The sequence below is a fragment of the Thamnophis elegans genome, chromosome 6 (genome assembly GCF_009769535.1).
Source record: "Thamnophis elegans isolate rThaEle1 chromosome 6, rThaEle1.pri, whole genome shotgun sequence".
Classification (NCBI taxonomy): domain Eukaryota; kingdom Metazoa; phylum Chordata; class Lepidosauria; order Squamata; family Colubridae; genus Thamnophis; species Thamnophis elegans.
Window position 1 is genome coordinate 974,027 of NC_045546.1, and position 141,175 is coordinate 1,115,201.

Genomic DNA, 141,175 nt, shown 5'->3' on the forward strand with positions numbered 1-141,175 from the left:
AACCTGGGCCAGTCCTGGAGTCTGGGGAAGGCTCGGATGAGGGCTCTGTGTCGGAGGCAGAGAGGGGGCCAGGGCCATCTGACAGTTATCAGCTGCCTTTGGAGTCAGAAATCAGTGAGGCAGAAGAACAGCTGGAGCCTGTTCCCAGTGTGCGCATGCGCAGAGCTGCCAGACGAAGGGAAGAGCTAAAGAACAGGGGTCGACTTGGGAGTAAGGCCACAGGTGGACGGTGAATGGCCCCTCCCAGAGGGAATAAAAGAGGAGCGACAGGGGAGTGGAGTTTGCAGGAGACCATGAATTCCCTTCATTGGTTCGTGACTCTCGGAGACTCCTTGCCAAGTTTTGCAGATCTCGGCCTGGCAGCTCTCCAAGCCAGATAAGGTCTGTGACCGTAAATCCTCCCTGGAAAGACTTTGCTGGATGTGAAGGAGCAGAATTCACAGTACATTCATAAAAGGGTTTTTTTGTCGGCACTACAGAGAGTTTGCTTCAGGGTCTCGGAAAGCCTCAATCAGAACAGTTCTGGGAGTTGGATTCTACACACTGGAGGATTCTGGGAGTTTAAGTCCACACATCTTAAACTTCCCAAGTTTGGAAAACACACCTAGATGGAGTCAGGCGGGGCCTTGTTTTGCCTGTCCCCCAAGAAACATCTGGAGGGAAACAGCAGCTGAATAAGCCAACCGTTATAAAACCTGGTTGTGTGAAGCTGCTTCCCCCAACATCATGAGCCACATCCACAGAGGATGCCCTAAAACCACAATGGCGAACCTATGGCTCATGTGCCGGACGTGGCACACAGAGCCATCTCTCTGGGCACGCCAGCTGTCGCCTGTTGCTCTCCTGGGTTCTGGCACGGACCTGTGCACCAGACAGCTGCTCTTCATGCGCACAGGAGTGCTGGAAACCAGAAAAGCAGTTTCCTAGTGCGCATGTGTGTGCTGGGAAGCTGAGCTTCTGGTTTCCAGGACATGTATGTGTGCAGGTCATCTGGTCTTTACACGCACATGTGCGCCAGAAACCGGAAGACCAGGTGACCAGCGCTTATGCGCATGTTAGAAATGGGAAGCTCAGCTTCCTGGCGCATGCATGCACGCGGGGAACGGCTCTTCCAGATTTTGGTGCTGCTGCAGGTGTGCGCCTGTGGATCTGCTCTTCCGGTTTCCTTGCACTTCCCTCCCACTGTGCGCTCCCATCTGGGCACTCGGTGCCAAAAGGTTTTGCCAACGCTGCCCTAAAAGATGGCCAGCCCCTTGCCGTCCCAAGGGCTCTTCTTAGAGGGCACAGGCAGGGCAGTTTTTGACACTCTGATGAGATAGGAGAAAAGCTGAACATCCGGAAAAAAAACTGGCCTAAAAGGTGGTGGGGAAAGGCCGTTGGAAAGCCCTCGTGCATCAAAACGCTTGCCGTCCATCATTCACCGCCATACTTATTTTGATCTTTAAAGAAAACTACAGAGTCCGTGTGGTTCAGCAGTTAAGGTACCTGGCTAGAAAGCGGGGGGCCATGGCTTCAAGCCCCGCCTTGGCCGTGAAAGTTGGCTGGGTGACTCTGGGTGGGCCACAGTCCCTCTTGGCCTCACCCACGTCGCAAGGTTGTTGTTACGGGGAAAAGGAGAGGCAGAGGAAGAAGGTATGTTGGGCATCTTCACCAAACCCCTTGAATTATTTGCAGTAAATAAACAAACGAAGGCAGGGTACAAGTAAATAAGGAAGTTGAAGGGAAGTCCCCCCGCTGCGTTCCTCAATAAATTAAGTTTATTTGGGTTAGCAGATTTTTTTGCAAATCAATAAATTACAGAGCAGGGAAGGGGGGGGAAAGCGAGCCACACGGAACAGCTGACCAGGGATGGTGGGGGGGCAGCTCCGTGATGGAGGAGGGTGGGGACGGGGGGGGTGCAGAGATCCAGTTTTGAGGTGGGGGGGACCTGACCTGGCTAGGAAGCCACATTTGGCTTTCTTGTGGCCCCCCCAGGTTGCCCAATTGGCCTTTTCCTATTCAGTGACCTGGGAGTGTTAAGACAATTAACTCCAGCAGAGTTTGGAAGGATACGTGCGAGGCAGTCATACCCAACCCTTCTTGTAGCCTTCTCCCTAGAAGTCCTGGTTGGACTTCAGCCCTTCTTCCATTACTCCTTCTGAAGTCCCAACCTTGGATCTCAAAGACCTCTCTTCTCTAGCCCTTCACCTCTTGAAGGAGTCTCAGTTGCTTCTACACAGGATGATGTTTCTACTGGTACATAGACAAGGAGGACCCCCAGATGGCTCTTCGGTGGTCTTGTCAAGTTGGTTGGGATGAGAGGCGCATCTTTTGATCCAGGCTTCTACCTCATCGGTGCCAAGATGGAGGACCACCAGAAGGTGAGGGCTTTCAACAGCTTCCTTTAATCCAGGGGTGTCCACCCTTGGCCCCTTGAAGACCTGCCAGGCTGGGGAATTCTGGCAGTTGAAGTCCACAGGTCTTCAAGGAGCCGAGGTTGGACACCCTGCCTTCATTCCCTCCATTCACACAAAGTCTGCTTGTATTTTTTGTGGCGTAAACTCAGTTCCCTCAATAAACAGGCACACGCAGGACAGAGAATGAAGAAACTGGACAGATGCCCAGAGTGTCCAAAGGAGTGGCGGGGGGGGAGGAACGTGGAAATGGCTGGTTGAGAGGAAGAAAGTGGACGGGGCCAGCCTTATTTATTTTTTGGGAAGAAGTTTATCCATTGCTTCTTTTTGTTCCTCTCTCCCTCCTTCCACAAATTCAGAAACTCAAAGGAAGGTCTCCCTCCATCTCACGGAATCCGTTCCTCGCCATGGAAATACAAGATGGTTTCTCTGGGCCTTCGAGAAGTGGGGAATTCTGGGATTTGAAGTCCACCTGAAAGATGCCGATACTGAGTAAGTCTGCTTTAGAGAATGGAGGCCCCACCTGCTGCTGCAAATGGGGAGGGGGGATTAGGAGCTATGCAGCTGCTCTACCACCCCTTCCTCTCTCTCTTTTTTTTTGGAAGGGAAATTGTGCCCCCTCCTCTCTGTGCAACATATCAAAAAAACGGTTGCAGGAATTCTAGTTTAATGAAAAGAAGGACTAGGCTTGATAGCCGTGGGCCAGTATTTGAGGGGCTGCCCCAAAGAAGAGGGAGTCAAGCTATTCTCCAAAGAAGGCAGGACAAGATGCGACGGATGGAAACTGAACAAGGAGATTAAGAAGCAAGCAAGGAATTAAGGAGAAACTCCCTAAGAATGAGGACAATTAACCTGTGGAACTGCTTGCCACCAGAAATTGTGGGCGCTTCATCACTGGAGGCTCTTAAGAAGAGATTAGACAGGCATTTGTCTGAAAACGGTACGGGGTCTCCTGCTTGAGCAGGGGGTTGGACTAGATGACCTCCAATATCCCTTCCATCTCCATTCTGATTTTTATTAATTCTCCAATATGGGGCCACCAGCAATCAGAAGAGTTGCAAAATCTCCCAATACAACACAGGGAGTCCTCGACTTATGACCAAAACCGGGACCAGTTTCTCCATTGCTATTCTTCCATTCCGATTTAATGACCTTTTGTCCCCACAGGATTGTTAAACAAATCACTGCTGGTTAAGTAAATAGAAGACTTATTAATCGCTGCAATTGTTAAGTGAATCCGGCTTCCACCACTGATTTTGCGTGGCAGAAGCCGGCTGGGAAGGTCCCATGTGGAGATCACGTGGGGGCCGAGGATGCGGCAACTGTCATAAGTACAGGCCGGTTGCCAAACGTCCAAATTTTGATCCCGTGGCGACAGACTGTAATGGTCATCTGTGTGAAAAAATGATTGTAAGTCCTTTTTTCCCAGTGGTATGGTGACTTCAGTCGCTAAATGAATGGTTGTAAGTTGAGGACTACCTATAAGTTGAGGACTACCTGTGTTAGCTTGAACTTGGTCGCCAGGCTGACCCTCTTTCTGGCTTCACAGAGTCAACGGTGCCCAATCTAACCCAACAACTGGATTTGTACAACGTGCTACTCCAGGTAGCAACCGTCCAAGGTTAATCCTACGGAAGCTTAAGGTGAGAATGCAGCCACCAGGTGGTGAATGGCCTGAGTAAGCATGGGTGTGCAAATCCACCAAAGAAGCAAGTGTGCAAAGTTTACACAATGTGCAGCCCCTGGTGGTCTCTGAGCTTCCTAGCACAGTGTTTCTCAACCTTGGCCACTTGAAGACGTCCGGACTTCAACTCCTAGAATTCCCCAGCCAGCGAATGCTGGCTGGGGAATTCTGGGAGTTGAAGTCCGGACGTCTTCAAGTGGCCAAGGTTGAGAAACACTGTCCTAGCAGATGTTTCATGAGCCAATTGGGGAATATGTCATGAATGCCAGCAGAAGACAGCCAAGCTCGAAGATTTAACCCTGATGAGGTTCCCTAGTTGGGCCATGAAACCAGAATGGCTGCATAAAGAACTCTCTGACTAATTGAAAGAGAAAAAAAGATAAGTATAAAAAGTGGAAAGAGGGGGACATAACTAAGGCAGAATATCAGCAAATAGCCCGAGCCTGTAAAAATGAAGTGAGGAAAGCTAAGGTTCACAATGAAGAAAGGCTTGCCACAAAAATAACAAAAAAAAAGCTTCTTCCAACATGTTAAAAACAAGAAAAAAGTTAAGGAAACAATTGGTCCATTGCTGGGAGAAAGTGGCAAGAAGGTGACAAGCAACAGGGAGGAACTATTTAACTCATGTTTTACATCTGTCTTTACACAAAGGGATGAAACAGTCCAACCTATCAAAAACAGCACCACAAAAATCAGATTAGGAAGACAAGTTGAGATAGGGAAGAAAACGGTAAGTGAGCACCTGTCTACCCTAGATGATTTCAAATCACCAGGACCGGATGGATTACACCCCAGGGTTCTGAAGGAACTGGCAGACGAGATCTCAGAACCACTGAACTTTATCTTTCAGAGATCCTGGAGCACCGGGGAACTGCCAGAGGACTGGAGAAGAGCTGATGTGGTTCCCATCTTCAAAAAAGGGGGAAAAAAACAGATCCAGGAAACTACAGACCTATCAGCCTGACCTCAATACCAGGAAAGATTCTAGAAAAGATAATCAAGCAAAGAATTAGCGAACACCTAGAAGCAAACAAAGTAATAGCCAAAAAGCCAACATGGGTTTGTCAAAAACAGATCATGCCAGACTAATCTTATTGCATTCTTTGACAAAGTGACAAAGTTAGTGGACCCGAGAAATGCCGTCGATATAGTTTACTTGGGCTTCAGTAAGGCCTTTGATAAGGTAGACCATAACCTACTACTAGATAAAGTAGAAGAATGTGGGTTGGACAGCATCACCACCAGATGGATTCGTAACTGGTTGACCAACCACACTCAACGTGTAGTCTTCAATGGAACTGCATCTACATGGAGGGGGGTATGCAATGGGGGACCCCAAGGCTCTGTTTTAGGCCCAGGACTCTTCAACATCTTCACCAATGATTTGGATGAGGGGATAAATGGGGAACTCATCAAATTTGCAGTTGACACCAAGCTGGCAGGAATAGCCAACACTCCAGAAGACTTAAGGCTTAAGATACAGAAGGATCTGGACAAACTTGAACATTGGGCACTATCTAATAAAATGAAATTCAGTGGTGAAAAGAGTGAGGTTGTGCATTTAGGCAGTATAGGTGGTATCTTGCTCAACAGTAGTAACTGTGAAAGGGATCTTGGAGTCCTCGTGGACAAACATTTAAATAGGAGCCAGCCGTGTGCAGCAGCTGCCAAAAAAGCCAACACAGTTCTAGGCTGCATCAACAGAGGGAGAGAATCAAGATCACGTGAAGGGTTGATACCACTTTATAAGGCCTTGATAAGGCCACACTTGGAATAACTGCATTCAGTTTTGGTCACCACGGTGGAGAAAAGATGTGGAGACTCTGGAAAGAGTGCAGAGAAGAGCAACAAAGAGGATTAGGGGACTGGAGGCTAAAACATGTGAAGAACGGTTGCAGGAACTGGATAGGTCTAGTTTAATAGAAAGAAGGACTAGGGGAGACATGATGGAAGTCTTCCAATATCTCAGGGGCTGCCCCAAAGAAGAGGGAGTCAAGCTATTCTCCAGGGCACCTGAGGGCAGAACAAGAAGCAATGGGTGGAAACCAATCAAGGAGAGAAGCAACCTTGAATTAAGAAGGAATTTCCTGACAGTTAGAACAATTAATCAGTGGAACAGAAGTTGCCTCCAGAAGTTGTGAATGCCCCAATGCTGGAAGATGTTGGATAGCCATTTGTCTGAAAGGGTATAGGGTTTCCTGGCTAGGCAGGGGGTTGGACTAGAAGACCTCCAAGGTCCCTTCCAACTCTGCTATTGTATTATATTGTATTGTATTGTCTGCAAGCAAACAAGTTCAGAAAGCACCAAGGACCCCACCGTCTTCCTCCTCCTTCTCCCCTCTTCCTCTTCCTCTCCACAAACCCTCCTCCCTTCTAGCACTGATGATGTTCTCTAGTTTGGTCAGGAAACGTCTCCCAGCTCAGAGAGCACCAAGGACCCCGTAGTCCTCCTCCTCCTCCTCCTGTACACAAACTCCATTTGCTTCTAGCACTGCTGACGTTACCTAGTTGGGTCATGAAAGATCTGTAAGAAAGCCACCCAGCTCAGAGATCACCAAGCACCTCACAGTTCAAATATTCTCTTCTCCTGGTTTACACCATGTGTCCGGCACCCCAACGCACAAAACTGCATGCGACAGAGACACGCCAGGCCACCCAAGATCAACACCGCCAAGCTTCCTGGGCAGAGGGGACATTTAACCAACTCACTTAGACGTGTGGCATAGAGAGAACCTGCTTTCTTGGTCTCTCTGTCCCACCTGGTTAACAGCGGCTTCTGCCTTATTCCGTGGCTAAGTCAGGATCAGATGCGTGGGCTGCTGGTGCCGTGGACCAAACGTGACGTTTGTCTGCCAAGGGAGCAGCTTGGAGAGGGGAGAGGACCTCTCTCCATCTCCCTCAGCAGAAGACCGAAGCTTCTGAGAAGATCCCCACTCCTCGGCTGCTGTAGGAGTCCATGGCTTGACCCTTGGGCCCTTCAGGTTCTTAGCAGGAGGTGCCAAGAAGACCTCCGACTGCCCCCCTTGGGACCTCCCTCCTACAAGGCAGCCCCAAAGCCCTCCAACCTTGTGGAGGGGGAGGACCAAGGCAGAGACGGGCCTGTTTCAGCAACATTTGGCCCTAAGGTCCATGTGAGAAGTGCAAACAGAGAGGGAGGGGATGGCCTGGAAGTCCTGTCCTGAAGCAAGTGCTCAGCAATGTTTCCCCTTCCCATGAAGGCCTCCCAAAAACTAGAAGGGGCTTTCAAGAGCCTCCCCCTCCCTCCCCCTCTCTACACCCAGGTACTAAAGCAGCAACAAGACCATCGGAGAGCAGAAGGCATCTAAGGGTACCTGCTGAGGCTGAGCATCTCAGAGATGTGACTATGGTGTCTGCATCTCCCACCAGGTTGGGGGCAATGGGCAGTAGAGCCCACTCTTTGGAAAGGATAGATGTCCATCAGGGACCACCACGGAAGATATCCGTTCACCTCTCTGCCATTTCTAGAGTTTTTGCATGAGGCTATTTTAATGCTGAAGGGCGGAACGAGAGAGAGTTTGCTGTCCATGGGGAAGGTTTCTGCTACCTTGGTCTTCAAAGGGAGGTGGAAGGATGCCATTGGTCAAGTTCTCTTCAAGAGCTGAGCTCTGGACTTCCAGAGCAAGAGACGAGGTCCTTCTGGGAGCTGGCATCATTCTTGGACAAAGGATTGAGTCCAAAGAGGCTCGGAGGAGGAGGAGAGTGGGGGTGTTGATCACACATCCTCAAAGAGATGACCCAATAATGCCGATTGGCTGAATTTGCACCTCATCGGTTCAATGTCTCCTGGGCTTGGTGTGTTGTGCTTTGCCGAACCTTGTTAGAACCTTGTAGAACCCTCTGGATCTCCCATCATGGATCTATTTTCTCTCTCTAGGTTCTGCATTCTGCACAAGTCCTGTGGGTCAACCTGCAGCAATCGTAGGAGTTGAAGGCCAACGCAACTGAATCTCCAAAACCCACCAGCACTGAGAAGAGCAAAACCCGTTGAGGCTCTCCAAGACCTTCCTTTCCATTTCAAGATTCCAAGTTGGGAAAACAGCTTTCATGTACTTGGAAAGTTTGGACATTTTCAAAGAGTTTGTGGGATGCAGGACTTACGGTGGACATTCAGGGCACCCTTGTCCTCCTGGAACTTGGTTTCCCACCTCAAGTCTAGCAAATGTTTCAGCTTCAGGCCGCCATAAACCACCCATTTTCAGAAGAAGCGCCCCACGTCCCTGGTCCTGCTTCACTGATCCACCTTCATTGTTGTCCTGAAGGCAGGATTTGGGGGTGCGTGGGTGATACCCCAGGGCCCCACTCTCAAGCAAAGCAGCTCAGCTGGATTACCCCACTGCGGCCATTCCAAGTCTGTGAATGGGGTGGAAATCCATTCATGTTGAGGAAGAAAATGATCCAACAAGATAGCAAGACCCCCATCCCCAAATAGCAAGACCCTGTTCAGATCTCAGCCGTGTTTGCATTATGGATTGTCAACCTCACGAAGAACTTCCTCCTTCTCTTATGATGAGATTCATGGTGATGATGTCATCCATTCAGTCGTTTTCCAACTCCATGAGCCCGGTCTCCCCACTTTTTCTGATCCTAGACAACTTTGTTGAGTTGTTCTGGGCTCTGGTTGGTGCCCGCTTTGACGGTGGTGAGGTCCTTAAGATGGGTCAACCCCAAGTCAAAGGGAGCAGCAAGAAGGAATGGCGTGTTACCCCCACCCAAATGTCCCTTCCCCTCTTCTCCAAGCAGCTTCAGGGCTGTCCCTCTCTCTCCTCACTGGGCAAGAGGGACGAGTCAACGTCTCCACCGGGAAAAAATAGTTCTATCCAGGAAGTCCTTGCATTCGTCTGGCAGAGGGTAGGTAGGGTATCCTGCTCAGGCAGGAGGTTGGACTAGAAGACCTCCAAGGTCCCTTCCAACTCTGCCTCTACTGCATCCTGTATCACCACCCAGCTCTTTGGAAGCTTCTGAACTGGCTACGGCGAGACCAGGAAGGTGGTGAGAATATAAATAAAGGACAAAAACAGCCTTGCCTTGTGCCCTTTTTCCCATCTCTGTTGGAGAGTCAAGATGGGGCAAGAGGGCCTTCACCCCATGGCTAGAAAGAAGCCCAGAGTCCGCAGGGAGGCAAAGAAAGAGGAGGGGGGTGTAGAGCAGAGGTCCCCAAACTTGGCAACTTTAAGACTTGTGGACTTCAACTCCCAGAATTGAAGCAGAGCTGGCTGGGGAATTCTGGGAGTTGAAGTCCACATGTCTTGAAGTTGCCACGTTTGAAGTCCTCTCCCACACAGTCCCTTCTATTCGCAGGGATGTGTTCATTCACTCCGCCAGCCTCCTGATGACCACGGGGGAAGCCCGTGGGAATCCACCTGACCTCTTGTCCCGTGACCACCCTCAAAGTTCTTATCCCGCCAGCTGTCAATCTACCTGAAGACCATCTACCGGTCAAGTTTGGTGAAGTGCATGGGCGCCACTAAACTTAGCAGGCTGAGGCTCCTGACTCCATCCCAGCTGTAGATAGACAAGACCCTCTTCAGCCAAGCGGACTTCACCTCCCCTCATCCACAACCTAGTGAAACGTTTGGGCAGGGGATTAGAGGAGGTGTAGTCCAGCCAATTTGGTGAATTTTTCCTCAACCGATCTCATTGTATTTAAGTACAATGACAATAAAGATTACATTACTCATGCACCAGCTGAAATATCCTGAGCAGCTTCAACGGAGAAGCCCAGTTACTCCACCAACTCTTAAGTCGACTTTCACGAAGAAGAAGAAGGGACAGTTTGGCCACCCCAAGATGCAGATTGAAGGCCCTGGATCTCTTTCTTGGAGACTGGGGGGTCCATTCCTGGGTCCACCCCCTCCCCCAGGGCAGGAGACGACAAGAGGACTCAGCAAAAACGGAGGGTGTGCTGCTGGTCATCCCTGTTCAGAAGGGTTTGAGGCCATTTCAGAGCTGGCTTGGCCAGGAGGTCCAAGAGATTCCTGCTGCTTTTGAAGTTCAAGCTGAGATTCCCGAGTTGACTCTGCAGCCTTGGGGGTGGGGGGCAAGCAGGCCAGAGCCTCCGGCAGTGGTGGGAGGGAGGGGACAGTTGTGGGTCAGCAGCATGTGGTTGTGCTTCTGTTAGAAGAGGTTGGCCTTGAGAGGAGTTGGCTTCCGGTGGAAGGAGGAGAGCACGCCGGAGAAAGGTCCGGGCATGGCGGCTTCCGAGGGCTGCCAGGCCTTCAGCAGCTCGGCCGTGTTGGTGCCCCCATTGCTGGTGCTCACGCCCGCCCACAGGGGAGACTTGAGGCTGGGGGTGACGTGCCCGGTGCCCAGGCCTGGCTGCCCCGTGCCAGGGCTGGGGCTGAGGCTGTCGGCAGGACTGTTCAGGCCCCCGGCGGTGGGCAGGGAGGCCGTGCTGTCGGGGGTCGGGCTGCAGTTGGACTCCTTGGACTCGTCGTCCTCGGAGGAGGACCGGGGCTCCGGCTTCTTGCCTGCCGCCGAGCCGCTGCTGCCGTTGTTGCCGCCGTTCTGCCCTTTGGCGTTGGAGGCCCGTTCTTGCTTCCGAAACTTGGCCCGGCGGTTCTGGAACCAGACCTAAACCGGGAGAGGACAGATTTACTCCCCCAGATACAACCAGGATGTGGGGCCCTTGGTACTCTCTGAGCTCAGAGGCTCCCTTTCGTGACCCAACTAAGTAACCTCATCAGTGCTAGAAGGTTGTGAGGTTTATACAGGTGGTTATCCTGCCTGTGTTGGTGAGAGCATTGCTTTCTTCCCGGAGGTTCCTGATTGTTTTCTGCTTTGTTGTTTGTCTGGTATTAAGCCCTGCTTATCTGGCTGTTGGATGCTGGAGAGGAAGAGTTCTGGACCAGCCTTCCCAAGGAAATGCCAAGAAGGAGATTCCCACCTACACTAATATCAGTGGAGATCAACCTCACTATCTTTTAGCACTGATGATATTACCTAGTTGGGTTATGAAATGTCTGCAACAACTCAGCTCGTACAGCATCAAGGACCCCCCCTTGTCATTGTCCTCCTCCTCCTTCTCCTCCTTCTCCTCCTCCTCCTCTTCCTCCTCCTCTTCCTCCTCCTCCTCCTCCTCCTCCTCCTCCTCTATATAACCCTCCCTCCCTTCACAGCACAAATCAAGCTGCCTAATTGGATCACAGCACGACTGCAAGAAACCCACCAAGCTCAAAAAGCATCCAAGGACCCCACCCCAAGTTTCAACCCCGAGTGACCAACTTCTCTTGTACCATAGATCCAGGATAGCCACAGCCCTGTAGTAACCCCCTCCCTCCCTCCCTCCCTCCCCCTTAACTGCTGGATCCAGTGCTGGTCTGCCTGCTTCTCCCCTCCCCTCCGGCTTTCCAAAGGTTGTGTATTTGCAACACAAATGGCAATATTTGAAATGTAAATGGACCCCTGCAAATGCCATGTGTTTTTAAAATACTGTTCTTCATTTATATATGTTAAACTAATATATAAAATCGCGTACAAAATTAAAAATCCTGCAAAAGGAGAGTCTGAATCGCTGGAGAATTTTCGGTTTCCTTTAGGGGGGCTTTTAAAGTGTATTTTATTTCTGCAGTTTATTTTATTGGGAGGGAGGATTCTATCTTTCTATATCTGGCCTTTTCCTGATTAGATGACGTTGCCTTGAAGTTTTCTTCTTAGCTATAAAATAACTCAAACGGCTTGAAGAGTCTGGATTCCCACGGAAGACAAAATCCACAACCAATTTCACATTCTACCGCAACTATCCAGAAAATGTCAGCAAAATTTGTTGTTTTTGTGAGTGTGGGGTGGGAAATAGAAAGCCTTTTTCTCAGCAATTACGCAATTAATTAAGTAGGTTAAGAATTCTTATTTTTATTATTATTTGGCACAATTATAGCATTTGGATTTATATATATATTTTTACCTAAATGCCACAAGATTCGTTTGAAATTGGCAACCAGTCTAAACTTGGGAAGGGAGAATTCATATCACCCAAACCGTTCGATTCCCTGCAATCTTTTAAAAAAATGGTTTTTTTAATCTCAAATTTAGTAATTAGCCTTACTTAAACCGTTTTTATCCCAAGGAACTTCTATCTGACAAATAAAATGTCCTAATTTGTTCTCTTCAGCAAATTTGCTAATTTATCCCATTTACGTGCTCTGCCCACCTTAAGTACGGGATGCTGGGCAGCAAACGATTAAAAACAGAATTAAAAACAGCACCCAGAATTGTTATTTTCAATTTCTTCCTACGGCAGAGGAGGAGGGTGGGCTAAGTAAAAGGTCTGGGAGAAAATCTCACTTGGAGATCAATCCTTTAACAGTCATCCTTAAGAATTCCTGTCAAAACAGAAACCGATCTGGGGGAGGGGGACCCAAAACCGGAAGAGCCCACAAATGGTTACTCCCCGCATCCCCATCTCCACCCACAAAAAGGACATTTAATTAGTTATTTTTATTTATGTTATTTGTTTATATATTCATTGTTTTCAGAAATAGCTACGTGGAATGATAGATAAATAATTTTTTTTTAACAAAAATATATTTTTACAAATAACAATTGACAAATAATGTTTTGCAGTCTATAAAATTGCTTTTCCCCACCCTGCTCAGCCTCTCCCCCCTGCTACCCCCCCCCCCAGGGCTGCTGCAGAGAATGTGAAATTAAAAACCGTCTCTGGGCTTCATTCTGCGATCCTGGAATCCAGAAGGAAAACTGTTCGAAGCCCTTTAAGTGCCCCCTTCCTCATTTTGCGGCTGCTTCTCCCCCAGGTCTGTGATTTTTTTAGGCGCTTTATAGACACCGGCCTTTCGCCTGGAGCTAAGCTTCACTGACCTCTATGTTTTATCTATTATGGCTGATTTATTGTTGCTGTTATGTATTTATTTTATTGCTGCGTCTAGCGTTTTACTCGGTTGCCAACCTCCAATGCTTATAAATTGTGTTTTTTTTAAATAAATTGGTCTTTTTTATTTTAAGAAATAGCGTCAGTGAGAAAAGTAACACGCCTTTCAGAAGACTACATTAGTAAAATGCAATTAGTAAAATGCAAATTTAACAAAATGCAGTTAGTAAAATTAAGTAAGTAAACGCGGGATTTTAAATGACTTGCAGAGCGAGGAATATACGTTACTACTCCATAAAGGAAAAAAAAATCAAATTGCTATTAAGCTAACGATCCCTGTTTAACACAGTATATAAATCACTACCTGGGATTGTAGGATTAAAACCGGCTCTAGAAACGCAATTGAAATAAAGACATTATCGAGCCAGGTTTGAACTGAATGGACTCTTCAAAACCATGAAAGGGAAAGGAATGAAATGATGAGGCTCCCTAGTTGGGGAAGGAAACTCAAAAGTGCTTGAAAATGGATATATAATAATGCTTAAGTTAATATGAGTTATGTTTGTTGACCGTGGAGGATCTGTAATCGATTGATACACTTTCTACAGATGTAAAGAAAGATGCTGTATTTGTTTCAATTAAAATTAAAAAATATTTTTAAAAAAAGTGCTTTTTCAAGAGGCAACTGGACCGTCGTGGTTTTTCCTTGAAGAACAAAACGTTTCGTTTCTCATCCAAGAAACTGCATCGTTCCCACGACCTGGATGGCCGAGAATCTCCACAGACTTTTCTACAAGAAAACCAGGGATCTCTCGGAAATTAAATACGTGCCAGGAATTGGGGAGGGGGGACCCTGTTAAAGTGTCTGAAATCCGTTTTTCCCCCCTCCGTTTTCCATTTGTGGGTAGCGGGGAGACATTCCTGCAACCGCCCCAGGAATTCAGGCCGGAGAATCAACTGCGGGGGGACTCGCCTTCCTTCTCCCGGGCTCCCGGGGTTCAGGCTCAGGGCAGCTCCCGGATGAGGGGCGCCGGGGGTGGGGGAGGAAGACGAGCCCCTCCCCACCCTTCAGCCTGGGGCCGAAGGAGCGGGAGGGCGTGGGTCCCTCTCAGGCGCGACAAGCCCTGGGCTGGCGGGTGTCGTGGCTGCCGGCGTCCCTCCCCAGCGACTCACCTGCACTCGGGCCTCCGTGAGGTCGATCTTCAGGGCCAGCTCTTCCCGGGTGTAGATGTCCGGGTAGTGGGTCTCGGCGAAGACCCTCTCCAATTCCTTGAGCTGCGAGCTGGTGAAGGTGGTCCGGATCCTTCGCTGCTTCCTCTTCTCGTTGATGGTGGAAGGGTCCGAGAAGAACTTGTACGGAACTGGAGGGAGTGGGGGGGGGGCGCAGAGAGGAGGAAAAGAGGGTGTGAGTTAGGACCCCCTGGAGGGGAGACTGAGTAGGTGGGAGGGGGGCTAGTTTGGGGATCCTGGATCCGCGCAATGACCCATCCCAGCCCTCTTCAGTTGTGTTGGGTCATAAGCGTTGGGTAGGAATTGTGGGCTCCTCAAGGCTCTCTGCGCTAGCACTGATCACGTTACCTCGTTGGGTCATGAAACGTCTGAAGAAAAAGAACCAGCTCAGTGAGCACCAAAGGCCCCATTCTCCTCCTCCTCCTCCTCCCCACATCCCAAGCTCCCTCCTAGCACTGACGATGTTCCCTCGGTGGGTCATGAAACGCCTGCCAGAAAACCACCCAGCTCAGAGAGCACCAAGAACTCCACAGTTCCGCCGTGAGCTACAAATATCCTCCTCCATTGGTGTGAATTGTAGCCCAGCACCCTCGTCTGCTGCCAACAGGTTGGCATCAGTAAAGGAAATGGATGCCCTCTGCGAGGCTCACCCCATCCCTGAAGGTGCCCAGTAGAAAACGCAGAGGACTGGGGGGGGGGTCCTTGGTGCTCTCTGAGCCTTGACGGTTTTCTTGCCCACGTTTCATGAACCAACTAGGTAACACCATCAGTGTTCGGTGATGAAACGTGGGCAAGAAAACCATCAAGGCTCAGGGAGCACCAAGAACCCCGCAATTCAGCTCTGGGCTACAAAAGTTCTCCCCCATCGCTACTCAGAGGTTGCTCCCGAGAAACCAAACGCCAGGGAAGCCGTTTGCTGGGAACGGGAGAATTTTTACCAGCACCAAAGAATCGTGTTTCTTAGCTCCAGTTGTGAAGCAGATGCTCCAATTCGGCCTTGGCAGGAGGCGAAGGGATGCTTTCCCCCCTCCCTGCCCTCACCCACCCACCCACAAAGCGAAGGGTTTCCTCCAACGTGACCCCGAACGGCCGCCTCGGCATCGTCGGAATCGCTTTTCTCCTGCACAGTCACTATTCCCCGGAGTTTCGTTTCAAGGGGGCGGGAGACGGGGGGGGGGCGCTCCAAGATTCCCTGCAATTTCCCAACCTTCATCAACGGAATAAAAAGAACGAACTGCCGACGGCCAGAAATTTTGCCATTTTCTGCCCGGGAACATTGCGCGACGCTTTTTCGCAAAACGAAGCTGGATCGCGCGGGGGACGGGCCGGATTTAAAGACCCTTCGGCTGGAATGGGGGAGAGATTTGTGGGACACCCCCCCCCCGCACCTTTTTCCCGTTCCAGATGCGGTTTTATTTTAATGAACCGTTTGGAATCGGTTATTTCAGAGACGCGAGGAAAGCAGGCAGGCTGTCTCGTGTGAACGGCCCCGTGTGAGCGGACTCTGGGTAGCTGAGTTTAGGGGAAAGACCAGGCGATGGCATTCACACAACAATTGGCTTGGGAAGTGGTCCTGTGTGTATTAGTGGGCTGTGAGAATCCATTTCACGGGAATAGCGGACACGGGGGCGTCTTTCTCTCTCCCAGTTTAGAATAAGAGACATAAAATGGGGAGGGGGCAGAGAGCGGGTCAATTACGTTCACCAATTCCGTGTTTCCGTTTGCCGGGAAATTCACGTTAAACTGTCGGTCGCGAAGCCGGTTATGCGGCGCCTCAATTCGCAGGGTTCCTAGGCTTCGCGCGGGGCTCTGTGGGGCCCGGAGTGGCGTCGCCTCCGGCCGGGAAAACAGCGGACAATGAGGCATCCCCGTCAATCCGAGGACGCCCCTTCCCCGCTGGCCGCTTCTGCCTTCATTCCTCCGACGGGGCCCATTGGAATTAATCAAGGAGCCGAAGCGAAGGAAGCCGCGCGCCGTGAAACCGGGGCCCGCGCGTGTTCGCTCCAGGCCAGAGGCGTATCCTCCCCGGGGTCCGCAGAACGAGCGTCCCCGCATCTCCTCTCCTCCCTCGCCCCTTCCGAGGGAGGCGATTCCCCGCTTCCTTTCTGCGCGGCCAAATTACTTCGGATCCACGCGTGCCCGCGGAGCTGGGAAGTGGGCGCTGGGCGAACAAGGCGCATTGGCGTTTATGTCCTCCCTCCCCCGCGTGGGTTTGGGCGTTTAGGTGGCTGGCCCGGAGGGAAAGGGCGAGGAGGGGGCCGTCCTAACGGAATAACCACAAATAAATGTGAATAAATCACTTTATGGAGAAATTCCGTGTTAATACTGGAAAGGGGTTTTTCTCCCCCGACCGGCCCGAATAAGCGAACTCCCTGCCGCCCACAGAGGCGTCAAACCAAGTTAGCGACCCTTCGGGGCCTCTCCGGGCCCGACTGAAGTCGCGCAAGGTGGGGATCTTTCCCGCTCAACTGCGCTTCTCCCGGATCGCGGGACCCTTCCCGGCCGTGGCTTCTCCCGGCTGGAGGCGACGGGGCAGGGGTCTCCCCTTCTTTTTTGACGCTGTCTCTGACTCGGCCCAAGCGCGGTTTCGAACGACCCCCTCAAACTCCCCAACGACTTCGCCGGCCAGTCGTGGGTTTCCGAGGCCGTTGCGAACGCAGCCCACCCCCCCCGAGACGCGACCCCATATTTGAGTCCTGCGCCCCACCCGTCGAGGAAGGGGGGGGGGACTTTGCTCCGAGGGCGGCACCGATCCGCCAGAAGAGACGGGATCCATTTGGTCCGCGCGGTGCCCGGCTGGATGGCGCTGATTCGGTTGCTGGGCGCGTGGGAGCCTCATTTCCAGACCAGCGGTGTACTACAACTCCCATCAATCCCCTCCTGAGCTCCCCGCATTCCTGGCTGAGGAAAACTCAGGCACCTTCCAGGGGTCTCCTTGACGGAAGGGGAGAGACGGGGCCGGTGTCTCTGCGCTGGATCAGAACCCTCGAGGCAAAGACGCGGGGCCTGGTCGGGGGCGGAGAAGGCGCCCTTCCCACGGGGGTGTCGAACTGCTCACGAAGTCTCAATTCCCGGGAAAGTGGTGGCGGGCCGCGGCCAGACTAGCCTCGCTTTTGCCCCTTGTGATGGTGACTGTTGCTATTCCCGACCGTCGGAATTAATTTCCTCCCAGGTGGAGAAAAAACGTTTGCCAGATGGAAGGAGAGGGAACCGGCGGACAGAAAGCCTTGCTCAGCGCCCGACGGGAGCAACTCTTCCGACGGCTTCCCCCAAGCCAAATCCGGACGGGGCGGAAGCGTCATGGTAGGGGCTCTTTGGGTGGGTGGGGGGCTTTGCTGCCCTCGGATTGCCGGAGCGCACCCCTCCAGGCGAGCCCTCATCCCAGGAAAGCTCCTCTGGGGATACCCAATTCCCTCCACATTCCTCGGGGGAACCGGACGGTTCCTGGGTGGGCCGGGCCGGGGGAAGCGGATCGTCTGTTCTTCCCCTTTCTGCCCTCCTTGGAAGCAGCGGGGGCTCCCCAAAGACCCCGCGGGAGCTCCTTTGCCAAATCAGACCCTTCCCTTCCATCCCTCGACCCTCCAGGACCCCCGACCCTCGATACCGCCAGGAGAGGCAGGCGCAGCGCAGCGGGCAGAAACTGGACGGGGAAGCTCCGGTTGCGCGACCCGTTCCCGGCCAGGTGGGGCGGCCCAGCCTCCCCTCCCTCCCCCGCGAACCCCGGCGGCGCCTACCTGCGGCGTAGGGCGAGGGTTGGTGGTCGCGGAGGGCGCCCAGGGCGCAGCTGGCGGAGGCGAGCGGCGGGCAGGCCGGGCTGGCGGCGAAGGAGCTGCGGATGGGGTTGTACTGGAAGGAGCCGGCCTGGCTGCAGGAGCTGAAGTCCGCGTACGCCGACGCCTCCATGGCCGCCATGCACGAGTCGTACGAGTTCAGGTAGGAGTAATCCATGGCGCCCAGGACCCCCGCTCGCTCCGGCTCGGCGCCCGCCCGCCCGCCAAGTGGCGGCGCAGCGACGGGGCGGGCGAGATATACTTGGGCGGCTGGGACCGGCGGCGCAGGAGGCTCGGCGGCCAAGCCCCCCTCCGCCCCGCCCCACCCCGCCCCTTCCCTTAACCCTTTCGGGGGTCCCGCGCGCGCTCCTGCCCCGACGGGCTGCCCCTCAGCCTGGCTTTGGAAGGGGGTCGCCGGGAAAAGGGGCTCAAAGAAGTCAGGGGCTCCTCTCGGCGGGGGTCTCCCTTCGGGTCCCCCCTCCCCCCCCAAAAGCTGCCTCTTCTGCAAGTTGCACAAGAGGGCCTACCTGGTCTGGCTGGTGTGTGGCCGCATCAGAGCCCAGGGGGTTTCCAGTCTGGGCCACTTGAAGACTTTCAACTCCCAGGATTCCCCAGCCAGCCCTGGGAAGCGTCCCTGCGTGTTGGCCTCAAGAGCCCAACGGGAGGGAGGTGTGGGACAGCCACCTCCCCACCCCAGCTAAGAAACAAAGGGGGGGCGAATATTAGGAGGAAGAGTACGAATTTCCCCACCTTCTCAGGTATTGCTGTTGGGTTGGGCCTCCACGTGTGGCCGGGGGTCTTTGGCGGGACCCCCGTTCCAGGGCATTTTATCAGGGTGGCTCCATTGTGCCCCCTCCCGGAGGGCTTCACGGGGGTCTCTGTAGCCTCTTTCTGCTTTACAGTGCCCCCCTCCAATGACCCCAAAAATTGGTTGAGGGGCAATACATCAGCTTTCAGGAGGTAAATGCTAGGTGTCTCTCCCCACCCCCCTCGTCTTTTCTGTTTCCCCCAGGAGGAGAAGCGACGGGAGGGGCTGATGCGGCGTGTCAGGATTTCTCTCAGTTCAATCCAGGTTAACATTAATCCTCCCTTGTAGGGGGTCGCTTGGTCTTCCATGGGCCTGACGAAGCGTCTTGTGTGGATGGGGCTGTACTTGTGGCTGGCCAGGTGTCGGGAGAAGCGCATCTCTGGGCCCGACTCCCCTCCTCCCCAATCCCACCGCCTCCCGCCCCACCACAGCCGGACTGAATCTTGGGGTTCTGGGGTGGGAGGGTTATTCACTTGGGGTGAATCCACAAGGAGGGGCCAGCATCGCCTCTTCTTCACCTTGCCCAGCACGGCCACTGGGCTGAAAGGATTAAAAAAAAGGGGGGGAGGCTTAAGGAAAACGGGGTGTCCTTGGTCGCTGTGTTTCTTTTCCTTCCTTCCTTCCTTCCTTCCTTCCTTCCTTCCTTCCTTCCTTTCTCCCTTCCTTTCTTTTTTAACGGGGTTTGGAAATGCCAAGGAAAGGGGAGAATAAAGTCGGTACCCTTTCAAAATAAAACAAATGGAAAGAAAGAATATCGGAGGAAAACAAAGGGATGGCTAATTTCCCTGTCTTGTTCCTGCAGTCAGACAGAAAGAAAGAAAGAAAGAAAGAAAGAAAGAAAGAAAGAAAGAAAGAAAGAAAGAAAGAAAGAAAGAAAGAAAGAAAGAAGGATAGGCAGGCGATGTGCTCTCTCTCTCTCTCTCTCTCTCTCACACACACACACACAGACACACAGACACACAGACACACACGCACACAAACACTCTCGCGCCTTTGGTTCTTCTCTTTAACCAGGACATCTCCAAACACTTCCTCCCTATTAATTCACAGAAGGAAACGTTATAAAAAAAGTGGAAGGTTTTCTTTTTTTAAAATGTATACTTATTTTATTGTACCTAGGATTGGGCCAGGATGTCATGTGCAAACCAAGCCAGTCCCGGAGTTATAGTATAAGTCTGGAGTCCCCAGAACCAACTGAAAACACATTTATGAACATACGGAACTCATGGCCACAAGGATGGGAGTATAGGGAGCCAGAGAAGATTCTTCGGTCCCCCCTAAATTTCTAACCTGCCCCCCCCTCCGGTTTGAGTGAAGTCAGCCCATAAGTCAGAACCCCATTTCTCAACCTCAGCAACCTGAACTCCCAGAATCCCCCCATGCTTTAAGATTTGTGGAATTCCAGAATTCCCGCAGCTGCATACTTTAATACAGGCGTCCCCAAACTTGGCCACTTTAAGACTTGTGGACTTCGAAGTGGCCAAGTTTGAAGATCTCTGCTTTAATATGATGGACCTACTCCCAGAATTCCCTTGGCTAGCCTGATAGGATTCTGAGTCTGGAAGTCCAGGGCCTGGCTGTGGTTGCAGAGCCAGTGTGTGGGGGGTGTCTAGGTGGGACTTTCTGTCCCTTCCAGATTTCCTAGCAATGTTGGGACAGAGCTCCAGAAAGCAGGGGTGAAATTCAGCAGGTTCTGACAGGTTCTGGAGAACCAGTAGCGGAAATTTTGAGTAGTTTGAAGAACCAGTAGTGGAAATTTTGAGTAGTTCAGAGAACCGGCAAATGCCACCTCTGCCTGGCCCCAGAGTGGGGAGGGAAGGGGGATTTTGCAGTATCCTTCCCCTGCCACGCCCGTCAAGCCACGCCCACAGAATCGGTAGTTTAAAAAAAATGAATTTCACCACTGCCAGAAAGTATATCAAAAAGTTGTTGGGAAGATCACATCTGGTTGGTTTTATCTTCTTTGACTGGCTGGAGCCCATCCAGACTTTCCCTCCAGCAGAGTGTGGGCTTTGGGCTCTTCTGGGTGTGGTATTTAAAACTTCCGGTCCCGGGGACCGACCCAGATGGGATCCTTCCACAGTATCCGGGGAAACGTAGATTCGCCTTCATTTGTGAGGCGCTGAGATTCTGGAAAGAGCGCAGAGAAGAGCAACAAAGAGGATGAGGGGACTGGAGGCTAAAACATAGGAAGAACGGTTGCAGGAACTGGGCATGGCTAGTTTGATGAAAGGAAGAGTTAGGGGTGATGTGATAGCGTCGCCCAATATTTGAGGGGCTGCCCCAAAGAAGAGGGGTTTCAACCTATTCTCCAAAACGCCTCAGGGTGTAGGACAAGAAGCAACGGGTGGAAACTAATCCAGGAGAGAAGTAACTTGGAATTAAGGAGAAATCTCCTGACAGTGAGAACAATCAGCCAGAGGAACAGCTTGCCACCAGAAGTTGTGGTTGCTCCATTCCTGGAGGTTTTTAAAAAAGGGACTGGACAGCCGTTTGTCTGGAATAGTAGAGGATTTCCTGCCTTGACCAGGGGGTTGGACTAGAAGACCTCCAAAGTCCCTTCCAACTCTGGTATATTCTGTTATCCTGTAAACCACAGGAAAAAAACAGCAGTCGTCTCTCTTGCACACCAATGCTGTTCCCCGGTGTGCACCTCTTTGCACAATAAATCAACTAGCGCACCCCAAACCCGCCCTGCCAATAGATTCCAGGACAGAAGTTGCGATTGGAGTGCTACCATCCCATCTCTTTTGAGTTAAACGCCTTCGGGGGTGGGATTTGATGGGGAGGCAATCTGGGCTCCAATTCCCCTCCCGTGGAGCCTGCCTTCCTAACAACTGCTGGGGATGATGGATGTGGTGGTCCATCCTTCTGAGGACTATTTCGGGTGGTGGTGGTGGTGGTGGAAGACTCTTCCAGGTCTTTCCATGTTGAAAATAATAATGGAAACTATTTAGCCATCCAGCTGCCCCTCCCCATCGTTTTCAGCTGGGCTCTGTTTGCCTCAGCCCTTTGTTTATGCAGCCCACCCACCCCCCGTTAGGGTAAAAGCCCCCTGCCCTGGATACGAATGCATTTGAAAGCCCGAGCCCTTCCCCCCCCCCGCTCCTACCCCTCCTTTGCTTTCCAGGGGCGCAAAGCAGGAGGATTAAGCGCATTTTCAAGACAAACACTTTCGCTGGAGGAGATTTCAAAGTCTAAATCAGCATCGGAGCTTTTGTCCGCCCTTTCGAGGGGTGGGGTGGGGGAGTTTTCCGGATAATTTGTTGGGGGGAGGGGGCGGAGGAGGGGAGGTTGGTGATCGGCAGGGCAAAGCGCTGGCATCCACCGCGGTTTTCCAAACGGCGCAGGAAATCGGAGACCCAAAGCGGGAGCCGAGCTGCAAAAATAATGCGTTGGCAAACCTCGCTGGAAAACCGGCGCGCAACTGTTGCACTGGGGAGGCCGGCGTGCACGCGCGGTTCCCTTCCCACCGCCGTGAGACCAGCTGGGTGAAGCTCCCTGCACGGAAGAGCCTCGCCCAAGGCTCGATGCCAGCTTGATGTCCCTGGACGGGTGGAGGGGTTTGGCACCGGATAATGTTGGTCTTATTCTTTATTTATTAAATTTCTGCGCCGCCCATCTCGCTCTCAAGGCCCTTCCAGCGGATTACAACGGGATTGTCAGCAGCCAACACACACACACACACACACACACACACACACACACACACACACACACACACACACACACACAAACACCGTGCCGCGTTTCATCCCGCGGTTAGCTTGAAATCGTTTGGGGCGAGAAGGCTGGGGTCGCTCCGTTGAGCGTTTGTGTAAGGCGTTGGTGTGGGGGTGTTGGGGAAGGGAAGGGGCCCCGCGGAGAAATTTGCAAGCCCACCTCCGATTCCCCACATTGTTAATCAAAGGACCCACCAGTTTCCTGAATGGATGCTCATTTTTTTAAAAAAATGTTTCCCGTGCTTAAAATAATGTTAGATTATAACTGGAGAACCCTTCAAGAGTGGGGAGATTTCGTTGTTTAAAAGAAGTCTAAAGGGAGAATTTAAAGATTTTTTTAAATTTAAATTTGAGGGTCCCTAGTTTCTACAGGTTTGCCTAACACTGAATCAATCCCTCCTTCCTTCCTCTCTCCCTCCTTCTTTCTTTCTCTCTCTTTCTCTCAATCTCTCCCTCTCTCCTCTCCTTCTCTCTCTCCTATCTACCTATCATCCAGACGGGGGGGGATTGTGGGAGGTGAAATCCACAAGTCTTAAAGTTGCCAAGGTTGGACACCCCTGATTTAGAGACTTTCGGCAGGATTGGGTTTGATCTGCCCTGCACAGCGCCCTCAAATTTCAATTGATCACCTGCCTCCTATGAAATTTTGCAGATCAGGTTTTTGGTCCCTGTGAAATAGAATCTTGATCCCTTCCTTCGCCCTCATCGCTCGAAGGTGGCAGGTCAGTTGTGACAATGTTGGGCTGCGATGTCGGGCAAGAGGGGTTTATCTGGACACTTGACCAGTTCAGCCCAGTCTCGGATAAGCCACAGAGGGCCAGGTTAGATGCCAGGGACTTTCTGAGGACAAAACCAGCACATGGCTATGATGACCCAACATCCAACCTGCCTTCCTGAATGGCCCACAACCAGTTGGGTCTCTCAGTCTTGCTGTTCGTTCATTCGTTCATTCGTTCATTCGTTCATTCGTTCATTCGTTCCTTCCTTCCTTCCTTCCTTCCTTCCTTCCTTCCTTCATTCATTCATTCATTCATTCATTCATTTTGTTTGCCGTCCATCATGCCACAAGGTGACTCGGTGGCTTTACAAGTTTGAAATGAATATACATATATACATAAACCCACATATACACGTGTGTGTGTTTGTGTGTGTGTGTGTGTGTAATCACATTGAAATTACAGGTTGTCCTCAGCTAACAACGAATCATTTAGTGTTCAAAGTTACAACAGCACTGAAAAAAAATTTTTGGGGGGGGGCAGAACCATTTTTCACATTTATGACCATCCTGAGCCTCCCCGTGATCAAAATTAGGACGCTTGGCTATTGACTCATATTTATGACCCTTGCAGTGTTCCTGGGGTCACACGATCCCCTTTTTGTGACCTTCTGACAAGCAGAGTCCACAGGAAGCCGGATTCACTTAACAACAGTGTAACTAACTTAACAACTGCAGCGATTTGCTTAATGACAACTGTGGCAAGAAAGGATGTAAAACAGGGCAAAACCTCAGAGTTTTTGCTTGCCCCGAAGAGTTGTCTCGCTCACCCATGGAAATTTGGGGCTCAGTTACGGTCCTAAGTTGAGGATTAACTGTACATTACATGACTTTACATTTGCAAGCATTGGGGTGGGGGGGGGCAATGGGACCAAAGGGAGGGGCCATGACACACACCCCCCCCAGCAGCCAGCCCCCCTGGGCGTGATATGGGCCCCTCAGCCCCATGCCCAGAGGCAACCCTCCCTCACCCTGGATCCCAATCGGAGGCTGACTGGTCAGCGGAGGGAACTGTCCTTCCCCTTGGCAGAGGGAGCCCAGCAGGATGCCATCCGCCCCCTCCCCAACCCATCCCGCGGAAGCCTCCCCCCCTTCTCCCCACAGCTGGAGGGGAGACCGGGCTGGGGAGGGAGGGGGGGAGGGAGGGAGGGGGGGGAGACGGGCAGGTTGCTAAACAAGCTAATTAGATCAAGGCGCCTGGTGAAAGAGAGTCCCAACTGTCAGCCTGCCGGAGTTGTGAAAAAGTTAATTGAATTAAGTTTTCCCTCTAAACTAATTAGCCAGGAGGCTGCCACGCGAGGGGAGGGGGGGGAGGAGGAGAGGCGCGCTTCCACGCTTGCCCCGAAGCCGGAGGAGTGGGGGGGGTGGGGGGGTGGCAGAGATGGGCACTTCTGGAGGGGAGGGGGGAACCTGACAAAGAGGGGAGCCGGGGGGGGGGGCGGGAGGTGAAACGCAGCACCTGCTCTGCAAATCGAAAGCCGCAGGTTGAGTTTACGGCCAGGATGCTGTAAAAAGCCACCAGCGGGGTGGGTGAGTGGGTGGGCGGGTGATGGAAGACGACGGGGGGTCTTATTTTTGTCCCCCACCTGCTACGAGGAGTTAGGTCATCCTTCTCTGCTGAGGCGCCGGTGGGCTCCGTGGAGAAGACGCGCGCGGGGGTGGGGGCTGGGGGGTGGGAGTTCTGCATTGGCGCAAGGGTCTTCATTTAGGGTCGGGGGTCTCTTTAGGGAAGTTTTTTTCTGCCCCCGGAAGAAAGGCAGAACCTGGGAACGAAGGGAGTTTGGGAAGGCTTGGATTGTAGGCGACCCCAGACATCAAATGGGCGTTTGAGTGCTTAGGTGTAAATAAATAATAATCGATAAATAAGTACAGGTAGTTCCTTGACTCACAACACTATTCATTTAATGACGGTTTGAAGATACGACAACACTGAAAAAGGGACTTATGACCGTGTTTCACACTTACGACCATTGCAGTATCCTTATGGCAGTGTTTCTCAACCTTGGCCACTTGAAGATGTCCGGACTTCAACTCCCAGAATTCCCCAGCCAGCGAATGCTGGCTGGGGAATTCTGGGAGTTGAAGTCCGGACATCTTCAAGTAGCCAAGGTTGAGAAACACTGAAGTAGAGGGATCCTCATTACCTAAGGGAGAGGGATTGGGGGCCATGGGGTGATTCCCAGTTTAGGGGGCAACCCCTGGTTTTCCACCTGAACATAACCAGCAAGGACCACTTCTTCTCCAAGGCCCCTGAAGGCCGGACAAGAAGCCACGGAGGGAAACCCATCAAGGAGAGAACAGTGAGGACAAATTAACCAGTGGAACGACTTGCCACCAGAAGTTCTGGATGCTCCATCACTGGAGGTTTTTAAGAAGAGACTGGACAGCCACCTTTGCTGAAATGATCAAGGGTCTTCCTGCTTGAGCAGGTGGATGGACTAGAAGACCTCCAAGGTCCCTTCCAACGGTGTCTTCTCTTCTCTTTTGGCAAGAGCTGGCAAAACGACTATGTCCTCTTCTAAGCCCACTGACAGCCAGACACGTGTCGCCAGTGGTGGGATTCAAACATTTTGACTACCGGTTAATGTGGGCATGGCTTGGTGGGAGTGGCAGGGGAAGGATACTGCAAAATCCCCGTTCCCTCCCCATCACCTGGGACTTGGAGGCAGAGGATAGATGGGGGCGAGGCCAGCCACAGGTGGCATTTGCTGATTCTCCGAACTACTCCAAATTTCCATGCCGGTTCTCCAGTACTGCTCAGAACCTGCTGGATTTCACCTCTGGTGTGTCCCAGTGAAGGTGCTGCCTTCATACTGGGGAGACCCACTTCCGGTCCACAGAGTTGCCCCGAGGCTTGGAGGATCACCGCAGGGGATCTGCAAAAATATTAATAATAATTTAAATTCCTCTGCCAGCCCACGGTCTCACAAGAACGCCAGACATTGGAATGAATAAGTACGGGAGGTGGGACATAAGCACTAAAGGGCCTTAGAGATGCCTTAGCAGAAAGAGGGTGAGACCCCCACCCCCTGCGGTGGGTCAGGATGGAGACCCCTCACTGTGAGCTTGATGTCTCTCTCAGCAGATGGGCAAACTGCCTTCTCCAAGACCAGAGGATTTAGCCAAGAGCCGTTAAGCGGAGGCTTGCTGATGCCCAAGCTTGGACGGAGGGTCCTTCTCTGCCCACTTATGGGCTCCCAAAGCAGCTGCCAGGATTGGACCCAAAACGGCTCGAGGTGGGGCTGTTGGTACAAAGAGAATCTGCTCACCTGCGGAGCCCTGGACCTCTTGGCATCCAGGCCTGTCTTGAAAGGCATCTCCTTGGTGCTCATTGTGTTGGGTGGTTTTCTTGTAGGCGTTTAATGACCCAACTAGGTAACATCATCAGTGCTAGAAGGAAGAGGAGTTGGTTGGCTGGTGATATACTGTAGCTCGACCTGCCAACGTTGGTGAGGTTGATGGTTTCTCCTTGATAGGTCTTTGATTAGATTTCTTGCCTGGTAGCCATAGGAGAGAACCTCTGTAGCTCAGGGTTGAACCGAGGGTCCTTGGCGCCTTCTGAGCTTGGTGATTTCCTTGGAAGATGTTTCATGACCCAACTAGGGAGCATCATCGGTGCTCGAAGGGAGTGGGGTTCATGGAGTGAGGAAAAGGAGGAAGAATGTGGGATCCTTGGCGCCTTCTGAGCTTGATGGCTTTTTTTTGAAGACGTTTCATGACCAAAGTAGGGGACATCATCAGTTGAAGAGTGGAGAGGAACTGTGGGGACTCCTTGGTGATCTCTGAGCTGGGTTGATCCCTTGCAGGCGTTTCATGATCCAACTAAGGAACATCACCAGTGTGAGGGAGGGAGGGAGGATTTTGCTTCCTCTTCAGAAGAACTCCGCAGCTCCACCTTGAACTGTAGATCTTCTGTGGGGATCCTCTCTCCTTCTCTGGGGGCCATCAATGGGAAGGTGAGGTGGGATGGCAACCAGGGGACAGACAAAGCGAGGCCTCCTCGGGGAAAGACCCCTTGGAGGACTTTTGAGCCCCCCTCATGGCAGGAGCTCCCCGTGAGTTGCTGGGTTCAAAGCTGGTTGTGCAGCAAGACGCCCACCTACCCTAGATGAGTGTTTCTCAACCTTAGCAACTTGAAGATGTCCGGACTTCAACTCCCAGAATTCCCCAGCCAGCGAATGCTGGCTGGGGAATTCTGGGAGTTGAAGTCCGGACATCTTCAAGTTGCCAAGGTTGAGAAACACTGCCCTAGATAGCTTCCCAAAACACAAAGATTTGATGCCCCAGGACAGAGGTCTTCAAACCTGGCCACTTTAAGGCTGGTGGACTTCAACTCCCAGAATTCCTCAGCCAGCCATGGTGTCCGAGGAATTCTGGAAGTTAGCAATAGCAATAGCAATAGCCGTTAGACTTATCTACCGCTTCATAGGGCTTTCAGCCCTCTCTAAGCGGTTTACAGAGTCAGCATATCGCCCCCACAGTCTGGGTCCTCATTTCATCCACCTCGGAAGGATGGAAGGCTGAGTCAACCTTGAGCCGGTGAGATTTGAACCGCTGAACTGCAGCTAACAGTCAGCTGAAGTGGCCTTCAGTGCTGCACCCTAACCACTGCGCCACCTCGGCTCTTAGTCCACCAGTCTTAAAGTGGCCAGGATTGGAGACCCTTGCCCTAAGCTCGTGATGGTGAAGCTATGGCACACCGGGCCCTCTCTGCGGACACGCTAGCCGTTGCCCCAGCTCAGCCTCACTGCACATGTCATGCGCGTGTGCCTCCCACAGGCCAGATGATTTCCAGGCCTCTTCCGGGCCTGGGCAGGGGCGGGACGCATTGGGGATATGCATGCAGATGCGTGGGGGGCTGGGGGACTCATGCACATATACGCAGTGGCCGGGAGATGTTACATGTTCATGCATGGGGCACGGGGGAGTGACATGCCTTCTGGTGGCCCGTTTTTGCTCCCAGGAGGCTGCAGGGAGGCACAAGCATCGCATTTTGTTGGCACATGGCAACAAAAAGGTTTCTGCCCTAGGCCCGGAAGGCTGAAGCTTGAGGAAAATCAATGGGCCTCTTCAGCCAGATGTTCAGGACAGGGAAGACCAATGAACCAATATCAAGATTTTTGGTGCTCCTCAGACCTGGAGGGGACGGTGGTGGCCGCACCACCTTCAAGGGTTTGGAAAAGGGACCCAGAGGCCTGGAGGAACCGCCACAGGAAGTAGGCATGGAGGGCCACCCTTGCCACCGTGGGGCAAGGAGGCCAGCTCGTGCCAGGCCTCCCTTGGCCATTCCCCTTCCCACCTTGGGAGAAGCCAGGCCCAAGGCTGCGGGAGCCCCACGGCTCCGGCAGGCCCCCCATCGCTCTCCCCCCTTCCCACCCGCTGCCCCCCTCGGTAGCCTTGTTTGTTCAGCAGGCAGCTGAAGCGGGCCCGCCGTGGGGCTGCCCACCCCTCTGCTCAGCAGCCCTTCTGCTTTTGGGAAACCTGCTTGGCCCTAATTGAATTACCATCCGACATGAGGCTGAAGGCTGCCGGTAATTGAATTTCAGCCTCACAGGCTGCTGTTTCTCTCCGGCAGCCTCAGCCGGGTTTTTATTGTTTCTTGCTTCGGCTGCTCTGGCACATTCATTTCATCTGTCAAAGGCAGCCCCCTCACCCGCGCCCGCTCCCCCGAAAAAGCTGCTGCCGACGCCGACGCCTCTTTGCCACGTAGACACACCGGGAAAGCCGTCCAACAGGTGGGGCAGCCGGCTCTACGGCCTCTGCCTCCTTGCTGGGTGGAAAGGGGGGGGGCGTTTCTATTTATTAAAACAACTTACACGCCCCTCTCCCCCCACTCTCAGCGCCTCTGTCAGGATAAACCCCCAATACGAACCCCAATAAACCTTCCATTAACCTGGGGACAAAGATCAAACCAAGCCCTCATCAAGGGTCAACCAAGGGTGCAGTTGTAGAGGGTGGGCATCAGTACGAAGTATGTGGGGGTGCAGATAACCCACGATCTCCACACGCCGTCCTTAGTGAAGCGTGCAAACCAGCGTTGGGTGAGGAGAGAACCTGGCCACTTTTTACACGGGCACGATTGGGAGCGTTTTAACAAACCACATCCCAGTTTGATTCGGTGGCAGCGGAGCCTCAGATAGAAAGTCCATACAGAGAGTGGCGAGGACAGCGGAGATCATAGGAAGCTGACTACTTGTTATTCAGGAAACTGCTTATAAGTGCTATGTGCTTAGAGCTCGAGACCCCACACACTCATTCAATGGTCTGTTTCTGCAGCTCCCCTCTGGGAGGGGGGTTTCAAAGTATTGATAGCAGGACTAGAAGATTCTGAGAGAGTTTTCTTCCTTAGATTTAAGATTTAGTTTATTTGTATAGGCCATTCCATCTCGTAAACTCCCAAGATTCATTTTTCTGGCCATGTACCGGCACATGTATGCATGTGAAGTAGACTGTGTTGTTTCACTGTGTCATATATCTTGGCATATGCACAATTTTCTATTTCATTTATTTATTCTGTTGATGTAGTGTCTATTGGAGGTGGGGATCCTTTGAGAGCTGAACGCAACGAATTTTAATTTTAATGCCATGCCGATTAGTATACCTACAAAGGGACCATAAAGTTATTCTAAGTCACTTGATGGGCTCCGTATCCCCTTTCAGAAGAGGTCAAGGAGGGGGCCCATCGTATCCCCGATGCTCCATGGGGAGGGAGCCACCACGGAGAAGGCCCTTCTTCTAGGTGCCACTGAAATGGGCCTCCTTAAAGAGGAGGGGGACCCCTAACATCCCCCTGCTTCCTTGCTCTGGTGGGCCTGGTGGATGTCACTGGGAAGAGACGGTCCTTCAAATGACCTGGCCCAAAACCAGGTAAGGCTTTAAAGGTAACAACCTGGAAGCAGATCGGCAGCCAAGGAAACTCCTGCGAGAGAGGTGAGCCCTGTGCCTCGCACGGAACCACACCGGCCGCTGCATTTTGAGCCCATTGAAGCTACTGGGTAGGTTTTCAAGGGCAGCCCCTTGAAATGTAGAACACCTTGCAGCAGTCAAGAAGAGAAGTGACTAGGGCGTGGGTGACTGTGAGCATAACATAGAATAACAGAGTTGGAAAGGACCTTGTAGGTCATCTACTCCAACCCCCCACCCAAGGAGAGACCCTACACCGTTTCTGACCGATGCCAGTCCAGTCTCTTCTTGAAAGCCTCCAGGGATGAAGCTCCCACAACTTCCGAAGGCAACTTCTGTTCCATGGGTTGATTCTTCTCGCTGTCGGAATATTCCTCCCCATTTCTAAATTGAATCTCTCCTTGTTACCACATTAACAGAGTTGGAAGGGACCTTGTAGGTCATCTAGTCCAACCCCCCACCCAAGCAGGAGATCATTCCTGACAGAGGGCAGTCCAGCCTCTTCTTGAAAGCCTCCAGGGATGAAGCCCCCACAACTTCTGTTCCATGGGTTGATTGCTCTCCTTGTCAGAAAGTTCCTCCTTATTTCCAGGTTGAATCTCTCCTTGTTCAGTTTCTATCCATTCTTCCTTGTCTGGCCTCTGGGGGCTTTGGAGAGTAGCTTGACCCCCTCCTCTCTAGGGCAGACCCTCAAATATGGGACGGCTGCTCTCCTGTCTCCCCTGGTCCTTCTCTTCCCTAGACTAGCCATGTCTCTCTCTTTTGTTTTTTCATTATTTTTTCCTTCCTTCCTTCCCTCCCACCCTTCCTTCCTTCCTTCCTTCCTTCCTTCCTTTCTCTTTCTTGTGCCTTGGAAAACAGCTTGACCCCCTTCCTCCTCTCTGGGGCAGCCCCTCAAATATTGGATGGCTGCTCTCCTGTCTCCCCTGGTCCTTCTCTTCCCTAGATTAGCCATGTCTCTCTCTTTTCTTTTTTCATTATTTTTTCCTTCCTTCCTTCCTTCCTCCCTTCCTTTTTCTTTCTTTCTTTCTTTCTTTCTTTCTTTCTTTCTTTCTCTTTCTTGTGCCTTGGAAAACAGCTTGACCCCCTTCCTCCTCTCTGGGGCAGCCCCTCAAATATTGGAAGATGCTCTCCTGTCTCCCCTGGTCCTTCTCTTCCCTCGACTAGCCATGTCTCTCTCTTTTCTTTTTTCATTATTTTTTCCTTCCTTCCTTCCTTCCTCCCTTCCTTTTTCTTTCTTTCTTTCTTTCTTTCTTTCTTTCTTTCTTTCTCTTTCTTGTGCCTTGGAAAACAGCTTGACCCCCTTCCTCCTCTCTGGGGCAGCCCCTCAAATATTGGAAGATGCTCTCCTGTCTCCCCTGGCCTTTCTCTTCTCTAGACTAGCCATGTCTCTCTCTTTTCTTTTTTCATTATTTTTCCTTCCTTCCTTCCATCCCTCCCTCCCTTCCACCTTCTTTCTTTCTTTCTTTCTTTCTCTCTCTCTCTCTCTCTTTCTTTCTCTGTCTTTCTTTCTTTTTCTTTCTTTCTTTCTTTCTTTCTTTCTTTCTCGTGCCTTGGAAAACAGCTTGACCCCCTTCCTCCTCTCTGGGGCAGCCCCTCAAATATTGGACGGCTGATCTCCTGTCTCCCCTGGCCCTTCTCTTTCTGGGAGAATTAAGCCAGGATGGTCTCTCCCTAAGCAATGTGGGCTTGATTTCAGCCCAGGGCCAAGCCAACCCAGGCCGCCTTCCTTCTGCAAGTGTGTGCTTTGTGTGTGTGTGTTGTGTATGTGTGTTTGATGGAGTTTCTGCCCCACCAGGATAAATCTTATCAAGCAGAACGTCTTTCAGCCCAGGGTTCGGTTTCCCCTGAGGCTGCCTCCTCTGGAGAGATGTTTATGGTGCTTTTGATGCTTGCCAGGTCTCGGTTAAGGCCCGAATGTTTTCCCCCCCCCCCCGTCATGGAAATACAATTTGCTCAAGGACAGCCCGGATGCCAGAATGGCTGGGGCTGGGAGGGTCCCTCCTGCGCACGTGCCCACCCCTGGCGAGTGAAAGGCTCGGGAGGAGAGGTGGGCAGGACGTAACCCCCATGCCACCAAGGAGCTGCGTCATCTGCCTCGCACGCTCCGCTCCCGAAACACGGGGAAAGGTTTTGTGCAGCCGATGGAAGTTTCAATCACATCAATAAACACAACGGTAGAAGAATTCGCCTCCGGGGGGGTGGCCGGTCGCTCAAACCGGCGCATGCAGCCCAAGCGGTTGGGTTGCACCGGGGTCGCACAGGGACGAGGGACGTGAGCTGGATAGAGACGGTGCGTCACCAAATCGATGTTGGTTAGTTCGCTCTATGGCAGTGTTTCTCAACCTTGGCGACTTTAAGTCCTGTGGACTTCAACTCCCAGAATCCCCCAGGACTTAAAGTCGCCAAGGTTGAGAAACACTGGTCTAGTTTAAAGGGATGTGGCAGCCTAGTAGTCATCCAATATTTGAGGGTCTTCCAGCAAAGAGGAGGGGCTCAGCCTATTCTCCAAAGTCCCTGAAGGCAGGACGAGAAGCAATGGATGGAAACTAATCAAGGAGAGAAGCAATCTGGAATTACGGAGAAGCTTCCCTAACGGTGAGAAGAATTCACCCGTGGAACATCTTGCCTCCAGAAGTGGTGGGCGCTCCAATACCCGGACACATTTAAGGAAAGAATTGGATTGGAATGTCGTAAGGTCTTCTCCTGCTTGGAGTAGACGACCTCCAAGGTCCCTTCCTGCTCTATTCTGATCGATTCACCGACCTTCAACTCTGTGACTCTGATAAGAGAGAGATGACAGCAGCGTCTCTCCCCTCCTTTTCACTCACTTTCTCCAGCCCAGGCTGACGTATCACTTTCTCCAGCCCAGACTGACGTATCTCCACCCATTCTCAGCTGCCTGAGCTCCACTTCCTGGCCTCCCTTTAAAGGAGCTGGTGCAAATGGCAGAGTGGAGCTGAGGATGATAAATGCCCCTCATCGCCCAGGCCTTCGCCTCCCACTCGCTCCTCCCGTCCTCCATCCTGTCTCCCTAATCCGATTAGGAGCCGAACCTCCAGGCAAGCTGAATCAATGGGCAGACGCCATACCAGCGATCCGAGGCAGCTCGGCTTGTGCTGAGCCATCGATCAAACGCACGCTGGGGTTCTGGGTGTGGGGGGGAAAGGGAGCTGGAGAGGGTGCCTCAGTGCCCCCCCAGAAGAAATGCCCTTGCTGGGCACCTGTGCACAGGCCTGGAGGCTTTGGCGAAGGGGAGGCGAGCAGCTCTGCCACTATGGTGAGCTGCGGGAAAGGCCTCGAGGGACGGAGGAGAAAGGATGCTGCCGAGAGAAAAAAATGGGGTTGAGAGACCAGGGGTGAAATCCAGCAGGTTCTGGAGAACCGGTGGCAGAAATTGTGAGTAGTTTGGAGAACCGGCAAATGCCACCTCTGGCTGGCCTCGCCCACGTCTATTCTCTGCCTCTCTGGCTGGCCTCGCCCACGTCTATTCTCTGCCTCTCTGGCTGGCCTCGCCCACGTCTATTCTCTGCCTCCCGAGTCCCAGGTGATTGGGAGGGAATGGGGATTTTGCAGTGTCCTTCCCCTGCCATGCCCAAGCCACGCCCACAGAACCGGTAGTAAAAAAATTAAATTTCACCATTAGTTGAGACCCTAGGAAGAAGGCAGAGAAGAGCAACGAAGAATATCAGGAGGCTCAAACTCACAAAGAAGGTTTGCAGAAGTTGGGGATGGTTGGTCCAGGGCAGGGGGTCCGAACTTGGGACCGGGGAATTCTGGGAGTTGAAGTCCACAAGTCTTAAAGTTCCCAAGTTTGGACACCCCTGCTCTAGAAAAAAGAAGAACTGGTTTATTACAGGTGGTCCTCGACTTACAACTCTTCACAGTGACCGTTTGAAGTTACAGTGGCCCCCATCCAAAAGCGACTTGTGATCCATCGTTTTTCACACTTGGCAAGCACGGCAGCATCCCCAAGGTCATGGGATCGTCATTCAGACGCTCGGCAAGTGACTCGTATTTATGACGGTCGCAGTGTCCTGGAGGGTCAGGTGGCCCCCTTCTGTGACCTTCAGACAAGCAAAGTCAACTGGGAAGCCAGATTCACTTAACGACGGTGTGCCTCACTTAGCAACTGTGGGGGATTCACCACACAACGGTGGCAAGAAAGGTCGTAAAAACTGACTTCAAGAGCTTGCCTTGCAGAAATTCTGGGGCCCAGTTATGGTCGTAAGTTAAGGACTCCCTGCATTTCCAGAAGAGGACCTGATTGGAGGATAAGAAAGTAAGAGATACAGGGACAGAAAAGCCCCTTTTCACCTGGCTGGGGGGGGTCTTTTGAGAACCAAGGACAACAAAACACGGCTGAGATGCACACAGCATTTATTCCACCACAATTGCAATAACTTAAAACCTCCCTCTATTGCCCTGGGGGGAGGGGGTTTCTCTCCCCCAACACCCCCTTCACACTCTGGGGCAGAGATCAGGCACTCAACCTGGGCGGGTTGCTGGATGATGGGAGAAGGACCCCCCCCAACTACCTGAGACATGATAAGGACACCGGATTGATGCTTCCCCTGGGTTCTAAGCCCCCCCCCCCCCTTCCTGGGACCATCCTCCTTCTGACCCCCTCCGGCTGACCTGGACTACCACTCCCACGCACCCAGCGGCTGTCTGGAGGATGGAGAGCTGCCCTTCCTGCTGCCCCCCAGAGAAAGCTGCCTCCCCACGGATATCTATCCATGTCTTATGACTGATTTATTGCCAATTCTTCTTCTGCCAGGCGCTGCCCCGGGGCACTGAGGGCCTAGGAGGGGTAGGAGACTTCGTCGGGGATCAGCGGCGCCTGGATGTCCAGCTTCCGGCTTTTGCTGTCCTCCAGGATCTCCAGGCGCAGCGAGGGCCCTCTCCGCTGGCCCTCGGTAGCGGGCAGGGTGCCGTCCTGGCCTCGGGCCTTCAGCAGCTGCTTGTCCGAATCGTCCACCGCGATCCTCAGGGTGCAGCCGTGGGGAAGGAGGTCCTGCTCGTACGCGGCGGCAAGCTGGTTCACCACCCGGCGCTCCACCTGGCCAAGAGGGAAAGCGGGCACAGCAGAGATGCCACTTCAGGTGCCCACGGACTGGCACAGGATGCCTTTCCCAAAGAATTCTTCCCATCAGCCAGCAGCCCCCAAACCTCAGATTCCAGGGGGGGGGGGAAATAAAGCCGGTGAGAAAGGGACCCTCAGAATTCAGAATTTACAGAAAGGGGGGGGGGACTAATTTATAACTGGGATGCAGTGGGACCCAAACTGGTTGGGGATTGGCAGAAGGTCCTCAGGTTTCAGGGAAAATGAATTTGAAATGAATCTACTTCTTGACTCACTGCACCTGGGAAAAGTAGGAAACCAGGAGACGGGGAGTTCTAGTTCTCGGCTTGAAAGATGTCTGGGGGAGGGGGGGCCTGGGGCCAATCACCAGGTTGAATGAGCAACTGTAATCCCACCTTAGGCATGAGAGCCGACTGGGTGACTTTGGGCCAATCACCAGGAGACGGTGAGTTCTAGTCCTGCCCGGCCTTGAAAGCCGACTGGGTGACTTTGGGCCGGTCCCTCTCTTGCAGCCCAACCAACCAACCTTACAGGGCTGTTGTGGGGAAAATAGGAGGAAGAAGAAGCATAGAAGAAAATAGGAGGAAGAAGAAGAAGGAGCCGAGGTGGCGCAGTGGTTAGGGGTGCAGTACTGCAGGCTACTTCAGCTGACTGCTATCTGCAGTTCAGCGGTTCTAATCTCACCGGCTCAGGGTTGACTCAGCCTTCCATCCTTCCGAGGTGGGTGAAATGAGGACCCGGATTGTTGTTGGGGACAATATGCTGACTCTGTAAACCCCTTAGAGAGGGCTGAAAGCCCTATGAAGCGGTATATAAGTCTAACTGCTATTGCTATATTGCTATTGCTATCAAGTACATCCGCTGCACATTTATAAAAACAACAAAAGGTGGCAAATAGATAGAGGAGATAGATAAATAAATAGCTGAGATAAATAGATAGATAAATGAGATAAATAGATATAGATAAATAGATAGATAGATAGATAGATAGATAGATAGATAGATAGATAGATAGGTGGATAGACAGAAAGATGAGAGAGAGAGAGATGATAGACAGACAGAGACAGATAAATAAATGAATAGCAGGCACAGAAACTTGGAGGGGGGGAAGTGAAGAATGACCTCCATGCAAAAGAAGAAGGGGTGAAGTGGGGGGGGGGGCACGGAGGGGAAGCCAAGCTCACCTCGTGCTTGATGGACCGGGCTCCGTAATGCAGATTGTAGCCATCAGCCAGGACGTCCATCACCTCCCTGTCCCAGACCAGAGTGATGTTGTGCCTCGCTTTGGCCTGCAGGGGGAGGAAGGAGCAGCAGCGATGGGAGGTTTCCATCAGGAAGAGATTCTGCCCCCCCCCCACGAATACAGGTCAGTCCTTGACTTACGACCGCAGCCGGGCTCAACATTCCTGTTGCTAAGTGAAACATTCCTTAAGTCAGCTTTGAAACCAAATTCCATGACTTTTCGTTAAGTGAAATCACTGCAGTTACGAAGTTAGCAACACGGTCGTTAAGGGAATCTGACTTCCCCAGTGACTTCACTGGTCGTCATAAAATGCGCCAATTGCCAAGCGCCTGAATTTTGATCACGTGACCCATGGGGGTGGGTGGGCGGGGGGGGGAGGCCGCCACGGTCGTGAAAACGTGAGCCACTTATTTTCAGTATTGCTGTAACTTTGAACGGTCAGTAAATGAATTTCTGTAAGTCGAGGACTGCCTGTGTCGAAGTGGGAGGGGCGGTCGGTCCAGCGAGGAGGGCAAGGCCGGCCGGACTTACCCGTTTGGCCCAGAAGCTGAGCTCCTTGTTGACCAGCTGGATTAGCTCCGATTGGCAGAAGGGGAGGAAGTAGACGATCTCGTTGATCCTGCCCAGGAATTCGTCCCGCCGGAAGTGAGCCTGCGGAAGGGACGGAGCATGGAAGGGGGGTGGGGGTGGGGGGGCTGGCCGGCACAGACCCATCTGCCCCCCCTCCCTTTTGGGAACCCCCTGGGGGAAGGGGCGAAAGGGCTCCGGAGAGCGGGATGGGATCAGGTAAAAGGATAACAGAATTGGAAGGGACCCCGGAGGTCTTCTAGTCCACCCCCCTTCTCAAGCAGGAGACCCCGAACCATTCCAGGCAAATGGTTGCCCAATCCCTTCTTGAAAGCCTCCAGTGGTGGAGCAGCCACAACTTCTGGTGGCAGGCTGTTCCACTGGTTTAACTGCTCTATCACGACGGCCACCAGGTTACTCCCTCGCTATTGATGAAAGCGACTGAAGGCCCTTGTGAAGTTGTGCCTGGAGGTTTCTAAGGAGAGGCTGGACAGGGAGTCCTCGACTTACAACAGGTATTCAGATTCTGAGCAACGGAAAGGTTGGGCTCCGTTATGGTCGTAAGTCGAGGACTACCTGTGTCGGGCAAGGGGGGGTGGACAATGGGCCCCTTTACGGCCTGTGGGCTTCAGTTCCAGGAATTCCTGGCAACCCTCTGCTATTAGGAGCCCCGCTTGAGTAGGGGGGCTGGACTGGATGACCTCTAAGGTCTCTTCCACCTCTGTCGAGCCCTGGGGGCTTCCGAGATGTCTCCCTGGGGGATGGGGGAAGGCCTGGAGTTTGGGGCTAGCTAGGAAAGGGCCGAGGCCTCCTGAGTCCAGCTGGCGGTGGAAGCAGCGGGCGAAAGACCCCCCCCCCCCAGCTTCCATTTCTGGACCTCCAGGGCAGTAAACAGCCCCATCTGTACCTTCAGGATGGGCCGGATGACGTTCTCCTTGAACTGCTTGGAGATGGTTATCTTGTCCCTCACCTGGACGTCATCTGGAAGACAAAAGCAGCACTTAGGAGGAGGGGGGGGGGGAAAGAGAGCATCCTTTCTGGGGGTGGAGAAAGGGATGGCTGGCCTCCGTCTCTCCACCTCTCTCTATCCCTCCCTCCCTCTTTCCATCTATCCTTCCCTCCCTCTATTCCTCTCTCATTCTATTCCATCCCTCCCTCTCTATCCATCTTTCCATTCTTCCCTTCTTCCTTCCATCTATTCCATCCCTCCATCTCTCTATCCATCCTTCCCTTCCTCCCTCTATCCATCTTTCCCTTCCTCCTTCCCTCCCTCTATTCCATCCCTCCATCTCTCTATCCATCCTTCCCTCCCTCCCTCTATCCATCCTTCCCTTCCTCCTTCCCTCCCTCTATTCCATCTTTCCATCCCTCCATCTCTATCCATCCTTCCCTCCCTCTATTCCCTCCCGCCCTCTATTCCATCCCTCCCCTATTCCCCCTTCCCTCTCTATCCATCTTTCCATCCTTCCCTTCCTTCCCTCCCTCTATTCCATCCCTCCGTCCATCCCTCCATCTCTCTATCCATCCTTCCCTCCCTCCCTCTATTCCATCCCTCCCTCCCTCTATCCATCTTTCCATCCTTCCCTTCCTTCTTCCCTCCCTCCATCTCTCTATCCATCCTTCCCTCCCTCTATCCATCTCCTTCCTCCTTCCCTCCCTCCCCTATTCCCTCCCTCCCTATCCATCTTTCCATCCTTCCCTTCCTGCTTCCCTCCCTCTATTCCCTCCCTCTGTCCATCCATCCATCTCTATCCACCCAAGGCCGCTTTCCCAAAGGGGAGGGAGGGGCCTCCTGTGTCTTGAGGAGAGGAGCCATCAGGCCATCCTGTGGTCAGCGGCTTCCCTGCAGGTGGGCCTCAACTCACCACCATTCATTCAACGACCGTTAAAAATCACAGCCGCCCTGAAAAATTAGACTTAGGACCGTTTTTCGCACTTACGACCGTTGCAAGCCCCCCCCTCCTTGGCCCGGTGATCAAAATTTGGACGCTTGGCAACTGGCATGTACTTATGACGGTCGCGGCGTCCTGGGGGGCCACACGGTCCCCTTTTGCAACCTTCCGACCAGCGAAGTCAACGGGGAAGCCAGATTCACTTAACAACCACATGGCTAACTTATCAACTGAAGTGATTCACTCAACAACCGTGGGGGAGGAAGGTTGTAAAATGGGGCACGTCACTTGACCGCTGTCTTGCTTAGCAGCAGAAGGTCCCCTCCAGCCCTGGGTGATCCCCGGAAGCTGCTTCTACTGCCAGCTTTGTAGTCCTCCCTTCCTCTCCTTTTTCTTTCTTTCTTTTTCCTTCTCCCTTTCTTTCTCTCTCTCTTTCATTCTCAGTACCCCGCACCCCCTGTTTTTTCCTTGCAGGCCTCAGGGAAGCCTGCTGGGAGCAAAATCAGCCCCCCCCCCCAATGTTTCTGGAGAACATGTAATAAAAAAAATGCTTAAAAATTAAAAGAAAAAAAAAGTCCGATGATCAGAACTTCCTCAGAACTTTTTAAAAAACCTTTTTTTTTAGTATTTTCGCGAACCGGCCTGGACCGGCAGCCTCTCAGCCCTGCTCCAGGGGGGTTCTGGGGCGCCCTTGGCAGGGCAAGGGCCAGGCACCCACCCAGCTTCTCGGCGATCCTCTTGCGGCTGAGCTCCATGGCGTCCTCCCGCAGCTCCAAGGCGTGCTGGGCGATCTCGTCGCTGGCCACGTTGGAGGTCATGATGAAGATGGCGTCCTTGCAGTCGATGGTCTTCCCCTTCCCGTCCGTCAGCCGGCCCTTCGGGAGGGAAAGGGGGCGTCAGGCCGAAGGGAAGCCCCCACTCCATGGGTTGTTGGGTATCAAAGAAAGCAAACCCACCCTGCTCCCCCCACAAACACTGATGAGGTTCCCCAGTTGGGTCACGAGACGTCTGCAAGGAGGCCAGCCAGCTCAGGGAGCACCAGGGACCCCCACAGTCCTCCTCCCTGCAAACCTCCCTTCCTTCTAGCACTGATGAGGTTCCCCAGTTGGGTCACGAGACGTCTGCAAGGAGGCCAGCCAGCTCGGGGAGCACCAGGGGTGGGGGTGGATTTGGGGCCAACTGGCTCAACGTTTTTATGACGGCCGCAGTATCCTGGGGCCGTGTGATCCACCTGGGCAACTTTCTGACCATCGAAGTAAAAAAGGGCAAGCCGGATTCACTTAACGACCAAGTTAATAATTTAATGCAGTGTTTCTCAACCTTGGTGACTTTTAAGTCCTGTGGACTTAAAAGTCGCCAAGGTTGAGAAACACTGATTTAATGACTTCAGTGGTTCACTTAACAGCTGCGGCCAGAAATGTCATAAAACGGGGCAAAACTCATTTAACAAATTTCTCACTCCGTTTTTGGTGAAATGAACAAAAAACTCATTTGGCCACAGAAATCTGTGGCTCCGTTGTGGCCCTGAACGAAGAACTTCGGCTCAGGGTACATGAATCCCTCTCCTTGAAAGGAGCCGCCTGGGCTTTGGCCTCTGAGCTGGGGTCCAAAGACCCCCCCAACACCCAGAAGGGAGATGGGGCAGGGCAGGAGGGCCGCTGGCCCCTGTGGGCATGGATATCCAGTTCTCCCCCTCTGAGAACACGAAGCTAAGGATCTTTTAAAGACAGCGATGGTTGATAAGCGGAGGAGGAGCAAGGAGGAAAGAGAATTGGGGTGTGTGTTTGTGTGTCTGCTCCCCCTCCCCTTTCTAAGTGTCGCCAGGAGCGAAGCTGTCCAGCCGAACGACACACATTTGTGTCAGAGCTGGGGATTAACATTTCGGTTATTGCTCTGTCAGGCCGGCAGTTCAGGAATTGATTTCGCATTTAGCGGCTGCTGCCACCGTGATCTATGCAAGAAAAATGCCAGCGTTATTAATCCTGGAGAAAAGGGAAAAAAATAACAACCCTGAGATGGCACCACCAAGGACGTCGCCACCCCCCACCCACCCCAACAAAATGCAAAGAATTGAGGATGGCAGAGATGCTCCATGCCAGCTGAGGGTGTAATAATCTTTTCTTTTGGGATCTCTGGCCTGCCACACTTTCTATTCTTCTGCTATGCATTTTCTATGGTGGGAAAATGGGAGAGGGGGATTGTAAGGAGTTAGAAGATATGTAGCCATAACAACATTCTTTCTAGAAAGCCAAGGTCATCCTTTGTCTCTGCACCTGACCGGATGGGTGGAAGCTGCCAGCGTGGTAGTGGGAGATTGGACCATGGGATGGACTGGTGGGTGTGGGGGAAAGATCTTGAACTTTCAACTGGGTGGGGAAAACCGGGAAGCTTTCAGATTCAGGTTTTCCCAGATATTATTATATTATTATTATTATTTATGACATTTGTATGCTAACATGGCTCTCTTCATAAATTGGAACTCTGAGCAATCCTTTGCCTTCGACTCTGATTCACTTTTGGATGCTATTTGGAACCCTGACAAAGGGATTTAGGGGTGGGGGTTACCTCCCCCGATCCAGCTGGGTGCAGAGGCTCCATGGCACTCAATGACACAGCTGGGCACGCTGGCCCCATTACAGAGGTTAAGTCAGGACGTCGTAATGTGGGACACCCACACGGCTGACCTGATTTTCTGAGGCTTTTGGGGAGGTTTAGGGTGTGGAGAGGGATTTACCAGCTTGGGTCCTGATTGACTACTACTGGAAGCTTCCAGGGGTCCAGCTTAACAGGACAGAATGCAGTTGGAAGGGCCCTTGGAGGTCTTCTAGTCCAACCCCCTGGTCAATGCAGGAAATCCTCTACTATTCCAGGCAAATGGAATCTCTTCTTAAAACCCTCCAGTGATGGAGCACCCAGGATTTCTGGAGGCAACTTTCTGTTCCACGGGTTAATTGTCCTCCCCGTCAGGAAAATTTCTCCTTAAACCCAGGTTGCTTCTTGTCTCCTTGACCAGTTTCCACCCGTTGCTTCTTGTTCTGCCTCCGGGGGCTTTGGAGAAGAGGCTGGCAGAGCCACCTGAAGGGCCCAGGGTCCAATGAATGAATGAAGGGCACCCAGCCTGGACCAACTTCACTGGAAGTCAAAGAGGAGGAGGAGGAATTCAACTGGTGGAGCGTTGCATAAAAAGCTGTTTGCTTTAACGCGACAGGCTACCCAGAATCACTGCAGTGAGATGGACAGGCAAGGAACAAATGAATGAAGAAGTGAATGATCCAGAACCCAGAACAAAAGAATGACTGAAGGACCTGGAACAAATGAATTAATGAGTGACCTGGAACCCAGAAGAAAAGAATGACCTGGAACCTAGGACAAATGGAATGACCAAGAATTTAGAAGAAAAGGATGATCTGAGACCTAGGACAAATGAATGACTGAATGATCTAGAACCCAGAACAAAAGAATGACTGAAGGACCCGGAACCTAGAACAAATGAATTAATGAATGACCAAGAACCCAGAACAAAAAGAATGACTGAATGATCCAGACCCCAAAACAAAAGAATGACTGAAGAACCTGGGACCTAGAACAAACAAACGAATGATCTGGAACTTAGAACATATGAATGACCAAGAATCCAGAAGAACAGAATGATCTGGAATCTTGGACAAATGAATGACATGGAACCCAAAACAAAAGAACGACCGAAGGACCCGGTATCTAGAACAAATGAATGAATGACCTGGAACTCAGAAGAAAAGGACAAATGAATGACCTGGAACCCAGAACAAAAGAACGACTGAATAATCCAGAACCCAAAACAAAAGAATGACTGAAGGACGTGGGACCTAGAACAAACAAACGAAGGACCTGGAACCTCGAATAAATGAATGACCAAGAATCCAGAAGAACAGAATTATCTGGAATCTTGGACAAATGAATGACCTGGAACCCAGAACAAAAGGATGACTGAAGGATGTGGGACCTAGAACAAATGAATGAATGCCCTGGAACCCAGAAGAAAAGGACAAATGAATGACCTGGAACCCAGAAGAAAAGGACAAATGGATGACCTGGAACCCAGAACAACCCCAGGGAGACTGATCTTACTTCATCGAAGAGCTGCAGCATGACGGTCAGGACATCGGGGTGGGCCTTGTCCACCTCATCAAAGAGGACCACGGCGTTGGGGCACTGCTTCAGCTTCTTGGTGAGCTGCCCCCCTTCGTCATGACCAATGTAGCCTGGCGGGGAGCCTATGAACTTGGCCACCTGCAAGACACCCCCCCCCCACCCCGAGTTACACCATCCAGACTTCTGGGGTTCAAAGCAAGCTGTGTCCCAGCCCCCCACCAGCCGTGATTCCAAGGAATACGTGTTTTTCCATGGGAGGTTCTCCGGAGGAACATGGGTTCTCTGTCTCAATCTGGACAGAAGCATTTTGGCACCTGGCAAGAGCTGGGAGGGAGGACCAAGGAAGGGAAATGGGAAGACCCTCCTCGCCCACAGCTTCATTAGCTACTCCCTTCTAGCACTGAGGATGTAACCAAGTTGGGTCATGAAACGACTGGAAGCAAATAAACAAGCTCAAGTACGCCACTGTCCTCCTCCTCTCCACAAGCCCCACTCCCTCCTAGCACTGATGATGTCCCCTAGTTGGGTCATGAAATGCCTGCGAGGAAACCACCAGGCTCAGAGAGCACCAGGGTGTCCTCCTCCTCCCTTCTAGCACTAATCATGTTACCTAGTCAGGTAATGAAACGTCTGCAAGAAAACCACCAAGGACCCCACAGTCCTCCTCCTCCTTCCTCCTCTTCTTCCCCCCCCCCTCTGCAAACCCCACTCCCTTCTAGCACTGATGATATTCCCTAGTTGGGTCTTGAAACGCCTGCAAGGAAACCATCAGGCTCAAGAGAGCATGTCAACCCTGAGCTACAAAGATTCTTTTCTACTGAGACTAGCCAAGAGTCAGGAATTTTAGCCAGAGGAAGACAGCCAAGCCCCCCGGGGAGAGTTCTACCTCTGGGGCAATGAAGGTGGGTGCTTGGGGTATGCAAGAGGGGGCTCTGGGTTGAGAGGGCACCAGGCTGGTGAGGCCTGGCAGAAGTGGCCCCTCTCCTCCTCCTCCTCACCTCGTGTCTCTCCTGAAACTCCGACATGTCCAAGCGGATGAAGCCCTGTGGAGGGAAACAGCAAAGGGGGATTAGAAATGTTGCCGGACGTTCTCAAGCCATTTAAGTGAGGGAGCAGCCTCAACCAAAAGTTTGGGGCAACATTTCACCCCTTCTGAAGATTAAATTGGTGGCCTTTTGGAGGGACCCATGAGGACACCTTCATTCTGCCTACACCAGGCATGGAGGGAGGCTCACTCCCCTGAAATGCCCCTATGCCAACTCCACGGAGAGGAAGGGAAGCCCGATTCTGATTGGCTTAACAACTGTTGCAAAATTGGGCACGACTCCCTTAGCGGCCGCCTTGCTTAACAATAGAAATCCAGTTGCGCTTGTGGCTGAAGGAAGAGCTGTGCCTATCCCACTTTTAAGGCAGGATATTAAAGAATAAAACCTATAATTAAGGTGAAAGACTGTGTTTAATCGCTGAAAATGGAAATTTAGCGCCATTTCTTGGGAATCTCTGTCAGTTGTTCTCAGTTGCTTTCTTCCTTTTGAAGAGCCGAGGTGGCGCAGTGGTTAGGGTGCAGTACTGCAGGCCACTTCAGCTGACTGCTATCTGCAGTTCAGCAGTTCTAATCTCACCAGCTCAAGGTTGACTCAGCCTTCCATCCTTCCGAGGTGGGTGAAATGAGGACCCAGACTGTGGGGGCGATATGCTGACTCTGTAAACTGCTTAGAGAGGGCCCTATGAAGCGGTATATAAGTCTAACTGCTATTGCTATTTTGGGGGGGGCGATTAGAAAAAAAAAAAAGGAAATGTAATGCTAATTTGCGAAATAGAACAGCAGGGCATTAAAACTACTGAAATGTTTGCAAACATGCCAAGAGATATACGGCATCCCTCCACAAACCGAGGATTTAAATTATGAGCGGAATAAAACACGAGCTGAATTAAATCCGCAGATGTCTGTGGAAGTGAAATAAGGCTTCTGGGGGATGCGTAGCTTATTACTCGTGGGAAAAGCCCCCGTTTGCTTGCAGAGGCGGCTTCACTGGAATGCAAAGCCAAGGTCCCTTTCTCGCTAAGAACGCCCGGATTTTTCAGTCGGGCAACAGGTAACAATGCCTGAGACTCAAGTTACCATCAAGATTCGGCTCCTCTAAGAGACAAGGACCACCCATCTTCTCCCTCTGATGGGGAAATGTAATATAAATCACGGCCATCTGACGATGGGACCCCATGAACAGAGGCTGCTTATGGGCGCATTGGGGGAGAGGCTCAGTCATCACAACTTCAAAATCAGGTCATAAATACCTTTAAATAGCAGTTAGACTTATATACCGCTTCATAGGGCTTTCAGCCCTCTCTAAGCGGTTTACAGAGTCAGCATATCGCCCCCAACAACAATCCGGGTCCTCATTTCACCCACCTCGGAAGGATGGAAGGCTGAGTCAACCCTGAGCCGGTGAGATTAGAACCGCTGAACTGCAGATAGCAGTCAGCTTAAGTGGCCTGCAGTGCTGCATTTAACCACTGCGCCACCTCGGCTCTTTATGGTTGTTAAGCAAATGGTTGTAAGACGAGGACTGTCCAGAAGGGTCTCTGGCATCTACACCAAGGCTCTCTGACTTTAAGACTTGCAGACTTCAACTCCCAGAATTCCTCAGCCAGCCAGCCAGAGGGATTCTGGGAGCTGAAGTTCACAGGTCCCAAGGATGGAGATTCCGATTCGACTGACCCTTCCTCTTCTGGCCCTGCACGCGAGACTCACCTGGGCTGCTGCCTCGCACGGAGAAAAGCGCTTACCTTCTTGACGTCTTTGTGCAGGTACTTGGCAGTCTGCTTGGCCAACTCAGTCTTACCTGTTCAGGAAGCAAGAGAGGCTCCCATGAACACCACAAAAAGCAGGAATTAAATATCATGGATGTTTAGCTAAAACAGGATATGAGGATTTAATGTTAATGGAGGATTTTACAAATAAGTAAACGAAATGCCAGCATGTGGTTATGTATTAAATCTTGGTATATTTAAGGATGAAGGATGCTTAAATAACTATAGTCAAATAAAAGTGGAAGCATGATGATATTAATATAGTAAATATTTAAGTTAAGATATTTGAATTAATATGAATTATATTTGATGACTTTGAGGAAGAGATGCACAAAAGCCTTTTGTAACCAGCTGATAAACTTTCTACAGTATGTAAAGAAGGAGGAGTTGTATGTTTGTTTTGACAATAAATAAATAAAAATTAATTTTTTTTTTTTAAAAAAGCAGGAAGTCCAATTGGGTCGTGTGTCCCTAACTGTGGGGGCATTGCACACCTGTTGCCACCATAGCACAATAGCCAACCACTTTTAGATAGTGGGGATAGTGGTTGCCACCATGCTAAAAAAAAGGAAGATGTGGAGACTCTGGAAAGAGTGCGGAGCAACCAGGATGATGAGGGAACAGAGGCTAAAACATATGAAGGACGGTTGCAGGAATTTTGGGTATGTCTGGTTTAATGAAAAGAAGGACCAGCGGTGACATGATAGCAGTCTTCCAATATCTCAGGGGCTGCCACAAAGAAGAGGGGGTCAAACTATTCTCCAAGGCACCTGAGGGCAGAACAAGAAGCAATGGGTGGAAACTAATCAAGGAGAGAAGCAACTTAGAACGGAGGAGGAATTTCCTGACAGTGAGGACAATTAATCCGTAGAACAGAAACTGCCTTCAGAAACTGTGGGACCTCCATCACTGGAGGCTTTCAGGGAGAGATGGGACAGCCACTGAATAATCTGAAATACTATAGGGTTTCCTGCTTGGGCAGGGGGTTGGACTAGAAGACCTCCAAGGTCCCTTCCAATTCTTTTATCCTGTTATTATCTGAGGAATTTCCATTGTTAAGCAAGGCAGTTGTTGCTGATTTTACGAACTTTTTTTTTGGCCAGGGGTGTTCAACAAATCACCGCTGGTTAAGTGAATCGCAGGGTTCTCCCCATTGACTTCACTTGTGGGAATGTAGCTGGGAAGGCCGCAAACGGGTCAGGCCAGGAATGCTGGTTTAAGACGCAGCTTTTTCCGTACCGCGATGATCTTGAGACAAGGGGCAGTGAATGCTAGGAAGCCCAATATTCTTTGAGAACTGGATTTATATGCAGCTCTGGTCGTAAAAGTCTAGACGATTAATAATTCAAAATGTATACTGCAAAGCCAATCTATTTTGATATGTACCAGCAGGCAGGACTAGAGTTCCTGGCCAGGTGTGTCTCTGCAAGGAGCTGCTGTTCTGGCAGGTGTCCCGAAGGTGAAATGCACCTTTGAGATTTATTTACTATTTATGGATTACGAGGGTTCCCCCCACCCCATAACTGTAGCTATTTGACCCTAAGCAGCCTATAAACAACCATGTACGAATAGATTAAATCAGAACTATTCAGAACCACCACCACCCCCGAAATTATCAACCTATCGAAAATGTATCCTGCCAGCTCAGGGGGAACATTAGAGAAGAGAAATTATTTTCTTTTTTTCCCTTTTGTTTTATTATTTCTACAGCTGCCCAATTCAATCAAGTAACTCTGGGTGGCTAACAGTTCTAAAACTGTAAAAATTACAAACCAAAAAAAAATGAATAAATTCTTGATTTTTGTTTGTTTGCTGCCATTGTTTTTTCCCTGCACCCTCAGCGGGGGCCGTGGAATGTAAGATGAGAAAGGAAGAAAATGCAAAAACCTGTGTGCACATTTCAGTGGGAAGCACCAAGCTCAGACGTCGCCAACACGAATGCTTGTGTTGTGATTTTAAACTGTCTTTTTCTTATTTTTTTCCCTTTCTCTTCTTTTTTTGTAAGCCGCCCGGAGTCCTTCGGGATTGGGCGGCATATAAATTTTAATAATAAATAAATAATAAATAAGGAACCCTCAGTCACCTTCCTCCTCCTCCTCTTCCTCCACTCCCTCTCCCCATTCTTTCCCTCCTCTTCTTCCTCACAACTCCCACATCCTTCTAGCACTGATGAAGTTACCTAGTTGGGTGATGAAAGGTCTGGAAGAAAAGTTCTCCCTTTTTCAGGTGTGAGAAGCTGCCAGTTGTGGCAACATAAAAGCAAAGGAATGTCCGGGTGTGTGTGTGTGTGTCATGTGATCCCTTTTGTGGCATTCAGATCCACTTAACTGTGGTGATTCGCTTAACAACTATGGCAAGAAAGGTCATAAAACGGGACACAACTCGTTTAAGAACTGCCTTTGCTTAGCAACGGATAATTTTGAGCTCAAATGCGGTTGTAAATTGAGGACTTCCTGCATTCTGTAGGGTTCCTGAGGGAGGTTTAATATATTTGTTGGTGGGAGAGAAATTTATCCTCTTTTATAAAGAGCCAAGGTGGCGCAGTGGTTAAATGCAGCACTGCAGGCTACTGCTAGATCAGCAGGTCAGCGGTTCAAATCTCACCGGCTCAGGGTTGACTCAGCCTTCCATCCTTCCGAGGTGGGTAAAATGAGGACCCAGATTGTTGGGGGCAATATGCTGACTCTCTGTAAACCGCTTAGAGAGGCCTGAAAGGCCTATGAAGCGGTATATAAGTCTACTGCTATTGCTATAATGCTCTAATCTGGATTAATTTGGATTTCTTGGCTACTCGGGATTCACTTCCTGCAATCTGGACTTGTGGAATTAGAAATTGAGAGAAGTGTGTGTGTGTGTTTGTGTGAGAAAACCTGCTGATGACATCCATCTGGACCAGAGATTCTCAACTTTGCCAGGTGAGGAATTCCAGGAGTTGGAAGTCCCACCAGTCTTGGCCTTCAGAGAGGCCAAGGCCTTAAACCAACATGCATCTCATCCGAGGGTTTCCACTGTCCCATAGACCAGTGTTCCTCAACCTTGTCAACTTGAAGATGTCTGGACTTCAACTCCCAGAATTCCCCAGCCAGCATTCGCTGGCTGGGGAATTCTGGGAGTTGAAGTCCAGATATCTTCAAGTTGCCAAGGTTGAGAAACACTGCCATAGACCACAATCTCCAGATTAAACTCAGGGAGCCCCCAGGGAAGAAGCCCCTCTCCCACCCTTGAGTGGCAGGCCAGATACGGAGCCCACCGAAGATTTGGTCCGACCGTTGTCACCACTGGGGTGGGGTGGGGTTGGGGTTTTACTTCTGTAAGCCTTGTGGAGTCACCCGGGTGCTGGGGGGGGGAGGCCTTATAAATTCTGTTAATAAATAATAAAATTTAAATAGGTATGGCAGAAGGGATCAATGAAGGAAAATATATGTAGCTCAGGGTTGAAATGAGGTTTTCTTGCAAACGTTTCGTGACCCAAACTAGGTAACATCATCAGTGCTGGAAGGGAGGGAATTTTGCAGGGAGGAGGAGGAGGAGGAGGAAGGCTTTGGGGGTCCTTGGCGATGTCTGAGCTTGGTGCTTTTCTTGCAGACATTTCATCACCCAACTTGGTAACTGCATCAGTGCTAGAAGGGTGTGGGAGTTGTGGAGAAGAAGAGGAGGAGGAGGAGGAGGAGGAGGAGGAGAACTGTGTGGTCCTTGGTGCTCTCTGAGCTTGGTGGTTTTCTTCCAGATGTTTCATCACCCTACTAGGTAACATCTTCAGTTGCTATAAGGGGGGGTGTTCAGGAGGAGGAGGAGGAGGAGGAGGAGGAGGAGGAGGAGAAAGATGAGAAGCAGAAAGAGGAAGACTGGGGAGTCCTTGGTGCTCTCTGAGCTTGGTGGTTTTCTTGCAGACATTTCATGACCCAACTAGGGAACATCATCAGTGCAAGAAGGGAGGGGAGTTTCCAGAGAGAAGGAGGAGGGGGAGGACTGCAGGGTCCTTGGTGCTCTCTGAGCTTGGTGGTTTTCTTGCAGACATTTCATCACCCAACTTGGTAACTTCATCAGTGCTAGAAGGGTGTGGGAGTTGTGGAGAGGAGGAGGAGGAGGAGGAGAATGGAGAGGGGGAATGGAGGAAGGTGACTGAGGGGTCCTGGGTGCTCTCTGAGCTTGCCTGTTTTCTTGCAGACGTTTCATGAACCAAACTAGGTAACATCATCAGTCTCACGTAACGGGGGGTGTTATGAGACGTCTGCAAGGAAACGACCCAGCTGAGGGCTGTTTTGGGATCTTGGTGGCTTCCTTTCCCTTCCCCGCATTTCCCTCGCTGAAGGACGACACAGGGAAGGCCCCAGACGGCTGAAGAGCATCTTCTCAGGTGGGTCTCCGTTCTCGCTTTGGGGGGGAGGGCGGAAGGAAAGCAGCGTTACCTATTCCCGAAGACCCCAGGAAGAGGAAGACGAGGGGGTGTTCTTCATCGTACCAGCCGTTTTCCTTTCTCCGGATGGCTGGAAAAGGAAAAACAAAAGAAGAGGGGAAGGAGGGAGAGGGAGGGGGGGGGTGTCGTTATATATCTGGGCGCATAAGTTTAAAAAAAGAAAAGGAAAGAGAAGGGAATGGCGTATAAATCAATGACACAACAGCCAGGATAATTATCACTAAGTATACACTATGTTTTACTGCTCTCTGCCCACTCAGAGTCCTGGCTGCCATTAGAGCCGCCTAATTTGATTAGCCAGCAAGGGCCCCAGAGGTACCTAATCAGGTTAGCATGGATTTGGAAAGCTGCCCAGAGCAGATTTCGGATAAAGTTTTCCAGGATGTGCACTTAGGGTTGCCAGGGAAACCGGAGAGGAGGATGGAGACTGAATGAAGCAGAAAGGGACCAGAAAGTGGGGGGGGGGGGGGAGAGAGAGAGAGGAGGAGGAGGAGGGGGCTCTCCAGTCAGCCTGCAAAGGGTTGGCAAGGAGAGAGGCTCACGGCTTCTTTGATGCTGACGGACGGAGGGGAAAGCAAGCAGGCCCTGCAATCAAGGTCACGGGACAGAGCAGCACGTGGGGGTGGGGGGTCATGGGGTGGATGGGTGTCTCCCATGGAAGAAAAACCTCGTGGGGCCGAGGAGGACAGAAGGCTGAAAGACCAAGGGTAGAATAGAGTGGAGAAGAAGAAGAAGAGGAGAGCAAAGGGGGAAAAGGAAGGATGGAGGACAGAAGAAGGGAGAAAAGAAGAAAAGGGAGCAAAGGAGAGAAAGGAAGGATGGAGGAGAGAAGAAGGGGGGAGAAGAGAGAAGGAGAGAGCAAAGGAGAGAAAGGAGGGATGGAGAAGAAGGGAGGAGAAGAGAAAAGAAGAGAGCAAAGGAGAGAAAGGAGGGATGGAGAAGAAGGGAGAAAAGAAGAGAGCAAAGGAGAGAAAGGAGGGATGGAGAAGGGAAGGGAGGAAAAGAGAGCAAAGGAGAGAAAGGAGGGATGGAGAAGAAAGGAGGAGAAGAGAAAAGAAGTAAAGAGGGCAAAGGAGAGAAAGATTTAGAAGAGAAGAAGGGAGAAGAACGGAATGGAGGAGAGGAGAGGACAAAGAAGTAGAATAGAACAGACTATAATGGCATCATAGGGCTGGAAAGGGCCTTCAGAGATCTTCTATCCGGTCCCAGCCCCAAGGAGAGAGCGGCCGTGGGGGGCTGACTCCTTATCTGTGGGTCTCCTGCTTCCAAAACATTGTAGGAGGAGACTCAGGTTGGGCAAAAATCAGGAGGGGTCTGGAAGCATCCGAAGCAAATTCTAAGAAGTAGAATATTTCTAACAAGGGGCAGATTCTAACAAGTAGAATATCATTCACACAGGGAGCAAACCTGTTGTAAACTCAGAGTCTTCTGTCCCCCCCTCCACACATCTAGACCAACACGCCCCCCCTCCCAGCCCCCAACAACTTCACACAAAGGATCCAATGCTCTTCCTCTAAAGTCGCGTCTGGATTCTACAGAAGACAAAAAGATGAGCATATTGAAGTTTGAAGGCGGGGATGGACGGACGGACGGACTACAGGGATGTTTTCTTGCAAACATTTTGTTACCAAGCCAGGTAATATCTTCAGTGCTAATTATGATAAGGACAGCACTGATGATGTTGCCTAGTTGGGTCATGAAATGTCTGCGGGAAAAAACCCCACCAAGCTCAGAGAGCACCAAGGACCCCACAGTCCTCTTCCTCCTCCTCCTCCCCTTTCTCTTCCTCCCCTTCTCCTCCTTTTCCTCCTCCTCCTCCCCTTTCTCTTCCTCCCCTTCTCCTCCTTTTCCTCCCCCTCCTCCCCTTTCTCTTCCTCTTTTCCATCCACAAACCCATTCCTTTCTAGCACTGATGAAGTTCCATAGGTCAGTGGTTCCCAAACTTGGCAACTTTTAAGACTTGTGGACTTCAACTCCCAGAATTCTCCAGCCAGCAGAGCTGGCTGGAGAATTCTGGAAGTTAAAGTCCGCAAGTCTTAAAAGTTGCCAAGTTTGGGAACCACTGACCTAGTTAGATCATGAAATGTTTGCAGGAAAAAAAACACCAAGCTCAGAGAGCACCAAGGACTCCACAATTCTTTTCTCCCCCCGCCCCAACCTTCTAACACTGATGATGTTCTCTAGTTGGGTCAAGAAACGTCTGCAGGAAAAGAGTCAAAAGCTCAGACGTAGCAAAGGACTCACCATTCTTTTTCTCTTCCTCCTCCTCCTCCTCCTCCGCCTCTCCCCATCCCCTCCCTCACTGCAAACCCCCCTCCCTTCCAGCACCGATGAGGTTCCCTAGTTGGGTCACGAAACGTCCGAAGGGAAATAGCCAAGGAGCTCCTCATTTCAACCCCGAACTACGAAAACATTGTCTTCTCTTGGCAACTGATGCGTCTCCCATGAAACCGGCTTCTGCCTAACCAGCGAGACGTTGGCCAAAGCTTGGATGCAAGGGGTGGGTTTGGAAAGGGACCCTCTGCTTTCAGGCCTCTCGTCATGCACTTCAGAGAGAGGGCCCTGCTCTCTCTGCCTGATGCTCACCTACGATTTCTGCTTCCACACGCGCATCACATGTGCAGTGAGGTTGAGCTGGGGCGATGGCTAGCATGCCCGCAGAGAGGCCCCGGTGTGCCATAGCTTCACCATCATGAGCTTAGGGCAAGGGTCTCCAATCCTGGCCACTTTAAGACTGGTGGACTAAGAGCCAAGGTGGCGCAGTGGTTAAATGCAGCACTGCAGTTCTGCAGTTCAAATCTCACCGGCTCAGGGTTGACTCAGCCTTCCATCCTTCCGAGGTGGGTAAAATGAGGACCCGGATTGTTGTTGGGGGCGATATGCTGACTCTGTAAACCGCTTAGAGAGGGCTGAAAGCCCTATGAAGTGGTATATAAGTCTAACTGCTATTGCTATATTGCTATATTCCTTTCTTGGTTCAAAACGGGCCGCAGCCAAGTCTGGAACAAATCTCGTGCCCCCTTTTGTCTCTCTCCCACCTCCCCTCCTCCTCCTGCACCCCCCAATATCCCCCTGGTTCCTGTTAGAAGGTCTACTTACCCCAGCCTGACTTTTCAAGGCCATTCCGGCATGAGGGGTGGGGTGGCGGGACTACGCCAGCCAGCCCACCGCCTGACCCTGAGCCACCACACGCCCTGGAAAATGTTCAAGAAGCAGGTTTCAGTCGGGGGCGGCGGGAGATGCCAATTTGGCAGGCCGTGGCTGCATATTCAGGGGGGAACCACTGCGCCATGCCAAAACCAACCAGCGGAGGCTTTAGATGCCGTATGGAAAGGTCAACTGTTTTCTTTCCTTGGCGCAAAGGGTCAGTTTTAAGGAAGAGGCTGAAAAAACGGGCAGTCTGGGAGACCACGCGAGGCCTGGGCACCTTCCGTCCAGTCTCCAAGGAGGGCCAGCTAAGGCAGCTGTTGGCTTCCTCCAGGTCTCAAGTGGAAAACGTGGAGGGTGAGAGAGAGGAGGAGGAGAAGGAAGGGAGGGAATGGATTAAGAGAGGGAGGGATAGGGTTAGGGTTAGAAAGAAGGGGAGGGGAAGTAGGTGTAGAGGGGTATGAGAGAAGGAAGAATGAAAGTTGGAGGGGGATGAAAGAGGGTGTGTGGTGGGCTAAGGCGGTATATTGGGTTTGTATTGTAGGGGGCATTTTCTATAAAAGTGAGGGCTGTGTTTATTACCCAATGTTATATGCCTCGGTTATGCACAGTAAACATGTGATTGTATAGAAAACGTGGAGGAAGGGACCACTGGGAAACCCTCAAAAGGCCCCCTGGCCGACAAATGCCTCGGCCTCTGATTCAGATTTCCAGAACGGAAGATACCAACAGGATCCTCCCGACAGAGAGAATACAGGTAGTCCTCGACTTACGAACAGCAATTGAGCCCAAAACTTGCGTTCTTAAGGGAGGAAATTTGTTAAGCGTTTGCTCCATTTCACGAATTTTCTCTCCGTATTTGCTGAGTGAATCACTTTGCAGTTCTTAAAAATTACTAACTTGGTTGAGAAGTGAGCGTGGCTTCCCCATTGCTTGTCAGAAGGTCGCAAAAGGGAGGGGGTCACGTGGCTCCAGGACAAACGTCATAATCTGCAGGTCAGCGGTTCAAATCTCACCGGCTGAAGGTTGACTCAGCCTTCCATCCTTCCAAGGTGAGTGAAATGAGGTACCAGACTGTGGGGGGCCATATGCTGACTTTGTAAACCGCTTAGAGAGGGCTGAAAGCCCTATGAAGCGGTATAGAAGTCTAACTGCTATTGCTATTGCTATAAATGTGAGTCAGTTTTCAAGCATCTGAATGAGAATCCTGTGGCCACGAGGGTGCTGCAATGGTCACAAGTGTGAAAAAATGGTCCTAAGTCACTTTCCGGTGCCGTTGTAACTTTTGAGCGGTCAGTAAATGAACTGTTGAAAGTCGAGGGCTACCTGTATGTAGGAGGTGACCAGGCTGAACCTGAGGGTCAAACGCATCGTAACCCACCCGTCCCTGAGTGCCCGCGAGGGATCTAAATCCAACCCACTTGGAACGCTTCCTTCATTCCCGCTCGTCTCCCTTGACCCTTAGTAGCTCAGGTTTTTGTAGAGAACTTAAGCTTGCAATAAATCCTTAATTGAATCTCCTGATTTCCTCCGGCATTTTGACAGAATGTACGTAGTTCAGGGTTGAGCGGTGAGAGGTCCTTGGTGCTTATCCTGAAGAGGTTTCATTCCCCAACTATCCTACTGTCCCCATTTCACTCATAGCTTTCATGTTTGTTCTTATACCTATTATCTTGTAAACGATGGCCAGATCAAATAAATAAAAATAAGACTTCATCAGTGCTAGAAAGGAGAGGGGTTTCCCGAGAGGAGGAGGAGGGGGACCTTGGTAGACTCTGAGCCTGCTGGTTTTCTTGGAGACATCTGATGCCCCAACTAGGGAACATCATCAGTGCTAGCATAGTCATGAGGACTTGTTAGGAGGACAATGAAATGTCTGTTCAGGGGGCACCAAGGAACCCGCCTGCAACACTTTTAGCTTTTTGCACGTCTGGAGGAAGAGGGAATGTCCATGTAGACAATTCCTCAGAAACTGACCTTTTCAATATCTGAGCTTTGTCTCCCGGCTATCGTGAGAGCTCAGAAAATTTTCTGTCCTGCCCTGATCCATTCTGCTCTTTCTTCAAAAATTGCCCAACACCTGATGTCTGGGGAAATAGCTGGATATAGAATATCAGCATAACAAAAATATTTATCGATAACCCCTGACCTGTTGGGTCGTCATTTCAGAAAATGCCCTTACCTAAACAGAGAATAGCAATAGCAGTTAGACTTATATACCGCTTCATAGGGCTTTCAGCCCTCTCTCAGCGGTTTACAGAGTCAGCATATTGCCCCCAACAACAATCCGGGTCCTCATTTCACCCACCTCGGAAGGATGGAAGGCTGAGTCAACCTTGAGCCGGTGAGATTTGAACAGCCGAACTGCAGAACTGCAGTCAGCTGAAGTAGCCTGCAGTGCTGCATTTAACCACTGCGCCACCTCGGCTCTATAGAAACGGAATGACCAACGGTGGGGAAAAATCAATGGGAGCAGCGACTTCTGACTTCCTGCTGGCTTCCCCAGTGAGTTTCCTTGTGGGAAAATCTCAGTTGGTCAAAGCAAAGCTGACTTGGGTTTTCAGCCCCGGCTCTCTTAACCTCCTCTGCACGAGTGGCAGAAACGAGGTTAGGGAACAACACGGCAACGCACACTTTCCTATTTCGATGCGAGTCATTCTGCTTCAGGACCTGGATGGCGATTCGGGGCTTCCGTTCCTTCAGATAACTAGGAAAAGGTCCTTCTTCTTCTTCTTCTCAAGGCTGATCTGAACTTTTATCTGAGACGTGGTGCGCAGAATGGGGGAGAATATTCAAGGCTGTGTATGTGCCTCATTAAGGGAGAACGGGATCAGTCTAGTCCACAATTTGAAAACTGTGTTTTTGTTCATTTTGTCTTCATCGAAGGAAGCCAGGTAAAATCCTCAGAGGGACCTTGGAGGTCTTCTAGTCCAACCCCCTGCTCAAGCATGGGGACCCTGTGCCATTCTGGCTAAAGGACCGTCCAGGCTTTTCTTAAAAGCCACCAGTTGAGCCCCCTCTTTAATTGTTCCTCCTTAGTTCTCGGTTGCTCCTCTTCTTGCTTAGTTTCCATCCATTGCTTCTTCTCCTGCCTTCAGGGACTTCAGAGGATAGGTTGCCCCCCCCCCGGTTCTTTGGAGCAGCCCCTCAAATATTGTAGGATGCTCTCATGTCACCCCCTAGAACTTCTCCTCCTTAGACATACCCAATTCCTGCAATCCCCAAGGGGGGGGAGGGAGGAAGGAAGGAGTGTAAGAGAGAAACAAGAGACAGAGAGAAAGAGGGAGAGGCAAAGAGAAAAAGAGGGAGAGGGAGAAAGAGAAAAAGAGGAAGAGGGAGAAAGAGAAGAGGAAGGAAGGGGTGTAAGAGAGAAACAAAGAGACAGAGAGAAAGAGGGAGAGGCAAAGAGAAAAAGAGGAAGAGGGAGAAAGAAGAGGAATGAAGGGGTGTAAGAGAGAAACAAGAGACAGAGAGAAAGAGGGAGAGGCAAAGAGAAAAAGAGGGAGAAAGAGAAAAGGAAGGAATGAAGGGGTGTAAGAGAGAAACAAAGAGAGAGAGAGAAAGAGGCAAAGAGAAAAAGAGGAAGAGGGAGAAAGAGAAGAGGAAGGAAGGAGTGTAAGAGAGAAACAAAGAGACAGAGAGAAAGAGGAAGGAAGGAAGGAAAACAGTTCTTTTGATGTTTCAGCCTCCAAGAGGAGCCTAACTGGTTCATCATCATCATCATCATCATCATCATCATCATCATCATCATCATCATCACAGCCCAGGCCCCTGTTCAGCCTGCAATCCAGATCCTTTGTGCCCTGATCCAGCCCGACCTCTTCTCTCCTCCCTCCTGAGCCCTGGACTCCCTTCCCCTGAGCGGAGAAGGAGGAGGCCTGGGGCTCTGCCCAGGTTCAGGGAGGCTGCCGGCCTTCCTCGGAGACCTTGGGGTCACTGCGAGAGGCCGCTCCTCTTTCCTCGGGATCTGCTCTGTGCCGTACGGAAGAGAGTCAACGTGGGAGAATGTGGTTCAGGGTTCAAAGGAGGGGTCCTCAGGGCTCTCTCAGCTCCCCCGTTTTCTTGCAGGCGTTTCAGGACCCAACTAGGGAACATTGTCAGGGATAGAAGGGAGGAGGAGGAGGAGGAGGAGGAGGAGAGGGAGCGGGGGGGGGGGGAAGGAGAAGGAAAAAAAGGAGGAGGAGGAGGAGGAGGAGGATGAGAGGAGGAGGGGGAGAAGAAGAGGAGGAAGAGTATTGTTGGGGTTTGCGAGCTCTCTTTGAACCTGGCTTTCTTCTTGCAGGCGTTTCAGGACCCAACTACGGAACATCATCAGAGATAGAAGGGAGGAGGAGGAGGAGGAGGAGGAGGAGGAGGAGGAGGAGGAGGAGGAGGAGGAGGAGGAGGAGGAGGAGAGGAGGGGGAGAAGAAGAGGAGGAAGAGGATTGTGGGGGGTTGGGAGCTCTCTTTGAACCTGGCTTTCTTCTTGCAGGCGTTTCATTACCCAACTAGGGAACATCATCAATGCTATAGAGAAAGCTGCCCCCCCAAAGGATCGAAAATGCAGAAAACCACCAGGCCCGAGACCCAATCCTTGAAAACACTGTCCTCTCCAATGAGGACTAGCTCCTTGGAGGGTTAAAGAAAGCAGAAAGGCCCACCTTTCGGGGGCTTCAGCTCCAGTCTCCGTCACTAGTGGGCTTGGAAGGGGAGGAGGGACACTTAGCAGCCCAGTAAAACCTGCCTGACGAGGCATTAAAAACGTCGGAAGTTTAACTTCTTATTTGTGTTGCCACTTCATTAATTTTTCATCCCCAGATATTCAGGGACTCCAAAGGCCTAGCAGCTCCGACACGAGGGCCCCGGGACCCTCGCCCCAGCTCAGCAGCTGCAGGGGGCTCTGGGAAGGCAGGGAGGTAGGTGTGGGGGGGTGCCAGGCTGGCCCTATAGGGGCCGAGAGTCTCCCCCCCCTCTTTTCCTTCCTTTCCAAAGGCAGGTTCTCTTTGGCCGTCTGCAACTCCGCCTGTGGCCGGGAGCTCCGGGGTCTCTGGGAGGCCCTTCAGCCGGGCGATTGAACTGATAAATTCACTGTATTACTTTACACAAATCAATACCCCAGCAGTTATCAGGGGTCGGCGTGAGCAAAATTGGTTCCAGCCAATTTGTGAGCGTAATAAATGTCCATTTATCAAATCAATTCATTTTGTGGGGCTGCTGGATGGGAGGCCGGTTGGGTCAGCGGTACCAGAACAACATACAATCCTGAGGCCGGAAGGGGCCTGAGAGGTCCTCCAGTCCAACCCCCATGCTCAAGGCAGAAGACCTCATTCCTCCCCAGCCCAATGGATCTCCAGTCTGTTCTTGGAAACCTCTGGCAATGGCTGTTAAGGGGCTAGTCCCTTCTGACATCTTTCAGCCTCCCTCCTTGAGCAGCATAGCCGAAGCAACAGCCCTTCGGCTTCTCTGGGGCTTCCCAGCCCTCTCGATTGGCTGCTGGAGGAGCTACAAGAGGGGCCTTTTCTTCAGCGGCCCCTGCTCTGTGGGATACCCTCCCCTCCGAGATTAGACAGACCCCCCCCCACCCCTTGCTGGCCTTTCACAAGGCCTTAAAAACCGAGAAGAGGGAGGAGGGAAGGAGAGAGTGGGGGCAGGGAGAGAGGAAGGAAGGAGAAATGGAAGGAAGGAAGAAGAAAGAAAGAGGGAGAGAGTAAAGGAAGGAAAGAAGGAAGGAAGAGAGAGAAAGAAAGAAAGAGGGAGGGAGGGAAGGAAGGAAAGAGAGAAAAAGGAAGGAAAGAAAGATATAGAAAGGAAGAAAAAGGAAGAGAAAGAAAGGAGGGGGAAGAAAGGAAGGGAAAATGGAAGGAAGAAAAAAGAAATGGAGAGAGTAAAGGAAGGAAATAAAGAAGGAAGGGAGAGAAAGAAAAAGGGAGGGAGGGAAGGAGAAAGAGAGAAAAAGAAAGAGAAAGGAAGAAAAAGAAAGAGAAAGGAAGAAAGGAGGGGGAAGGAAGGGAAATGGAAAGAAGAAAAAAGAAAGAGGGAGAGAGTAAAGGAAGAAGGAAGGAAGGGAGAGAAAGGAAGGAAGAAAAAGAAAGAAGAGGGAAGGAAGGAAAGGGAAATGGAAGGAAGAAAAAAGAAAGAGAAAAAGAATAAAGGAAGTAAAAGAGGAAAGAAGGAAGAGAAAGTAAGAAAGAAAGAAAGAAAGAAGGGGAAGGAAGGAAGGAAGAAAAAAGAAAGAGGGAGAGAGTAAAGGAAGGAAAGGAAGAAGGAAGGCAGAGAAAGAAAGAAAGAAAGAAAGAAAGAAAGAAAGAGGAAGAGGAGGGGGCGCTGGGTGCCCAGAGCCCACCAGGGACCCCAGCTGGCCGCTGCTCCCCAAAATCCACAGCCAGGCCAACCCCAGTGGGAGGAAGAGCCACCCGCTCTGGCCGGGGGGGGGGGGGGGGCAGAGGGCAGCTGGTCCTTGCCCAAGAGCGAAGGGTGCCTGCGCCCCGTAATTCAATCAGGAGAGTTTCCCGAAGGGAGGCAGCTGCTCTCTCCTGTGCCCAAGGCAGCCCCCCTCCCCCATGCGAGAGGACCCCTCCCCATTAATCACTGCCTCTGAATTAGCTTCCCCAGCTGCCTGCCAGCACCGCTTCAGCCCCACCCAGGTGGCAAGCTGTGGGTGTGCACGGGGGACCCGTCTCCTCTCACCCCCACCCCCCCATCTCCAAAGACCACTTGGAGGCCCCGTTTTCCGGGACAGCCCCCCCTCCCACTACTTCCTAGCTGAGCCTTCCGGGGGTTTCTGCCTCAGGGTGGAGGAAGAGACTGAGCCGAGGCTCCCAACCCTTTGGGTGGGTTCTGCGTATCTCGGACTTTACAGGCAGTCCTCGCCTTACGACCGCTCACTTAGTGACCGTCCAAAGTTACAACGGCACTGAAAAAGTGGCTTTCACGCTTGCCGCACCCCAGGGTCATGTGATCCAAATTCAGCCACTTGGCAACGAGGTTCAAACTTATGACCATGGCTTCATTTACTAGGCTCCCTGAGAAAGAGCCGTAAGTGGAAATCCTCCTAGGCCGGGAGTCCAGCCCGGAGGTTTTAGCAACTGGACAGGAACGGGGCTCCCTCTGCCTGGAAACGGTTCTGGCCGAGGCTTCCTGAGGCAGCGAAAAGCACACGCTTAGTCCCCCAAACCCTCTTTTTCTTTCTTATATTCATTCACAGCCCGTAATGAGTCCCAAAAAGTTTGCAAAGAGTCCGACAGTAGTCTGCCAAAGTCTTTCGGGATGAGGCTGCTAAGCACCCACCTTTATCGTCCTTGAAACGCTGCCGGAGACTTAACTGGCAATTAGCTTTGCAAGGCCACACGGAGCACAGAGTCAAAAGGGAGCTTCAGAATTTAAACCAACCAGCATGAACCAAGTTGCTTCCTCTAAAGGCTCCCGTGCCTTTGCTCCTCCTTTACGTCCTATGGGAGGGGCCAATCACCTCCAAGCCTTCCTCCCAAGTCGTCCCTTCTCTCTTAACTGCTCTTGCCTCCTGGCAGCTCTGTGCATGCCTGCATTGGGAACAGGCTCCCCCTGTTCCTCTGCCTCGCTGGTGTCCGACTCTGGAGGCTCCGGAGGCAGCACATAACTCCCTGATGGCCCTGGCCCCCTCTCTGATGCAGAGCCCTCGTCAGAGCCTTCCCCAGCCTCCAGGACTGGCCCAGGATCCTCCCCAACCTCCTCACTGTTGCCAGTGGAGCACAACAGAACCAGGGTTTGTCTCCTGGGACCTAGTGGGCAGAGACCCCCTCTCAAGCTGGCACTCACAGAACGTAGAACAACAGGGTTGGAAGGGACCTTGGGGGTCTTCTAGTTCAGAGCATCCTAACCCCACAACCGGGCTGCATTTGAAATCGGGCCGTGGAAGAAATAGGCAAACACACACACGTTAAGTTCCACTCGTGTGAGCGGAGGGCGCTTGCACTCAGGTGTGAAGCTCCATTTGCGCGAATGGAGCTTCATGCAGTAGCACTAATGCCTGCCACTCACACACACACACACCCCTCGGCCCCAGTTCACCTCTCTGCTCAAGTTGGAGACCCTACAGCAACCCAGAGCAATGGCTGCTCCATTCTTTCATGAAAACCTCCAGTGATGGAGCCCCCCACACCTTCTGGAGGGAAGCCGTTCCACTGGCTAATTGTCCTCCCTGTCAGGAAATTTCTCCTTAGTTCTAGTTCTTTCTCCCATTGATTAGCTTCCACCCTTTGCTTCTTAGCCTGCTCTTTCATCGTATCCATCCCTCCAACCCATCCCTCCATCCCATCCGTCCAAACAACACACGTGGGAGCAGTCTTTGGCTTAATGAGTTGGATCCCCCGTCTCACCGGCTCCGACGGTGGCGATGGCGCTCTCCTGCCCAATGATGTGTTCTCGGAGTCGCTGCTCGAGGGGAAACCGCCGGCGTTCCTCGATTTCTCTCCGGCGCTTCTCTTCCTGGAACTGTGGGAAGGGCAAGGAAAAGAGAGATGCTGGTGAGATCCTGGTCTCCCTTTCGCAGCTCTGCCCAGCCTGAGAAGTGGCTGGATCAGAGGGAAGCTCCCTGCGGGGGGACAGAGAGATCCCCGGCCACCTTGGAGGGAGCTGCAGGGCAGCCCTGTTTCCAGGAGCCCCTCGGAAACTCCCTCCCCAGCCCCCCCATCTTCCCTGTCCTAGAAGAGGGAGGTGAGCCAGGGGTGGAAAATCAGCTTGGCTTGTTGTAATATAGTTCCTTGTGTAGGTGTGGGTCACCCATGGCCCAGTTCATAACAGGGCATGCAGAGCCACGCTGAACCACACAGGAGAAAACAAACTCCTAAAACCCCATAACATCCTGATAGTGCATAACATAACATCCTGAGATGTGCCCTACCAATGACGCCCAGGATTTGACCATATATAGACAGAACTTCCCTGAGCAGTAGATTAGAAATTGTACTTTTACAGGCTGTTTTTAACCACATGCTATTGCTCCTCCTGCCTTTGTCCTATCTCAATAAAAGGGGCTCTCAGACCCCCAATCTGGGTCGTCACTCCATCCCGAGAAAGATCGTGTCCTGTCTTTTCTCCACATTGGCCTCATGGACGAACCACGGGAACATCACATCGGTTGCCCTCTAGGACAAGGCGAGGAGCCGAGGTGGCGCAGTGGTTAGGGTGCAGTACTGCAGGCCACTTTAGCTGACTGTGATCTGCAGTTCAGCGGTTCAAATCTCACCGGCTCTAGGTCGACTCAGCCTTCCATCCTTCCGAGGTGGGTGAAATGAGGACCCGGACTGTGGGGGCAAGTTGCTGACTCAATTTGCTAAAAAATTTGTAAACCGCTTAGAGAGAGCTGAAAGCCCTATGAAGCGGTATATAAGTCTAATTAATAAATAAAAATTAATAAATAAGGCTCAAGAGCCTCAGGCACAGGGCACAATCCAGAATGCTCTTGGCCTGAACAGAGTGGAAGTCAGATTGAGGTGCCACCACACGGATCAGATCATTTACATCCGGGACCCCCAACCCATGCCGGGGTCTGTTAGGGACCGGACCACGCAAGCAGCGGGTGGGGACGCGAAGCTTCGTCTGCGCATGTGCAGGAAACAGGTTGTGTGTGTGTAAACCCCCCCCCCCCACAAGTCTTTAGAAAAACGGTCTTCCGTGAAACCGGTTCCTGGTGCCCGGATGGTTGGAGACCCCCTGATTTACATCATTTGTATGATGCCATAATATGGGTAGTCCTTAAGTTATGACTTCAATGGAGCCTGCTCATTATGGGCGTTCAGTTGTAATGGTTGTAAAACGGGTTGGCCGTGTGACCAATCTGATCTTGTGAAGTTTTATTTACAAGGGTAATTAAAAGTGAATCATCAGACTTGGAAGTGCGAGTGATTAAGCAAACGTGGCGGTCGTAAGTGTGAACGCCCTTTCTTTGCTACAGTTTTAGGGCTAAGGCGGGCCTTGTGGCAGAGTGCTTCAATCACGGGACCGAGGGGATACCTGGCCCAAAATTCAAATTCAGGCCATAGGTTCCCCTTTTCAGGTAGGTGATAACTTTTACGACAATTTTGTTTTGCAGCGATCATTAAGCGAATCACTGTGGTTGCACTCAGTCATTAAGTGAACATGGAGGTTGTAAGTGCAAATCCACTGCTTGCCATGGGCGTGGTTTTGCTGAAAGCCAGGCGTGCCTGGGGGGGGTGATCACGTGATTTCAGGGAGACTGTAACTTTGAACTGTCGCGAAGTAAGCGGTCGTAAGTTGAGGACCACCTACCATTTCCCTTTCCTTCCTTCCCTCTTCTTTCTTTTTCTTCCTTCCTTTACTCTCCCTTTCTCTCCCTTCCTTCCTTCTTCCTTTACTCTCCCTCTTTCTTTTTTTCTTCTTTCCATTTCCCTTCCTTCCCCCTCCGGAAGTTGTGGGAGCTTCATCCCTGGAGGTTTTGAAGGAGAGAGGCTGGATTGCCATTTTGTCAGAAATGAGGTGGGGGGTCTCCTGCCTGAGCAGGGGGTTGGACTACAAGACCTCTAAGGTCCCTTCCGGCTTCTATTCGGATTCTTCTTCCCCTTTGCCCAGTTCTCAAGGTCAGCTGCAGGGGTTCAGTGATGTGGCACGTCAGAATCGCAAGGAGACCCCCGCAGCAGATATGGCCCTGGGCCTTAGGAGGGAGGTTTTAAGCAACCCTTAATCTCGATTTGCAAAGCGCAGTTACACCGTTCGGGCTAAATATTCCTCCTGCTTTAAGCCGTTTCTGTGTTCTTTCGGGGTATGAGGCTTTTCCAATTTCGACAGGATGCATAATTTATGCCTAACTGGGAAATTTTATTTTGATTACCGATATTGAACTCATTTGTACTGCAGGCCGCGCTTCGCTTCTCCTTTTAATATAAACATCACAGATATAAACAAAAACCTTCACTCCTGGACAAGAGGTGGATAAATACCCGTAAGAAACTGTGGGCTTCTGGAAGCAGATCACCAAAGGCTATTGTGTCATTGTGACTGCAGGGACACAACGTTCGTCTGCAGCCAACACCAAACCACAAAATCTGTGTTCAATAGCCCTTCCCTACCCTGGTGGCGCCTTTTCGTCCAGCTGCCCAAGGATCCCTGGCATTGGCAGCCCCGAAGTTTTAAGCTTCGTGTGCCCAATCCAGTAAGAGGCGGGCCAAAATTTCGCCTGTGCCTCCCACAGCTTTCCGACTCTCCAAAACGAACGGGAGGAGAGAAAAAAATCTATTCACACCAAACTCACTGCCCCAAGTCCTTCCAAAGGGTTTGCGGTAGGCAAAGGGGCTTCATCCTTGGCCAGGAAAGGCATCGTCTTTCTTCCACGGGGGGGGGGGGGGGGGGTAATTGTATTCTTCAAAAACGGTCACAGCAGGCGTGGTCTTTGATTCACAGTTGGCTGAATGATCTGACCCAACAAGGCAAGGTTGTCCTTTCCACCTTTCCTTTGACTGCACTGGGTTGATCTTCTGGCAGGCGTTTCATGACCCAACTAGGGAACATCATCAGTGCTAGAGAAGAGTGGGGTCTGTGGAGAAAAGGAGGAGGAGGACTTGGTGCTCTCTGAGCTTGGTTCTCTTCTTGCAGACTTTTCACGATCCAACTAGGGAACATCATCAGTGCTAGAAAGGAAGGCAGTTTATGGAGAGGAGGAAGAAGACTGTGGGGTCCTTCCTTGCAGACATTTCACGACCCAACTAGGGAACATCATCAGTGCTAGAAGGGAAGAAGGCTTGCAAGAGAGGACTGTGGGGGTCTTTGGTGCTCTCTGAGCCTGGTGGTTTTCTGGCAGGCGTTTCATGACCCAACTAGGAACATCATCAGTGCTAGAAGGGAAGGTAGTTTATGGAGAGGAGGAAGAAGACTGTGGGGTCCTTCCTTGCAGACATTTCACGGCCCAACTAGGGAACATCATCAGTGGCTAGAAGGGAAGAAGGCTTGCAAGAGAGGACTGTGGGGTCTTTGGTGCTCTCTGAGCTTGGTGGTTTTCTGGCAGGCGTTTCATGACCCAACTAGGAACATCATCAGTGCTAGAAGGGAAGAAGGCTTGCAAGAGAGGACTGTGGGGGTCTTTGGTGCTCTCTGAGCCTGGTGGTTTTCTGGCAGGCGTTTCATGACCCAACTAGGAACATCATCAGTGCTAGAAGGGAAGAAGGCTTGCAAGAGAGGACTGTGGGGGTCTTTGGTGCTCTCTGAGCCTGGTGGTTTTCTGGCAGGCGTTTCATGACCCAACTAGGAACATCATCAGTGCTAGAAGGGAAGAAGGCTTGCAAGAGAGGACTGTGGGGTCTTTGGTGCTCTCTGAGCTTGGTGGTTTTCTGGCAGGCGTTTCATGACCCAACTAGGAACATCATCAGTGCTAGAAGGGAAGAAGGCTTGCAAGAGAGGACTGTGGGGGTCTTTGGTGCTCTCTGAGCCTGGTGGTTTTCTGGCAGGCGTTTCATGACCCAACTAGGAACATCATCAGTGCTAGAAGGGAAGAAGGCTTGCAAGAGAGGACTGTGGGGTCTTTGGTGCTCTCTGAGCTTGGTGGTTTTCTGGCAGGCGTTTCATGACCCAACTAGGAACATCATCAGTGCTAGAAGGGAAGAAGGCTTGCAAGAGAGGACTGTGGGGGTCTTTGGTGCTCTCTGAGCCTGGTGGTTTTCTGGCAGGCGTTTCATGACCCAACTAGGAACATCATCAGTGCTAGAAGGGAAGGTAGTTTATGGAGGGGAGGAAGAAGACTGTGGGGTCCTTCCTTGCAGACATTTCACGGCCCAACTAGGGAACATCATCAGTGGCTAGAAGGGAAGAAGGCTTGCAAGAGAGGACTGTGGGGTCTTTGGTGCTCTCTGAGCTTGGTGGTTTTCTGGCAGGCGTTTCATGACCCAACTAGGAACATCATCAGTGCTAGAAGGGAAGGTAGTTTATGGAGGGGAGGAAGAAGACTGTGGGGTCCTTCCTTGCAGACATTTCACGGCCCAACTAGGGAACATCATCAGTGGCTAGAAGGGAAGAAGGCTTGCAAGAGAGGACTGTGGGGTCTTTGGTGCTCTCTGAGCTTGGTGGTTTTCTGGCAGGCGTTTCATGACCCAACTAGGGAACATTATCAGTGCTAGAAGGGAGGAGGAAGAGGAAAATGAGGAGGAGGGAGAGGACTGTGGGGGTCCTTGGTGCTCTCTGGCAGACGTTCCATGACCAAACTAGAGAACCTCATCGGTGTTGGAAGGGAGGACATTCAACCCTGAGCTACAACTATTCTCTTCCATCAATACCTGATTTAATCAGCATTCTCCGTTTTCACCATAAAAAAGTGCTTCTTCAGCCTCAGAACTGATTGTGGGACAGGGAGTTTTTTCCTGTGATGGGAACGACTGTGACCGAAGGTTTTTTAAAAAATAAAAAGCAAAAAAGCAAAAAAGCCACCAAGCCAATCCGTCGAAAGGGAAGAACCTCCCCCCCTCCCCAATTCATCCTGATGTTTCAATATGGAGCAATAACTTCCTGGCTGATCCCAAAGGATCCTCCTCGCGGGGCTGAATCCTGGAGCACGGAGCCTGTCGCTTCCCCCCAGCCCCCTCGGGCTCTGCATATATCACCGGCCTCCAAGTCCTTTCCCCCGCCTATACATCTCTGTCTCTCTGAATATATAGGCCAATTCTTTTCTCTCTTGCTTTTTTATGCTTGCAAAAAAGCCAACAAACTAAAAAAAAAACCCTCCCATAATGCATTTTGGGGGCTGCTTGCCGGATATATTATCCCAGATGATTGACAGGTGGATTCCGCCAACATTTCAACCAGCTTTTCTCTTTCTTTCTCTCATATAACAAATTCAAGGACTTTGTGCTGAAGCCGAAAAAATGGGTGTTTATGGCATATCAGGATACTTTACAGCAGGGGTGTCCAAACTTGGGAACTTCAACTCCCAGAATTCCTCAGTCAGCCTGGAGAATTCTGGGAGTTGAAGTCCACACGTCTTAAAGTTCCCAGGTTTGGACACCCCTGCTTTGGAGCAAAAGTCTCCAAAAAGCCTGGCAGACTTCAACTCCCAGGATTCTCCAGGCTGACTGAGGGATTCTGGGAGTTGAAGTCCTCCAGGATTCTGCTTTAGAGAACTGGTGGCTGTCGTGGTACGGAGCAGGATGGACGTAGATCAGTGTTTCTCAACCTGGGCGACTTTAAGTCCTGTGGACTTCAACACCCAGAATCCCCCAGCCAGCGCAGCTGCGCTGGCTGGGGGATTCTGGGTGTTGAAGTCCACAGGACTTAAAGTCGCCCAGGTTGAGAAACACTGATGTAGATAGTGAGGACAGGCCCTGCTCAACAAACAGGCTTGGATGCAGGCTATTAAATGCTGGAGTCAGGGTGCATAAAGCAATGCAGAGTGCAGGTAGTCCTCGGCTTACAACAGTTCACTTAGTGACCGCTGGAAGTTACAGCGCCACTGAAAAGACCTACACCTGTACGTTTTTCACACTTCAAAGACCGTTGCAGCATTCTCCACAGTCATGTGATGAAAAATTGGGACATGTGTCAACTGACTCGTATTTGTGACGGTCGCATGATTTGCTTTTCCGCGACCTTCCGACAAGCGAAGTCAATGGGGGAAGCCAGATTCCCCTAACAACCTTGTGACTAAGTTAACAACTGCATCGGCTCACTTAACAACTGTGGCAAGGAAGGTCGTAAAATGGGGCATAGCTCGCATTTGGGCTCGATTATGGTCATAAGTAGAGGACTACCCGTAACATGATTGTTAAGTGAAGCCCCTGAAGGCAGGACAAGACGCAACGGGTGGAAACTAACCAAAGACAGGAGCCCCCTGGAATTAAGGAGAAGCTTCCTAACAGAGAGGACAATTAGCCAGTGGAACAGCCTCCCACCAGAAGTTGCAGGCGCTCCCTCACTGGAGGCTTTTAAGAAGAGATTAGACAACCATTTGTCTGAAATGGTACAGGGTCTCCTGCTTGAGCAGGGGGTGGACTACAGGACCTCCAAGGTCCCTTCCAACCCTACCATCCTGTTTTTCCAGGAGAGACTTCCATACTGAGGGAGGGGCTGCCCCAGAAAAAGCTCCACCCATCACCTGACCATTATTTTGTGTAGGTGGGCACAAAGTTGTCAAAAAATTGTGGGTGTTCCATCCCTCTTTTGCTTTTAAGACAGCCATTTGTCTGAAACGGTATAGGGTTGGACTAGAAGACCTCCAAGGTCCCTTCTGTTCTATCCCATGACAAGTAAGAAGGGAGCCCTTCCCACAACGGAAGCCGTCCGTGGAAACTCCTGTTGCTTTGTCCCCTGGGGTGCGAAGACAATGCAGGGATGGGACTAGCAGCACCAGTGCATGAGTCCAGCGGGCATGAGAGCGGCCCATAAATCCTCAAAGGTTGGGAAGGGGCAGGAGGAACAAGCTCTCCACATCTACCTCGGCATCCCCACCCCAAGCGGTGAATTCATCACCCGAGAAGCCGGGAAGAGTTGAAAGATTTTATGTGCTGCGCACAATCGCATTTCCTTCAGCGGTTCCCGTCTATCCACAAATCACAGCATCTCTCTCTCTCTCTCTCTCTCTCTCTCCCTCTCTGTCTGTCTCTCTCTCTCTGTCTGTCTGTCTCTCTCTCTCTCTCTGTGTCTCTCTCCCTCCATCCACGGCTGAAGGGTCCATAGACACAAAAACTCTCTTCCAAGCATCTTTTAAGGCAGTGTTTCTCAACCTTGGCAACTTGAAGATGTCCGGACTTCAACTCCCAGATTCAAGTTGCCAAGGTTGAGAAACACTGTTTTAAGTAATGAAGAGCTTTCACTTTCAGGAGAAGACCCCGGGGGCTCATCAAACTTGGCAAGACATTGTTTCTCTCCTCCTCCTCGCAGGGATAGAAGGATGCCAGCTCCCCGCGCGCTTCTTTTGCCCAAATTAAAATGGGGACGGCTTTAGCCGGTCCTCCTTTGCCCCCTCCCCAAAACCGATGGCCTCTGGATTTTGCAGTCAACCTCTCCCTTGGGTTGATCCCCTCCATTGTATGTGTGGAGGTGGCAAGGAGGAAAGCAACTGGAATAATCCCGTTCACCAGCACTCAGAGATGGTGCCAATTCCAAAAATGAGCCATTATTCTAGAACAGTGTTTCTCAACCTTGGCGACTTTAAGTCCTGTGGACTTCAACTCCCAGAATCCTCCAGCCAGCACAGCTGGCTGGGGGATTCTGGTAGTTGAAGTCCACAGGACTTAAAGTCGCCAAGGTTGAGAAACACTGTTCTAGAAACACAGACACATGGGAAACTGACGGCAGAGAAAAGTCCTAATGGTGTCTCAAGTCTGCTCTTCGAGGTTTTCTCTTTAATTTATTATTTTAAAACTTGTTTTTTTTTAATTCTTAAGTTGTGTCAAAGGGTGGGTCTGTCTTTATCCCAACCCATGTTTAAGCTCTGATGGCTGGCACCCACTGCCTCTGCCAGGAGTTGGTTCCAGGACTCTTTCGTGAGTTTATTTATTTTTTTATTTTATTTATTTCATCAAGCATGTACGTATTAGATAACATATATACCATATTTTTCAGATTATAAGACCCACCTAAATTTAGAAGAGGAAACAACAACGAAAAAAAGATTTTTGGCCTCTGTGCACCTCATTTTCAGCCCTTTTCTAGCCTTTTTTCTACCCATTTCAAAGGCTTTTTCAGCCCGTTTTAAGGGCTTTTTTGGCACATTTTGAGGCTTTTTTTCAGCCCATTTTCGAAGCTTTTTTTGCCCCATGTTTTTGGCTTTTCTTGGTCCGTTTTTGAGGCTTTTTTTGGCCTTTGCTTTTTGGGGAAAACAGGCTAAAAAACAGGCCAAGAAAAGCCAAAAAAGCCTCCAAAATGGGCCGAAAAAAGCCCCCAAAACAGGCTGTGCAGAGGCCAAATAATGGCGGGTGGGTGGGATTTTGGAAACATTCAATCTATAAGATGCACAGACATTTTCACCCCCTTTTGGGAGACAAAAAAGTGCGTCTTATAGTCCGAAAAATATGGTAAGGATAGACACGATTATGACTACATGAAATGAATGCGGATACAAGGGAACATTAGGACAGGGACGGAAGGCACACTGGTGCGCTTATGCACGCCCCCTTACAGACCTCTTAGGAAGGGGGCAACAGTAGACAGTCTGAGGTTAAAATTATGGGGGTTTGGGGAAGAAGCCACAGAGTCAGGTAGAGCATTCCAGGCGTTGGCTGCTCTGTTGCAAAAGTCGTATTTGTTAGAACTCATCCTTCCCAACGTGACTTTTGAACGTGCCTTCGGTCAGTTGGAGGGGATGCTGCCGTGTCCTTGATTTTTGCTTCATATTGAAAATGCCGCCTTCACACCCTCGATACGTATATCCAAAGGTTTCATGAGGTTCGTTCTCCGAGCTTTGCGGGTTGCTTTCTAAGCGTTTGGTTAGCAGGCGAGGTGACGTCATCAGCAGAGTTTAGGGGGTGTCATTGGGGCGTTCTTCTGCTGATAAGGGCTTTGCAAGCCATCTTTCCTTTTAGATCTTTGGCCTACCACACTTTCTATTCTTCTCCGATGCCTTTTCTATGGTGGGAAAATGGGATTGTACGGAGTTAGATGATATGTAGCCATAACAACATTCTTTCTAGAAAGCCAAGGTCATCCTTTGTCTCTGCACCTGACCGGAACTGGGTGGGTGGAAGCTGCCAGCGTGGCAGTGGGAGATTGGACCCTGGGATGGACTGGTGGGTGTGGGGGAAAGATCTGGAACTTCCAACTGGGTGGGGAAAACTGGAAGATTTCAGATTCGGGTTTTCCCAGATGTGCCAACATGGCTCTCTTCATAAAGTGGAACTTTTGAGGAATCCTTTGCCTCGGACTCTGATTCACTTTTGGATGCTGTTTGGAACCCTGGCAGGCTTCAGGTGTGGGTGTGCCAAGTGAGGGTCTTGTGATGGGCCAACCTGGGAGCCTTGTGATGGGTCTTGTGGTCAGGAGGTTACACCAGGTCAGGATCACCAAAGGTTTCAATCGTCTTCCCCATTTTCTCTTCTGTCTCCCAGGCTGGGCGCATTCAGCACCGGCAATCATGCGTTTTGCTCCTACAACTTTGTGCTGTTTTCATTCATTCGCCTCTGGATTTGCTCCATCCTATCAATATTTCTTTTAAGTGAGGTCTCCAGAACTGGGTTTTTGACCGGAGAGACCAAGAACCAGGGCAGGACTACTCATACCTGTAACAGCTGGAAGGCCTTCGGATCCTTGGTCCAAGAGCCAAGGTGGCGCAGTGGTTAAATGCAGCACTGCAGGCTACTGCTAGATCAGCAGGTCAGCGGTTCAAATCTCACCGGCTCAGGGTTGACTCAGCCTTCCATCCTTCCGAGGTGGGTAAAATGAGGACCCAGATTGTTGTTGGGGGCGATATGCTGACTCTGCAAACCGCTTAGAGATGGCTGAAAGCCCTATGAAGCGGTATATAAGTCTAACTGCTATTGCTATTGCTATTGCTTTGGTAGAGGGTCAACGTAAAGGAAGCCAGAAGGCTCCATTTGGGGTACCAGCATGAAATATGTGTTCCTTCTAAGTCACCTCAAAGGTTGTCACAAATTAGTAAAAAATAACTGAGCGAGAAAGACACCGGACCTGTGTGTTTGTGTGTGTGTGTGTAAAATACAGAGAATAATTGCCTGTGGTCCTGAATCCACTTCCCAGAGGGCTATTACAGAATGGACTTCTATCACCTGCCTCCTTCCCAACCCAGAGTTCACTTAACAGCTGCCTCGCTTAGCAACACAAATTTTGGCCTCAGTTGTGGTTGCAAGTCCAGGACTAGCCGGTGTATCTGTTTGATCTCATTATTCACCATTTAGACCAGGGGTGTCCAAACTTGGGAACTTTTAAGACTTGTGGACTTCAACTCCCAGAATTCCCCGGCCGGGGAATTCTGGGAGTTGAAGTCCACAAGTCTTAAAGTTCCCAAGTTTGAATTCTGGGAGTTGAAGTCCACAAGTCTTAAAGTTCCCAAGTTTGGACACCTCTGATTTAGAGTATAATTTGCATTTCATTTTTTCCCCTGTTGCGTATTACAGGTAGTCCTCGACATACAACCGTTCATTTAGTGACCGTTCAAAGTTACAACAGCACTGAAAAATGTGACTTATGATCCGTTCTTCACACTTACGACCGTTGCAGCATCCCCGCGGACTACGTGATCAAAATTCAGGCGCTTGGCAACTGGTGCATACTTATGACGGTTGCAGTTTCCCGTGTGTGTGTGTGTGTGTCCCTGTGATCCCATTTTGCGACCTTCCGACAAGCGAAGTCAATTGGAAAGGCAGGTTCACTTCACTTAACATAACAACTGCAGTGATTCACTTAACAACCGGGCCAAGAAAGGTTGTAAAATGTGGCAAAATTCACTTAACAAATGTCTCACTTAGCAACATATATTTTGGTCCCAATTGTGGTCGTAAGCCGAGGACTACCTGCATCTATCTTGGTTTGACATGTGAATTCTCAAAATCTGTACTTCTGACCACATTTTACAATTTACCTAACATTTTTGGGTGCCTTCAAGCCTGTGTTTGAAACACGGCATCATCGTTTTACACACGGAAATAGTTGCTTATATGCTACAGCCAGTCATATAAATGTAATAAGTAAAAATAAATAAAACACACGCACATTTATGTCTTGGAGCAACCTGCCTCTACTGTCACCGCAAGCACTCCTTATGAATTTATCCACACACTTAACAAACAACTGGCGCGCTGCTCAATAGTGAGTTATTTCTAAGCATCCCATCCCACAGGCTGGCCTTTCATCACAGGCAGATACCGCGATGGAAATGTTTTTTAAGTGGTCATTCTTATTGACTTAACATAAAGGTAATGCAAGCGTATAAATACCACAATCAATCAATTTTTTTCTCTCTCTCTCGCTCTCCTATTGCATTGAGCAACCAGCTTTCCTCTCCGATACTTTTACACAAAGTATTCCGTTCGATCCACTCTGTCGCATGTTTTCTTCAGATTAATTAAGAAACTGTCTTTCTTGGTGCGCTACTCAAGAGGAAACCTCTGGCCTGTTACCCTCCCTGGCCAGCTTACAGCCACACTGCTCTTCCCACATGTTTTTAACCTCTTTTTGCTCCTTCGATCAGGATTCTGCCATCCGCAAACCCAGGGCCAACTAAAATGCTAACCCTCCTGCATGTTTCGCATTCACTCGTACAGGGGAACCCTGCTTTCACTTCTACCACCACCAAAGATCATTCTGAAGTGCATGTCTAACTTCTAGGGCAGTGTTTCTCAACCTTGGCAACTTGAAGATGTCCGGACTTCAACTCCCAGAATTCCCCAGCCAGCATTCGCTGGCTGGGGAATCCTGGGAGTTGAAGTCCGGACATCTTCAAGTTGCCAAGGTTGAGAAACACTGTTCTAGGGTGTTGATATATGCCCTCTAATTTGGGGTTCAAATAATTAACAGAAACAGCTAGAAAGAGAGAGATGCCCGCAGGAAACGAACCCCCCAATCCTCACCTTGGTGGCTGAATTTTTCAAGAGCTTCATGACTTCTCCCTCGCGGGCGTAATCCAAAGGCGTGTGCCCCATTTCATTTCTCTGGAGGGGGTTGGCACCTGGAAAGGAAGAAACGCAACTCAACATCTGGGTGGGGTGGGGGGGACTTCCAAGGCCCTCTGCTTATGGCCTCCTCGTCTCTGGGATGAGGAAGGCTTGAAAGAGGGAAGGACGATGGGACACGGATGAAGGCCAGAGGAGAGAGAGCATCCAAAGGATGGAGCAGGATATCTGTAGCTCAGGGTTGAATTGCGACATCCCTGGTGCAGGGTCTCCTGCTTGAACAAGGGCTGGACTAGAAGCCCTCCGAGGTCCCTTCCGACTTGGTTATTGTTAAGGCCCTTCCCCCCCAGGAAGGGGGGGAGGAAGGGGGGGGAAGGGCAGCTTTCCTCCATCACAATCCAGAAAGGTACAGAGATGAGCAACAGGCACCTTGGGGAGTGCCCCGTTTTTGCATCAAGATGGGGTGCACATCACAGCCCTTCTCTGAAAGGGGCCCCTGCCTGCTTCTCCCCTGAAGCCCAGGGGGAGCCCGAGACCCCTGACACGGAAGGAGAAGCCCCCCCCGAGACCCAAATTAGCCCCTTCCAAGGTCCTCCTGTCTATATTTGCTTACGGAATGAAAAATGCCTGCCATAAACTTCCCACGCAGAGTTCATCCTGGCCCCTGTCGTCGCCTCCCGTAATGACCATCCGAACAGGTGACATTATCTATGGCCTGCCAGGGAAGGCCGCTCAATAACCTTTTCAAGAGAAAACCCGGCACAAAATGAAGCTCCTTTGTGAGGAGACAATGGCCGGGGTCTCCAAGGAAGAAGTTTCCCTGGAGGCTCCCTTCTCCTCGTCTTCGGAGAACATCGGGACTTCCTCCTGCCGTCAATCTATTAATAAGGGCTCACCAATATTGGTCTAATTCCCCTGTTAATGGCTGTGACGACTTGACTAATTGCTGTAATAATTGATAGACCCACCAGACTCTGCCGGTCGATCCCTACCTCCTCCGATACCCACCCAGGGCAATAAAATATTATGCTTTCATAAATAACTCGGTGGCAGGACACTTGCTGGCCGTCCTGAGAGGCGTGGCCTGACCCCCCAGCCCCCTTCTGTCGCCCTCCCCACTCCTCCGGAGCAGCAAGTGCCTCTCCTGGACGTAGCCAGCCCCACGTCTGCTGAGAGGGGCTCCGGCCTTTGGGGATCCGAGCGGGAGGCCATTCGTCACCTCCCACTAGCTGTCGTCGGCCGAGAATCAACACCTGGGCAACGCCCGGGGGCTCTGCGGGGCGCTGGGACGCCCCCTCCCCAAATCTCGGCACGGTAGGAGTGGGCCCTGACTTATAATATTTGATAAATAGCAGGCCGGCTCACCCCCAGCGTCGGTGCAGCACGACGGAGCCCGAGCAGCTGCCGAAGGTCACTCATTGGGGAAATATGTTTCCGTCGGAGGTATTGGAAAAAAGTTTAAGTGGAGCGACAGCTCTCAATTTTTCAAATTTTATTAACTCCCTCCTCTTCATCATTTGTCTTGGATTCCTCCAGATTCCGGATCTCGCTGTCAATAGAGGGGCTCGGGGAAGGGATTGTGTGTGTGTGTGTGTGTTGGGGGGGGGGGAGAACCTGCTGGGAAGAGGCCTGAGTTAGTTAATAACGCCAGGGCGAGGGGTTTTGGGGGGGGTGCCAAGCGGGAAGGAGACTGAAAAGCCCACCAGTGGGTGAGGGGGGGGAGTCGTCTTCACTGGTGTTTGGCAGTCAAACTGCTAAGCGAACATCCACATGTGTGCTTGTGTGTGTTTGTGTGTGTGTAGGACATAGAAGTGTAATAAAGACACACTGAATGCAGTCTCTCCAGAACACCCACTCTGACTTCAGTGGCAAAGAATGAATGAAGGACAGAGTTGGAAGGGGCCTTGGAGGTCTTCTAGTCCAAAACCCTCCACCCTATAAATTTCTGACCAATGGCAGACCAGTCTCTATAATACATATGAAGCAATAGCCGAGTTGGAAGGGACTTGGGAGGTCTTCTAGTCCAACCCCCTGCCTAGGCAGGAAACCCTACACCACTTCAGACAGATGGCTATCCAGCATCTTCTTAAAGACCTCCAGCGTTTTAGCATTCACAACTTCTGCACCACTGGCGGATTGTCCGAAAGAAAACAGAGAAGACGGTTGGAAAAAATGTCCATGTTTTCTATGCAGCGTTCCCCACTTTGCCCACGTTTTACTGCCTGCACCCCGCCCGTTTCCGACATGCCAATGAAACGATCCTTTCTCTCCAAAATCTTTGTTTTCTTGGAATACGTAGCTCAAAAGCCTCACAAAACAAATTCTAGTCCTGCCATAGGCATGAAAGCCAGCTGGGTGATTTAGGCCCGGTGCCTCTCTTTCAGGCCTCCCACCTCACAGGGTTGTTGTTGTGGTAAAAATAGGTGAAGGAGGGAGTACTTTGCTGCCCTGAGTTATTTAAACAAATAATAAATATGGAATAGATAGACAGACAGGCAGACAGACAGAAAGAAAGAAAGATAGACAGTAGATAGATAATAGATATATTTGTTGTTAGTTGAGAAATTGTGTCCGACCCATCACAACCCTATGGATCACGTTCCTCCAGGCCTTCCTGTCCTCTCCCATCCTCTGGAGTCCATTGAAGCTCATGCCTGCTGCTTCGGGGACTCCATCCATCCTCCTCTGCCATCCCCTTCTTCTTCTTTTGCCCTCCGTTGTTCCCAGCATGAGGCTCTTCTCCAGGGAGTCCTTCTTCCTTCTCACTAGGTGGCCAAAGCCTTTGAGTTTCCTTTTCAGGATCTGGCCTTCTAAAGAGCAGCCAGGGTTGATCTCCTCTAGGACTGACCGGTTGGATGGCCTTGCAGTTCAAGGGACTCGATGCAGGAGTCTTCTCCAGCCCCAGAGTTCAAAGGCCTCCATTCTTTGGCCCTCAGCCTTCCTTGTGGTCCAACCTTCACAGCCATCCATGGCAACGGGGAATAACCATAAGCCTTGATTATACACACTTTTGTTGGCAGGCTGATATCTCTGCTTTTTAGTCGGCTGTCTAGATTTGCCATCGCTTTCATCTCCAGGAGCAATAGATATATAGTAGATAGATAATAGATAACAGATAGATAGAGATAGATAGATACTGGTAGGATAGATAAATAGATGAATACTGATAGGTAGATAGATAAAGAGATAGATAGATAGATAGATAGATAGATAGATAGATAGATAGATAGATAGACAGATGATAGATAGATAGATAGATAGATATAGATGGAATGTATGTATGTATGTATGTATGTATGTATGTATGTATGTATGTAGGTAGGTAGCTAGGTAGATAGATAGATAGGTAGGTAGGTAGGTAGGTAGGTAGGTAGATAGATAGATAGATAGATAGATAGATAGATAGATAGATAGATAATAGGTAAGTAGGTAGATAGATAGATGGATAGATAGTGGTAGATAGATAAAGATAAATACTGGTAGGTAAATAGATAAAGAGATAGGTAAGTAGGTAGGTAGGTAGGTAGGTAGAGAGGGATATAAGATAATTAAATAGAGGGATGGAGATAGATAGATGATAGATAGATAGATAAGATGGATAGATAATGATAGATAGATAAGATGGATAGATAGATGATAGATAGTTAAGATAGATAGACAGATAGATAGATAGTTAAGATAGATAGACAGATAGATAGATAGATAGATAGATAGATAGATAGATAGATAGATAAGATGGATAGATAGATGATAGATAGTTAAGATAGATAGATAGATAGATAGATAGATAGATAGATAGATAGATAGATAGATAGATAGATAGATAGATAGATAGATAAGATGGATAGATAGATGATAGATAGTTAAGATAGATAGATAGATAGATAGATAGATAGATAGTAAGTAAGTAAGTAGATGGATGGATATAAACGTGCAGAATTAGTCAAGATCGAGGGTTGTCTCAGGTAGGGATCAAATGCTGAACCTTCCCACTTCAGGACCTTCAAAGGCAACCGCACCTCCCTCCGTGCTCATGAAAGAAATGAAATGCCTTTGAGATATAAAAGCAATCAAGGCGGGATAGAAATCTCACAAAATACACAAACAAACAAACAAACTCTGAAGGCAAGAGTTGTAGTCATCAAGTTCCAAAGGGCCGCAACCTCGCACGCCCTTCCAGCAGCAACTCCCAAGTGCGGGGTGAGCCTGCACGCCCCGCACTGAGCCACGCAGGTAGGTGTGAGATGTGTGTCGGGAGGAAGAGAGGCGCTGGGAGCGAGAGGAGGAGGAGGAGGAGGAGGAGATGGGGGTGGGGGTGGTGTCATCAGCCGTCATCCCTGACAAGGCTCGACATCCTTATTGCTCTACATGGCTGGTTAAAGTAATAGGAAGAGACTCCTGTCCTCCAGAGCCCTTCTGTGATTGAATTAACATGATCGCCCTTCTTTCCGGTAAAATAAACGCACTTCCAATATTGGGGGGGGGGGGGGGGAGGCTGCACGGACACTTCAAAAGCAGGTGGGGCTTTGCAGAGCAGAGGGAGGAAGAGGGGCTGGAAGAACTTCTCCGCTCTGCTTGCCAGGGTTCCCTGACTTTGGAGCCCACCACAAGAAGCTCCGAGTGAGAGGAGGGGCGGAAGCGTCTCCTTGGGTAGCCACGGGCGCCTGCTCTCCAAAGGGTTGACGCCTCCACTCCCCCCACCCCCCCAAAGATCAGGCTCTGGGTCTTCTCTGGTAGCTCTGGGTTGACCTGTGGGCTCCTCGGTGCTCTCTGAGCTGGGTGGCTTCCTGGCAGACGTTTCATGACCCAACTAGGGGACATCATCAGCGCTAGGAAGGAGGGAGGCTTGGAAGAGAAGAGGAGGAGGAGGTTGGCGATGACTGTGCCCCCCCCCCCCTGGTGCTCTCTGAGCTGGGTTGACGTTTCACGACCCCAGTAGGTGACATCATCAGGTTACTTGGGAGACAGGTGTGTGGAGCGGAGGATTGTGGGGTCCTTGGTGTTCTCTGAACTGGGTTGTTTTCCGGCAGAGATTTCACGGCCCAACTAGGGAACAGCATCAGTGCTAGGGGGGAGGGGGATTGATCTAGAAGGAGAGAGGGAAGGGGGGGAGGGGGAGGGCTGTGGGGTCCTTGGTCCTTTCTGAGCTGGGTGGTTTTTCTTGCAGACGTTTGATGACCTCACTAGGGAAGCTCATCACTGCAAGAACACAGTGGTGTGTGTGTGTAGATGGATGGATGGATGGATGGATGGATGGATGGATGGATGGATAGATAGATAGATGATAGATAGATAGATGATAGATAGATGATAGATAGATAGATAGATAGATGATAGATAGATGATAGATAGATAGATGATAGATAGATGATAGATAGATAGATAGATAGATTTATGATAGATAGATAGATGATAGATAGATGATAGATAGATATAGATGATAGATAGATGATAGATGATAGATAGATGATAGCTAGATGATAAATAGATAGATGATAAATAGATAGATGATAGATGATAGATAGATAGATGATAGATAGATGATAGATAGATGATAGATAGATAGATGATAGATAGATAGATAGATAGATAGATAGATGATAGATAGATAGATAGATGATAGATAGATGATAGATAGATAGATAGATAGATGATAGATAGATGATAAATAGATAGATGATAAATAGATAGATGATAGATGATAGATGATAGATAGATAGATGATAGATAGATAGATGATAGATACATAGATAGATAGATAGATGATAGATAAATGAGAAAATATATAGATGATAGATAGATAGATGATAGATAGATAGATGATAGATAGATAGATAGATAGATAGATAGATAGATAGATAGATAGATAGATAGATAGATGATAGATAGATATAGATGATAGATGATAGATAGATAGATGATAGATAGATAGATGATAGATAGATAGATGATAGATAAATGATAGAAAATAGATAGATGATAAATAGATAGATGATAGATGATAGATAGATGATAGATAGATGATAGATAGATGATAGATAGATAGATAAAGATAGATGATAGATGATAGATGATAGATGATAGATAGATGATAGATAGATAGATAGATAGATGATAGATAGATGATAAATAGATAGATGATAAATAGATAGATGATAGATGATAGATGATAGATAGATAGATGATAGATAGATAGATGATAGATACATAGATAGATAGATAGATGATAGATAAATGAGAAAATATATAGATGATAGATAGATAGATGATAGATAGATAGATGATAGATAGATAGATAGATAGATAGATAGATGATAGATAGATATAGATGATAGATGATAGATAGATAGATAGATAGATAGATGATAGATAGATAGATGATAGATAAATGATAGAAAATAGATAGATGATAAATAGATAGATGATAGATGATAGATAGATGATAGATAGATGATAGATAGATGATAGATAGATAGATAAAGATAGATGATAGATGATAGATGATAGATGATAGATAGATGATAGATAGATGATAGATAGATAGATAGATAGATAGATAGATAGATAGATAGATAGATAGAGAGGGAGGGAGGGAAGATCCCAGGTGTGCTTCCCAGGGACCCATCTACAGTTTCCCTCTGTTGTGGGGAGTGTAGAGAAACCAACCAGGTGTCTATTTTTTAAAAACCTGTCTGTATTTTATTATAAACCACTATAGCGCAGGTGGCAGAGGGAGCCATATTGGCTGGCACAGCAGCCTTCAGCTGATTTTCTGCCTTCTGGAGGGCCGGGGGGAGGCAGTTTTCGCCCTCCCCAGAAAAGCCCCCGAGCGCGAAAAACCCCTCCCCGTGCAAGGGTTGCTCGGGCATACGCAGGTGGGTGGGCAGGTGCAGGCAGAGTTTTGGCATCCCTTTAGAACAGTGTTTCTCAACCTTGGCAACTTGAAGATGTCTGGACCTCAACTCCCAGAATTCCTGGGAGCATTCCTGGGAGCATTCGCTGGCTGGGGAATTCTGGGAGTTGAAGTCCAGACATCTTCAAGTTGCCAAGGTTGAGAAACACTGCTTTAGAAAAAGGTTAGCCATCCCTTACTCAGAGAGCCCCTCAGCTACCCTGCACCCAGGGGCCGTAGGGGTCTTTTCAAGCATAGCCCCCCATTTACAACACCTTCAAAATATGACAACAGCACTGAAAGGCCTTACAATGGGGCCACTTAACAGCAGGAATTTCAGCCTCCACTGTGGTTGTAGGTCGAGGACTACCTGGACACCTTGAATTAGTCCCAGAAGCCAAGTGGCAATCAAGGCAGCTGACTCCTGACGCCAAGCATGCCTGCGCATAGGCGCATTGCTCCCCCGACTGTGCCATTTCACACCATTTAACGCTTGTACTGTTACCGGTACAAAACCCACGTGTCCTGGAAGGACTTCGGAAAGGCTGAGTTGTGAGGAAACTCTTTTATTATTATTTTATTATTTTTCAATTACAAAACTAAACATTCCACCTTTCCTTCTGCCGCGTGTCGTCTGGGCACAAACACCTCTTTTGCCACATCTTCCACATTCATAGGAACATTATTTCCCTACGTTTAGTATTATAATATATCGAGCACTTAAAATGTTATAGAACTGTCCATTTTTCTTCTATCTTCTAGTAATAATATATCAACATTAAACATCATTATTCTTAACATACACATACTAACCCAGTGTTTCTCAACCTTGGCAACTTGAAGATGTCCGGACTTCAACTCCCAGAATTCCCCAGCCAGCAAATCTTCAAGTTACCAAGGTTGAGAAACACTGTACTAACCGTTTTATATCTTTATCTGTGTATTGTCTACTTATTTTTTAGTTTTCTTCATTTCCAAACTCCCTTTCTCTCTCTACAACCATTAATAAAATACTTCCCAAATCATATAATATTCAGTTTGCTCTTTCTCTCTTGAATTCAGGGGTGTCCAAACTTGGAAACTTTAATAAGACGGGTGGATTTCTACTCCCAGAATTCCCCAGCCAGCCAGTCCACAGATCTTAAAGTTCCCAAATATGGACACCCCTGCCTTAATTGCTAATGTTGATCTGTTCATTCTGCACATTCTAATATTTTTCTTATCACCTTCTCATCCATGGGGATTCTCCACCCTTTTCCAAAGTTGTGCAAATACAATTCTAGCTGCATTGGGGTGGGGGACGGGGGGAGACACTATTCTTAAAAGCTTCGACACCGGGCATAAACTGGTGGCCGGCCAGGCGCGGGTGGCGCTGCCCGTGTCGGCATGCCAAAGCTGATTGGCTTTTACATCCTGGTCTCATCGGAGTTTAATGGCCGATCTGGGGCTCCTGGGTTTGAGCTGGCGGCCTTCGCAGGCAGGAGAGGTCGATACAGCCAGCCTGCAAAATATTGAGCCTTGGCAACGGCAGAGACGATTGAGCTATTTAATCATCTTTTGCAAAATTTACAGCGTGACCGAAGGAATCAATACGGAATTTATCACATTCTCGGGCAAATGTTGAGCGGGAGGAGAGTGGATTTGGGGCAGGACGTGGGGATGGCGGGTTGTCCTCAGCTGCGGGCCCTTCGTGGGCGCCCCGCCTCCTGAAGGAGCTTTGTGGGGGTGACCCCCGCACCTTCTGGGACTCCTGCTGGGGATTCTCCAAGGGGCACGGGGGATGTCCTGCTCCCGGCCCAAATCTTAAAGAGACCAGCCCTCGGAACATCGAAAGCTGGGTCCGTGGCGCTGGGTTAAGCCAGAAATGAAACAAAATACCTTATAATGGAGCACAGTGTAGATGGACTTAGCCCGCACCTGCATAAACCAGGATTAAACCGATAGAAGGGAATTATTTGTAGCTTGGGGTTGGACTGTGGGAGTCCTTGATGATGCTCTCTGAGCTGGGTTGATTTCTTAGAAATGTTTCATGACCCTACTAGGTAATATCATCAGTCTTACATGGGAGACAGGTGTGTGGAACGGCGTGACCCGTCAAAACCGCGCTCGACTAAGCCGCGCCCGATTAAACCGCGTCGCTGACGTCATCAACAGGGCGACAACAGCCAGCGCGGAGAAAGAAGGGCGCTTTAAATAGTGCTTTGAAAGCAAGCCGATTCAACTTAAGGTAAGGGTTAGCTTTAGGGTTAGCTTTAGGGTTAGCTTTAGGGTTAGGTTAAGGGTTAGGGTTAGGGTTAGGGTTAGGTTAAGGGTTAGGATTAGGTTTAGGGTTAGGTTAAGGGTTAGGTTAAGGGTTAGGATTAGGGTTAGGGTTAGGTTAAGGGTTAGGATTAGGTTTAAGGTTAGCTTTAGGGTTAGGGTTTACAGCGTGCTTCTGTCTCCACGCTGTTGTCGCCCTGTTGATGACGTCAGCGGCGCGGTTTAGTCGGGCGCGGTTTAGTCGGGCGCGGTTTTGTGGTGGAACCGTGGAACGGAGGAGGAGGATTGTGGGGTCCTTGGCGTTCTCTGAACTTGATGGTTTTTTTTGCAGACATTTCATGACCCAACTAGGGAACATCATCAGTGCTAGGAGAGAATAAGAGTTTGTGGAGTAGAGGTGGTGGAGGATGACTGTGGGGTCATTTACTGTGTTATACCTCATTTTATAACCTTTTTAGTTACGGTTGTGAAGTGACACTGGCTACCCCCATTGCTATTCCCCCCCCCCCCGAAAAACTCCTAGTCTTCCCATCATGCATCGTTCCATCTTGGTGATGCTGTTCTACATTTTCTTAAAAAAATAATCTTAAATGATTGGGTTTTTAATGTTTCATTATATTCATTAAACCGAACGCCTCCCGGAGGCCAGTTAAGAAGCGGGATCTATAATAAATACGTCGACTCAAAGGGGGCTCTCCGTGTGTGGCCGTCTTTTGTAGCGGGCGTCCTTCTTTGGGGCCGAAGGGGAGGCCCCCTTTGTGTCCTTCTATTCGGCCACGACTAAGTCAACAGCCTCTCCCCTCCCCCAAAAAACAGGCTAAGATGCAAGTGGGGGTCCTGGCTACCAACTGAGGCACAGGCTGGCCACTTGTTCTGACCGAGGCTTCCCGAGAGCCTCAGCCAACTCCTGGCCCCGACAGAAAAACACAACCCCTTTTATTTATTCGCTCCTTCACCTCCAGCAAAAATCTCTCAAGGGAGGATTTGCAGTCACAGACCTTCTCTGGCTTGGAGAGCTGCCAGGCCGATCTCTGCAGACCTTGGCCAGGAGAGGCATGAAGCAATGAAGGGAACTCATGGTCTCCTGCAAACTCCACTCCCCTGTCGCTCCCCTTTTATTCCCTCCGGGAGGGGCCATTCACCGTCCACCTGTGGCCTTACTCCCAAGTCGACTCTTGTTCTTTAGCTGTTCCCTTCGTCTGGCCACTCTGCACATGCACACACTGGGAACAGGCTCCCCCTGTTCTTCTGCCTCACTGATGTCTGACTCCGAAGGCAGCTGATAACTGGCATGAGGCTCTGGCCCCCTCTCTGCCTCCGACACAGAGCCCTCCTCCGAGCCTTCCCCAGACTCCAGGACTGGCCCAGGTTCCTCCCCAACCCTCCTCACTGTCCGAGCCTGCCTCCAGTTCTGCTGGCGGGCCACACCACCACTCCACCATTCCTCAAGCCAGGAATTGGGACTGAAAATAGCAATAGCAATAGCAGTTAGACTTATCTACCGCTTCATAGGGCTTTCAGCCCTCTCTAAGCGGTTTACAGAGTCAGCATATCGCCCCCAACAACAATCCGGGTCCTCATTTCACCCACCTCGGAAGGACGGAAGGCTGAATCAACCTTTGAGCCGGTGAGATTTGAACAGCCAAACTGCAGAACTGCAGTCAGCTGAAGTAGCCTGCAGTGCTGCATTTAACCACTGCGCCACCAGGCTGCCCACCGAAGGGACCCCAAAGAAATCTCTGGGGCTTCCGGATCCTGTTAGGGCTCCTGGGCAGAAGCCCCCACGTCCCCATCACCAAAGGTGGCTTTGAAGGAAACCAGTGCAGCTCTCATGCCGGATATCGTAGGAAGTCCTCCGCTTACGACCAAATTTCCATCGCTAAGCAAGACAGTGGTTAGGTGAGTTTTGCCCCATATTACCACCGTCGTGAAATGCATAGCTACAGTTAATATGAATCCGGGTTCCCCACTGACTTTGCTTGTCAGAAGGTAGCAAAAGGGGTCCCATAACCCCGGGACACTGCGACCGTCATAAATACGAGTCAGTTGCCAACGGCCAAGCCCACATGACCAGGGGGATGCTGCAACGGTCGTAAGTGTGAAAAGTCACTTTTTTCGATGCCGTTGTAACTTCAAACGGTCTCTAAACAAACTGTTGTAAGAGGATTACTTACATTAAATATAAGTACTACTTATATTATTAAATAGCATATTGTATAATATTAATATTGTCTGATACTGTACTATATTAAGAGCCGAGGTGGCGCAGTGGTTAGGGTGCAGTACTGCAGGCCACTTCAGCTGACTGCTAACTGCAGTTCGGCGGTTCAAATCTCACCGGCTCAGGGTTGACTCAGCCTTCCATCCTTCCGAGGTGGGTGAAATGAGGACCCAGACTGTGGGGGCGATATGCTGACTCTGTAAACCGCTTAAAGAGGGCTGAAAGCCCTATGAAGCGGTATATAAGTCTAACTGCTATTGCTATTGCTAAATATAGTGGGGGGGGGAATGGAGCCCCTAACCCCCCCCCCCCGTAAGACCCATTTTGGAGGTAGAATAATGAAATGGAGAATAGAATAGAATAGAAATATAGAATGGAATATAATAGGAATAGAAATAGGAAAAGAGCCGAGGTGGCGCAGTGGTTAGAGTGCTGTATTGCAGCCACGTCAGCTGACTACAGTTCTGCAGTTCGGCGGTTCTAATCTCACCGGCTCAGGTTGACTCAGCCTTCCCTCCTTCCGAGGTGGGTGAAATGAGGACCCGGATTGTTGTTGGGGGCAATATGCTGACTCTGTAAACCGCTTAGAGAGGGCTAAAAGCCCTATGAAGCGGTATATAAGTCTAACCGCTATTGCTATTGCTATAACCTCAGCGTTTGTCACTTAAAGATGAGCCAGCCAAAAAACGCTAATGCGATCCTTGATTGTAGAAAGAGAAACACAGAACCAAAACCACGTGAAACGTTAGAAGGATTGTATAAAACCAAGGCAAGGCCACTCTGGGAATCCCACATCCAATTTTGGTCTCCATGTCGCAAAAAAGATGTTGAGAGTTTGGAAAAAGTACACAGAAGAGCAAGCCAGACGATGAAAGGCCTGGAGACTCAAACGGAGGAAAAACGCTTGCAGGATTTGGGTTTGGCCAGTCTAGGGAAAAGAAGGACCAGGGGGGACGTGATAACAGCCTTCCGATATTTGAGGGGCTGCCACAGAGAATGGGGGGGGGGGGGGGATCCACCTCTTCTCCAAAGAAGCAACGGATGGAAACTTAATTAAGGAGAGAAGACGCAAGCTGGAATTAAGCAAGAACTTCCTAACGGTGAGGACCAGGAAGGGGTTTTTTTAAGGAAGGGACAGGACAGTCTCACTTGTCTGAAATGGTCTGGGGTGGCCTGCTTGGCCAGGGGGTTGGACTAGAAGACCTCCAAGGCCCCTTCCAGTTCTACTCTGATTGACTGACGATGTGGGTTATACTCAAATTGGTGCTTGTAGTGAATTAAATTTGAATAAATACCTAAAGAAAGACTCCAAATGCAACGGCAACCCAGGATTGTGCAGGATGCTTTTAATGTTTTAATTTTTATTAATTAAGTTTTAATTAATTAAGTTTTTTTTAATGCTCTCCCTCTTTTACACTGTGCTTTTAAGAGGCTGGAAACCACCCAGAACTGCTGGACAGGGAGACGGGTAGCATATAAATTTAGTACATCATCATCATCATCATCATGATTATTTTACTTGAACACTATTTGAACACGATCAGCACTGACAAAAGTCACCACTGGTTGATTGCAAAAGGCAGTTTTGCTCAGAAGAGTTTCCCTCCGGCGATGACATTTGGCACCCAATCAAATAAAAACATCTGTCTATCCCACATCCTTGTCAGCTAGGTAAAAAATGCCAAATCCAGTCTAAACATCAGGCTGACTGGGCACCTTGGGTGCAATCCCGAAACATCTGGAGCACCATCGGCAGTGAGACATCGGCCACTGGCACCTGCGAAAGGCAGCTTCACTAGAAACACCTGGCATCTCGCAACCACAGGACGCCCTATAAGGTCTCCTCCAGCTCTGTTATTCTATCCTCCGAAGCACCTGGAGACAGGAGAAGCAGCAATGGATGGAAACTAATCCAGGCGGGGACCAAAACATCTGGAACAACCGATTCCCTGACAGAGGAATTAACCAAGGGATCAATGGAATGGCTTGCTTCCAGAGGTTGTGGGAGCTCCATCCCTGGAGGTCCTTAAGAAGAGCCTGGACAGTCACTTGTCTGGAATGGTCTAGGCCAGGGGTCTCCAACCTTGGCCAGAGTTCCTCAGCCAGCGACTCTGGGAGTTGAAGTCCACAAGTCTTAAAGTGGCCAAGGTTGGAGACCCCCGGTCTAGGGTCTCCTGCTTGAGCAGGGGGGTGGACTAGAAGACCTCCACGGTCCCTTCCAACCTTTATATTGTTATTCTGGATACTTTTAACACCCTCAAACACCAACCTCTGCCTACCCGAAATCCATCCTAGACATCTGGCGGACTGTGTGACCAGGCGTAAGAGCCCTAATTCTGCACTACCACCAGGGTGATGACCCAGAAATGCAAGCACAGAAGCCCTTCGCCAAGGGGTCAAAAGCTGCCAATGCCTCCGGCCTGGGGCTAAGCCTGCTGTGCATCGATCCTGCCCCCACCCGTCCAGCCACGGTGCCTTGTGACGTGGGGGCGCCTTCCCCTTCCTCTTGGGGGTGCCTTCCCCCAAATGCCCCAGAGCCAGGAGGGGGACAGATCTTTCCATCCCGAACCACGGAAGTCCCCGTGAGAATAACCGTCTTGCTTCAAAGGGCGGACGAGTGGGTGGGTGTGATAATAGCAAACCCAATTGTGGTGGTGGTGGTGGGGGGCTGCAGGCTCTCTCGTCTCCAATCGAAGGGAGACAAAACCTCTGGATCGATGGAGGGTGGGAGGCGGGACCCTCGCTTGGGCTTCCCCCTGCCTTTCCCCGGGTGTGTCAGTTTGGGTCAGGAGACTGTGGGGGTTCCCAGCGAGAAGGGGCTTGCCTCTCGCGGTCTGCTGGGCACACACAGACTGACCACAAGGAAGGGTCAAGTGATTCAGCCCAAAGGCCGCCGGCGGGGTGAAGGGTGACAGGGAGGCTGCCTCCAGCCAGGAAGAGGGAGGGAAAGGGGGCTCCGGGTGTTAAGCAGGGAGCTGGCAGGGGGGGAGTTAATGCCTTTGGCCCCCGGGGCAGAGCAGCCAGCTCAGAGACCAGAGGGCACCCTGTGAAAAGGCAGGTGAGGGGGCTGGAGAAAGGAGAGGGCGGGGGGGGGGGGAGGCGGTATGCCCAAGGCAGGGAGGAAGTGCCCGTGTCAGAGTGCAAATGGCGTTGTCTCCGCGGAGGGGCGGAAGGCTGCTGAACAGAGGCGTTAAGCAAAGTGGGGAGGGGGCCCTCGAAGGCCTGAAGGTTGGGTCTCCAAACAAAGTCCCAGGAATGTGTGTCCTCAGGCTACGGCGTTTGGGGTCTCCCCCCCCCCCGCCCCACATGTAGCTTCTTCCTTTGAGAGAACAATGCACAAGCACAAAAATCAACACAGCCCCCACAGAATGCCAGGGGGAGATGATGGATTGCCCCATGACAGGCTAAGGCAGTGTTTCTCAAGCTTGGGGACTTTAAGTCCCGTGGACTTCAACTCCCAGAATCCCCCAGCTATGCTGGCTGGGGGATTCTGGGAGTTGAAGTCCACGGGACTTAAAGTCCCCAAGCTTGAGAAACACTGGGCTAAGGGAAACGGGATGGGGAGGGGGAAAGGGGGTGGTGAGAGACTCCAGGAATGGGATTTTAGGGAGATCCAGAAGGCCACAAGCTGGGATTTGCTAGACAGGGCTAGACTAATTTTGGCAAGAGGGGGGCCGCCACCAAAAAGGACCTGTCCCTTGCCATTGCCGGCTGAGCTCACAAGCAGGAGTTTGGCTGGCCAGTCCTGCAGTGTAGGCCGCTTTGTAGGAGTCGTGGCAATCCTTCATATACCTTACTGCGTGTCTGAGTGAGTGAGTGTGCGTGCGTGCGTGTTTATCCAACCTTGGCAACGTGAGGACTTGTGGAGTTCCTGGCTGGCTGGGGGATTCTGGGAGTTGAAGTCCACAGGTCTTAAAAGTTGCCAAGGGTTGGACACCCCCTGATTTAGAGTCATGCCATTTCTGAGGACCTTCTGACTGTCCTCCTTGATTTCCTAGCTTGACTTTCCCCCAAATCCTGCCGGTCAAAATCTGCCAGTCAACCCATTGGACAGGAAGAATTTGAGGGAGAATCTGTAGTAAAATTGAGGGAACGCTGAGGAAGAAGGGGGAATCTGGGGAGCCGGACCCTCCACAGGACCTGCCCCGAAAGGTTAGGGGCTTCTGTCAGGGCTGCAGATGGTTCGTTTTGGGGTCTTTGGCCTCCCACACTCACATTCTGTTCCACTAGGCGGTTTCCTCCGTGGGGAATTGGGAAGGGGAAGAGGAAGGAGTAGAATGTGAGGTTGCCAAAACAAAATCCCTTTCTAGAAAACCAAGGTCATCCTTTGGCCTGCCACACTTTCTATTATTCCGCTGTGCATTTTCTATGGTGGGAAAACGGGAGTGGGGATTGTACGGAGTTAGATGATATGCAGCCATAACAACATTCTTCTTAGAAAGCCAAGGTCATCCTTTGTCTCTGCACCTGGCCGGAACTGGATGGGTGGAAGCTGCCAGCGTGGCAGTGGAAGATGGGACCATGGGATGGGCTTGTGGGTGGGTGGGTGGGGGAAAGATCTTGAACTTTCAACTGGGTGGGGAAAACCGGGAAGCTTTCAGATTCGGGTTTTCCCAGATGTGCCAACATGGCTCTCTTCATCAATGGGAACTCTGAGCAATCCTTTGCCTTGGACTCTGATTTAATTTTGGATGCTATTTGGAACCATGACAGCTTCCCTGTTTTAAGTGAATCCCTTCTAAAGCGGCAATAGCAATAGCAATAGCAGTAGACTTATATACCGCTTCATAGGCCTTTCAGGTCTCTCTAAGCGGTTTACAGAGAGTCAGCATATTGCCCCCAACAATCTGGGTCCTCATTTTACCCACCTCGGAAGAATGGAAGGCTGAGTCAACCCTGAACCGGTGAGATTTGAACCGCTGACCTGCTGATCTAGCAGTAGCCTGCAGTGCTGCATTTAACCACTGCGCCACCTTGGCTCTTGGCAGAATTACAGGTAGTCCTCAACTTACAACAGTTCACTCAGTGACTGTTCAAAGTTACAACGGCATGGATAAAAGTGACTCAGGACTGTTTTCACCCTTACGACTGTCCCAGCATCTCCATGGTCAAAACTTGGGATGCTTGGCCACTGGCTCATATTTATGATGGTTGCAGTGTCCCCGAATCACGTGGCCCCTTTTGTGGAGCTACTGACAAGCCCAGTCAACGAGGAAGCCAGATTCACTTTAAGAACTGCGTTACTAATGTGTAAGAATTGCAGTGATTCACTTAACAGCCGTGGCAAGGTCGTAAAATGGGGCGAAACCCACTTCACAAATGTCTCGTTTAGGGACGGACACTTCGGGCTCAACTGTGGTGGTGAGTCAAGAATGAAAAGGGGGTGGTGGTGAAGGGGACAAACCCAGAGAGAAAACCGAGAGAGGCCAAGGGGCTCAGCGCCCCAATCTCTGCAACTGCCAAACCTTCTCTGTTCACCCCAAAATCACCCCCAATTTTCAGGAAAGGGATCCTGGTGTCCAGCCCCACAGGGAGAAGATCTGGAGAACTTCCTCCGGTGTGGGGAGGGGAGAGAGGGGCCAGCTCCCCGCCCACCGTAGCCCCCTTACCTCCTTCCAGGAGCAACTTGACGGTGGTGTAGTCGTCGGCAAGCACCCCGTAATGCAGGGCCGTGCAGCCCTTGAAACTGGCCCGGTTGTTCAAGCGGTTGTTGAAGTCGTCTTCCCGCGTGACCAGCACTGCAAAAGGGGGGGGGGGGAGAGAAAGCTGGTTAGGGACAAAGCCACGATTTCCGGCTCAAGGGGGCTTCAGTATGTGTGTGTGTGTCAGACACACCAATACCGCTCCCATCAACACTGGCAGGGAAAGCGCCTAGTACAGGGAGGGCTAAGCTTTTCGTCCTCGCGTGCCGGAAGTGCATACCCACACTTATTCATTCATCCATTCATTTATTGAATTTCTATGCCGCCCAATCCCGGAGGGCTCCGGGCGGCTTACAGAAATGAAAAAAAAGAATTAAAAAGAATTATTAAAAAACAATAGGACACAACAAAGTTAAAAAGGAACACAACAGACACCCAATCAGACGGGGCTGGACCTCCATCAAGGAGTCAACAGCCCAGAGCCTGCCGGAAAAGCCAGGATTTAATGGCTTCGCGAAAGGCCATGAGAGTGGGTAGGGCCCGGATCTCTGGGGGCAGCTCCTTCCATAGGGCCGGACCCATAATGCAATGCATGTGCCACCCCGTGCCCTGCCCCCCTACACATACACACGCGACCCCCGCACACAAGTGTGCGCGACCCCCGCACACAAATGTGCGCGACCACCCCCCCCGCGCCCCGTTTTTGGCCACAGCAGGCCTCCTTGCAGACTCCTGGGACCAAAAAAGGGCCACGGAGGGGTGTGGGGTAGAATTTGCATTGAAACTCCCCCGTGCATGCAAGCACACAACCCCATCCCTCCTGCGCACGCATGTGCATCTCCCGCATGTGTCAGCTGGCTGGCAGGAGGCCCGTGTGCATGGCTGGTGGCACTGAGCTGGGGCAACGATTTTCATGCCCCGCAGAGAGGGCTCGGCGTGCCACCTGTAGCATGCGTGCCATCGCTTCGCCATCACGGTCCTAGTATGTAAAAATAAGAGCAAACCACCCCGTTCCTTCTAGCATTGATGACGTTCCCTAGTTGGGTCTAAAAACGCCTGTAGGAAAACAGCCATTCTCAGAGAGCCCTGACCTGCAAAACTTCTTTTCCATCAAAATGTAAACAGAACGTCCTGTTCCCCTGCTGGATCAGTGCGGTTTGTCTGTTTATAGCAGTGTTTCTCAACCTTGGCGACTTTAAGTCCTGTGGATTTCAACTCCCAGAATCCCCCAGCCAGCTTTCGCTGGCTGGGGGATTCTGGGAGTTGAAGTCCACAGGACTTAAAGTCGCCAAGGTTGAGAAACACTGGTTGATAGCATCCTTGCACAGAAAGCCAGAGAATTTAGTCTGCAGCCTTCTAGGCTTGGAAACCCCGGAGGAGGGAGGGGCTGGGATGTAAATTGGAAGCTAATTCCTAATAGGAGATAGCAAGTCATCTGGCATCGAGGAGCCTATATTTAATGCTGTGACTGCATAAACAAACACATAAGTGAAATGTGACTTTTGCTAGCGTGCACCTTCCAGAGCGAAGGTTCCCCTGACAGGCGCATTCCTTGCTCCTATGGTAGAACTAGAGCGGGAAATTTGAAGCACGCACCTTATTTAAAGATTAGAAGAGGTTCAATGGGAAGAGCGACCTATTCTTTCCCTACCTTGGAACCTTACAGATTTTTCCAGATCAGAAAAACTAGAAATATATAAATATACATATACATACATACATACATACATATATATATATAAATCACCCTGCTTGACCAATCCATTGTCTCCGTTTTCATTTCTTCATTTGTTATATTTACATCTTGCTTTTCTCTTGAAAAGCTCCAAGTCGTCAATACACATTTTTAAAAAATTGAATTTAGGAAGAGAACATCCACGGCTGCCCGACTCCCTCATATGTGACTCCGGGCCGCTTGGCTGCTATTATTTTACGTCATTCCTATTGTGTTTACTTTTATTGCTTACTTATTAAATTTATATAGCAATAGCAGTTAGACTTATATACCACTTCATAGGGCTTCCAGCCCTCTCTAAGCGGTTTACAGAGTCAGCATATCACCCCCAACAACAATCCGGGTCCTCATTTCACCCAGATAGATAGATAGATGATAGATAGATGATAGATAAATAGGTAGGTAGGTAGGTAGGTAGATAGATGATAGATAGATGATAGATAGATGATAGATAGATAGATAGATAGATAGATAGATAGATAGATAGCAATAGCAATAGCAGTTAAACTTATATACCGCTTCATAGGGCTTTCAGCCCTCTCTAAGCGGTTTACAGAGTCAGCATATTGCCCCCAACAACAATCCAGGTCCTCATTTTACCCACCTCGGAAGGACGGAAGGCTGAGTCAACCCTGAGCCGGTGAGATTGGAACAGCTGAACTGCAGAACTGCAGTCAGCTGAAGTGGCCTGCAGTGCTGCATTTAACCACTGCGCCACCTCGGCTCTATAAATTTATATGCCACCCGTCTCACAGTCATGCAAAATCTGGGCGGCTTACAGCACATTAAAAGCGTATTAAAAAAGATTTAAGTCCTGCCCCAATTCAACCAGCTGTAGAGCCTTGGCTCCAGCGGGCTAAAATCGAGAATCAGCCAAGGTGGGGGAAGGTGGGCCACGCCCAGAAAGACTTGTCCAGGCCCCCCCCCCGGCCGACTGGCACCGCCAGGTGTGAAGGACCTTTCCAAAGGATCTCGCCTTGAAGGGTACAAGGCTCCAGAGGGTGGGAGCCATGGCAAAAGAGACCCCTTCTCCTGTGACCCTGTCAGCCAAACCTCCTTGGCCCTCGGGGTCCGCAGCATGCCCTTTATGCCAAATTGGGTGGGTGGGCCAATCTCTTTGGGGCAAGGTGGTTCCTCGGGTATCTTGGAACCCAGGCCATGAATTTTAGTTGCTTTTTACTATTTTAAGTATCCCAAAGGTGCTTTTTCCAAAAGGCAGCTGGATTTTCTTGCGGGGGGGGTGTTCCCTTGAAAACGTTAAGGCTAAAGAGCCACTTAGAGAGCCCACGTGCCCCACCCCACTCCTGCAGAGGTGGGTCCTGAGAAGCAGCAGTAAGCCCCCCTCCCCACCCTTCCTGGGTGGCGGCTGCTTAAGGATGAGCCCAGGCAAATCTAAAACATTGCAATTAATGGCCAGGATCCTTCCCGGCAAATAAATCTCAACACCTGTAGAAGGAGGCGTCAGGAGTGATAAGGTGGACCTTCTAGGTATATTTTTTTCCCCTGGGCTGCGTTTTCCCCCTCACTTTTGTTATGTTTCCCTCTGTTTTGTTTTTTTTTAGGGGGAGGGGGGGAAGAAGAGAGACTCTCCCCTTATTTATTTCCCTCCTTTGCCTATCCAGGGAGGGGCCCGGATAATCAAGTGGCTGGTGTCAGGGAAGATGAATCTGAGATACTAGGGAGCGGTGCAGTAAAAAGATTAAAGTGTTATTATTGTTAGGTAGCTTCTCCCCCCCCCCCCGCCCCCCCCCTGTGGTCCGGCATGACAGCTCAACCGTCATCCATAAAAAATGTCTCCGGGAGAGAGATAATCATCGCAAACTCAATAAAGCGTCAAGGGAAGCCTCTTCCGCCATCCATCACGCGGAGCCTGGAAATTTTCAGTTCTCCATCTCTCCTCCCTGCCATCCATATAAATGTCTCTCATATATTTTCTGCAGCAGGCCTGGTGGTGGTGGTGGCGGAGGAGGAGGAGGAGGGTGGCAGCGGAGCCCACCCCTCTCCTTGGCTTTGGAGGCTTTTATGACAACCAAAAAATAATAATAATAATATTTACACACAAAATATGCAAATCGTTAAAAAATAGCTGCGGAAAACAAAGGCAGTTTCTCTCCCTCTCTCTCTCTCTCTTTTAATGCAAGTGAATTTATTCTTTTTAATAAAACATGTCAAGCAAACAAATTAAGGCGGACTTCCTTTGGATGGGGAGGGGGGGGGGTCTGGTTTTCCTACATCCCAGCTCTTCCTCTGTGCTCCCCCCACCCCCACCCCAATGCAGAACGTCACGTAATACAGACGGGCTGAAGAGGGCAGGAAACACAGACAGAAATATTAACTTTACCGCCTGATGTATTTGGGGCTTAAATAAAGTCTGGCAAGATAGATCGACATCCTGTTGTCTGTGCTTAAAGAGTGCGGCGGGTGCTGTAAGAGGACGGCTGACCGTGTGTGTGTGTGTGTGTGTGTGTGTGTGTGTATGCGCACACACAATGGCTCTTGTGACTCAGGGAATTTCCTTCTCCTGACAAATCTGATCTCCTGGCACTGACTTTAGACACACACACACACACACACACAGACACCCAGTCCTCGACCTATGACCGAAATTGAGCCCAAAATTTAGGATGTGACAAAATTTTGTGAAGTGAGTTTTGCCCCATTCTACGGCCTTTCTTGCTGCAGTTGTTAAGTGAACCACTGCAGTCGTTCGCATGGTTGTTAAGCGAATCTGGCTTCCCCGTTGACTTTGCTTATCAGAGGGTCACATGACCCAGGGGGACACTGCGACCGTCATAAATGTGAGTCAGTTGCGCCTGAAGTGCCTGAGTTCTGATCACCTGACCGTGGGGATATGCTGCAACTGTTGTAAGTGTGAAAAATGGTCGTAAGTCAGTTTTTTCAGTGCCCTTGTAACTTTCAACGGTCACTAAGTGAGCTGTTGTACATTGAGGACTCCCTGCATTTATTTATTTTATCAACAAGAATAAAAAAAAAAAAGAAACAGAAAAGCAAAAATCCAACACTAACAAACGACCCAAAAACTAATTCTCCTTTATTGGCAGTAAGTCTTGTGTACAAAAAAAGCAATGAAAAGGAGAAAGGGGGAAAAAACTCCCAACTGTCAAATAGATCTAACATTAAACACAGAGAATCCATCCTGACTGGATGCTGAAAAGTAAATATATATATTTTAAAAATCTGAAAGGTCCTTTTCCCCTTACGTAAAGGGGTCCACAAATTGTTACAAGCTCTTACGTCCTTATTTAAGAAAAATATTATATTGAATAAACAAGTATTTCAGATGAGGAAATCTATCGGTCTCATAATCAAATTTACCCAACATGTTTGCAAGTTTGCAAGTTTAATAACATTTATATGCCATCCAATCCTGTAGGACTCCGGGCGGCTTACAGTACAGAATAAATCAAAAAATAAAATACAGGGGGGAAAAAAATTCTAATCTTGATGTAAAATATGAATGTAAAAAGAAAAAAAAAAATCAACCGATTAGTGCAAACATTACACTAATTTTCAAGTCCCTCTGAGCACCATTAGTGATGGTTGCTGGCAGAGGTGGGTCCCTACCAGTTCGCACCTATTCGGCAGAACCGGTTCGTCAAATCTACCGAACCGGTTAGAAGAGGTTCCACCAGTGGACCCGGAAAGCAGGCCACACCTACAGAAGAGCTTCCAAAATTTTTTTGAAACCCACCACTGACACACACACACACACACACAGAAAGAGAAAGAAAGGAAGAAAGAAAGAAAAAGAGAGAGATGAAAGAAAAAAAGGAAAAAGGGACAGAGAGACAAAAGGAAGGAAAGAGAGAGAGAGAGAGAGGGAGAGAGAGAAAGAAAGAAAACACATGGCCGGCAAGCCACTCCCACCAGGTCACATGGCCAGCAAGCCACTCCCACAAAAGAGGCCACACCCACAGAGTAGGTTATAAAAATGTTTGAAACCCACCACTGGGAATTCTGGGAATTGAAGTCCACGTGTCTTAAAGTCACCAAGGTTGAGAAACATGGAGTTATTGTACCGTATTGTTATTAGGTTGGCCTTTCCTAAATAAACATGTCGGGGGGGGGGGGGGCGGGGGGAGAACGGGCCAGTTCTAGAGACGAGCTGGGCTGAATTTTAGTCCCGTTGCTGCTTCAGGATGAAAAGGAAGATTTCTTTAAAAATCCCGTTTGCTCTTCAAGATGGAAAATTCTCCTCCTGTCTGGGAAGTTCACCTTCCCCTGATCCAGACTATAGCTCTCTATTTGCAAGATTTGGACCATCAAACCTTGGTTTTTGCTTGCAAAAAAGAGTGGGGGGGGGGGACCTCTAAGGGGACCCCAGGCTTTTAACTGCATTGTTTCAAAGGAAGACGTGGGGGGGGGGGAGGGATACACCTGTTCCGGGGGGGGGGGGTTCCCGATAGGGGAAAAACCATCCGAATGTGATGTGAGCCTTGTTACCTTCCAAAGAATGGATGCCCTTCTCTTTGGCAGTTTGATAGACGCTGCTGAATTCATCTCCCAGGTTGAGGTCGGCTCCTCCCGCCAGCAGCACCTTCACCACGCTGGGGAGGCAGAAGAGGAGAGAGGCTGGGGTCAGATCCAGGAAGGGCTGGAAGAAAGGACTTAAATTCCTGCCAGAAAGGGTGAGAAGGAAAACAGTGGCAGGAGGTGGGTGGGAGGGGGGAAGGAAGGAGGGAAGGTGGGAGGGGGGAAGGAAGGAAGGAAGGAAGATGGAAGGATGGAGGAAAGATGGAAGGAAGGAGGGAAGATGGAAGGATGAAAGATGGAAGGAAGGAAGATGGAAGGAAGATGGAAGGAAGGAGGGAAGATGGAAGGAACGCAGATGGAAGGAAGGAAAGAAAGAAGGAAGGAGGAAAGATGGAAGGAAGGAGGGAAGATGGAAGGATGAAAGATGGAAGGAAGGAAGGAAGATGGAAGGAAGATGGAAGGAAGGAGGGAAGATGGAAGGAAGGAAGGAAAGGAAGGAAAGAAGGAAGGAGGGAAGATGGAAGGAAGGAGGGAAGATGGAAGGAAGGAAGGAAGGAAGGAAGGAGGAAAGATGTAAGGAAGGCAGATGGAAGGAAGGAAGGAAGAAAGGAGGGAAGATGGAAGGAAGGAAAGAAGGAAGGAAGGAAGATGGAAGGAAGGAAAAGGGAAGATGGAAGGAAGGCAGATGGAAGGAAGGCAGATGGAAGGAAGGAAGGAGGGAAGATGGAAGGAAGGAAGGAAGGAAGATGGAAGGAGGGAAGATGGAAGGAAGGAGGGAAGATGGAAGGAAGGAAAGAAGGAAGGAAGGAAGGAAGATGGAAGGAAGGAGGGAAGATGGAAGGAAGGCAGATGGAAGGAAGGAAGATGGAAGGAAGGAAAGAAGGAAGGAAGGAAGATGGAAGGAGGGAAGATGGAAGGAAGGAGGAAAGATGGAAGGAAGGAAAGAAGGAAGGAAGGAGGAAAGATGGAAGGAAGGCAGATGGAAGGAAGGAAAGAAGGAAGGAAGGAAGGAGGGAAGATGGAAGGAAGGATGGAAGATGGAAGGAGGGAAGATGGAAGGAAGGAAAGAAGGAAGGAAGGAAGAAGGGAAGATGGAAGGAGGGAAGATGGAAGGAAGGAAAGAAGGAAGGAATGGGTAGGGAGGCACTCAGGCAGGCATTTGGGCCCACCACCAGGAGACAGGGAGTTCTAGTCCGGCCTTAGATATAAAAGCCAGCTGGGTGACTTTGGGCCAGTCCCTCTCTCTCAACCAAGCCTACTTTGGAGGGTTGTTGTTATTGTTGGGAAAACAGGATGAGGAAGGAATTAGTTATTTCATCGCCTTGAGTTATTTATAAAAAATACCATAAAGGCGGGAGATAAAATAAATAACCAATACATAATACAGTCACTTTTGACTGAAGTCCTTTGATCTGAAGGGGGAAAAAACAGTAAGGCAGCCTTTTTTTCAAACACACTGTTGTTGTTTTTTGTATTATCCTAACCTTGTTTCCTACAATCACCTGGAAAGTGGTCTGGGTATTTTTAGCCAATTCCTGGCCATTTCGTGTCCCAGGTGGCTCCTCCGTTTATTCAAGAGAGGGATGATCATTCCTGCCGTGTGAGGATGGGGAGCGATTCGGCCACTCCACATGGCTTCAAATCGCTTCCTGTCCAAGGGATCCAGCCGACCTCCACGCAGAGGGCCAGGCAAAGGATCTGGGAGGGATCCCTTGGATGCTGTCCGTCCCGTCTCCCCCCCTCCCCCGGTCCAGCTGCCCTTCAGCCCAGTGCCCGCATTGAAGGCCAGCCTGACATTTGAGTGATGGCAGCTACGGATTGCGCCTGTCCAATTTTGCAGAGCCCAGCCTGCCAGTGGAATTAGCCTCTGCCCAGCTGGACAGGGGGCGGCGCAGCCGTTAAAAGGCCATTCGGAGTTCTGGGTTGCATTGACATCCAGCCCCAGAACCCAGTGGGCATTGGGGGGCAGGGGGGGAGATAAAACAATGGAACACCAAAGGTTTGCAACTGAGGTTAAAGGACAAAATCTGTGGGAGAGCCTTTCAGTTGACGCATTTCAAGCACATGGAAAGGCGGGGAAAATATCAAGATTAAAATTACTGACTCTACCTCTATCTATCTCTGTTCCGTCCCCCCTTCGCGGCTCGATAACAAACAGCAGGCAGAACAACTTAAAAGGACTTTTCTTTATCAGTTCTCGGCTCCGACTGGCTTCGAGCCCCAAAAATAACATAAATACAGTCTTTAACCAGATAACGTAATGAAAACAAATCTTTCTTACGGCAACTCAACTTGAACAAAACGAAAGCAAAACACTTCTTCCAAAGTCTCTATGAATCAGGGTTACAGAAATACAGAGCACTTATCCAAGTGAATCTTACATAAACCACGGCTGATGATCAAACAATGTTGTACAAACCAAGGCACGCACGAAGGAACGTTGACTCCTGCAACTAGGGCGTGGCAGCATCCGTCCTTTTATCTCCAAACTTGCCTCTAACCAGCCCCAGCTGCATAATGAATCTTGTATCCCGAAAAGACTCACAGCAGACATCTGCTGAGTCACAACATATCTCTATCTCACTTCCCCATCTCTATCCGTCTGCCTGTCTATCATCCATCCATCCCTATCTACCTACCTACCTTCCATCTATCCATATGTCTCTCTCTTTCTCTCTCCATATCTAGGTACCATCCATCTCTCCATATCCATCCATCTCTATCGCTCTCTCCATATCTGTCTGTCAGTCATCTCTCTCCCTCTCTCTCTATTTGGAAGCCAGATTCACTTAAGAACCACGTTGCTCACTTAATGGCTGCACTGATTCACTTAACAACTGTGGCGAGGAAGGTTGTAAAATGGGGGTCAAAACCCACTTAACACGTGTCTCGCTTGGCAACCTGTATTTTGGGGTCAATGGTGGTCATACGTCGAGGACTCCCTGGAGACCCACCGGGCTTTTCTCAGGTTCTCGTGGAGTACCTGACTGAGCCTCGCAGGGAAAGAGGAGGAACTCAGCCTGGACAGGTGCCCCCCAAAGCGAGGGGCTCTTGCAAGAGGCGCCTTTCGTCATTCCGGGGGGGAAAGGGGGGCAGCTTCACTAATGCGTGCATTGCCTCTCCCAGCCAAGTCTTTAATTTGCTGATCAGGCCTTAATTGCCTTAGCCCACAAAGACCCTCCTCTGCAGGGATATCAATCTGCCCTGACCCCAGAGGGCAGCCTTTAACTAAAGTTCACCAGGCAGTTAAATCAATGACAGTAATTGCTTTCTGCTGCCAGGGGTGGGTGGTGGGTAAATGGGGGGGGGATGCTTTCAAGGAAGCTCGGAGTGCGTGTGTGTGTGTTGTGGAGGGGGGGGTGCCAGCTGTCAAGGGAACCCCTGGCGAAGGTGAACCCCGCTGGAGGAACTTAACAAAAGCAGACAGATAATTAGATATTAATTATTAGATCGGCTTCAAGCCGACCTTCCTCACTCTCGGGCTGCAGCCCCCTCCTGCCCCCACCTGTCAGAATGCCCATCATCTGCTCCCGTTGGAAGCCACGGTGAGACCCCAGCCGGATGGGGGAAGAGCCCATCTCAGTACAGGCCCTCCTCGACTTGAACCTAGATCTGATCTCACAGGAGCCCAAAAAACTAGATCAGTGTTTCTCAACCTTGGCAACTTGAAGATGGGGAAGTGTCTAGGACAGTGTTTCTCAAGCTTGGCAACTTGAAGATGTCTGGACTTCAACTCCCAGAATTCCCCAGCCAGCATTCGCTGGCTGGGGAATTCTGGGAGTTGAAGTCCGGACATCTTCAAGTTGCCAAGGTTGAGAAACACTGAACTAGATTTAAAATAGGACAATTAAAAAAAAAGTCTCTAGACTACCTTTATCGGGGTTTTTTTAATTGGATAACTTTCTTAATAGACGGTGGGAATGCCGTTGGCGTAATATACCTTGACTTCCGAAAAGTGAAAAAAAGAATAATAACCCATGGCAAGCTAAAATTAATAAACAAGTTTAAGGTAAGCTGGATGGCGTGACAATTAAATGGGAAAGCGACATATTAGAATTAAATGGGAAACTGATAAACTGGCGGGGGATTCTGGGAGTTGAAGTCCACCCGTCTTCAAGCTGCCAGGGTTGAAAAATACTACCCCAAACCCAGACCTCACAACAGCCCAACATACCAGGGTCTCCTGCTTGAGCAGGGGGTTGGACTAGAAGACCTCCAAGGTCCCTTCCGACTCTTCTGTTAGAAAGCCTATTTAATGCAGGCTTGGGCCATGTTGGTTTGAAGCAGGCAGCAGGAGAGCAGGAAAACTGCCCGGAAAGGCCAGGAGGGGAGACACTCTGGGGTAAACTGCTGTAGCATGAATAGCCTTTTCTCTTTGCGCCTCGAAAAACCTCGTTCCGCTCCACTGGCCCCTCGGAATGGTCAACAACGGTCACACTCCGCTGCTGGCCATTGTCCCTCGGTGGAAAGTGCAACGGGGGTGCTAAACCCATCCTTGCACAGCCGTGTAAACAGGGGGGACCTGTGGCTGTGGGGACATCAAAGTTAAACCAACAGATTCAAGGCTCCCGCCTGCCTCTCGCCCCCCCCCCCCAAGCAGGCCTTCCCCCAAGGAGGTCGTGACTTTCAGCTTGTCATAGCTTCAGCACATCAAAGCTTCCACCACACACGAACTCGGCACACGGATTGGTAGGTGTTGTCGCCCGAGAGCGGATATTCGGCCTTTGTCCGCCCGTTTAATACCAGTGTTTTCCCAAAACATTAAGCACCCTTTTTTACGGGGGCTTATGAACTTGCGACTAAGTCAAGCGCCCCTGAGAGGTTGCAGCATCAAAGCCCCTTCCAAACGGGCGCCCCACGTTCTCCGAAATTGGATTTCTTTCTCCCTCTTCGTCTTTTGTCTTCCAATAAAAAGTTAATTGAATTTAGTGGTGGACCAAAGAGCAGCCCCGATTGTCTTGGGAACTTATGGGGTGCGAGGGCACAGGACGGATAGCCTTTCCTGGAGAAGGGGGGGGGGAGAAAATTTTCTTTAAAAAAGAGAAAAGAATATTTGCAGCTTGGGGTTGAACCGTGGTGCTCTCTGAGCTTGGTGGTTTTCTTTGCAGACGTTTCATGGCCCAGCTAGGGAACGTCATCTGTTCTAGGAGGGGGGAGGGTTTGGGGAGAGGAAGAAGAGTGGGAGGAGGAGGAGGAGGAGGAAGACAATGACGATTATGGGTTCCTTGGGGTGCTCTGAGCTTCGTTGTTTCCTTGCAGACGTTTCATCAGCCAATTAGGTAGCATCATCCGTGCTAGAGGGGAGTGGGGTTTGCAGAGAGAAAGAGGAGGAGGAAGAGGACGGAAAGAAAGAGGGAATGAGAGAGAGGAAGGGGAGGAGGAGGAAAAGGAGAACTGCAGGGTCCCTTGGTGCTCTCTGCTTGGTTTTTTTTTCTTCCAGACGTTTCATGACCCAACTAGGGAACATCATCTGTGTAAGGGGGTGTGGGCTGTGCTCCTGGCTTATATATAGTAACTCGCCCTGCCAATACTGCTGGGTATGTCATGGTATTGGACCTGGGTACTTGAGAGACCGCCTGCTGCCAATTACCTCCACTAGACCGATTAGATCCCACAGATTAGGCCTCCTCCGAATTCCATCCGCCGGCCAATGCCGACTGGCGACTACCCGGAGGAGAGCCTTCTCTGTGGCTGCTCCGACCCTTTGGAACGAGCTCCCCGTGGAGATTCGAACCCTCACCACCCTCCAGGCCTTCCACAAAGCCCTTAAAACCTGGCTGTCCCGACAGGCCTGGGGCTAAAGAGCTGTTGCCCCCGTCTCGAATGGTATGACTGTTGCGTGTTTTTAAATTATGTATTGTTATGTTTCGTCTTTTTATTTCCTGTCTGTACCCCCCTTCCCTGATTTGAATTGTGAGCCGCCCTGAGTCCCCTTTGGGGAAAAGGGCGGCATATAAATGTAATCAAATCAAATCAAATCAAATCAATCAATACCAACAGAAAATAATAGCTGCAGCCCAGCGTTGAGCTGTGAGGTCCCTGGGTTCTTTCCTCCCAGGTGTTTCATGACCCAACAAGGGGACGTCGTCCGTGCTGATGATGTCGCCTGGTTGGGTCATGAAACGTCTGCAAGGAGGGAGCACCAAGGACCCCACCTCAAAAGCAGAGCCCCCTGCAGAACAGAGTTTTACGGAACTGCCACTCAATCCCGACACTTCCCCGCAAGAAGCTGTCACGTTGATGAGGATATTATGAGCCTCTTCCCCACAACCAGAGCGGGCAAATGTCCTTCTCGACACCCAAAGGTTGTGTGGAAGCCAGTCTCCAGTGGAGGAGAGAAGGGAAGGGAGAGACCGGGAGAGTCAAAATCCACACCTCTTGAAAACGTCAAGTTTTAAAAAACGCTCATCAGAAAAAGGACCAGAAGTGGAACTGCTGTATGATATACGATGGAACTTCTTGTTCCTATGTTGTCTTAAGTCATGCGTTTGTTCTTGTTGATGTGTTTATGTGTGTAAAATAAAAACTTTAAAAAAAAGAAGAAGTGGAATTTGGGGAGGAGGGCCCCAGAGAAAATCGACAAAAGAGGAAGAAGAAGGGGGAGAAAAGAGTTGTGTTAGACTAAGGGAATAGTAGTAGGATTGGTTTCGTTATGCAACTGATTAAGAAATTAAGAAAGTATAGTACTGTACAAATTATAGCACCACAATTGGCAAGAGAGATAAGACTGTTGTGTTACTGGAAAGACACAGGTTGACAATGGAAGTTGATAATTAAAAAATTGTTGATTTTGGTGATTAATAAGTAGGAATTTTGTAACTCTTAAGTTTGCTTTAGGTCCTTATCAAATGTTTATTCGCTAACAATTAATTAACTATAATAACAATAATGAAATGATAATGGATACAGCTTAATGATATATACATGTACTGGCAAACTAGTAAAAGAAATTTGGATATAAATTGCAAATTGTGACCTGGGAAAAAGACCTATAAATCTTATTAACAATTTTTTATTTAGATCTTGTTATAAAGGTGTAAGGGTTTTTTTTTGGGGGGGGGGGTCTGACGAGAGGAGATGGGACATAAATAGTAAATGATTTTTAGCCATTTATATTAACAACAAGGAAATGTTAATGGACATTGTTTAACAATATATACATGCTATGGTATTGGCTAAAGTAACTTGGATATAAATTTTAGTCAGTGAGTTGTGGAAAAAAAGGAGGGGAAAGGTTTAGAAACTTTATTGACTTTTACTTAAAAGATGTCATAAAAGGTGTAATGTTATTGGAGGATTTTTTGAAATAGCTAATGAATGCCATTATGTGGTTGTGTCTTTAAGTATGAATGATTTGAGGTAAAAGCACGTTCAAATAATTGTAGTCAAATGAGAAATGTGGTACATTAATAGTAAGATATGCAAAGCTTTTTTGACTTAAAGTGTATAATCTAATATGAATTATAAGTAATGACTGTGGAAGAAATGCACGAAAGTTATCTGTAACCAATCGACACGCTTTCTACAAGATGTAATGAAGGAGGATTATTTTTTTGTGCTTTTGTTCAATTAAAATAAAATAAAAAATTCCAAAAAAAGAGAAAGAAAGTATAGTACATTGTTAATTGTAGAAAAAATGGAAGGAAATGCTCTCTATGTCAAAACGTAACTAGAGGATATATATTGTTTATGGTAAAATAGACCATTAGAGAAATACGAAATGATAATTTGGTGCAATTTTTGAAAGGGCAATTGAAGATATTGCTTATGTACTAAGAAAAAAAATGAGCATAAAAATGGAAAATAACGGAAGGAAATAATCTGGCTGAAAGTGAAAACCAAGTTACGATATAAAATGGATTATGTAGATGAGAGGACGTCAAAGGGAAGATCCCATCAACACTTTGTTTCTACAATATGTGTAAAGTTAAAAATAAAAAACTTTGAAAACAAAAAAAAAAGCCTTCTTCTAAAAAATAATCCCTCGCGGGGTGCAGTCTGGGCAACTGAATGGAGCTGGCAGAGAATTTACTGGCCGGATGCCCTTCCTGACACCAATGCGGAGTTTTGTTCAGCAGATTGTCTGCGAAATTTCTACTGCTAAGCAAGACAGTTGTTAAGTGAGTTTTGCTGCATTTTACAACCTTTCTCGCCACACTTGTTAAAGCGAACCACTGCAGTGGTTAAGTTAGTAAGTTAGTGGTTAAATGAATCCAGCTTTTCGTCGACCTGGCGGTTTTAAGGAGAGAAACTTCCTGCATTGAAATCCTGGAATCGTTCTAGCATTGAATTTTGGGAACTGTTTGTTTAGTTCAGTGTTTCTCGAATGCTGGCTGGGGAATTCTGGGAGTTGAAGTCCGGACATCTTCAAGTTGCCAAGGTTGAGAAACACTGTCCTAGACACTTGCCCATCTTCAAGTTGACAAGGTTGAGAAACACTGGTTTAGTTCCAATATTCTTAATGATTTACCTTGAATTTCTGTTGATCGCTGCTACCATCAGAGCAGTCCAGCCGAGCTTATGCCGGGTGTTGACGCCAACTCCTTCCTGCAACAACCTGGAGAGAGACAAAGGGACAACAGCTCCGTTAGCCCAGGGGTGAGCTTCCACGCTGAGCCCTGAGAAAACGGCTTGGGGACACGCGGAGTTGCTACCAGGTTCGCAGAAGGGAATATTTCTAGCCTGGGGTTGATCCAGGGAGTCCCTGGGGCTCTCTGAGCTTGGCAGATCTTTCTCTACCCCATCTTCAGGGCTAGAAGGAAAGGGGGGATTGCGAAGGGGAAGAGGAGGAGAAGGAGAAAGAAGAGAAGAGAAGAGAAGAAGGGGAAGACGACTACTGGAGGGTCCTCAGTGCTCTCTGAGCTTGGTGGTTTTCTTGCAGACGTCTCGTGGCCCAAACAGGTGATATCATCAGTGCTGGAAGGGAGTGGGGTTTGGAGAGAGGAGGAGGAAGGGGAAGGGGGGGGGGATCCTTGGTGCTCCCTGAGCTCAGTTCTTTTTCTTGCAGACATTCCGTTACTCAAGGAAGAGCTCCTTGTTTATATACACGACACATGTGCGCACCAACATCGACAGGGCAAGCTACTTGTCCATCAAGAGAGGCCAAACCCCACTCCCTTCTAGCACTGATGGCGTTACCTAGCTGGGTCACGATAACGTCTGCAAGAAAACCACTCAAGGACCCCACAATCCACGCTGCCTGTTCTATCGGGGGGACGACGACAAGGGGGGAATCTGGAAAAGCAGGATATGCAACCACATTCCCTATTTATCCAGAGCAGGAAACGGTTGTTGTAGGGTGTTGTAGGGGGTTGGACTAGATGACCAATATGATCCCTCCCAACTTTACACCTGTTTACATTGTCAGGGGCAGCGTGGATTCACCCCAAACCAGAAGGGAACCCCTTAACATGGGTCACGATGCAGCCCAGTTGCCGAGACCCTGAAATTCGGCCCCCTGACCATGGGTTGGGGAAGCCATGATGACAACACAGGCCGTAAGCACACTCTCCCCCCCCCCCCAATACCTGCTGGGGAATTCTGGGAGCTGGAGTCCACGAGCCTTCTAAGTAGACAAGCTTGGAGACCCCCCACCCACCCCCGGATCGAAGAAGTCACATCCGTTGTCTACAAGACAGCTCAGGATGACAACAAGGCAGATGGCTGTGTTTACGGCAGCAACAAGACTCGGTGCCTTTGTGATTGGGGATGCAGTTCCATGGAATCCACGCCAACAGCTGCATTTGGGGAGGATCCCCCACCCAGACGACACCCGTCTCCAGATAATTGCCCCTTATCCCATTACATCACCCAGAGGGTTAACTTCCTTCAGGCCAACGGGGGCTTCGTCCAGAGTAGGATGGCAGCTTTGCAATTCCAGTAGCAGGCTGGGAGCAGCTCTCTAGAGCTTGGGGAGGGGGTCTTTCTGAGCCCCCACTGAGCCCATTTGGGCTCAGTGGGGGCTCAGAAAGACCCCCTCCCCAAGCTCTAGAGAGCTGCTCCCAGCCTGCCTTAGCTGCCGTTTTCCCTTTTAAGGCAACAACGGATTTCGTGACTCCAAAAATACCAAAAGCATCTCGGCTTTGAGTCTTTCGCAATGCAATAAAACCCAATTTTCCATTTTTCCGAACAGAGCCTGCATTCTCCTCACAGCGAGTCCTTGACTTAAAAGCTGTTCAATTAAGGATGTCCTGAAGTTGCAACAGCACAGGCACTCCTCAATTTACAACAGTTCATTTAGTGACGGTTCAAGAGCACTGACAAAGTTTTTCACGGCTATGACCGTTGCAGCATACCCCATACTCACGCCATCCACATTCAGGCACAACTGACTTGATGCGTTGCTCTACTTATGACCGTTGCTGTGTCCCCTTTTGCGACCAGAAAAGTCAACGGGGCAGCCAGATTCACTTAACAACCGGGTTACTAGCTTATCAACGGCAGTGATTCACTGAACAACTGCAGCGAGAAAGGTCATAAAATGGGGCACTCACTCACTTAAGAAACAGAAATTTTGGGCTCAATTGAGGTCATAGGTCGAGGACCACCTGTGCTGAAAAGAGTGGCTTATCACCAGTTCTTGCACTTATAACCGTCGCAGCATTTGTGGTCAAAATTTAAATGCTTGGAAACTGGCATGTACTTGTGACGGCTGCAGAGTCCCGGGGTCAGGTGACCCCTCCCCTCGGCAACCTTCCGACGAGCAGATTCAATCGGGAAGCCGGATTCACTAGGCAGCTATTTTACTAACTTAACAACGGCAGTGATTCACTTAACAACTGTGGCAAGAATGGTTGTAATATGGGGCAAAGCTCACTTAACAACATTTCTTGCTTAGCAACAGAAATTCTGGGATCAGTTGTGGCCGTAAGTCAAAGAATACCTGCGCTGGATTTCTATGAACTTCTATCTCAGACGAGTAGAAAAATCAGTATAACGTTTTCTGCGGGTTCCCCTCCCCTGCTCCTGGATTATTTGAATAATGGTGGTTAAGTCAAAGAGAATCACTTGAGTTTTAATCGTACGTTAGAAGCCTGAAAGCTTCTGACATTTTGCCTTTTTTTTGGGGGGGGGGGGTTTAAAAACAACATTTGTTTTATTTGTGATCATTACAAAGACGTAAACAAAATGAATCTGAATAATATTGCAACGATAAATCACATTTGGAGTATGCAAAGTTATGAAAACAAGCCATTTCACTGCTCTCATAAACCGGATGCTTAATATTTCAATAGGAGAGAGGGGCTTGAAATATTTTGAAAGCCTCTTTGGTTCCCAATTATTCATAAACGCATTTCTCCGCCTTCCATAAAGCCTGCCAAAAGGAGCAAAATTCTCCATTTTTTTCCCCTCCCAGCTTGCAAAGTTTAGCTGTGCCAGTGGAACCACCTCATAATGAAGAAACAGAGGAGACACATACAAATTTGAGAGGGGGGGGGGACTGCGGATACAGTGCTGTCCTCCTCCCGCACCAAGCTGTAATCCCACAGCCAGGGATCCCTGCTCACTCCTATATTTAGATCCTCCCAAAAGAGAGTTTGCTCTCCGGCCTATAACCAGATCAGCATGGATTGATACCAGACAAACAATTAAGCAGAAAAACGATACCCTAATGAAAAAAAACAACAGAAAGAGAGAAAAAAACATATCCCAACAAAAGGCAAGCTACTGTATATAAAGAGAGAGTAAACTTCCCTCCTTTCTAGCACTGATGGTGTTCCATAGTTGGGTCATGAAACGTCTGCAAGAAAACCACAAAGCTCAGAGAGCACCCCCACAGTCTTCCTCATTTTCCTCCTCTTCCTCCTTCCTCCTTCCTCCTCCTCCTTTCTAGCACTGATAATGTTCCCTAGTTGGGTCATGAAACATCTGCAAGGAAACCATTAAGCTCAGAGAGCATCAAGGACCCCACTGTCCTCCTCCTCCTCCTCCTCCTTTCCCCAAAGCCTCCTCCTTCTAACACTGATAATGTTCCCTAGCTGGGTCATGAAACATCTGCAAGAAAACCACTGAGCTCCATAGTTCTCTCCTTCTCCTCCAATACCCCACTCCCTCCTAGCAGTGATGATGTTCCCCAGCTGGGCCATGAAACGCCTGCAAGAAAACCACCCAGCTCAGAGAGCACCAAGGACCCCCACAGTCCTCCTTCTCCTCCTCTCCTTTCTTTCTCTTTCCTTCCTCCTCCTCCTCTTCTCCACAAACTCCATCCCCTCCTAACACTGACGGTGTTCCCTAGTCGGGTCAGGAAACGTCTGCAAGAAAACTGCCAAGTTCCGAGAGCACCGAAGACCCCACAGTCCTCCTCCTCCTCCCCTCCACAATCCTCCCTCTTTTCTAGCACTGATGATGTTCCCCAGTGGGGTCTGCAAGAAGTCCAGGATGGACCCCACAGTTCGACCCTGAGCTACAAATATTCTCTTCCGAGAGCCGAGGTGGCGGAGTGATTAAATGCAGCACTGCAGGCTATTTCAGCTGACTGCTAGTTCGGCAGTTCGGCTGTTCAAATCTCACCGGCTCAGGGTTGACTCAGCCTTCCATCCTTCCGAGGTGGGTAAAATGAGGATCCGGATTGTGGGGGCGATATGCTGACTCTGTAAACCGCTTAGAGAGGGCTGAAAGCCCTATGAAGCGGTATATAAGTCTAACTGCTGTTGCTATTGCTATATTACACTATATTATATTCTAAGAGCCGAGGTGGCGCAGTGGGTAGAGTGCAGTACTGCAGGCCACTTCAGCTGACTGTTAGCTGCAGTTCAGCGGTTCTAATCTCACCGGCTCAGGGTTGACTCAGCCTTCCGTCCTTCCGAGGTGGGTAAAATGAGGACCCGGATTGTTGTTGGGGGCAATATGCTGACACTTAGAGAGGGCTGAAAGCCCTATGAAGCGGTAGAGAAGTCTAACTGCTATTGCTATTGCTATCTTCTATTGTAGGGTTCCTCAGCCTGCTTGGGAAAGTTGACAGGAAAAGAGGAAAAGGACATTCAATGGCCTCACTTAGTGGCGGAACGGATGCACCACCGAGTCCCTTAAGAGGCGGAGGATGGGGGGGTGTCTTTCTGCACGGAATCCATCCACAGTTGCTAAGGCAGAACGCACCAACCTGGGAGGCTCCCTCAGCCATAAAGCCATAAATTCTCCACCTGCTGCTCCCTGGGGATGCTCAGACGGAGGAGTTCCTGCCGGTCTAATTTAGGATTATGGGACACAAAGTCCTCTTTTTCTGGGCTTGGGGTCGGTGGCCTAGGCGCATCCAAGATGAACTGGGAAACCCCAGAGCTCCACCGAGCAAGGTTAACGGGTGCTGGTGGTTGAATTACATTGAATTACATAAAGACAAAATAAAGCGAAATCACCAGGCGACTTAGCTGACCTGTGAAACGAGTTCGGAGGATTCACGATCGCCGTTAATATATTCCCCGTCTGATCTAATCACAATCACTGATCAATAAAGGGACGTCCGCCGCTCGGCTCCTAGACAGCCAAACGTATTTACCAGCGAGGACCTTTTATTGCTAATTACATATAATTCTCCGGCCAACCTTGGCGGACGGTCGTCTTGTGTTTTCAACCGAAGGAACCCGGGGGGACCACACCCCTTGAGAGGCGCAAGTCCACATATGCGGAAGAAACTCTCGGCCAGGTTCCCCCCCCCCCAACCTGGCACCCCACAAATGAAGGCGGGCGCCTGGATTGCCAGCTGGAGCAACTGCCTGTGTCCTTTGCAAATTCTGTGAGCTGCCGGATTACGGAGAGCCGTTCTAGAGCAAAGGGGGATGAATTGGAGAATAAGAGAATATTTTGGGACTCTGCTGCCATCTATAGCAGTGTTTCTCAACCTTGTCAACTTGAAGATGGGGAAGTGTCTAGGACAGTGTTTCTCAACCTTGGCAACTTGAAGATGTCCGGACTTCAACTCCCAGAATTCAACAGCCAGCATTCGCTGGCTGGGGAATTCTGGGAGTTGAAGTCCAGACATCTTCAAGTTGCCAAGGTTGAGAAACACTGATCTATAGCAATAGCAGTAGCAATAGCAGTTAGACTTATATACCGCTTCATAGGGCTTTCAGCCCTCTCTAAGCAGTTTACAGAGTCAGCATATCGCCCCCACAGTCTGGGTCCTCATTTCACCCACCTCAGAAGGATGGAAGGCTGAGTCAACCCTTGAGCCGGTGAGATTAGAACCGCCGAACTGCAGATAACAGTCAGCTGAAGTGGCCTGCAGTACTGCACCCTAACCACTGTGCCACCTCGGCTTTCTAGTCATTTCCTCGATGCAACCCAAGGCCAGAGGCCGCAGGGAGTGGAGCCTGGCTGTGGATGCCGTGGATGAGGCCCCTTCACTCATCTCCATCCCACCCCACAGGAACAATTTCACACACAAACCCCAATCAGGAAGAAGAAAAGAAGAAGAAGAAGAAGAAGAGATCTGTGGGGGCCCTTGGTGCTCTCTCGAGCTGGGTCCTTCTCTCGCAGACGTTTCATGGCCCAATTAGGTAACGTCATCCATGTTAGAAAGGGGTGGAGGGTGCAGAGAGGAGGAGAAGGAAGAGGAGGAGGAGGGGAAGGAAGAGGAGAAGGAGCAGGAGGGGAAGGAAGAGGAGGAAGAGGGGGAGGAGGAGGGGGAGGAGCAGGAGGGGGAGGAAGAGGAGGAGGGGTGGAGGAAGAGGGGGAGGAGGAGGGGGAGGAGGAGGGGGAGGAAGAGGAGGAGGGGGAGGAGGAGGGAGGAAAGAGGAGGAGGGGAAGGAGGAGAAGGAGGAGGAGGAGAAGGAGGAAGAGGAGGAGGAGAAGGAGCAGAAGGAAGAGGAAGAGGAGGGAGGAAAGAGGAGGAGGAGGAGGGGAAGGAAGAGGAGGAGAGGAGGAGGAGGAGGAGGACTGGGGTGTCCTTGGTCTTCTCTGGGCCGGCTCTTGAAGATGTTTCATGACCCAACTAGGGAACATCACTGGTGCTAGAAGGGAGGGGGGGGGGGGTTGGGGTCTGCTTATGCAGCTGGCCCTCTCAGTGTGTGTAGAAATGTACTACAGATTTAATACCAGCCCAACAACCAAGCCATAAACACACACACACACCCAACCAACAACTACCAAGAACACTCCCACCAATACTGATAGGGAAGCCATCTGGGTACAGTACGAGAGCAAACCCCGCTCCCTTCTAGCACTGATGATGTCGCCTAGTTGGGTCATGAAACGTTTGCAAGGAAACCCCCAGGAAACCCCCCCCACAAGCTCAGAGACCCTGAGCGACAAACATTCTCTTCTGCCCCAGGAAGACTGATGGGAGACCCCCCCTGTGCAAGAGCTCAGCTTATGGTCCTTCCCACAGGGGCTGCAGATCCTTCCCCACCCCTCACCAGCCCCCACCTGACCCAAAGGCCTTCCGATGGGGCAAAGTCAGCAGCCTTCCGGATGTGTTTGGGCTCTTAAGCAGCCCCCGCCCCACCCCACCCGGCAAAGGCAGATGACCCCGGGACCCCTCTGGGCAGCTCCTCTTGCAGCCCAGGCCCCTGGCTCCCACCCCCCCAGCCCCCCCGCCCAAGACATATGGAGCCTCTATTCAGAGTTCTGGCTGAGTGACTCCGGGAGGCGCTGCGTAAAAGCCGAAGCCCAAAGCCCATGTTTGACTTTGTGCTCAGGGCTGCCAGCCAAGCGCCTCGCCCGCCCGCCCGCCCGGCAGGTGAAGGGAGGAAGGAGAAGAGGAAGAGGCAAACTTGAACTCGGGAGCCGTTAACAACAAAGCAGCTCCTCTCGGGAGGTGAGCAGATCCCGTTCTGCTCGGTTCCCTGTTTAACAGCCCGGCTCTCTCTGCTGCAAAGGCGCCCGCGAGGAAGCAGGCAGGCCTCACCCCACCGGGGGGGGGGGCAAGCGGAGAGAGGGCCAAGGGCCACAGCCGGCACCTCCAGGGCCCACAAAACCAGCCCAGACATCTTTCTACTGGGAGCGGAGGCTCTGAAACCAGCACTTCCGCAAGGACCATCGAAAGGAAATCTAGCACAGTGTTTCTCAACCTTGGCGACTTTAAGTCCTGTGGACTTCAACTCCCAGAATCCCCCAGCCAGCGCAACTGCGCTGGCTGGGGGATTCTGGGAGTTGAAGTCCACAGGACTTAAAGTCGCCAAGGTTGAGAAACACTGGTCTAGCGATTAAGGGGGCCTGGCCTGGAAACCGGGAGACGGAGAGTTCTAGTCCCGCCTTAGGCAGAAAAGCTGGTTGGGTGACTTTGGGCCAATCACCAGGTGACAGTGAGTCCTAGTCCTGCCTTAGGTGCGAAAGCCAGTTGGGTGACTCAGTGAGTCACGAGGAGGTGGTGAATTCTAGTCCCACCTTAGTCATGAAAGCTGGCGGGGTGACTTTGGGTCAATCACCAGGTGACAGTGAGTCCTAGTCCTGCCTTCGGTGTGACAGCTGGCCAGGTGATTTGGGGCCAGTCCCTCCCTCTCAGGGGAGCAGTTGGGGGGGGGAAATAGGAGGCGGAGGATAAGGAAGAACCAAGGTGGTGCAGTGGTTAAATCCAGCACTGCAGGCCACTTCAGCTGACTGATATCTGCAGTTCGGCGGTTCTAATCTCACTGGCTCAAAGGTTGACTCAGCCTTCCATTCTTCCGAGGTGGGTGAAATGAGGACCCAGATTGTTGTTGGGGGCGATATGCTGACTCTGTAAACCGCTTAGAGAGGGCTGAAAGCCCTGTGAAGCAGTAGATAAGTCTAACTGCTATTGCTAAGGAAGGAGTATTAGATACTTTATTTACTTAAAGAAAAATTATATGGCTGCTCCACTCACTCTTGGTAACTCCAGGAGGCTTACAAATAGTTCTCTGCCACCTTGTTAGCTTTGTAATAAATAATAAAAGCAGGGTACAAATAAATAAATTAAAAAGACAAGAGTCAAAAAAATGCCCGTTTTCAGACTGCTTAATCCTTAGAATAGTATACTTAGAAATACTAAACTATTCCCTGCTGCTCCAGAGGGAAGGCAGGAGGGCTACCTCCATCAATCATTAAGCCCCAAGTTATCAGAACTGCTTAAATGTTTGCAAACGCTTTTGAATTAAACAAGGGTATCATTTCTGACTCATTTCTTTAATGGGGTTCTTTTTATCTACTTCTAGAACCTGTGATTGTGTTTTGGGCCCCATTGATGCACAAATACTGAAAATTCAAAAGCCTACAGAAATGAGGCATCCAAGCCCCCCCCCCTTGCTGGGACCAATGTCCCAAAAAATCACATCTAATCAAGTGAGCCTCTTTCCCAGGGAGTTTCATTCAAGTCTTTATAGCAATAGCCATAGCAGTTAGACTTCTATACCGCTTCATAGGGCTTTCAGCCCTCTCTAAGCGGTTTACAGAGTCAGCATATCGCCCCCAACAACAATCCGGGTCCTCATTTCACCCACCTCGGAAGGATGGAAGGCTGAGTCAACCTTGAGCCGGTGAGATTAGAACCGCCGAACTGCTGCTAACAGTCAGCTGAAGTAGCCTGCAGTGCTGCACTCTAACCACTGCGCCACCTCGGCTCTTTAAAAGCGGCCTCAAAATAATTCACCCTCTCTTCACCTGCTCCATTTCCCGCCCCCCCCTCCAAATTTACCTGAGATCATTTGGGAAAATGAAGGAAAGCCAGTGGGAGCAAAGAGCAGATAAAACTGGTTTCGGATCAGCCTGGGGGGCCCAGGGCTTAGAATGGAATATTGGAAGGAAACTCTGACCCAGAGCCAGGGGTTCGATCCCGACTGGCTCAAGGTTGACTCAGCCTTCCGTCCTTCCCAGGTCGGTAAAATGAGGAGCCAGATTGTTGTGGGGAGCAGGCTGACCTTGGTAAACCGCTTAGAGAGGGCTGGAAAGCACTGTGAAGTGGCATATAAGCCTAAGGGCTAATGCTATGAAATCTTTGCTATGTCTGTCTGTCTGTCTATTGCCGTGATGGCCCAGGAGTCAGAATGCAGTATTGCAAGCAAACTCTGCCCCCAGCCAGGAGTTTGATCCCGACCGGCTCAAGGTTGACTCGGCTTTGCATCCTTCCCAGGACAGCTAAATGAGGACCCAGATTGTTGGGGCAACAATCTCTGTAAGAGGGCTGGAAAGCATGGCGAAGCGGTATATAAATCTACATGCTCTTGCTATTGGGAAGGAAGGAAGGAAGGAAGGAAGGAAGGAAGGAAGGAAGGAAGGAAGGAAGGAAGGAAAAATGAGGACCCAGATTGTTGAGGGGGGGAAAGGCTGACATTTATAAACCACCCAGAGAGGGCTGGGAAGCACTGGGAAGCGGTATATAAGTTTAAGTGCCGTTGCCACCTCAAGCAAGTGAGCCAAGCGACATATTTCAGAAGAAACACGAGCCCCATAGTACCACGTTCAGCACCAGCACAGGCACAACCGCCCCTTAAGGTAGGTGTGTGCAGAGCTAGTAGATTCCCAGACAGCGTCTGCGCACACAGACGCACACACACACGCCCGTCCCGCTGTTTAGAAAACCTTCCTGCGAGATCTGACTGACCTCTCCACTTCAGGAACGCTGTTGAGCCGCACGGCTTCCAGGAAGGACTCTTCTGGAAAAGAGAGAGAGAGAAGGACCGTGAGGGAGGGAGGGGACCAGCGCTGAACTCCTCCTAGGGAAAGGGAAGAGGCTGGCAGTCCCAGCATGGGCAAGGGGTCCTCGACATAGCGGCCGTTCATTTAGCCACATTACAACAACACTGTAAAAAGTGACGTGATTTTGGTCCTTGCACTCAGGCGCTTCGCAGCATCGCCCCCCCAGCCGCGGGGTCGACTTTCAGGTGCGTGCCAACCGCCACGTATGTAGGATGGCTGCACTGTCCGGGTTCGCCATTTGTAACCTTCCCAGCTGACAAGTAAAATCAATGGCAGAAGCTGGACTCGCTTAACAACGGTGTGTTTCGCTTAACAATGGCATTATTTGTTTAACAACTGGGGCAAAAAGGGAGGAAAACCTGGGGGTGACTCATTTAACCATCAACTTACTAAGCAGTGGAAAAACAGGTCCCCACTGGGGTTGTAAGTTGAGGACTGCCTGTCCTGGGGCCCGAGGTGTTCCCCGCCCCCTCTGCCTGTCAGGTGGGCTAAATCTTGCTCTGGCTGTGAAAGTCACCCACCCACCCACCCAAGCAAGATGGGAGGGGGGAGCTTGGCTGGCATCTCCCCCAGCCCTGAATCAACCGTGCTACCAGCTGCCACCTTCTGGGGCTCTGGGCAGGGGGACAAGGCTGCTTTTACACAGTAGTAGCTGGCATGGGGACAGGCACGGCCTGGACCCTTGGCATGGCAGACGCTCTTCCACCCAGCAGCCCAGCCCCCTCCCACGCATCCTTCATCCGGGGGGGGGGGCTTTCAGGTGGAGGGCAGGGCCTTTAGAGTCCAGCCAGGGGCAGCTCCCACCTTCTGCAGAAGCACCACTGGGTCCTTCTTGATTCCTGGGGTGGCTCAAACCTGGAGCTCCCCTATCATATCTTTGCAGAAGAGGGCAGCTGGCACAGCCAGAGGGGACCCAGCCCTGGCCCTCAAGAGGGTCCTGGGGGAGCCCCTCTTCTCAAGGGGGGCAGGGGCTGATCTTCCAGGTGGAGGGCGGGGCCTTTAGAATAGACTAGAAGGGACCTTGGAGGTCTTCTAGTCCTGCCCCCCCTGCTCAAACCTAGGTCAAACAAGGGACTGTCCAGCCTGGGGGTCCAGGCAGGTCAGTCAAAGGGGGGGACCCCCATGCCAGGGGCATCCTCCGCCCATGCGCCCCCTCCCCTGCAGGGGCACTCTTGGGTGGGGGTGACTGTCAAAGCCGGGGTCCTGTCATAATTTCGCAGAGGGGCCCCTCTTGGCCCTCAGAGGGTCTGGGGGCAAACCCCTCCCCAAGGGGGGGCAGTGCTAGCGGGGGGGGGCTGAGTGGGCACTAAATGGCCTTCCAGGTGGAGGTGCAGGGACCTCGGAGGTCATCTAGTCCAGCCCCCCTGCACAAACCTATTCTATGTCAGGTTGAGCCCCCCCCCCCCGCCTCTTGGCCCCCAGGGGGTCTTTGGGGAGCCCCTCCCCCCACCCCAAGGAGCCCCTCCCCCCTTTGGGGAGCCCCTCCCCCATCCCAAGGAGCCCCCTCCCCCTTCCAGTCACCTTTGCCCAGGTGTCCCCGGCTGTAGCACAGGGCGAGCCCGGCGGCCGCCAGGGCCGAGGCGCAGAGGGCGGGGGTCCTGGAGCGGCGACCCCGGCCCTCCCTCCGCCGCTGCCGGTCCTCGGCTGCCGGGTTGGGCCACAAGCGAGGCCGGCCGGGGCCTTCCTCCAGCGGGGGCCGCTTGGCATCCTCCTCCTTCTCCTTCTCCTCCGGGCGGGGCAGCCTGGGCAGCCAGACGCCCCCGGGGGCCACGCCGGGCCCCCACGACGCCCCCCAGGGCTCTCCGCCGGCCAGCGGGCGCCCCCTACAGGCCGCCGGCCGCCTCCGCAGCTCGGCGCCGCTCTTCTCCGCCGCAGCCTGGACGGGCTCGTGGCGGCCTCTAGCGGCGGCCGCGGGGAAGCGCAGCCCCTCATGCTCGGCCCAGCGGGCCGCGTCTTCTCGCCCGGCCGACTCCCGCGACGACGCGCCGCGTTTGGCGAGCGGGCGCCCGGCCGCGGCCCGCAGGAGCCTGGTGAGAGCGGGCGGCACGGGCCTGGTCATCAGGCAGGCCAGCATCGCGCTCCTCTCCCGGCCCAGCGCTGCCGCCCAGACCCTCCAGTCTCCAGGGAAACCAAGATGGCGGCAGGGAGGGCGGCGCCGCGGCGGAGTGGACGCGCCAGGGGAGGCGCGGGGACGCTCATGGGAGCTGTAGTCCTCGAGAAAGATGCAGCTCGGCTTGGCGCCCTGGGGTCCGGCGACGTCGGACTACGATTCCCGTGGAGGCGCCGGGGTGCATGCGTAAACAAAGAGGCGCTTTATTTACGTCAGGGCCAGGCGGGGAAAACTAGGGCGTGGCCTCAAGTTGGCAGCGCGGCAGCCGTCCGGGCTCCGCGAGTTCGAGACCCGAGTAGTGCAGAGTCGGGGGCTCGGAGGGGGCGGACCACGGGGAAGCCACTATTAGGGGGTTAGGATTGGGGGAAAGGTGTAATACCAGAGAAGTAGCCCGCTGTCGACTTTAACCCTTCCAGCTGTCTGCTGGCTCTACCCCAGCCACCTTTGTGCATGGTGTGTGTGTGTTTGTGTGTGTCTGCAAGAGGATTGTGCAAACCCCCACACTTTGCAATGCTTATCCCCCAAAGCCTTGTGCAACCTGCTCAGAAAATCCAGCTTCTGACAAGCAAAGTCAAAGGGGGGAAAGCTGCAGCAAGAAAAGTCATAAAGCAGGGCAAAATTCACTTAACAACAATATTGTTTAGCAAACAGAAATTTTGGGTTCAACTGAGAACTATTTGTAGTGGTTCCGTGTGCTGTATGCCAGATGTTAAATAAATAAACACAAGGGAGGCAGAGTAAGAAACTGAGGCCTTTTTCAGACAGTCCTCGACTTACGACCACAATTGAGCCCAAAATTTATGTTGTCAAGTGAAACGTTTGTTAAGTGAGTTTTTGCTCCATTTTACAAGCTTTCTCGCCGCAGTTGTTAAGTGAATCACTCCAGTTGATAAGTTAGTAACAAGGCTGTTCACCGGATCCCGCTTCCCCATCGACTTTGCTTGTCAGAAGGCCGCAGAAGGGGATCACGTGACCCTGGGACATGGCGACCGTCATAACTATGAGTCAGTTGCCAAGTGTCGGAATTTTGATCATGTGACCACAGGGATGCTGCGATGGTTGTAAGTGTGAAAAATGGTTGTAACCTTGGACGGTCACTAACAGAACTGTTGAAAGTCAAGGACCGCCTGTAATCTGGGCCATAAATCCCTCTTGGGAGGGAAGGAGGGGTGGAAGAAGAAAAGGAGGGAAGGAGAAATACAGGAAGGTAGAGAGAAGGAGGGAAGGAAGGAATAGGGAGGCAGACAGAAGGTAGAGAAGGAAGGGAGGCAGGCAGGCAGAAGGAAGGAAGAGAGAAAAAAGGAAGGAAGGAATAAGGAGGGGGGCAGGCAGGCGGGAGGTAGAGAAGGAAGGGAGGAGAGAAAAGAAGGAGAGAAGGGAGGGAGAGAAAGGAAGCGAGAAAAATACGATATTAGACTGTGGATGGAGGAGGAAGGGAGGTGATCAGCCCCCTGGCTGGCAGGAAGCCCCTCCTGAACCCCCAGATGTTTGGGACTCCATCTGCCGTCTTGCCCAGCCAGGCCTGGCTCATCTGGAGAGGTGATGGGTGGGGAACAGCTGGTGGGTTGCTTAGCCCCCCTGTCCCCCACCCCGAGCCCTTTTGCTATTAAAACAAGAAAAGCCGTCATATTATATCATAGCCAGCTAAACCAGCTGCCTTTGCAATCAAGGCAGGCGCCTGGGGACCGGTAGGAGGAGAAGAAGAAAAGGGAGTTGCACATGTGTGCAAAGCGCCCGGAGGCATCACACGCGCACACACACACACGCAGGCAGACATGTGCTCCGCACCTTCACTGTGGCAGCGAGGCGGCTCCCGCCCCTGAGTGACTCATCCCTGCAGCCTCTGGGCTGCTGCCTCCCATCTGCCCTTGTTTACATGGCCAGGTTGGCATCCAGGCCCCTCTTCCTTCTCCTCGGCCTCCCCCACGTGCCCAGGCAGGGGGGCAAAGACTGGCAGGCAGGGATGGGGGCAGGTGGGGGGGTTGGGGGTCCAGCCTCAGTGTCTGGAGCCCAGCAAAGGAGCTGCAAGGGGTCTTCCTCCTGGGACCCCTGGGGTGTCACAGAATTGCCTTGGACCTTAGAGGTCTTCTAGTCCAGCCCCCTGCCCAAGATCATGGGCTGAAAGAAATACAGGGCTGGAAGGGCCCCCGACGTCTTCTAGTCCAGCCCCCTGCTCAAGATAGCAATAGCACTTAGACTTATATACCGCCCTCACAGCACTTTTCCAGTCCTCTCTAAGCGGTTGAAGAGTAAGCATTTTGCCCCCAACCATCTGGGTCCTGATTATGGACTCAAAGAAATATATGGCTGGAAGGGACCTTAGGGGGTCTTCTACTCCAACCCTCTATCACTCTGGACAAGTGGTTGTCCAACCTTTTCTTCAAAGTCTCCTGTGATTGAATTGAATTGAATTTATTGCATTTATTGCACTTATATGCCGCCCTTTTCCCCGAAGGGGACTCAGGGCGGCTCACAATCCAAGTCAGGGAAGGGGGTACAGATAAGGGATAAAAAAGACGATGGATGGAGAAACTCCAACTTCTGGAGGGGAGCTGCTCCATCTGCCTGCCTGCCTGCCTGCCTATCTACTTTCCATCCATCCATCTATCTTGATTTATCTACCATCCCTCCCTCGCTCTCTCCTTTCATCTATCTTGATCTATCTATCTGTCTGTCTGTCTATCATCCATCCATCCATGCACCATCCATCCATCCATCCATCTATCCATCCTCTTGATCTATCATCCATCCATCTTTATTATCTATCTATCTATCTATCTATCTATCTATCTATCTATCTATCTATCTATCTATCTATCTATCTATCTCAGCTTGCAGGCTGAGATTTCCAAGTGGTCTCCCATCCGCCTCACCTTCAATTGGCTAGAAGCTGCCACCAGGGGGCCCTTTTCCTCCTTCATCTAACACAGAACTAAAAGAGGGTCAAAATACTTGGATTCAGAAGACATACGATAAATTCCAATCCAACCTGAAGCATCAGCTGAAGCCCAGAGTCGCTTGCTGAGATGGGCGACAATAGAAATCAAATCAGATCAATCACTCAGTCATTCCTGCTATAAATAAATCACACACACACACACAAAAATACAATTGGGCTAAAAATAACCACAATGAAATCCAATCCAATCCGCCATTGAGCATCAAATAAAGCCCAGAGATAGGTGGCAATAAGAAATAATAACATAAAATAAGATAAAATAAAATAGCAAAACAAAACAACAGAAAAGCAGCTACGTCTTGGCTGTTCCCTTAAACCTTGGTTTTCTACAAACGTAGACAATTTATTTATTTATTCCAAGCTGCACAATTTGGCCACCGCATTCAGACGGTTTTCGGCATGGCATTTCTCCAGAGGAAGCCGATCTTCCTAGAGAAGCGTTGCCAAGAAACCGAAGAGATTCCACTCCACGTAGCATCAACTTTCCAGGTCTGGAAGATGCAGGGAGAAATTCGTACAAAACACACAAAACACAAACACACTTCACCACCTCCCCTGGGTATGATTCCCCAGAAATCTGGCTGAATAAAGGAGCTGGGCTTGAAGGGACAATAAAATCTCCTTTACTGCAGAAGGTTAAGCCGCCTGCCAAATATTCCCCCAACCCCGCCCTAAATCCTGTGCAAAGAACTCGAACTGCAGCCCCGAATTGGGGCAAGGCCCCTCCTGCCTCCCCCCCCATTTCTCCTGGGGGCCTTTATGGGCCTGGCACAGTGACCAGAGGAAATTTGGGACATATTTGTGATTGTAAGTTGAAGATTATCTGTGTGCCTTCTTTCTGTTTTAACCCCCCACCCAGGCGTCGCTTGAAACAGTGAGCCAAGTGGCGTATAAATATAATAAAAAAAGGGTTGCGTGCACGTGGGGTGTGTGTGGTCACCTTACACACATTCATGCGGATCATCCTATTTTGTGGGCTCAGCAGCCGCTCTGGCTTGTCCAAATCCAGACAATCAGAGTTAATCAACAAGCCATGGTTAAATCAATCCTGGTTTTAGGCTACCGTGTGAACCAGTTCAACAACTACTGTATCCCACGGGGTCCGGGTGAACCTCTAAGCCAGTGTTTCTCAACCTTGTCAACTTGAAGATGGGGAAGTGTCTAGGACAGTGTTTCTCAACCTTGGCAACTTGAAGATGTCCGGACTTCAACTCCCAGAATTCCCCAGCCAGCGAATGCCGAAGTCCGGACATCTTCAAGTTGCCAAGGTTGAGAAACATTGCTCTAAGCAAATCCGAGGCTTAAAAGGGAAAAAAAGCCACAATGGGGCAGTGGGGTGTGATTGTGTACTGTATGTGTGTGTGTATGAATCACACAACTTCCTTCACAGCCCTTCCGACTCCTTTTGGCGCGATCCAACCTTTGCCGTGTTGTGTTGGCTGCCGGCCAAGCTCACACCTGGCAGAAGAAGAAGAAGAAGGGGGCTTCAGGCCACAGCTGGAAACACTGAAATAATGCCAAGGTGGGCTCCCAGGTAGCCTATTGGTTTATTTCGTTTGTTTTATTATATTTTTAATCCTGTATTTATGACTTTAACGCATGAATATACCTTATGTTCCTTCCTCCTCCTTTTTGCCCACAACAATCCTGTGAGGTGGGTTGAAAGATGATAAGGACTGGTCCAAAGTCTCCCATCCGGATTTTGTGCCTAAGGTGGGACTAGAACTCACCGTCTCCTAGCGATTGGCCCAAAGTCACCCAACCCAACTTTCATGCCTAAGGCAGGACTAGAACTCACCGTCTCCTGGTGATTGGCCCAAAGTCGCCCAGCTGGCTTTCATGCCTAAGGCAGGACTAGAACTCACTGTCTCCTGGGGATTGGCCCAAAGTCGCCCAGCTGGCTTTCATGTCTAAGGTGGGACTAGAACTCACTGTCTCCTGGGGATTGGCCCAAAGTCACCCAGACGGCTTTCATGCCTAAGGCAGGACTAGAACTCACCGTCTCCTGGTGATTGGCCCAAAGTCGCCCAGACGGCTTTCATGCCTAAGGCAGGACTACAACTCACCGTCTCCTGGTGATTGGCTCAAAGTCGCCCAGCTGGCTTTCATGTCTACAGTGGGACTAGAACTCACCGTCTCCTGGTGATTGGCTCAAAGTCGCCCAGCTGGCTTTCATGCCTAAGGCAGGACTAGAACTCACCGTCTCCTGGTGATTGGTCCAAAGTCGCCCAGACGGCTTTCATGCCTAAGGCAGGACTAGAACTCACCGTCTCCTGGTGATTGGCTCAAAGTCGCCCAGCTGGCTTTCATGCCTAAGGCAGGACTAGAACTCACTGTCTCCTGGGGATTGGCCCAAAGTCACCCAGACGGCTTTCATGCCTAAGGCAGGACTAGAACTCACTGTCTCCTGGGGATTGGCCCAAAGTCACCCAGACAGCTTTCATGCCTAAGGCAGGACTAGAACTCACCGTCTCCTGGTGATTGGCCCAAAGTCGCCCAGCTGGCTTTCATGTCTAAGGCGGGACTAGAACTCACTGTCTCCTGGGGATTGGCCCAAAGTCGCCCAGCTGGCTTTCATGCCTAAGGCAGGACTAGAACTCACTGTCTCCTGGGGATTGGCCCAAAGTCAGCCAGACAGCTTTCATGCCTAAGGCAGGACTAGAACTCACCGTCTCCTGGTGATTGGCTCAAAGTCGCCCAGCTGGCTTTCATGCCTAAGGCAGGACTAGAACTCACTGTCTCCTGGGGATTGGCCCAAAGTCAGCCAGACAGCTTTCATGCCTAAGGCAGGACTAGAACTCACCGTCTCCTGGTGATTGGCTCAAAGTCGCCCAGCTGGCTTTCATGTCTACAGTGGGACTAGAACTCACCGTCTCCTGGTGATTGGCCCAAAGTCACCCAGACGGCTTTCATGCCTAAGGCAGGACTAGAACTCACCGTCTCCTGGTGATTGGCCCAAAGTCACCCAGACAGCTTTCATGCCTAAGGCGGGACTAGAATTCCCCAACTCCTGGTTTACAGACCAGCCCCTAAATATCACAGTACAGTGGTTCTTAACTTAATTAAATCCAAGATGAATTCCGCATACAGAGCAAGGCAGGCAGCATATAAATTTGATCTGTGGGGCCTGGGCTCAATCCCTTTTCTCCTTGTTCTTCGCAAGGCACCGGGTGCAAAGCAGGGGGCCAGTTCTCCCCCCACCCAGCATTATGGAAAGAGGCAGAAGGAAAGGCCTCTCCTGCCTGCCTGCCTGCTCCTTCTCCCTCTTCCCTGCCCAGGGAGGGGAAATCCGGTTTGTTTTCCCGTAGACAAATATTCCACCGGCTGGAATGTGGTTTATTTTGGTTGGCCAGGTTTCCCCGCAGGGCCAGTCACAGCCTCACCCAGAGCCACGGGTGCCCTGTGGCCTCTGCTCCCGTGGGCTGCAGGGATCAGTAAAGAGCGATGGGGGCTGCACTGTGGTGCTAATTAACAAGGTTGTAAGTCGAGGACTCCTGTGATGAGGTCTGGAAGAAACAGAGAATTTCCAGTCGCAAACTGTAGGAAACCAGGGGGGGAAAAACAAGAAAAACATAAAGAAAAACATAATCAATGCAAAATACAAAAGGACCCTCACCCTAAATGCTTCTCACTGTGGCCTGAAGAGAAAAGGCGACAGGTGGGCTTAATTTGTAGAATCCTAGGTCTGGAAGGGACCCTGGAGACCATCTAGTCCAACCCACACCTGGGCCAGAAGTTCTCATACCATCCCAATCTTCCGTGCTTTTCTGAAATGGCAGGAGGAGGAGGAGGAGGAGGGTCGTGATTTTAACTTTAGTGTTATTGATTTTTTTTGCTTTATTTAATGAAGTTTTGATTGTTGGTAACCATTTGCCAAAAGGGGGCAGAGGTAAAATTATCTATGAACCAAAGCAATTCGGAGGGAGCCTCTGCATTGATGGCAAATGAACAAATGCAGCCAGAGGGTCAATTTGCAGGCAGAGGGAGCTGAAGCCACAAAATACAGGTAGTCCTCGACTTACGACCACAAGGGAGCCCCCCCACATTTTCCACTGCTAAGCAAGACAGTTGTTAAGGGAATTTTGCCCCATTTTATGACCTTTCCTAGCCACAATTATTAAGTGAATCACTGCAGTTATTAAGTTAGTTAGCTGGTCGCTAAGTGAGTCCGGCCTCCCCGTTGACTTTGCTTCTCAGAAGGTCGCCAAAGGGGACTCTCACGTGACCCCAGCTGTCATAAATACGAGTCAGTTGCCAAGCCTCTTAATTTCGATCCTGCGACCATGGGGGGGGGGCGCTGCAAATGGGCGTAAGTGCGAAACATGATCATCAGCCATTTCTTTCAGCGCCCTTCGAACCGTCAGGAAACGAACGGTTGTAAGTCGAGGACTACCTGTAACCCAGTTTCAAAGCAACCCGCTTGGCTATGGTGGCGGTGGGGAGTCCCTCCTGCCTCGGCTGTGGAGCATAGGCGCGGGGGTCCCACGCCCTCCACCCTGACTCGCTGGGGGCCAAAGGTGCGAATGGCAGGAGCCCGCGGGGCGCCTGTTTGGGGAAGGCGGCAGCCTCGCCGGAGAGCGACGGTAGGACCCAGCAGACACCGGCGGCGCTCGGCTTGAGGGGTGAGGGGGGGGAGGCGAAGGGGGCGCCGGCTTGCCGCTACTCCTGCGCCGCATCCCGACAGAGGCGAGCTTGCCCGGCCGCCCCTCTGCAGCTGCTCCCGGGCAGCCTCCGCCCAGCCCGGCTGCGGAGCCCGGAGAAGGGCAGGGAGAAGCCGCAGGGAGAGGAGGAGGAGGAGAAGGAAGAAGAGAAGGAAAAAGAGGAGGAAGGAGAGGGGGAGAAGAAGAGAAGGAAGAAGAAGAAGAGAAGAAAAGGAGGACGGGGAGAAGAGACAGGAGGAAAAAGAGGAAGGAGGGAGAGGAGGAGGGGGGGAGAAAAAAGAGGAGGAAGGAGGAGAGGGAGAAAGAGAAGAAGGAGGAAGAAGAGAAAAAGAGGAAGGAGGGAGAGGAGGAGGAGGAGGAGAAAAAAGAGGAGGAAGGAGGAGGGGGAGAAAGAGGAGAAGGAGGAAGAGGAGAAGAAGAGGAGGAGGAGGAGGAGGAGGGCCGGCGGAGGCTCACCTGCGCGTGAGTCACCTGGCCGCTTGGCTGCCCGCCAGCGCCACGCCACTCCGCCCCGAAGCGGCCAGAGGTGCGCCCAGCGCCGCATCCCGGACTCCTCGGCCAGCCTTCCTCCAGCGCGGGGGTCTCGGCGGCGGCATGTCCGGCCGGGAGAGCGTGCAGATCCCGGACGACGCCGCCTTCGGCCACTTCCGCACGGAATGCAACTCCGAGGCCGGCTGGCATCTCACCTACCACCGAGGCGGCATCGCCGTCTGGATCCAGGTGCTGGAGGCGGAGAAGGCGCTGCACAAGATCAAGGTAAGCCCAGGCACCCCCTCGCCCACCCACCCACCCACCCCCGCCTGCCCAGGCCTCCCCCTCCCCTTTTGGGGCTGGGGGAGACCCCAGCGCTGGCCAGCCAGGGGGTGCTGCCAGCTGCTGCCTCGCCTGGCCAGGCTTCGGCTGGGCTTGGGACTGGCCAGGTGGGCCCCTCCAGAGTTTGTGGGGTGCCAGATGGGTGGGTGGGCTGTTCAAGCCCCCCCCCCAATCCCACCCACTTCCTCCCTGCCCCTTCTGGCCTTTGGGGCTGTGGGCATTTCCGGCTGTCCTTCAGAGGCACTTTGGCAGCATTAAAGCGGGTGGTGTGGTCAACCGGAAGAGGAAGTGCCAAGGATGAAATCTGGGCTCTGTCTGTCTGTCCCTCTGTCCGTCTGTCATCTTCTGGGTTTTCCTGGCACCCCAAAAACCAGGATGGGACTTTGGAAGACTTTGCAGCTGGAGAGAGGAACCTGCCCTTGGGTCTCCTCCTTCCAAGGCCGGTTCCCATACAGGCAGTCCTTGGCTTATGGCTGTTCTTATAGCGACCGTCCAAAGTTACCACAGCACCGAAAAAAAGGGGCTTCTTATGACACCGTTCTTCATTTTTCATCTCTTTTTTTTGGTAGCATCCCCATAGTCACGGGATCAAAATTCAGACCCTTGGCAACTGATTCACATTTATGACCATTTTTCACACTTACGACCACTGCAGCATCCCCATAGTCGTGGGATCAAAATTGCCAACTGGCAAGTACTTATGACAATGATTGGAGTGTCCCGGAGGGTCAACGGATGCCCCTTTTGCCACCTTCTGACAAGCCAAGTCCAGGCGGGGAGCCAGATTCACTTAACAATGGTGTTACTAACTTAACCCAGTGTTTCTCAACCTTAGCAACTTGAAGATGTCCGGACTTCAACTCCCAGAATTCCCCAGCCAGCATTTGCTTAGAGGTTGACCCGGAGCCCGTGGGATACAGTAGTTGTTGAACTGGTTCACACGATAGCCTAAAACCAGGATTGATTCACAGGGGAGATTTAATACAGTGTTTCTCAACCTTGTCAACTTGAAGATGGGGAAGTGTCTAGGACAGTGTTTCTCAACCTTGGCAACTTGAAGATGTCAGGACTTCAACTCCCAGAATTCCCCAGCCAGCATTCGCTGGCTGGGGAATTCTGGGAGTTGAAGTCCGGACATCATCAAGTTGCTAAGGTTGAGAAACACTGACTTAACCAGTGCAGTGATTCACTTAACAACGGTGGCAAGAAAGGTCTTAAAATGGGGCCAAACACCCTTGACAAATGCCTCGCTTAGCCACATAAATTATTGGGTTGGGTGGTGAGAACCCCCTGTAGGTTGTAAGTCTGAGCAGCTTCCAAAAAGGAGCAAATGTGGATGCGTTTGTGTATTGGAGGAGAGTTTGTGCATGTACGCACATTTGCGGTGAGAAACTTGAAATATAGTCTCCAACTTACGACCAAAACCGAGAACAAAATCTCTGTTGCTAAGCGAGACATTTGTTAAGTGAGTTCTGCCCTGTTGTATGATCTTTCTTGCCACAGTTGTTAAGTGAATCACAGTTGCCATTCAAGGAAGAATCCTGGGAAAACTTTGACACTTACTTGTGTGAACCAGGTTCTACAGGTAGTCCTCGATTTACGGCAGCTCGGTTAGTGACCGAACCATTGCATGGTTGTAACATGGCTGTAATCCCACTGGTCACGTGATCAAAATTCAGAGCCTTGGCAACTGACTCACAGTTATGATGCTTGGAGTGTCCCGGGGTCACGCGATCCCCTTTTGCGACCTCCTGACCAGTAATAGTAGTCCAGATTCATTTAACGACTGCGTGACTAGCTTAACAACCATAATTATATAATGACAGGGCTGGAAGGGGCCTTGGAGGTCTTCTAGTCCAACCCCCTGTTCAAATAGGAGATCCTATACCATTTCAGACGGAAGGCCGTCCAATCTAAAAGCTGATTTTTCTTAACTGTGGCGAGAACAGCCGTAAAATGGGACAAAATTGACTTTAAAGCTGTCTCGATTAGCACCAGAGGTTTGTGGCATAGGTCAAGGACCACTTGTATTTATTCATTTTTTAATTCACTTATATTCAGCAACTGCGGTGATTCACTTAACAACTGTGACCAGAAAGGTTGTAAAATGGGTGAAATCTCACTTCAGAAATCTCACTTGCGGGTCAACAGAATTTGTGTGGTCAATTGTGGTCTTAAGCCGAAGGCTGCCTGGATTTGGACCATCCTATTCTGCAATAACGCACCTTTCTGGAGCAGTGGCCGTGCCCGCGTGACGCCTCTCCCCATGATAACCAGGTTAACTGCCCACCCCTAGATCACCATCAACATGATGGCCGCCCTTCGCCCACTAATTCAACTCCACCCAAAGTTGGATTCCCATCACACAACCAGACCCAAACTACACATTTCACCCTAGTTTGGCCTGCAACACAAACTCAGGCTGTACAACAGGCCACAGTTCTGCCTTGTGGTTGCGTCGGACACAGGCTTATTTCAACCTCTGGCCTGTTGGACTTTCCTTTGAAGGTTCAGGGGCTGGAGAAGCCCACTCCCACCCTGCCAGACGCAGAGGCTGGACTTCCTCGGTGGAGGGTTGCGCACGGCCAACCTGCCCTTGGCGGGTTGGCCGTTCTTCTCCAGCTGTGCCCTAAGTGGGGGGGGGGGCAGTTGGGGTTAGGGGAGGGGGCAGGTGTGACCAGAAAGGTCTTGGGTTGGATGGAGACCCTGGGTTGAGGTGGACCCATCTGAGATGGGAATCTGGTGGTCCTTGGCTTGGAGTTCCCGCAGAGGATGGATCAGGCAAGGCACTCAGAAGTCCTGTTGGTGGGTCCTGGTCTCCTTCCGAGGCACAAGAGAGGTTGTGGGTGCAGTGTGTGTGTGTGTGTGTGGTGTAAGTGGGGCACCCACTAATTCCCTGCTTGGAATTTTGCCACAAACTCCATGCACTGCATTGCGAAAGGGGTGGAAGCCCGCTGGGTGGGTGACACGCGTTGATGCCCTCTTGGGGATCTGTTCCAAGGCCTCCTTTCACCTTGGAATCCCTGAGGGATCGAGGGATCCCAAAGACCCAATCCCACCTCCAACCTCCCCCCCCCTGTGATCTTTCGGCTACTTTCCCTTTTTATTATCTTGTTTCTTTTTTTTTGGTCTGCGTTCAAATTTTGTCTATGCGGATGCAAAATACAGGGAACGAAGAGAAACGGAGAAAACCATGAGAAAAAACTGCAGGAAGAGGGGGAAAGTGTAGGAGAAAAGGGAAAAGGGGAAGGGAAACACTGGAGTTCCCACTCTCTGTTAGCTCAGTAAAATAAGGGAGTAAGTTACAACCTCAACTTTTTTACTTTTACACAGTTATATCAGCCATTTCTGTCGTCACAAACCTATCGGCAAAAGGCAAAAATCAAAAGTTCCATTTTTTGCTACCCGAAGCCCAAAGCCCAAGGGTCTTCTGGAGAGTAAGGCAGGTGGTATCCCCTCCCTCCCCATCTAGTCACGTCCACAAAGGTTTCACTCACACACACACACACACACACACACACACACACACACACACACACAGAGGAAGGTTTGACCTCTGCCACTAAGAGTCCTTTCCACCTCCCTGTGTTTAATCTTTTCTTTGGCTTTTGAATTGGACTGCCGGCTGCCAAGGAATTCACTTCCAGGGCACCACAAAAGCACCACCGTCCTCCCTCCGCTCTGCCACTCTTGCCTCTTGGCTCACAAAAGCCGATTAGCAGATTCTTTGCGCATTTAGCGAAATTCCCTGCAAAAGGAAAAAAGCCTCCAAACGCCAAGGAAGAGGAAGCTGAATAGCAATAGCAATAGCAGTAGACTTATATACCGCTTCATAGGCCTTTCAGGCCTCTCTAAGCGGTTTACAGAGTCAGCATATCGCCCCCAACAATCTGGGTCCTCATTTTACCCACCTCGGAAGGATGGAAGGCCGAGTCAACCCTGAGCCGGTGAGATTTGAACCGCTGAACTGCTGATCTAGCAGTAGCCTGCAGTGCTGCATTTAACCACTGCGCCACCTTGGCTCTCCCAGCCCCTCCCAGGGAACGGGGCCACTATAAAATAGCCTGAGGCAGTTTGGTCTAGTGGTTAGGCGCCACAGGCTGGAGAACAGGAGTTAATGAGGTCTAGTCCCTCCTTGGCCATGAAAGCCGGCTGAGTGACTTTGGGCCAATCCCCAGGAGACGGTGAGTTCTAATCTCACCTGTGACACAAAAGGTGACTGGATGACTTTGGGCTGATCACCAGGAGACAGGGAGTTCTAGTCCCTCCTTGGCCACGAAAGCTGGCTGAGTAGCTTTGAGACACTCACCAGAAGGCTGTGAGTTTTTCTAGTCCTGCCTGGGGCATGAAAGCCACCTGGGTAATTTAGACCAAGTCCCTCTCTCTCTCAGCGCAGCCGACCTCACAGGGTTGTTGTTACTGTAGGGAAAACAGGAGGAGGGAGGAGCATTGAATAGGTTTACCACCTTGAACTATTTATAAAAAAATAATAAAAGTGGAACACAAACAGACCGAAAGGTTCTCTATTACAGAATTGGGATTATTTTTTCTCATCACTTTGTATTATATTTATAGCTTTGTATTATATATATGGATGACCATTTGTCTGAAATGGTATAGGGTTTCCTGTCTAGACAGGGGGTTGGACTAGAAGACCTCTAAAGTCCCTTCCAACTCTGTTATTCCATTCTATTTTATTCTATTCTAATTCTATGTTATTCCTATTCTATTTCTTGTTCTGTTCTATTCTAATCAAATCTAATCTTCTATTCTGTTCTGTTCTATTCTTAATACTATTCTGTTTGGTTCTATTCTGCTTTCTATTCGTTTTTATTAGATTTTTAAGCCGCCCATTTGCCTCACAGAGGGGGGGGGGGAGCTTATTATGGCCCCTTCCTCCATCCAGCTTCCCTCAGCCATTTCTCGATTTGAGACCAGCCGTCTCAGCCAAGACCCCCTCCCCTTAATCTCCTCAAGAGATCAGGGGAAGCAACCCATCTTATAAGGCTGGCTGTCCTCTCCATCCCCATCAAAGCCCCAAAGCTTTTGAGTGACACAATCTGTCCTTTATCTCCAAGAATTCCACTCAAAACCAGAGGATCACAGAGGCCCCAGTTGCGTTTTTGGGTGAAAAGCTACAGATTTCTTCCGTCTGGTTTTGACACGTGGATTATAAACCTCTGCTTAACGTTCCTAGCCGGTCCTGAAATAAAGAGGCTAAAACTGGAAACGTCATTTTGGCTTTTTAACAGCAAGTTCATCAGCAGAAGTCTGCAGATAAATCTTTTATTTTTTTAACAAAAATATACTTTGACATCATTTTATTGAAATTATCATAATATAAAGGAAAAAAAGGAAATGTCCTTTTTCCTTTTTCACTGGCAGAAGTCTGCAGATAAATCTTTTCTTTTAAAAAAAATAATTTAATATGATTTTATTGAAATTATCATAATAGTGTATAAATGAAAAAAGGAATGTCTTTTCGCCTTTTTAGTAGCAGGTTCACCGGCAGAAACCTGCAGATATCTCTCTTCCTTTTTTTAACATAGGTTTCATTGAAATTATGGTCATATGAGATGCAAAGTGAAACCAAGAGATCAGGGAAATGGGGAAGGGAAAAGAGAGGCTAAGAAAAGTGTAAGCTAAAGGAAAAAAAGAAAGGGAAAAAGCATTAATTTCCAACTTTATTCAGGATGGTGGAACAAAAAGAATAATATACAGCTTCAACTTTCTTTTTTTACTTTTGGATAGTAGCCATTTTTGTAACAACAAACTTATCAATAAATCCCAAAGTCAAACTTTCATTCTCTCCTCCCCCCCCCTGTTTCAAGCCCCCAGAACTCTAGAACCAGTTTCCCAGCAGAAACGAAACTGGACCAGATCTTTTCTTTAATTAAAGGCCTTAATTTTATTTATTTATTTATTTATTAGACTTATATACCGCTTCATAGGGCTTTCAGCCCTCTCTAAGCGGTTTACAAATTTTTTAGCAAATTAAATCAGCAACTTGCCCCCACAGTCCGGGTCCTCATTTCACCCACCTCGGAAGGATGGAAGGCTGAGTCAACCTTGAGCCGGTGAGATTTGAACAGCCGAACTGCAGATCACAGTCAGCTAAAGTGGCATGCAGTGCTGCACCCTAACCACTGCGCCACCTCGGCTCTTAATTGTGCCCCCTCTGCTAACTTCACCCGTTCTTCCATTGCGGGAATTGTTCCTTTCTTCCGTTTGGGCACCTAAAGAATATTCGCTGCGGTCAGCGTATCCAGCAAGAAGAGTTTTGCAGCCAAATCTTTTCATAGAAGAGAAATGCAACCGGACTTGCCGTCTGTCAGAAACAGTTTAGAGTCTCCTGTTTGGGCGGGGTGGGGTGGGGATTGGACTAGATGACCTCCAAGGTCCCTTCCAACTCTCTTCATCTGTTAAATAAACTTTTCAGCTTCTGCTGGGGTGACGGATCTCTCCTTCAAGGTTAGAGCAGGGCTGGGTTGAAATGCTGACAAACCAGGGGACGGGGAGTCCTCGACTTGCGACCACAATGGAGCCCCAAAATTCCTGTGGCTAAACGAGACTTTTGTTAAGCGCGTTTTTGATTCATTTTAGGACCTTTCTCTTGCCACTTTCGTTAAGTGAATCACGGCAGTGGTTAGCAACACAACAGTTCCGTGAATCTGGCCTATCCCTTCATTTTGCTCGTCAGAAGGTCGCAAAAGGGGATCACGGGACTCCGGGACACGGAGACCGTCGTAAATATGAGTAATTTGTCGAGTGTTTGAATTTTGATCATGTCACCCTGGGGATGCTACAACGGACGTTAAGTGTGAAAAAAGTGGCCATAAGTCATTTTTTGTGGGAGCTTCATCACTGGATGTTTTCAAGAAGAGTCTGGACTGCCATCGCTCAGAAATGGTGCAGGGTCTCCTCCTGCTAGGGGGTGGGGGTGGACTAGATCAGTGGTCCCCAACCCCCGGTCCGCGGACCGGTGCCGGGCCGTGGAGTACCTGGCACCGGGCCGCGCAGCGGCCGGGGGCCATGATCGCTGCAGCGGCCGGGGGCCATGATCGCTGCAGTGCAAAGGCTCCTGGGCCGTGCGCAAAAGCTCCTGGGCCGTGCGCAAAGGCTCCAGGGAAGAGAGCCCCGCGCTGGTACGCACGTGATATATAAACAATCAATGTGTCGTCGCGAACAACGCCCCCCCACCCCTGCGCGCGCTCAGCGGGCCACGGTAAAATTATCAAAGGCTGACTGGTCCGCGGCGATAAAAAGGTTGGGGACCACTGGACTAGATGACCTACAAGGTCCCTTCCAATTTCTTCTCTTCTTTTCTCTTCCTTCTCTCCCTCCCTCCTTCTCTTCTCTTCCCTTCTCTTCTTCCTTCCTTTTCCCCATCCATCCTCTTTTCTTCTTCTTCTCTTTTCTTCTCCTTCTCTCCCTCCCTCCTTCTCTTCTCTTCTCTCTTCCTTTTCTCCCTCCCTCCTTCTCTTCTTCCTTCCTTCTCTCCCTCTCTTCTCTTCTATTTCTCTTCTACTTCCTTTTTCCCTATCTGCTCTCCCTCCTTCTCTTCTCTTCTCTTCTCTCTTCCTTTTCTCCCTCCCTCCCTCTCTTCTCTTCTCTTCCCTTCTTTGTTCCTTCTCTCCCCCTCTTCTCTTCTATTTCTCTTCTACTTCTCTTCTCCCTACCTGCTCTCCCTCCCTCTCTTCTCTTTTTCCTTCTTTCTCTCCATCCCTCCTTCTCTTTTCTCCTCCCCTCCCTTCCCTCTCTCCCTTCCCCCTTCTCTTCTCTCTTCTCTTCTTTTTCAATGCCACTGTAACTTTGAATGGTCACTAAACGGACGGTTGTAAGTCCAGGACTAATTGCGCTTCGCCTGTTGCTCTGGTTCAGTTCAGAGGCCCGGCCAGCCTGCTTAAATCCTATCTTGGGGGCCTCGTTGTAGATGCTTATTCCAGTTAATTAATTTAAGGAGGCCGTGAAATGAAGTTTATTTGCATCCGAAGGTTGCAGTGCAGCTGGCTGTATTTTCTGTGATGTCAGCAGCCACTAATGGCCCTGCGCCTTTCTAATCCATTTCCCTCCCCCACCCCCTTAAGGCCCATCCATGCAAAGGGAGGGGGAGCCTGGCTCTCAATTTCTCTGGGTTTAGCAAAGGTTGGCAAGCTCTATGGATGGAGAAGAACCTCCAAAGGACAATGGATGCGCTGCCAAAGGAAGAGTGAGGAAGCGGGGTGGGGGATCCCTGGTGGTCGGAGGGGAAGGAGATGGAGCAGGAGGGAAGTGGGGGGCGGTTGTTTGATTGACATGGGAAGAAAGGGAGCAAAAGGGGGAAATTGGAGGGCAAAGGAACTTCCAGGTTGAGGGGTCCTTGGTGCTCTCTGAGCTTGGTGGAGTTCTTGCAGACGTTTCATGACCCAACTATATAACGTCATCAGTGCTATAAGGAAGGAGGAGGAGGAGGAGGAGGAGGAGGAGGAGGAGGAGGAGGAGGAGGAGGAGGAGGAAAAGGACTGTGGGGTCCTTGATGCTCCCTGAGGTGGGCTGTTTTCTTGCAGACGTTTCATGACCCAACTAGGGAACATCATCCGTCCAAGTGAGAGTGGGGGTTCAGTCCTGTTTACATGCCATAGCTTGCCCTGCCAGTGTTGCAAGGGATATGCAGTCTTTTCCTTGGTGGTTCCTTGATTAGGCTGGGCCAGAATACACGGCCTCCACCAGTCAACACGTAGATAAGCAGGGACTCACACCAGACAAACAACAGGCCAAGAAAGGAACAATGAAGAAGAAAACAATATATTCTCACCGACAGTCTCACGGCAAGCTACTGCAATATAAATAGAGAGCAACCACTCTCCTTTCTAGCCGTAGCACTGATGATGCTACCCAGTATGGTCATGAAATGTCTAAGAAAGCAGCCAAGCTCAGAGAACAATAACCCCACAGTCCTCCTCTTCCTCCTCCTCCATGCACTGATGATGTTACACAATTGGGTAACGAAATGTCTGCCAGAAAATCACCAACCTTGGAACGCAGCAAGGACCCCACAGTCTTTTTCCTCCACCACCACCACCTCCTCCTCCTCCTCCTCCTCCTCCTCCTCCTCCTCCTCCCCTCCCTCCTCGCAAGCCTACTCTCTTGTAACACTGATGATATAACCTAGCTGGGCCATTAAATGTCTGCAAGAGAACAGCCCAGTTCACAGCTATAAATCTTCCCTTCCGTTGGTCACTTCCAGAGTCCCTGAATGGGACCCTTGGGGCAAAAGGCCCTTCTGACAGAGCCCCCTCCCCTCCAAATCCCCTCCAGCCATTGCTCCACCCTGAGCTTCTCCACTTCCTTAACAGGCCTCATCAAAGGTTAGCGGGAGGCCTTGTTTTTATCCTTATCGTCCGCCGTTTCTGCTGGTGGTGTGAGAGATGCTGTTGGTCTCCCACTCTGGTTATCCAAACTTGGCAACTTTAAGACTTGTGGACTTCAACTCCCAGAATTCTCCAGCCAGCTCTGCAGAGCTGGCTGGAGAATTCTGGGAGTTGAAGTCCACAAGTCTTAAAGTTGCCAAGTTTGGCAACCACTGTCCTAACGTAACTCTGCTTAAATTACCGGCAGAGGCCGGAGGACCAGCCGTGAAGCGTTTCCCCTTTGGCAGCTGGCGGGGCTGGCCGTTCGGGTTCAAGCCACGTTGCTTGAGACCACGGCCTCTGCACGAGATCCTTCGCTGGGGAAGGGATTTCCAGGAGAGGCTCTGCTGGCTGGGAGGGAAGCCCAGATCCGCATCTGCCATGAGCTCTTATACAGCTAGTCCTTGAGTTATGACCACGACGGGGCTATTAAGGGGGTGAGGCAAAGCGGTGGGTCAGGTGGCTGGCTGGGTCTCTGGAGGCCCCTTCCAGCCCTGGGATTTGACCTTCTTCCCTCCCGTCTCCCTACCGATTGCCTCCAAAACCAGAGGAAGCTACTTTGGTAGGTAGGTAGGTAGAGAAGATAGATATATAGAACCTTCCTTCCTCCCTCCTCTTCCTCCCTCCTTCTCTTCTTCCTTCCTTCTTCTCTCCGTTCCTTCCTCTTTTCCTTCCTTCCTCTATCCTTTCCTTCCTCTATCCCTCCCTTCTCTTATTCCTTACTCCCTTCTCTTCTTCCTTGTTTCTTCCCTCCCTTCCTCCCCCCTTCCTCTCTCTTTTCTTCCTCCCTCCTCTTCTTCCTTCCTTCTTCTCTCCCTTCCTTCCTCTTTTCCTTCCTTCCTCTATCCCTTCCTTCCTCTATCCCTCCCTTCTCTCCCTCCCTTCTTCCTTTCCCTCCTTCCTATATCCCTTCCTTCTCTTCCTCCCTCCCTCCTTCTCTTATTCCTCACTCCCTTCTCCCTTGCTTCTTCCCTCCCTCCCCCCTTCCTCTCTCCCTTCTCTTCCTCCCTCCTTCTCTTCTTCCTTCCTTCTTCTCTCCCTCCCTTCTTCCTTTCCTTCCTTCCTCTATCCCTTCCTTCTCTTCCTCCTCCTTCTCTTCTTCCTTCCTTCTTCTCTCCCTCCCTTCTTCCTTTCCTTCCTTCCTCTATCCCTTCCTTCTCTTCCTCCTCCTTCTCTTCTTCCTCTCTCCCTCCCTTCTCTTCTTCCTCCCCCCCCTTCCTATCCTATCCCATCCCTCCATCCATCGATCCTTAATAAAACAGCCAAGTCAGACTCTTCCTGGACAAACAGCCTCCCTCCTCCTCCCCCCCCCCTCCATTCACTTAATGGCAACCTCTCCTAATGTATGACCTTCCCCTCCCTCCAGGGGGAAAACCCGCAGGCAGGCGATCGCTGAGTGCCTCCCTTGTGTGCCAAGAGGTGCCACGTCATTCATGCCCGGGTGCTGAGAACCGGTTCCTCGCTTCCTCCTGCGGGGAGGAGAGGGGGGGGGGACTGACGGGGACTTCCGGGACCCCCCATCTTGTTTTTCCAGTTTGGCAGAAGGGCTCCAGGGTGGAGGTCATTGTATTCCCACGGGGGGGGGGAGAGGGGGTTGCGGGTTGTTGTTACCCTTTGCAGAGTGCTGTGTGCATGGCACTCCCTCCCTCCCTCCCTCTCGCTCCCTGGCAGGAAAAGAGCCAAAAGGCAGCTGGCCTCAAATTACCTGTACTTACAATCCATTTAGTGACCACCTGAAGTTACAACGGCCCTGACAAATGTGGCTTATGACCGCTTATCACGCTTAACGACCGCTGCAGGATCCCCCAGGGTCACGTGACTGAAATTCAGCCGCTTGGCAATTGGCTCGTACTTTTGACAGTTGCAGTGTCCCAGGGTCATGACTTACAACCGTTTTTCACGCTTAACGACCGCTGCAGGATTCCCCAGGGTCACATGATCCCAAAATTCAGATGCTTGGCAACTGACTCGTACTTATGACGGTCGAAGTGTCCCCGGGGCCCTTGCGATCCCCGTTTACGACCTGAAGCCAGATTCGCTTAATAACCGTGTTACTGACGTATGCTGCAGCAATTCATTTTAACAACGCTGGCAAGAACAGTCATAAAACTCACCCAAGAAATGTCTCACTTAACGACAGGAATTTTGGGCTCGGTCGTGCCCGTGAGTCTTAACGACCGTTCATTCAGTGATTCTTCGACACTAAAGTGACTTACGGCCGTTTTTGGGGCACTTAGGATCTGCTGGCTGGGGGATTCTGGGAGTTGAAGTCCAGGCCGGGCTGAGCAAAACGGTGGGGGTGGGGTGGGTGGGGGGCTCTTAGCTTTGACTTCTGCCGCGAAAGCCCAGATGGTCCCCGGCCCTGCCCTGCCTCCTCCTCCTACTCCAAGGATCCTCCGGGTGTTGTTTTCACACATTCCCAGAGTCAATATTTGCAGGATTTGTGAGCTGTGGGTGGCGGCTGTTGTGATGGGGGGGGAGCAGAACTCGAACCCTGCTGCCAAGGGTGCCAGCTTCCCTCGCGGTGCAGCAGGCGGCCTTGGCGCATCGCCCGGGGGAGACCGAGGCTCCTCCTCCTCCTTCCCCCCCCCACGTCTGAAGGGCCGCTGCGTTTATTCTGCCCCACAAACCCCTTCGTTCTTGTTAGAATGGGGCACAATGGAGTGGGGGGCTTTTGGGGGGAGTGGGGCATCTCTCTGGCCTGCCTCCCAACTCTTGTGATATAGGTACTCCTCAGCTTACGACCTTACATTTCAAAGTTGCAACGAACCTTTCCCTGATCGGGAAATGCTGGTCCCAGGGGCCGAGATTTAGGGGGGGGGTTGGACTAGAGGACCTCCCAGGTCCCTCCCAGCCCTAGGATTCTATGACTTGGCGTCTCAGCCTGTCTCTTTGAAAAACGTGTCTCAACAGATTGTATTTGACTTACAACGGTTTGTTTAATGGCCGTTCAAAGTTATAGCAGCACTGAAAAAGCGAGTTATGACCATGTTTCACACTTACGACTGTTGTGGCCTCTCCGTGGTCACATAAACCAAATTCGGAGGCTCAGCAATCGATTCATGTTTATGACGGTCGCAGCATCCCGGAGCCACGCGATTCCCCTTTTGCGACCTCAATGGGGAATCCAGATTCACTTAACAACCGTGTGACTAGCTTAACGACTGTAACAGAATTATAGGATGACAGGGTTGGAAGGGACCTTGGAGGTCATCTAGTCCAACTCCCTCCTTGAGCCGGAAACCCAATCCCATTTCACACAGGTGGCTGTCCAGTCTCTTCTTAAAAACCTCCAGTTATGAAGCACCCACAACTTCTGGAGGCAAGGAGTTCCACTGGCTTATTGTCCTAACTGTCAGGGAGATTCCTCCTGAATTCCAGGTAGCTTCTGTCCTGGATTAGTTTCCATCCCTTGCTTCTTGTCCTGCCTTCTGGGGCCTTGGAAGATAGGTTGACCCCCCCCCTCTTCTTTGGGGAAGCCCCTTAAATCAGGGGTCCTCGGCCTATTGGCAACTGGGCCACGCTGGAGCACATGTCCCTGTGCAACGCCACTTGCAGTCAAGCTGTGTGCACATCTGCATGTGCCCCAGTCCTCCACTTGCACAACCTGAGCCCCCACAGCCCCCCACCCTCCCCAGCTGGGCCACCAATGTGAGTCAGTTGCCAAGTGTCTGAATTTGGATCACGAGACCCTGGGGATGGTGCAACAGTCGTAAGTGTGGAAACCTCTCCTCCTCCTCCTCCTCCTCCTCCTCCTCCTCCTCCTCCTCCTCCTCCTCTTCTCCTCCTCCTTCCCTCCTCCCTCCATTCCAGCACTGATGATGTTCACTAGTTGGGTCATGAGACATCTGCAAGAAAGCCACCCAGCTCAGAGAGCACCAAGGACCCCCACAGTTTTCCTCCTCCTCCTCCTCCTCCTCCTCCTCCTCCTCCTCCTCCTCCTCCTCCTCCTCCTCCTCCTCCTCTTCTCCTTCCTCTTCCTCTTCTCCTCTTCTTCTCTTCTTCTTCTTCCTCTTGTTCTCCTCTTCTTCTTCTTCCTCTTCCTCTTCTTCTCTTCTTCTCTTCTTTCTCTTCCTCTTCCTCTTCTCTTCTTCTTCCTCTTTTCCTCCTCTTCTTCTCCTCTTCCTCTTCTTCTTTCTCTTCCTCTTCTTCTCTTCTTCTCTTCTTTCTCTTCCCCTTCTCTTCTCCTTCCTCTTCCTCTTCCTTTTCCTCTTCTCTTCTTCTTCCTCTTCCTCTTCTTCTCTTCTTCTCTTCTTTCTCTTCCTCTTCTTCTCTTCTTCTTCTTCCTCTTCTCCTCTTCTTCCTCTTCTCTTCTTCTTCCTCTTTTCCTCCTCTTCTTCTCCTCTTCCTCTTCTTCTTTCTCTTCCTCTTCTTCTCTTCTTCTCTTCTTTCTCTTCCTCTTCTCTTCTCCTTCCTCTTCCTCTTCCTTTTCCTCTTCTCTTCTTCTTCCTCTTCTTCTCTTCTTCTCTTCTTTCTCTTCCTCTTCTTCTCTTCTTCTTCTTCCTCTTCTCCTCTTCTTCCTCTTCTCTTCTTCTTCCTCTTTTCCTCCTCTTCTTCTCCTCTTCCTCTTCTTCTTTCTCTTCCTCTTCTTCTCCTCTTCTTCTTCCTCTTCTCCTCTTCTTCTTCCTCTTCCTCTTCTCCTCTTCTCCCTCTTCCTCTTCTCCTTCTTCATCTTCTTCTCTTCTTCTTTCTCTTACTCTTCTTCTCCTCTTCTTCTTCCTCCTCTTCTTCTTCTTCCTCTTCTTTTTCATCTCTTCCTCCCCCCTCCTCCCCCTCCTCCTCTTCAGCACCTAATTCATTATCGGCTCTGGCGAAGGAATGGAGCTCCCACTTCCACTCCTCCTCCCCCCTGAGAAGGCCGCCTCTTGACAGCCACTTTGAGGTCCCCATTAATATTAATGTCTGGATTGTTCCACTTCCATCTCTGCGCCTCAAAACCCCTTTCCATCCCAGGGGCCTCAGCCCCCTCCTCCCAAATCCTCCGCCTTTTGATTCTGCCTTCCTTGTCCTGGCTGCAGGTGGGGGGGGGGCTGCAATGGGCATCTTTATCTCCTCCCCCCCTCTCCCCATTCCGCTGTTTATGCAGACTGGGTTCTCGGGGGAAGAATTTGGGGAGGGGGGTTGGTGGGCATGCTTTTATCTTCCATGCCTTCGACATCAGGGCAGGGTTTATGCAGTCAAGGCCTGGCAGGCCTTGTAAAGCTGGAGTAGAGTTCCCCTTTGCCTCCCCATTGTAAAACCGGAGTAAAACCCCTCCATGCAGCCCCATTATCAAGCGGGAGTTAACTTTCTCCTTGCATCCTCACTGTAACGCTGGAGCCAACTTCCTCCTTGGGTCCCTATTGTAAACCTAGAGTAAATCTCCTGCTTGCAACACCATTGAAAACCAGAAGTTAACTTTCCCCTGACGTCACCATTGTAAAGCTAGAGTAAGCCTTCTTGCATTCCCATTGCAAAGCTGAATTCAACCTTGCA

General features: G+C 50.6%; 3 protein-coding genes across 4 annotated transcripts in view; 1 reads left to right on the plus strand and 2 right to left on the minus strand.

The window, feature by feature from the left end:
- Positions 1 to 10,207: 10,207 nt before the first annotated feature.
- PHOX2A (paired like homeobox 2A) lies at positions 10,208 to 18,103 on the minus strand. The gene is made up of 3 exons (XM_032220113.1): positions 17,887 to 18,103; positions 14,096 to 14,283; positions 10,208 to 10,668 (listed from the first exon to the last, which is right to left on the minus strand). The coding sequence occupies exons 1-3, from the start codon at positions 18,098 to 18,100 to the stop codon at positions 10,213 to 10,215; spliced, it is 858 nt and encodes a 285-aa protein (XP_032076004.1). The 5' UTR covers positions 18,101 to 18,103; the 3' UTR covers positions 10,208 to 10,212.
- Positions 18,104 to 34,493: 16,390 nt separating this feature from the next.
- CLPB (caseinolytic mitochondrial matrix peptidase chaperone subunit B) lies at positions 34,494 to 117,925 on the minus strand. 2 transcript variants are annotated; one of them, XM_032219537.1, is made up of 16 exons: positions 117,290 to 117,925; positions 115,674 to 115,725; positions 105,654 to 105,740; positions 97,154 to 97,257; positions 90,922 to 91,050; positions 73,899 to 73,996; positions 61,758 to 61,872; positions 50,270 to 50,347; positions 45,837 to 45,892; positions 44,048 to 44,092; positions 43,026 to 43,187; positions 39,637 to 39,793; positions 37,934 to 38,007; positions 36,991 to 37,110; positions 36,401 to 36,505; positions 34,494 to 35,192 (listed from the first exon to the last, which is right to left on the minus strand). In XM_032219537.1, the coding sequence occupies exons 1-16, from the start codon at positions 117,840 to 117,842 to the stop codon at positions 34,935 to 34,937; spliced, it is 2,193 nt and encodes a 730-aa protein (XP_032075428.1). In that variant the 5' UTR covers positions 117,843 to 117,925; the 3' UTR covers positions 34,494 to 34,934. The 2 variants fall into 2 exon arrangements, with proteins under 2 accessions (XP_032075428.1, XP_032075429.1); XM_032219538.1 differs by lacking the exon at positions 50,270 to 50,347.
- Positions 117,926 to 125,917: 7,992 nt separating this feature from the next.
- Positions 125,918 to 141,175, plus strand: part of STARD10 (StAR related lipid transfer domain containing 10) — a 40,879-nt gene continuing 25,621 nt past the window's right edge. Inside the window, exon 1 of the mRNA XM_032219539.1 lies at positions 125,918 to 126,254. Within this exon, the coding sequence (XP_032075430.1) occupies positions 126,093 to 126,254 (162 nt within the window). The 5' untranslated portion in view covers positions 125,918 to 126,092. The remainder of the gene's footprint in view (positions 126,255 to 141,175) is intronic.

What these genes read in the sequence shown, in the direction of transcription:
- CLPB (XM_032219537.1), bottom strand. Translation starts at nt 117,842, where the DNA reads ATGCTGGCCTGCCTGATGACCAGGCCCGTGCCGCCCGCTCTCACCAGG. An exon ending in CCGGGGACACCTGGGCAAAG is followed by an intron (nt 115,726 to 117,289) that starts GTGACTGGAAGG and finishes TCTCTTTTCCAG; the next exon opens with AAGAGTCCTTCCTGGAAGCC. An exon ending in CATCGCCACCGTCGGAGCCG is followed by an intron (nt 50,348 to 61,757) that starts GTGAGACGGGGG and finishes TTCCTTTTCCAG; the next exon opens with CCATCCGGAGAAAGGAAAAC.
- PHOX2A (XM_032220113.1), bottom strand. Translation starts at nt 18,100, where the DNA reads ATGGATTACTCCTACCTGAACTCGTACGACTCGTGCATGGCGGCCATG. An exon ending in ACCCTCGCCCTACGCCGCAG is followed by an intron (nt 14,284 to 17,886) that starts GTAGGCGCCGCC and finishes CACTCCCTCCAG; the next exon opens with TTCCGTACAAGTTCTTCTCG. An exon ending in TCACGGAGGCCCGAGTGCAG is followed by an intron (nt 10,669 to 14,095) that starts GTGAGTCGCTGG and finishes CTCCCGGTTTAG; the next exon opens with GTCTGGTTCCAGAACCGCCG.